The sequence below is a fragment of the Erinaceus europaeus genome, chromosome 2 (assembly GCF_950295315.1).
Source record: "Erinaceus europaeus chromosome 2, mEriEur2.1, whole genome shotgun sequence".
Taxonomy (NCBI): domain Eukaryota; kingdom Metazoa; phylum Chordata; class Mammalia; order Eulipotyphla; family Erinaceidae; genus Erinaceus; species Erinaceus europaeus.
Genome location: NC_080163.1, coordinates 164,808,221 through 164,952,399, shown reverse-complemented (window position 1 = coordinate 164,952,399; position 144,179 = coordinate 164,808,221). Strand labels below are relative to the sequence as shown.

The following is a 144,179-nucleotide window of genomic DNA, read 5'->3' as shown; positions in this document are numbered from 1 at the left end:
AAAAGTAAGACTCAAACTGTTTACAGCGATGCTGGATCTGTGTTGATGGATGGATTGGAGATGTTTAAGATTTCTCAGGCAAGTGTCTCAGGCAATCCAGGAAGTGATGCAGTCAGTGTCTGGATTAGGCATGGAGTCTATTATGAGAGTGGGAGGTGGTAGGATTGGGATCCCCATTAGAAAGAAACTATTTCATCCCACAGTGTCTCACCATCCATACCTGCCTCAGAGCCAGGTTATGTTGAAAGAAGACAGGGATGTTTTTGGCCAGTATTTTTTTTATTTCTTTTTTTTTTCCTCCAGGGTTATTGCTGGGCTCGGTGCCTGCGTCATGAATCCACCACTCCTGGAGGCCATTTTTCCCCCCTTTGTTGCCCTTGTTGTTGTAGCCTCCTTGTGGTTATTATTATTGCCCTTGTTTACGCTATTCATTGTTGGATAGGACAGAGAGAAATGGAGAGAGGAGGGGAAGACAGAGTGGGGGAGAGAAAGATAGAAACCTGCAGACCTGCTTCACTGCCTGTGAAGCGTCTCCCCTGCAGGTGGGGAGCCGGGGGCTTGAACTGGGATCCTTACGCTGGTCCTTGTGCTTTGCGCCACATGCGCTTAACCCACTGTGCCACCGCCCGACCCCCTATTTCTATTTATTTATTTAAAAAAGGAGATGTTAATGAAACCATAGGATAGGAGGGGTAAACCTCTAAACAATTCCCACCACCAGATCTCTATATCCAATCCCCTACCCTTAAGGAAGACAGGAATGTGTTTTACCAGGTTTTTTAAAATTTCTTAGGAGCATTTTCTCCATACCATTCTAATACTCTCCCATCAATAATTATATATTGAAAAAAGTGTATCGGCTTGCTATGTACTATGACCAGACTAGGATGACGAATTAAATAAATTTTTCATTATGACTTTTTTTTTTTTTTTACCACCAGGGTTATTGCTGGGGCTCTTGCCTGCACGATGACTCCATTGCTCTCCACAGTGACTTTTTCCTTTTCTAATTTGTCACACCAGAGATATAGAGATGGGGACAGAAGGATAAAGGCAGACATCAGCAGCACTGCTCCCCCACTTGGGAGGTGTTCTCCTCTCCCTCCCCCCCACCCAGGATTAGGGTCCAGGGACTTAAAACAAGGTCCTGCCCCCGGCTCCTCTGTGTGCACTACCAGGTGCACCACTGCCAGGCCTTGGTGACTCTTGCAACAAATACTGTCCATTCAAAAGGCAGAAGCCTGACAAAAGTACGTGACAAGACTCAGTGCCCTCTCTGCTTTCTGTCTTTGCTCATAGAGGCGTCCTTGGAGGTAGGACTGTATGTCAAGGGACAGGGCGTTCTTTCTACAGGCATTCTCCCTGCGAAAGATGAATAACACAATATATCTGGATTCCACCTACGAAATCTTAAATCCTGTTAAAAGTAGAGAAGTCAAATCTCATACATCAGCCCATGCACAAATATTTCCATGGTGAGGTACATCATTCTCCTGGACTTAAGACTGGTTGGGCTTTCTTCCTTCTCTCCTTCTATAATGCTCTCAACTAGAAAGTGGGGTTGGTGGCTGCCTGCCTCTCCACCTCCTCTCAGCACACAGAGTGGCCACTTGAGCTCATCATTACACACACTGCTATGTCACAGGTCTATTTGCTGGGGGAGGGTGGGTTATCCCAGGCCCTTGTACAATCTGTCATCAGACACCATCCATCACAGATTCTTGGTGGCAGTGGACCAGAACAGTGACATCATCGCCACCATCAATGATATGGAAACTTAGCTGCAAGCACTCCACCATATACCACACGCCCATGGCCCCAACATGGCCAAATCTACTCCTCCTCAGGACCTTGAGCTCACCCCTGAATCTGTGATGGCCTCTGGGGACAGGGACGACCCAAACTGCTACCGGACAGTAGCTACTACCCAGGAGACCCCCTTCTTCCCTGAGAACATAGTGGTGGAGGACATAAGCTGTTTCATTCTGGTTCTAGAGAAGTTGAAGGCCACCAGTACATCCTTAACCTTCTATCATGCCCTGTAGACTGTCTACCTTCAAACTTGGGGGGACATTCATATAAGATGTCCTAGAGTTTAGGATTGCTATCTAAGCCAATACGTGAAAGACTGTTTCCAGTAAGCTATCTGACTATTTCTCACACATAACTGTAAAAAACCAAGGCAGAGGGCAGCCAGTGCTCTTGGACATTTACTGTCTTTTTTTTTAATATTTACTTATTCCCTTTTGTTGCCCTTCTTTTATTGTTGTAGTTACTATCGTTGTTGTTGATGATGTCCTTGTTGTTGGATAGGACAGAAAGAAATGGAGAGAGAAGAAGACAGAGGGGGGAGAGAAAGATAGACACCTGCAGACCTGTTTCACCAATTGTGAAGTGACTCCCCTGTCACTTCACGATGGGAAGCCGGGGGCTTGAACCAGGATTCTTATGCCAGTCTTTGTACTTCCTGCCACGTGTGCTTAACCTGCTGCACTACAGACCAACTCCGGACTCCCAGATATTTACTGTCCTAACCTTTTATAGGTTCCTGGGCATGAAAACATGTGCTCTCATCAGGGTGAGCCACCACCCAGCACCCCTGTGGAGTTCCTCTGTGGTTGGCTGTCAGGAGCCGACCACCCCCTGGAGCTCAATCTTGAAACTTGAGGCCAGAAAATGCTGCCTCCTGCTGGATCCTTTCCCTCTTTCTCATTTGCAGAATCTCCTTTGCAGGCAACTATGTAAAGAAAAATGCATTCTCCAGTCTTGGCCCCAAATGTATGAGACAAAGTTATTACTCAATGGTTATATGAATGACATATTAAGATGTAAAAGAGCACTTACTGGTGTTTCTCTAGGCTGTAGAGTAAAAAGCTGTGCATTTAATCACTTCATTATGGGGCTGGCGGTAGTGCACCCAGATAAGCACACACAGTACATGGTCAAGGTCCTTCCAGGTCCTGCTCATCCCTGTAGCAAGGAGGCATCACAAGTAGAGAAGCATGTCTGTAGGTCTCTCTCTCTCTCTCTCTCTCTACATATATATATATATATATATTCCTCCCTCATTTATCTTCTGAATTTCTTTCTGTCCTATCCAAAAAAATAGGGAATTAGTAAAAAAAAAAAAAGATAAAAATGGCAACCAGCTGCAGTGGATTCCTGTGCCTGCAATAAGCCCCAGCGGTTATAACCCTGGACACAAGGAAGAGAACTGACCCCAAATGTCCTAAGGAAACTCAAACTATTATTGTGGTAGTTAATGCTGGACACATAAAATGTGTGGTGTAGGGAGTCAGGTGAGAGCACAGTGGGTTCAGCTCATGTGGCACAAAGCGCAAAGACTGGCTAAGGATCCCAGTTCAAGCCCCAGCTCCTCACTGCTGGAGACACTTCACAGGCGGTGAAACAGGTCTGCAGGTGTCTATCTTTCTTCTCCCCTCTTTGTCTTCCTCTCCTCTATACATTCTCTCTGTCCTATCTAACAACAACATCATTAACAACAATAATAATAACTACAACAACAATAATAAACAAGGGCAAAAAAAGAGAAAACAAATAAATATAAAAAAAAAACAAAAAAGTGTTGTGTAAATTTAGATCCACATGCATCTCTAAAGTATGGAATGGGATAATTCCAAAGTTCTGAAAAGCATAATCCATAGAAAAAAATCATTTTACAAAATATTGTGGACTGCCTTCATCTGACAGATAATATCAATCTACATGTATGTTGAATTTCTGATTCTTATTCAACATTATGCACTGTTGTAAGTTGATCATTCACAATTAAATTATGTGAATGGATCTATTAGAAGAATCTCCTTTCTAAGTAAGTACTTGAAGAAAAAAACTGAGTGAGTTTTGTTCATTTTGCTTCCCTGTGTAGGTGATGAGTGCCCTCAAGAGGCTGAATTCTAAAACAACAGCTAAAGCCAATCTGCCTGAATCTTTTAGAGGTGAAGTGCCAATGAGTCTCTGACAGACAAGGGAAGTGAATGACATCACGGCCACCTGACTATACTTTACCAGTGTGCCAGCAGCATGAGGGAAATCTTGTATATGTGACCCATTGCCTCCTTAATCTTTTAATTATTCCTTATGTCAAAGACAAACATCTGTCTCACTTTCCCTGGACTGAGTGAGGAAAAGCATTGTTCAACCATCACATCATTAGTAAGAATGTCATATTTTCCTTCAAACAGTTTATATTAAGGGAAGGTAAGAAAGAAAGAAAAGTCTGAGGAACCACTCAGCCTGGTCAAGCACTCAGATGATGCAGCAGGACAGTGAGAACAGGCTTCTCCCCACCTCTCTCTCCGCACAAGCAGACACAGACACAAGCACACTGTCTGGTGCTCAACACCCTGTTTTTTCTGAACAGTGATTCTCTCACTGATGTTAATCTGGATGTTTCTCGTCTGTGATCAGATGGAGTGCATCCTACAGAGCTGTTTAAGACAAGAAGTAATAGAAGGCTGGGATGCACCTAGCTCAGAGCACTAGTTACAACATGCTGGGTTCCAGACACAGGTCCACCCTAAAGAGGAAGAGCTTCACAAGCAGTTGAAGCAGGGCTGCAGATATCTCTCCTCTCTCCCTCCATCTCCTTCACTCTACTTTTTCTATTTCTGTCCAGTGAACTATGAATAAAATAATAAAAAAAGAAAGTGAAAGACTTTCATGTGTGAGGATCTGGGATCCTTTCCAGGTTCAATCCCATTGCCAAAGGCAAGAGCTGAGCAGTGCTCTTATCTTTCTCATTAAGATAAATAAATTAATTAATAAAAGAGAAAACATACCAAGAAGCTAAGGCATCTATTCTAGGCTACATCAAGTCCTCCAGTGGTTCCTTGAATGTGGGTCTTTTACACTAGAGTTGAAGGACATCAAAGAATGTCCACAACTCATTTGCCAATGGATTCATTCATTCAAAAATGGTTTTATGAGGATAACATTGCCTTTGTGTGTGTGTGTGTAAACACACACACACATGCTCCTGGAAATAGTGTGTATCTGACAGCATCCATGTGAATATCCTACAGTGATATTTACTCTGCTTAGAATTAAATAATTAGATGACCACTGCATGAAATAGGGGCTAGGCTTGTAGCATCTCTATTATTTCCAATAAAAGCCTGGAAGTCTATAGTCATCTCAAAAGGAAAAGATTAAAAGACTCAAAGCTGTAGGTGTAACTGGCTTTAGAGGGGCACTCTGTCAGCTTTCAGTTATGATGCTGACCTTTGACCACTGACATCACAGGCCAGGGTCCCTGGCAACAGTGGAATCTTCAGTCTTGGAGACTGAGCTGAACAGTGCACAAAGTGCTGTGCCCAGCTCTCTCTTTCGTGTCAAGGAGTGAAGAGTTGAGGATGTCTGCGTCTACCAGAAACTCTTCGAGGCTTTCAGCGTGTCTGCGGTGGCTGCCCTGCTTAAGGTAGAGTCTGTTCACATGCCCTGTGTGACCAGCAGAGGAGGAGGAGGGTGGTCCCAGGAGGTGCTCTGTGTGATTCCCACTGACAGAATCTCAGCTTCAGGCTGGTCTCATCAATAGTTACTTGTGCTCATGAGATTCCCTTCTGCTGATGCCAGAGAGCAGGCTTGACCCCTTAGCATCAGAGTCTTGTGGGCTTACTCAGGGCACAGCCAAGGAATAGCTTAGTACTTCCTTGAGTTGAGAAACATTTGAATGTTTGGTTTATTCTCGGCTGATCATGGGATTCCTGCCCCCCTCAACCCCAAAGTGATGACTGACTTAAAGAAGATTAGAGTCAGTTTTTCCAGAATCCTGTTATCTAAGTGTGTATGTTAACCTGAGACCACAATGGAATGACTTCTTCACACTCTTGGATCTATGCAATCTGACCCCTATAGGTCACACACAGATCTGTTTAAAATTATTTTTATGAGAGAGGAAGAGAGAGAAAATAAAAAGAAGAGAAAAGAAGAAAAGAGGAATGAAAGGGGTAGAAGAATGGGTAGGGAAAGAAGCAGCGTCACAAAGGCTAAAACTGCAGATGATACTGTAGTTGATTATGCTCCGACAATGCTGTAGACACTGTGCTGCCTTCAGGCCTTGGCCCTGTGTCCCTGAGTTGGTTCTTTGAAACATTTCTCATCTTCTCTCCTTTGACCTCTTAGTGTCCCCTTACATTTTTTTATCCTTATATTGGGGGTCAGTGTTAATTCACTACAGTGTAATTTATTAACACAGGGTGTCTGCACAATACTCTCACCCCCACTCAGGATCTTTCCCAGCACCAAGCCACCAGGGCCCCAGTACCCTCACTCCCCCTCACTCCCTTTAGTGTCTCCTTTCTACCAGGTCCTGAGACTCTGCTACTTCCTTGTCCCCTGACACTGAATTGACAAGCCCTGTGCCCTGTCCTTTAAGCTTCCCTCCATTACCACCAGCCCTGAGTGACCTCAACTATCACAGGAGCTCTGTCTAGCTTAAGACTCCTGAATTGGGCTACTGAGCCCTTCTGGGGGACAGAGACTCCTCTGTAATGCTCTGTGAGGGCTGACATCAGAATGAGCCCGTGTCCTGCCTGAGACAAACTGCCCTGCGGGTCTGCTGTGTTGCAGCTCTTCTATGGAGGAGGGCAGTCTGGAAGAGAACATCCTAGTGTTGCCTTATGGCCATATCCAGTTCATGGGCACTGGCAAATTCCAGAAGGGTCGGAGGTGGCAGAAAAGGCAGCTGATCCTATATTCCAACGTGCTGCTCATCTCCAACACAAAGTATGTACCTCCCTCCCAGGAGTTGGTATAATGCACCAAAGACAAAGACTGGGGTGGAGGAATGGGGGGTGTACACATCCTGGAAAAGGATGGCAGAGGACCTAGTGGGGGTTGTATTGTTCTGTGAAAAACACTCAGGATAAACTGAGAAATGTTATGCATGTACAAACTATTGTAGTTACTGTCAACTGTAAAACATTAATTCCCCAATAAAAAATTAAAGAAAGAAACACACCCACCATCTCCTCAGGAGAAACCCAGCTACTCCCAGATCGCTGGGATGCAAGCTAACAGTGCTGTGCTCTATTCCCTCTCCAGGTACAAGAGTCACTTCCGAATCAAGTACTTGGCACCCCTGATGGACATGTGGGTGGAACCCAGCATGAGGAAAGCCGCGAGAGCCCGTACATCACTGGTGTTGGGCTGGGCTGACCGCAGCTTCGTGGTCTCTTTTCAGTAAGACTGCAGCCAGGCCCTGCCTGTCTCCTCATGACTCTTAGGGGGAGCACAGCTCCATCTGGGGGTCTATTAGCCACAGATGCTCTGACCCCCACAAGGACAGCTGTGTGTTCTCCATTGGCTCCCACTGGCTCTGATACAGGCAAACACATGTAGCTGCTAAGTCCCTTGCAGGTGGGGGCCAGGGGCTTGAAGCCGGGTCCTTGTGCATGGTAGCATGTGCAGTTAACCACCAGCACCACCAAAGGGCCCTAAACACAATTTCTCCTCCATTTAGAAGATTTCCTTGCCAACCCAGGAAACTGTCAAAGAGCAGGGCCACTCCACCCAGTGACCAGGACAGGCCACCTGGATCACACAGTCCCACCAATACCAATCAATGATGCTGTTTATACTGCCCAGAACTCATAATATGTTTGTGTGAATGTGCATTTTAACTGTTTTTCTCCCCTTCTCTTGGATTTCAGATCAGTTGAGAAGATGGAGCAATGGTATAACGAGCTTTCTGAGTATGTCCTTATTTCATGTATTTCAAATCTTCAAGTTCTCAGAATGCAGAGTCCAAGCAGTCAATGCCCATCCCTACTGTCCCCCTTCTCTACATGCTGTGATGGGAGCTTACATCAGCCTGCACCATGTATTAAATGGCCCTGACATAAGGGCAGGTTTCTCCATGGGCTGGTTCTCAAAGCAAATGAACCTGCCAGAGCTACAGCCCAGGGAGGTTCTGGCCTGGACTCCAGGCAGGCCTGGAGGATGGGATCTTCAGCCCTGGTCTCAGAGACCTGACACCACAGACATGTTTTCTGGCATCTGTCTCATTCTCCAGAAATACATTTGCATACTGTTATTCTCATTAAGTCTTGCACGTATCTTAAAAAACTTGACATCTTGAAAAAGCATTGAAAAATGCTGAAATGATTAGCCAAAACACAAGTTCATTTGATAATAGTCTAACAGCTCGTTTCTCCTTCTCTCTTTTGGGTCACTGTGGAATCTATTAGCAAAATTTATACCGCCATTCTGGACTACCTGGATATCAACCAAAAGGAGGCAGAACGCACCTGTGTGAGTGTTTCTAAGACTAGAACTTACATTCCAAGTTCCTGCTTTACACAGAAAGTTGTCTAGATATGAGGGAAGAATTCAGCACATACCACCCGAAGGATGTATTTTCCTATTTACACACACTTCTCTATAGACACAATAAAGGGAGCAGACTGGATGCAACCCTCTCTTGCATATACAAAGTGGTTTGCATTGCTCCCTGTGGATTATTTCCTCCTGGAATGCGTGACTCTACTAATTAAAGAAAAAATAACAACCTCACATTTCTTTATGCTACTGGACCAAAAGCAAGCTAGGAAGTACCAGGCAGTGGTGTGCCCAGTAGAGTGCACATTACCGTGCAAGAGGACCTGGGTTCAAGTCCCTGAGACCTACTTGTGGCAGGGGAGCTTCATGAGTGGTGAGGCAGTACTTCAGGTTTCTCTCTCCTTCTCTGCCCCTTTCTCCCCCGTTTCCCCGCTATCAAAGAAAACGAAAAAGAAGAGAATGACAGCCAGGAGCTCTGCGTATCATTTGGTTTCTGGAACTGCAGTACAATAGCTAAGACATTTACTATGGAGAACTAAGACATTCTCTTAACCACATTTTCAGTAGTGACTGAATAATGGTTAATAAGCTTATCCAAGTATACGGGTAGAGTTCCATGCTCACCCCACTCCAAATCCCTGTGTCTCCCATAAGAGATAACTTCATAGTTCTCACAAACCTTGAGATACATTGGAGCTTCCATTTAGGGGCAGGGCCTGGAGCTGATTATGCTTAATGAATTGAGGAGGTGAGGGCTAAAGAACTGAGTCATGTGAATTTGAACAAAGTAATTCTGAGTATCTTCTCAAATTTGTAAATGTACTTTTCATTCAGTTAGAGTCTTTCCATCATGTGACCTCGGATATCTTTTCTTTCCCATCTTAAATCTTTCCCCATTTTCAGATATGGGACACCATATTCTTCCCTTGGAGTTTTTTGTTTCTTTGTTTTACTATGGATAGATACAGAAAGAAACTGAGAGGGGAGGGGAGATAGAGAAGGAAAGAGACAGAGTCACCTACAGCACTGCTTAACTACTCATGAAGCTGTCCCCCTACAGGTGGGGCCAGGGCTAGAACATGAGACCTTGTCCATGGTAATGTGTGCACTTAACTAGGTGTACTGCCTTGCCTGGCCCTGAGGAGGATTCTTTCTTTCTTTCTTTTTTTTCCAGAGCACTACTCCGCTTTGGCTTCTGGCTTCGGGTGGTCCTGGGGGTTGTACCTGGGATTTTGGAGCCTCGGGCATGACAGTCACTTTGCATAACCATTATGCTAGGAGATCCCACTATGCTATTCTCATAAGATCCCACTTATTAGACCCATGGATGATGTCTGCATGCCCCTTGGACACTGTGTGCTCTATTTACAATTCTTTACTGCATTAGAATGGGATCATTTTTAATTACCTATCACAAACCAATTCCTCCTAAATTTCTCATCTTCATTAACAGCTTAGTATGTCAATAATAAGGCTTTCTGGCAGGGTAGTGGCACCGAATCCTGGATTCTTGCACTTGGTAAGGTGTGTGCCTAACCAGCTGCAATACCACCTAGCCCTCTCTTATTTTTCTTCTTCTGCATCATTTGAACATCTGCATCATGTCAGGGTTGGCCTTCACTCTGTAGCATTGATGCCATTTTCCTGCTTCTTCATACATCAGGCAATGCTTCTCCTCTAGTGGGGGGGTATATATTTTTAAATGCATTTGATCAGATAGCTGACATTTTAAATAACAAAGTACTTACTCAACCAGGAGTTACCTATGTATGTATCCTGAGTCTAGAGAGAAAGCAGGAAAAAAGCAAATACCCTTGTCAACACACTTCTAAACATGCACTGAAAATCCAAGAATCACTAAAATCTACAGTGGCGATTCTAAACCAGGTCACCCCAAAGGGGTCAAGTAGCTTTGATACTGGACACAGGGTGCTCCCCCCCTCTCTGTGGGGGAACAGAGCTGCTGGGAAATGTGTTCTTCCACTGCTCACTCCAAAGGCTTATTGTGACCCTGACTTCTTTCTCTTCTAGGAGTCTGAGGAACCTGATCAGGGGTCTGTGAGTTCCAAGAAGGAAGAAACCACAGAGCCACCTGCAAGTGAGTGTCAGGGCAATCTAAGAAGAGACTGACTGGAGTGAGACATTAACTGCAAAGGCTCAGGGAAAATGGTTTCCAGCTTAGCTTCAATACCTTCTGACAGGGAAAAGTGCAGGCAATAGGCCTCCGTGCATTCAACAGACACTGACCAACTCACGGCTCTGTAACAGACTCTGATGATAGTCCTTCTCTACTTCTCTGTGGCAGACAGGGTTGCTCTGTAGAGCTCTTTCTCATGAGGAATTCATTGCATTCCAGGCACAGGAATGTATAAGAGCATCTTCCTCTTTACTTTGTCAACTCTTTTCTTGGGCACATGCTAGGGCAGGGTCTCCTGTCAGATTCATGGACACAGAGACACAGAGACACAGCCTTCTTTGCACAGAAGGTCCAGGAGAAGGCCCATGTGTCATCTTCTACAGTGAGGTGAGTCTCTTCATGGTCAGCCTGGACCTAGATTCAGATTTCTCTACATGTAGGTGGCAAACATCTGCATGAACATGAAGTGGGCCAAATGCCAGCCACTGAGGGGCTTCCACTAGAAGGAGATGATTCCCGCAGCCTTGCATGTGGAGACCTGCTGGGTGCCTGTATATGCTAGGTGCCAGGTCATATCTCCTTCTGAAACAAGCTCATGACATTGAAAATCAATCCAAAGGAGGGGGTGGGGGCAGGATTGGCAGGGACCCAATAGCCCCACAGAAAACCATGCACATCTCCAAGGAAGACATAGCTCCATTGCCATGCTCTGGCTACATCCCATGGTCATGATAGGCTCATCATGATCACTTCAGCCTGAACCTATGCTTGGATTTCTCTCCATACAGATGGTGAATATCACCAAAAAAATGGAATGGCTCCACTGCCGGTGACTCAGGACCAGTCTCAGGAACAGGAAATCTCTGGCTTGGCTTCCAGCCACCAGGAGTCCTTCCTTTTGGAGCAACTATTTGAGGACACCCCAGGTTAGTTCCTCCTCAAGCCCAGACCCCAGGACAGGGCCAGCAGAGGAGAGGGAAATTGAACACTTTGCTGCAAGTGCCACCTCTGTGACCATTTCTACCTCCTGAAAACAAGCTCACGACACTGAAAACCAGCCTCACTGGGGAAATGGGATCAGAATATACACCAGAACTAATAGTGACCCAGCATGATAAGTTCTACTTCCAAGTTTCTAGAAACCTCTTAAGTTCTCCAATAAAAAGCCATGGCCAGTTATACACCTTCAAATTCAATCAAAAGTAGGGAGTCCAGGTCTCCTTTCTCAAATCCTTAAAGATTTTCCTGCTGATATGCAGGAAACATCTCCTACACTTATAACTGGGTTTGTTTTCTCCAACTACCCCTCTACAAAGATTGCAGTTAGAAATGGAAGTTCGACCCATTGGCTCTCCATGTCCTTCATCCTCTCACTGCCTGTGCTCTGCTCCCTAGGGCCCCTCCTTTGTCCACTGCTAATCCCACTGCTATGTTCACAGGTCTCCAGACTGGGGGTGACTCTCCCTTTACCTTGGGCATCTCTGTAGACAGAGGCCACCACAAGAGCATCTTGCTGGCTGTGGACCAGAAGTATGACACTGTCACCACCCTCCATGATGTGGAAAGCATCAGGCAGAGCTCCGTGTTCAATCATCTGCACGGGGGCCCCTCATGGCCACCTTTGCTGGACCTCACTGCCTCTGAGATCAGAATTGAATACCTGATGTGTTGTGGGGACAGGGCCACCCACAAGCTGTCACTCTACAACTATGCCCTGAGCCACCCCATCATCCCTGTGAACCTGGCAGTGGAGAACATCATGGACTGTGCCACTCTGCTCCACCAGAAGGAGAAGGCCACCAGCACTCAGTTCTCCTGCATCATGGCCGTGCTGTACACCAGCAACCACACAGAGTGTAAAAAGGAAGACACGGAGGAGTGAGGCCCTCCATCCTGGTCCCCTGTTCCTGCTAGAGGTATGTGCCTCCTTCCTGACTGATGCCAGTGGTACAAAGGTGACCAGGCTCCTGGACACACCTCATCTACACCATGAGTCTGGATGAGCCTAGGCCATGTGAGATTAATTTGAGCAACCAGTCTGTGTGAGACACAAGGTGTTCTGGCTGATTAAAACAGGACAAGAGAATCACATCCCAACAATGGCAGGACTTTACTCATTCTCTTGGTGGCAGCACAGTCTGAGAGGAGGCTGCAGATTTTTGCTGTATAGAGAGGAAAGGTTTCTACTACATGCTGACTAGGTTTTAATATATTTAACTTTTGATGTTAATTCAATTTACCTAATGGCTAGAGACAGTAATTAAGATGGGAGGGAGAGACAGATGGGGAGAGAAGGAGACACACCTACAGCTTTGCTTTCCAGCTTCTGAAGCTTCCCCCCTGCAGGTGGGGATAGGGGCAAGAACCCAGGTCCTTGCTCACTGTGGCATGTATGCTCACCAGGTGGGCACCACTTAGCCCTTTCATGTATTTATCTCCAAGAAGACATTCTCCCTTTGACTTATTTCTTCAGGAATAAAGAGTTAGCTAGTATATGTGAATGTGATTTGACTAAACAGCTCTCTGTTTTTCATTTCAGGCATGACAAGAAGACAACCTCCTAATTCCAAGCCAGGAGAGTGACACCTACAAAAAGGAGCAGTGATGGACCAACTCATGCCTCTCTGAGCAGGATCCAGAGAGCCCCCTAGCAACACCCTGCTCAGCTTAAGGGCTAGGGCTCCTCTCAGCACCTTGCTGGGGGTTCCCCTGGCAAATCTGCAGTCAGTGAGGCCACCTGGGTGTCTGCTGGAATGCCAACAGACAGCTTCCCCTTTCTAGAACTGGCCCTTTCTTTTCCCTGTTACTGTATAATATCCAATTGAGAACAATTATTCTCTTAATCCTTTACAGGATTTTGAGTTAGTCCTTAGTCCTGCCATCTATGTGAAAACTTCCTAGTGGAAGACATGAAGCCCTCTGACTAATAAAGTTCTTTTAAACTTTTTATCTAGTGTGGTCACAGTAAAAAATATCAACATTCTACATCCAGCTCATTTCATTTGAGGCATCTTCCTTGATCCCTTCTTACATCCTGCTTTGAAGGTCTTTTCACAGAAATCTCCCTCTTATTCCTTTCACTGTATGTATGTAGTTATAGAGTCTTTTGCTGTATTTTCTTCTTGTTTGTACTGCCATAATAAATATCACTTCCTCACTCTGTGCCTTATACGACCACTCTCTATGCACAGGGCTCATAGGAAACCTTGGTGGAGTCCTCTGGGCAGCACTGCATTAGCTGAGGTCCCATCGTGTCTTCAGACAGCTAACACCTCAACTGGATCTATTTTCTGTGTGTTGCCTGTTCCCCAAGCTTCCACAGGGTGGCACCTAGATTCTTCAGTGCTGGAAGAAGGGCTCCCATACCATAGCCAGACAGCCACTGAGGTCTCTGCCTGCTTCCCATTTGTCCATGTTCCATGGGCCAGAGCAAGTACATGGCTGAGTCTGAAGTCAGCCCAGGAGGAGACAGTAGCAGAGACTAAAGTTGGCACACTTCAGACTTCTGGATGGCTGTTACTGTGATCAGCACATTTCACTGCAAAGTTCAAGTGACACTCCTAGTGCCATAGGCCCTCAGCTACTAGCCTTTTACTCCTTAGCCCAGCACTTCCCAGACAGTAGCCAAGTGTGGGAACAAATGGTCATGGAATAGCCACTCATTATGCTGACACTGGCCTCTTTGCACCACATGCAGGTCAGAAGTTCACAGGTCAAAACTGGCTTCCTGGGGAAATGAAGGTCACTGTTCAACCTGACTGCCCTTTCTCTTTTTTTGGAAAATTTAGTACTACACTAAGAACTTTAGTAAATATAACACCCGGGAGTCGGGCTATAGCTCAGCGGGTTAAGTGAAGGTGGCACAAAGCACAAGGACTGGCATTAGGACCCTGGTTCGAGCCCTGGCTCCCCACCTGCAGGGGAGTCGCTTCACAGGTGGTGAAGCAGGTCTGCAGGTGTCTATCTTTCTCTCCCCCTCTCTGTCTTCCCCTCCTCTCTCCATTTCTCTCTGTCCTATCCAACAACGATGACATCAATAACTACAACAATAAAACAACACGGGCAACAAAAGGGAATAAATAAATAAATAAATAAATATAAAATTAAATTAAAAATTAAAAAATAATAAAAAAAGAAAATATAACACCCAATGTCCTTTCAAAGAGAAGTGACATTTTTAAACAAGCAAGTCCACATTTTCCAAAATTAAAAGCACAAATTTTCTAAAATTTCAGAGTATGCTTTTGTCAAAATTAAAAAAATGTGTACACTACTACTACACCTGAAAATTATAAAAGTTTAAGATCAGGAGTTGGGCAGTAACACAGCTGCTAAAGCACAGGTGGCACAAAGCAGGAGGACGGGGTAAGGATCCCAGTTAGAGCTGCCAGCTCCCTACCTGCAGGGGAGTCGATTCAGAAGTGGTGAAGCAGGTCTGCAGGTGTCTATCTTTCCCTTCCCGTCTCTGTCTTCCCCTTGTCTCTCCATTTTTCTCTATCCTATCCGACAAGATCAACAACAATAATAACTAAAACAACTAAACAAGGGCAATAACGGGAATAAATAAATTTTTTAAAGTTTTCACTCTCTGAAAGGCAATAAAAAAAGATAGATACAACGAGTTGGGCAGTAGTGCAACGGCTAATGGGCATGTGGCGTGAAATGCAAGGACTGGCATAAGGATCCCGTTTCTAGACCCCAGCTAGCCACCTGTGGGGAGTCATTTCACAGGTGGTGAAGCAAGTCTTCAGGTGTCTATCTTTCTCTCCCCCTCTCTGTCTTCCCCTCATCTCTCCTTTTCTCTATATGCTATCTAACAATGATAACAACAATAATTACAACAACAATAAAAACAGTAAGGGCAACAAAAGGGAAATAAATATATAAATAAAATTTTTTAAATGCACCATAAAAATCTTTTTTAAAGAAAAGATGGAAACAATTATTTCAGTCAGTTCCAAATCACTGAGCACGGGAGTTTTCTTTTATATTTTTCAATAGTGACCCACTTTTTTAAAGCTACTTATAAATACAATCAACATTATAGTCTCTTTTGCACCTCCCTAATAACAAGTGTAATATTTTTATGTATTTATTGACTACCTGTACTTTTTCTGTACCCTATTCATAATATTTGAAAACCTCTAAAGGCCCATGTGTCTTTTTCTTCTTGATGTTTCACTATTGTTGCTAATGCTATGGCTTCTGCTCATTAGCTATAGCCTCTATCATCATTATCAGCTATCTACATTTAATTTAATTTATTTTATTAATATATAATAAATATATCATTTATGTTATTTTTATTATTAGCTACAGGACTCTAACATCATCAGCAGCTGTCTTTATTTTATTTATTCATTTTGAATGTATGTAGAGACAAAGATGAAGAACCGAGGTGTGGAACTGTTCTACTATTTCGAAAACTTTCCTCCATCCACACCTCGCGGGTGGGGACTGGAGCTGTACCCCAGTCACCAACATGGCAACTTAAGTGCTCTACTGGGTGACACACAAACTGCCCACTTTTCTCAATTTTTAAGAACTCAGATGGTCTCCAGGCATGTCACTCATCTAACTTCCTTATCTTCCACTGTCCCTGCTGGGGAGCCAGCATAATGCTTCTATATGTTAAAGGCTTCCATGCCTGAGGCTCCAAAGTCCCAGATCAATTTTCAGCTCCACCATAACCCGGAGCTGAGCAGTGCTCTGATCTTTCTCTTTTTGCATCTCTCTCATTAAAAATATAAAAAATTAAGAGTCGGGTGGTAGCACATCGTGTTAAGTGCACGTGACTCAAAGCACAATGAAAGGCATCAGGATCCCAGTTCGAGCCCCAGGCTCCCCACCTGCAGGCGGTTTGCTTTACAGGCTGTGAAGCAGGTCTGTAGGTGTCTATCTTTCTCTCCCCCCTCTGTCTTCCCTTCCTCTCTCCATTTCTCTCTGTTCTTTCCAACAAGGACTACAACAGTAATAACTACAGCAATAAAACAACAAGGGCAACAAAAGGGAATAAATAAATATTAATAAAAATCTTAAAAAATTATATATATATATATTAGGGTCCAGGCAGTGATACATCTGGTTGAGCGCACATGTTACAGCACACAGTGACCCAGGTTGAGGCCTCTGATCTCCAACTGAGGTGGAGAAAGCTTCAAGAGTGGTGAAGCAGGGCTGCAGGTGCCTCTGTCTCTTGCCTTCTCCACCTCCCCCTGCCTTCTAAATTTCTCTCTGCCGTTTCCAATAATAACTGTCTGTTAAAAAATATATATATGTACTTTAATTTCTAATATTTAATTGTATGCTAGTCCCAAGACATATGCACAGCTATGTTTATATAGCTATATATTGGTAAATCAAAATATGGAAGCAACCTAAACACAGACAACTAGGTAACCATATTAGAATGGGGCATGGCTGGTGATGCACACAGCTGAGACTGCTCTTATCATACACAGGGACCTGGGTTTGAGCCCCTGCTTCCCACCAGCAGGAAGGATGTTTAATGAGTGGTGAAGTAGGTCTAGAAGTCCCTCTCTCTCTTTTTTCATTTTTACTTAATTCCCCATGCCAGGGTAATTGCTTCAGCTCAGTGCCTATGCTACAAATCCACTGCTCCTGAAGGGTACTTTTTCCTTTTGTTGCCCTTGTTGTGTATCTTTGTTGTGGTTATTATTGATTTTTATTTCTGTCATTGTTGTTGGACAGGACAGAGAGAAATTGAGAGGAGGGGAATACAGAGGGGGGAGAGAAAGATATGATTAGTGAAGTAAATGAATAAATCAATCAACAGATTTTTCCTTTTCCTTTTTTTTGCCTCCAGGGTTATTTATTGCTGGGGCTCAATAAGAATCTACTTTTCCTGGTGGCCTATTTTTTCATTTTATTGGATAATACAGAAATTAAGAGGTGAGAGGGAGGGAGAATGATGTACACACTAGCAGACCTACTTAGACTCTTGTGAAGCGACCCCCCTGAAGGTAGGGAGTGGGGTTTGAAACTTGAACCTTGCATTGGTCCTTGTTCTGAGTACTATGTGTGCCTAACCAGGTACACCGCCAGCCCATTCAATATACGTACTTAAAAATATTTTATTATCTTTATATATTTATTGATGGGATAAAGACAGCCAAAGTTGAGAGGGAAGGGGATGATAGGGAGAGAGACACCTGCAGCACAGCTTCACCACTCATGAAGCTTTCCCCCTACAGCTGGGAGCCAGGGGCTTGAACCTGTGTCCTTTAGCATTGTGACATGTGCTCTCAACTAGGTGCACCACCACCTAGCCTCTCTCTCAAAATATTTTTTTCAAGACAGCATTTCTTTGTGAAAAAAAATAGATAGGAGACTTCACCTCTCTGGCTAACACCATCAAGCGTGGTTAGAGGTGCAGAGGTGCAGGTCTGAGGCTTGTTTTTTTTTCCCTGAGAAAATGTAGCTGAAATCATGGAAAATGGGATGAAAAAGATACTGGGAACAGGTGAGTTTGGGACAGGGGTATTGATGCCTTTACATTGTACAATGCCTGTTTTCTACTTTCATTATTTTAATAAATCATTTCACCTAAAACAAATTACACTGTGATGACAAACAGAAAGAACCAGCAACTATATTGTTCCCCAGATGTACAAATCATTATATTATTGACAACAACAACAATAAAACAACCGTAAACTAGGTGTTTATAAAGTAAGACTCATCCTGCTAAAAGGTATTTTATGCAATTTTCATTCTTGGTGCAAAATCTTCCTTCTTAAGATAGAGACAAAAAACAGAGGGGCAAACAGACAAATAGACAGGGAGAGAGACAGAGAGAGAGAAAGAGAAAGAGAGAGAGACAGTGCCAAAGCTTTTTTCATCGTGGAGGGTCTGGGCTTGAGGCTTTGTCATAAAAAAAAAAATGAAGTACACTCTAAGACAGCCTTTTGCCCTTCCTCTGATGCAAATTCTTATCAAATCATTTTTTTCTTTAGTAGGCATATTAGAAGCATAACATGTAAGCATGGGGGAATAGGAAGCTGGAGAATTACAAAAAAAAAAAAAAATTTAGCTCTGACCATCAACATCCAGTCAGTATGTGGGAAGTAAGTCAGGGTGGAGTGAGGTTAGAGCCACATTCTAGCTGAGTCAAGGCCACTTCAGCCCAGGCTGTGCTCAGAGTCCCTTTCATCCCCTCCCAATAGTCCCTGTGCATGGGAGTCCCCAGTACAGGTATGGATTGACAGGCCTGGCAGTGCATCTGCTCCCGGGGTTGCCAGGATACTGGACATACCCTGGGGTGGAGAAGGCCTCCTCCCAGGTCCTAAAGGCCCTGCTCAAATGAGAGAACAAAGCACCTACACAGAAGCTCATGCAGAACAGGCTCTTGGCACCCAGCATAGGAGCCACTGTCACCATACACAGGTGGGGACCTCCAGCCGGTGGGCAACACGAGATAATGCAAACAATATTCTTCATAAGAATGCAGCTGTCTCTAGGAAGAGCCAGCTTGTTGGGGACCCTGAAACTATAATGTCTCATCACTTATGTGACCCATTTCTCTCTTACTGGCAGCTATGTATTAAAACTAGTTATGATACAAATTCTTTGTCATCTTTGTAGTTCTGTTTCCAGCTTTCACAGTGTTTTGGACACATCAGGGTAAACTCAGACAGTGGTCACCAGGGCCCTTTAGGCTAAAAATAAGCCTGTCTTATTTGATACCCCTGAATTATGCCTACTTCCTTGGCATAAGGTCAGAATTTGAAAAGTAAACAGAGAATCAGATATAGTCACTAAAATGGAGATAACAAGTCTGATATAGAACAGTTAAAGACGAGGAGAGAGACCATTCTACTGTGTATGCCCTTAAGATATTTATACTTGACATAGCTACATGTATACACAGTCAATATATAAGGAAAAATGCTGCCAGTGCAGAACACATACAGGGCAGACTCTTTTTTTTTTTTTTTGTCTCCAGGGTTATTGCTGGGTTCAGTGCCTACACTATGAATCTACTGCTCCTGAAGGCTATTTTTTCCTTTTGGTGCCCTTGTTGTTAGTGCTGACATTGTTGTTGGCTAGGAAAGAGAGAAATGGAGAGAGGAGGGGAAGACAGAGACAGGGAGAGAAACATAGATACCTGCAGACCTGCTGCACCGCCTGTGAAGTGACCCCCTGCAGGTGGGGAGCTGGGGGCTAGAACCAGGATCTTCACTCAGTCCTTGAGCTTTGTGCCACATGTGCTTCAACAGGGCAGAATCTTGTTGTAAGAGGTACACCATGTGCCTGCCAATCTTCATTATAGAGCTCAGGCTCCAGGCATCTGGTCCTTAAACCCAACACTATTCTACAATACCAGCTACTATTGAGGGCATAGGAATAATTAGAACAATGTGAACAAGAAAACTGGGATACGGTGCAGTGGAATAAGTGCTAGACTCTTGAGAATGAAGTCCTAAATTCAATCCCCAGCACTGCATATACAGAACGATGCTCCAGTTCTCTCTCTTCCTCATATTAACAAATAAGTAAATTTGGGGGACTGGGCTGTGGTGCACCAGGTTACGAACATATATAACCATGTGCAAGGTTCTGGGTTCAAACCCCTGCTCTACACCTACAAGAGGGACACTTCCCAAGCAGTGAACCAGGTCTTTCTTCCTTTTTCTCTCCATCTTTCTCAATTTCTCATTCCTATTCAATCAAATAGAAATTAAAAAAAAGTAAATCTAACAAAACAAAACAATGTGTCTAAATGGTCCTGCTAAATTATTGCTAGCCAATTAAATTTTTATACTTATTTATTTTCCCTTTTATTGCCCTTGTTTTTGACTGTTGGTCTAGTTATTATTGTTGTCGCAATTGATGTCGGCTTTGTTATATAGGACAGAGAGAAACGGAGAAAGGAGGGGAAGACAGAGAGAGGGAGAGAAAGATCGACACCTGCAGTCCTGCTTCACCGCCTATGAAGCAACCCCCTGCAGGTGGGGATCCAGGGGCTTCAACCAGGAACCTTACACTGGTCCTTGTGCTTTGCGCCATGTGCGCTTAACCCGTTGTGCTACCACCAGGCCCTGAAATTTGATTCCTTAATAAATCAAAGATACAGTAAGCAATTCAGTAATATTACCTTAATATCTTGGACTTCATATACTACCCTGTGGTCAGTGACTCTATTCTGGGTGAAATTGTAGGTCTGAATTCTTTCTGACTGGGTTCTTGTTCCAACCTGTGCAGACATAGAAAGGAATTCACATTTTAACATAATTACTATCTTTACTACAATGGAAAAGGCACCTGCAAATTCTTTTCTAAGAATTTCTATTTCTGAAGGTCAGGCACATACATTGACAAAGAGCAAGAATGGAAGGAATTTAATTGTTTAAGACTCTTGTTATGACAGGTTTATTTATGGAGTAAGAGTGTTTCTTTTTATTTTTTTTTTCTTCCTGCACTACAAATCCACTGCTCCTACAGGCCATCACCCCCCCCCACCTTTTGTTGTTCTTTTTGTTTATCATTGTTGCTGGATAGGACAGAGAAATTGAGGGTGGGGGGGAGACAAGGAGTGGGAGAGAAAGACAGACACCTGAAGACCTGCTTCACCACTTGTGAAGTGACATCCCTGCAGGTCGGGAGCTCAAAATGGGATCCCAACCCCTATCCTTGAGCTTTGTGCCATGTGCGCTTAGCCAGCTCGCTGCACTACCACCCAGCCCCCAATAGTCCTTCTTCAGTAGTTCCAATTCCAATCAAAGCCAAATTATCAGTGGTCTGGGAGAAGGAGGCAGAGTGGATAAAGTACAGGATTCTCAGGCATGAGGTCCCAAGTTCAATCCCCAGTGCCACATATACCAGAGTAACGTGCTGATCCTCCCTGCTCCTCTCTCTCTCATTAATGAATAAATAAGATCTTTAGGACAAAACAAAACTATCTCTGAAGATGGGTAGGTTGCACCATGGAAGAAATTAGAGCTTCTAAATTTTAGGTCCTGAGTCCAATCCCAATCACTGCATATGCTAGAGTGCTGCTTCTGTGCCCCTCAACCCCCTTCTGTAATTCATGAAATTCAAATAATTTAAAAACTCTATTTTACCCTCATCAGTCCGTTCTCCAGAAAGTTTACTAATGTGTTAACTCAAATTTCTTCCTCAAGCTATTTCTATTCAGGATTTGTATCATAACTGTCTAAAGAGAAAATTGGTTTAAAGGTCATTTTTATGAAATTTTTTATGGAAATTAAGATACTTTCAAGTTTTAAAATAAACCATATTATTACAAAATTTTATTACAACTCCTTGTGGGTTCAGAAATAAATAGCTCTGCCAAAACCATACTGCAAAGTGCAAGGACCAGCGGAAGGAACCTGGTTCTGGCCCCAGCTCCCCCCCTGCATGAAAGTCACTTCACAAGCAGTGAAGCAGGTCTTCAGGTATCTGTCTTTCTCTCCCCCTCTCTGTCTTCTCCTGCTATCTCCGTTTCTCTCTGTCCTATCCAACAACAACAACATCAATAACTACAACAATGTTAAACAAGGGCAACTAAAAAGGAAAAATAAATTAATTCATTTAAAAACACCATACTGTAGTATTTTCTGAGAGAATCTAAGGTCGAGGGTCAGGAAAGGGTTTTTTCCCCCACTTCATTTTTCTCTATTTCCTAGATTTTGAATTACATATGTATGTAGTTTTATTCAAATGTATAAGTTCTACTAAAGTGTATGTATCATTTAAATAAGCAAAGTATACTCTTGTTCTCTTCAGATTGTATAAATCTTTTGCCTCTTAAGTAAGCAAAGTATCATAATATTTTAAATTATAAAAAAATAAAGGCTGCCACTGTCTGGGAGGTTGTGCAGTGGATAAAGCTTTGGGGTTCTTATGTGTGAGGTCTCAAGATTGATCTCTGGCATCAGATGTGTCAGAGTGATGCTGCGGTTCTCCTTCTTCCTCTCCCCTAATTCTCTCACTCATAAATAAATCTTTAAAAACTAAAGTAAAACCTGAATGTGGTTGAAAGAGAATTTTGGGGTTGGAAGCGCAAAATAGCCATGTTTTTGAGTTATTTGCAGTAAACCTTGTAGTATTTTTGGAAAAGTGGGATGCATAACAGTAACTGTCACAAGTCACTTTGATTTAGATATCTTAGTTTTCCCTACTTTTGGCCGTTCCACTTTCCCTACCCTTGTTTTAGCCTGCAGTAGTGTAACTGACAGCGCAAATAATATATTTATCCCTTGCCTGCGATGGTCTCAGATTGTAGAGGAGCATCAGTAGGTAGACTTGAAGCTAGGAATTCACATTTCCAAACCACTACTTCTTAGCAAACCCCTTCTGGCACAGACACAGACAGCCTAAACATTCAAGTTATTTCTGATCCTCCACACTCTAAGTGCACACCACAGGCAGGCAATGGGCGGGACTCCGTGCATAGAGGAGCAGTGCTTTGCATGTCTCTTAAAGGATACAGAATGGAGACTGGCAAGGAGGCTTCTCAGCTGTCCCATGCAGGTGCAAGGTTCTGGGTGGGATTGATCCCCAGGCACAATATTTGAGAAAAAATTTTAAAATGACTTTGTATTGCTTAAAAGATTAACAGTTAAGAGAACAATATTACCATGATTTTATTCAAAAAAGCCAATCTGCAGCCCTGGAGGCTGGTACAGTGATTGGAGTTTTGGACTCAAGCATGAGGTCCTGAATTCTACCTCCAGCATCACATGTTCCAGACTGATGCTATAGTGTTTTTCCTCTCTCTCTCTCTCTCTCCTCCCTTTCTCCCTCACTGATTAATAAATCTTTTAAAAGAGCTTCAGCATATGTAGAACCAGAGTTCAGACAGACCTGGGATCCCACACATACAAATCTAGATCTCTTGCCACTGAACCACCTCCCAGGTTGCATTAACTGGCTCTTAAAAAGATTATAATTATTTATATGTGTGTACATATATTTTATAATCTTTTTTTGAAAAAATATGGTATGCCTCACGAATCTGTGTGTAATCCTTGAGCAGGGGCCATGCTAATCTTCTCTGTTATCATGCCAGTTTTAGTATATGTACTACCGAAGCTAGGACTATATTATAATCTTATTTAAAAAGTGTTAAGAGATGGAGACAGTTGGAGTCAGGCAGTGGCACAGTGGGTTAAGCGCACATGGCGCAAAGCTCATGGAACAGAGGCAAGATCGCGGTTCTAGCCCCTGGCTCCCCACCTGTCCGGGAGTCCCTTCACAGGTGGTGAAGCAGGTCTGCAGGTGTCTGTCTTTTTCTCCCCCTTCTGTCTTCCCCTCTTCTCTCCATTTCTCTCTGTCCTATCCAACAACAACATTAATCACCACACAATGTTAAGCAACAAGGGCAACAAAATGGAAAAATAAATAAAAATAAAAAAGAGTGGAAAAGAATAGACAAGAAAAAAAAAAAGAAAGGGAGACAATGAGACCTTGGTGACAACAACAACAACAAAAATAAAATAACCTATTTATACTTTAGAATTGCAGAATGGCTAGGGCAATGGCTCTGTACGAATTAAGTCCTGAATTCAATCCCCAGATTTGCATGTGCCATAGTCATGCTCTGCTTCTCTTTTTTTGTATTAATAAGTAACATTTTTCCTTTTTTTAATTTCCTTTTTTAAAAAAAAAAAAAACCACGGTTCCTGCCCGGTTCCTACCCAGCTCCAAGATCGGCTCTTGCCTGGCTCTGTGGGGCTCCTAGTGCAGCTCCCACCTGCCAGCATCCTGGCTGCCCCATTGTGTGAGTAGGAAGACTGCAGTCTCCCAAGGACTGTCCCCACAGACACAAGAACCCCAGGCGACCCCTGCCCACCCCCCACCACACATGGAGCCCTGCCAAGCCCAGGCCACCTGCATGAGGGGGGTTGGGGGTGGGTGTTGGCAGTGCCCTCCAGGACCAGCAGGTTGCAAAGTGCCAGACCCTCAGCCCAGACCCAGTCCACAGCCCGGGCCCAGGGCTCAACAAGGGTTGGAGGCAGCTGGCCTGGGGCACCCCTCTGAAATGCATGTCTCTTCCGAGAGAGACAGAGACAGAGAAAACACTCCAGTTCTAGAAGTGTGAGGAGAGCCCCAACCTGGACCTGCACCCTGTGCCCAGCCTCCTTCACCCTAGTCTGGGAGCTTGGCTCCCCATGTTGCCCCAGACCAAACTCGAAGTTCAGGATTCCTAACAGTCATTCCCCGAGGACCTCATAGTGGGCCACAGAGAGAGCAAGGACAATGGGCGCACATTTCGGGTGGGCGGGCGTGCGGAAAGTTCTCTAGGACTGGTCGCTCCCGAAGCCAGGTCGGTGGGTTCAGGGGTCCCCTCCTGCCCAGGCGATTGGGGTGGGCAGGAGGCGCACTGCCCGGACTCCAGCTGAGCTGGCGGGTCCTCACCCTCAGGGCGCTTGGAGCCACCAGCACTGACACACTAGGTGAGGCCCAGGGACCAAGGACCCCTCTCCCAGCAGGAAGGAAAGGGAAGGCCCACCTCACAGACTCTCCTGCAGGGTCCCTGTACTCATGGAAGCTGAAAGCAGCTCAATCTGAGGGCACGCAGGCACCCTTCCAGGGTGTCCCTGCCAGAGGTGTGGGGTCTGGGGGCTCGTGGACACCTCCCCTGGGTTCCCCCCTGCCAGGGATGCGCATGGCCTTGATCCAGGGGAGCGCCCCGCTCAAGGCCACTGGGTCCTGCAGGTTTCTGGGTGCGTGCAGCCACCTCTAAGGGGTGCGCCTGGCCCGGGGTACTGGTTCCTTGGGCGCTGGCCCCTCTGCAGCTGTACCCCGACTTTGCCCCTCCCCCCACCCAGCACCTTCCCAGGCGGGCACAAAACCCAACCTTCAAGGGCACAGGAACCAGGGGCCACTTACTTGGAATTGGAGGAATCTCACTAGATGGGCTCCAGCACTATGGACCTGGCTGCTGGCTGCTGGCTGCTGTCTGGCATAGCACCTTGGGGAGTCCCCAGCAGTACTTCCACATGGGGGACCTCCGCACAGTTCTGGCTGGGCGCTCAAGGCACAGGGCCCAGGCCCCAGCGCTGGAGCCTATGGGTGCGACCCAATTACCAAATAATGTGATGGTAACATTAACTATTGATTGTCTTTTTGAACCCTAAGACAGCAGGAACCTCACATCTCCACTATAGAGCCTCTACTTCCCCCAGTCCTGGAACCCTTGGATAGGACCCACTTTCCCGTATGCCTCTCCCAATCCATATCAAATAATGTTGCATCTGCCGATCACATCCTAATCAACACAACGATTGCCACCTCAACATGCTTCACTTCAGACTGTGTCCAGAGACTTCATGTGTGGATTGACAACCCTTCAGCTTCATTACTCGGGTGAGACCTTTCCTTTCATAGTATACTCTAATTCCATCTCAGGTGGTTCACTTTCTAACAAAGTCCCAAAACCTAGATATACACCAGATTCTGTGAGAGAGAGCATATGTTCACACGTATCCATAAACTACTGCAAAAATATATACCTGAAAGCAGAAGTACACTAGAGTTTGCAGTGAGTATCCCCCTAACACTTCCTCTCCACTACTCCAAGCTTTGGGTCCATGATTGCTTAACAATTTGTTTGGCTTTGTATGTTAACTCTCTTTTCAGTCACCAGGTTCCAGATGTCATCATCATGTCAGCCAGGCTTCCCTGGACTGAAGACCCCACCAATGTGTCCTGAAGCTCCGCTTCCCCAGAGACCCACCCTACTAGGGAAAGAGAGAGGCAGACTGGGAATATAGACTGACCAGTCAATGCCCATGTTCAGTGGGGAAGCAATTACAGAAGCCAGACTTTCTACCTTCTGCAACCCACAATGACCCTGGGTCCATGATCCCAGAGGGATAGAGAATGGGAAAGCTATCAGGGGAGGGGCTGGGATATGGAGATTGGGTGGTGGGAATTGTGTGGAGTTGTACCTCTCCTACCCTATGGTTTTGTTAATTAATCCTTTCTTAAATAAAAAAGGAAAAAAAAAGTGAAAGACTTGTATACTGAAAATTATGAGTCACTACTCAAGGAAATTGCAAAAGACACAAAGAAGTGGAAAGATATTCCATGCTCATGGGTTGAAAGAATTAACACCATTAAAATGAATATACTACCCACAGCCATATACAATCTTAATGCTATTCCTATCAAGATCCCAAACACATTTTTAGGAGAATAGAACAAATGCTACAAATGTTTATATGGAGCCAGAAAAGACCTAGAATTGCCAAAACAATCTTGAGAAGAAAGAACAGAACCGGAGGCATCACACTCCCTGATCTCAAATTGTATTATAGGGCCCTTGTCATAAAAACTGCTAGGTACTGGAACATGAATAGACACACTGACCGGTGTCTCAATAGAATTGAGAGGCCAGAAGTAAGCCCCCACACCTATGGACAATTAATCTTTGACAAAGGTGCCCAGACTATTAAATGGGGAAAGCAAAGTCTCTTCAACAAATGGTGTTGGAAAAAATGGGTTGAAACATGCAGAAGAATGAAACTGAATCACTATATTTCACCAAATACAAAAGTGAATTCCAAGTGGATCAAGGACTTGGATGTTAGACCAGAAACTATCAGATACTTAGAGGAAAATATTGGCAGAACCCCTTTCTACATAAATTTTAAAGACACCTTCAATGAAATGAATCCAATTAAAAAGAAGACTAAGTCAAGTATAAACTTATGGGACTACATCAAATTAAAAAGCTTCTGCACAGCTAAAGAAACTACTACCCAAACCAAGAGACCCCTAACAGAATGGGAGAAGATCTTTACATGCCACACCTCAGACAAGAGGCTAATAACCAAAATATGTAAAGAACTTGCAAATCTCAACAAGAAAAAAATAACCCCTTCCAAAAATGGGGGGAGGACATGGACAGATTATTCACCACAGAAGAGATCCAAAAGGTCTAGAAACACATGGAAAAAAAATGTTCCAAGTCTCTGACTGTCAGAGAAATGCAAGTAAAGACAACAATGAGATACCACTTCACTCCTCTAAGAATGTCATACATCTGAAAAGGCAACAGCAGCAAATGCTGGAGAGACTGTGGGGTCAAAGGAACCCTCCTACACTGCTGGTGGGAATGTCAATTGGTCCAGCTATGGAGAACAGTCTGGAGAACTCTCAGAAGGCTAGAAATGGACCTACCCTATGATCCTATAATTCCTCTCATGGGGATATATCCTAAGGAACCCAATACACCCATCCAAAAAGCTCTGTGTACACATATGTTGGCAGCACAATTTGTAATAGCCAAAACCTGGAAGCAACCCAGGTGTCCAACAACAGATGAGTGGCTGAGAAATTTATGATATATATATATATATATATATATATATATATATATATATATATATATATATCAGTTATAAAAAATGGTGACTTTACCATTTTCAGCCAATCTTGCAATCTTGGATTGACCTTGAAAAAATTCATGTTAAGTGAAATAAGTCAGAAACAAAAGGATGAATATGGGATGATCTCACTGTCAGGCAGAAGTTGAAAAGCAAGATCAGAAAGGAAAACACAGGTAGCACCAGAACTGGGATTGGCATATTGCACCAAAATAAAAGACTCTGGGTTCGGTGGGTGGAGAGAATCCAAGAAGGATGACAGAGGACCTAGTGGGGGTTGTATTGTTATATGGAACACTGGGAAATGTTATGCATGTACAAACTATTGTATTTACTACTGAATGTAGAACATTAATTCCCCAATAAAGAAATTAAAAAAAAACACTTACGCATGCCCCATCCTCCCTCTGTACAAGGAGGGTGTCCTGGGGAGTCATTCCAGGCTGGTCCCTGTCGTTAGCAAGAAAGATGCAGCTAATCAAATCCAACAGGGACCCAAAAGAAAGGAGAAAAGATGAGCTGTTAGTCTGTTTTTCCCCCAAGTCAGTATTTGTTGCTACTATGTTTAATATCCTGTGCTACTTTTCAAAGTGGATGAACATTCTTATGAAGTCAAGTCTAAATCTCAGGAAAGTAAGGAGTTTTAGTTCAGGCAAGTGAGAGGAGCCCTGGAAAGTATGACATGGTCTGTGAGGCTGGAACTCCAGATCTGCAACTTCTCTCAACTTCTGACCGAGAACCCATGGCCCAGGGCTCTGGGGAAGGAGGGAAGGAAACTTGTTTTGAGAATCATGCAAAGGGGAAACCTGGGCCTATTGATTCACTCAACAACAGTGTGTGTGTGTGGGTGCAGGATTAAGGGTGATGGTTTATGGTCTAGTTGTTCTCACATGGGTAAAATTTCCCATCTCACCATGATAAGTGTCTGCAGTTTATGGAATTTCAATTCACCTTTGAAAATAGCTGTTGTCTCCAATCACAAGTTGTAAGGAAGGGAAAATAAAGAGTGCTGACCACAAGTCCCTCAGAAATCCATAATGGAGTATGATACATATGTGAAGGAGGGACCAACACCTGCCTGATTGGCAGGTGGCTCTAAACCAGAACTCACCACCATGGGGCAGGGCAGGAGAGAGGGCCACACTGCTGTACAGATATCTGCATTATTTCATTACACTTGTACTGGCAAAAATACCTCTCCAGACAGGAATGCCACTCTTGCTTTTGCTGAACATACCTGCAGTGCAAGATCAACTCCACACAATACTGATGTCCATATTTTCTTTCTTTGTCTGCTGGCCCTCTCGTGCATGATTACACTGTCCCAGATGACCCATGCTTTCTTTTGTTTTTCCCTTTAAATGTTCAGAAGAGAATGAGAGAGAAAAACAAAGACTTCATGCTTGAGCAATTGGCTTTACAAACAACCAGATAAAAATGTTTTAGATGTAAAAGTCATGACCACATGGAAAACCAAGATGGAGGTCTTACGAGAAAGTGACCACGAAGCTTTTCCTGGACCAGCCTACAATGAGTGACCTCCGGTCTCTGCTGGTGGCTCTCCTGGACCTCTCCAGGTAGGCAGACACCCACAGGCTACGCAGGGGCACCGAGTGCTTGATCGTGAAGTTGCTTTCAAACCTGGAGAGACAGCAAGAAGACTTCACTCACTCTGCCCTGTACTCTCAGCTGAGCCCATGAAGACCTGCTCCTGCAGCTCTGTCCTCATCTGGCAGCTCAGCAAGAGTGGGGAGAAGGGCCTGAGCACTGTGTGTGCTGACTGATCCTGGAGACATCTCACCAAAGGCAGGAAGCAGCCAGCCCTCAGAGCTGAGGCTCCAGTGTGGCCGCACTCTGTACTTCAGTGTTTACAAATGCCACTCAGTGAACAATGAGTATCCTTTCCTGTTGCTGAAATTCTGACACTTATATTTTTTTACATTTAATTGTATATACTATATAAATAAAACTCATAAATTAATAGAAGTGATGCACTTTTTACTTCAGACCTGCTAGTTTATTTTAGGCCTTCATACAAAAGAACACAATTGGAAAAAAAATTCAATTCCTTTTCATAAAGGAAAGAAAAAAGATTATTTCCAGTTTTTTTCAAGTATTGATTTAGGATGAGAGGAATAGATCACCAGGTAGCCTAATTTAAAAATCCATTTGGTGACTGATGAGAGAGACAGAGAGAGAGAATAATACATGACACAAGCATATGCAGTGCCACAGACCAGACCTGATATTTATGCTGGTCAGTTGTTTCTACCCAGTGCCAGAAACTTCTCCAGTCACAGTCACTCTCCTTCTCTCTCCCCCCCTGGTATGTACATTTTTTTTTTTTGCACTGCTGGGGCCTTGCACATGCATAACGTAACCACTACAGCCAACCAGCCCAGGAGGTGGCACCAGGAGGCAGCATTCAGTGCTGCTTTGGCCCACATGGCCTGCACTGTCCCCACCCCCAGGTCATACGTGGAGATGGAGCATCTATATACTTTGAGCTAGAGATGAGCAAGACGTGTGAGTATAGGTGCAGCTGTCGCGCCTGCCTCCTGTGACCCCTTTTGACCATGGCTGTGGTGGCCAGCAGCAGCCTGCCACAAGGCTCCTCCCAAGCATACTCTCCTTCAGAAGTGGCTGAGTCCTCAGAAGACCCCCTGGAACACATCAACCACAGCCAGTAAGGGCTCAAATAGACAGCAGGTTTGTATGCTTGACATCCTCAGTGACACGACAGGCTAGTCATTTATTTTAATCTGCCAAACAGAAACCCAGACTTCCAGTCAGGAGTCCCTGGGTTATAGAGAGCCCCTGTGAGAGATGAGGTCGCTCAGGGACTGATGGAGAAGGGAGCAGTTTGAAGTCAGGACACTGGGCCTCGCCATCTTAGACGGGAGGGCGAGAGGAAGCAGCTAGGCCACTCAGAGCTGCGAGGAAGAAAACAAGCAAATAGACAAAGGGAGAGAGAAATAAAAAATCTCCAACACAATAAGAAGGTTCTCTGGGAACTAGCAGAGGTTACATTAAATGGCATGTAGAGCTGTGGAGAGGTGAGGGCAATGTGGCTGCAGGTGAGTCTAAAAATTTAGGTAACAGGAATCTGGAAAACTGACTCCAATCTTGTCTAAAGCAATTATTACACTTTGGGGAAAAATTATCAGAATCAGCAAATAACACTAAAAGATCCAAATATCTCTAACTGCAAGGAAGTGGCTAGATAATACTGAACTATGGGTGAACTTCAATAGGACTGTCCAGTCTTAACAGCTATGACAACTCAATTCAATAGAACATGAAAGTTCTTGACAAACACGGCAGATTATTTTACTCATTTCATTATTTATACAGAAAACCCTCCCCTGGACCCTGAGAAGTGTCTGCCTAAGAAGGTCTAACCTGCTTTCTCATATTCCGCAGGACTGAGTGCCAAGAACAGGACTCTCTCTTCATGAAACCAGAGCTGAAGACCAGCAGAGTCTGTTCCCATGTTTCAGAGGGAATGAAGCAGAGCACTTCCCATCACTGCCCTGCTCCTCTGACAACCACACCCAGCACAGGGAGAGCCTACCTCAAGCAGGAGAGCCAGCCAAGACACCCTGAAAGCCTGGAGGACTTTTGGGTAGAAGCAGACATCCTTCACTCTTACTCCTTGACTTTGAAGTAAAGTAAGAGTACAATACCCCGAGTACTGCCAACTTCGTCCTCAAGTCTGAAGATTCTGCAGTAGCCTTGGCCACTGGAGCTGTGATGTCACAGTCTAAGGCTCTTGACATCACTGACACACTGCAGAACAGCCTCCTGGGACCAGCAGTGCCCCCAGCTATTGATCTTTAAAAACCAGTATTTCGCTTGTGAGATGACAGCAGCCTCACATGCAGGTGTAAGAAAGGACTTTTAGTTCTACTGACCCAGTGGTAGTACTTGCCTAGATTATAGTATCATGGTCAGGATGTTCACAAGGACAGAGTCAGACATATATATTTATCTGCTCATGATACCTTTAAACTCACCTAAGCTTTTTTTTCCACCTCTATCACTACTTTCAAATTTCAAAAATGTTTTACTGAATTCCTCCTTCATCTCTTTTTTAAGGGGGGATTAATGGCTTACAATAAATGCAGTTGTTAGTACCTGTATAACATTCCTAATTTTTCTGTATCCTTCTGTCTCTGTCTTCCTCTTTCCTCCTTTCTTCTTTTTCCCCTCATTTAGGAGTACAGTTTCTCACTGCTCCCATTACCAAACATCTGTGTCCCCACCTCACCCCCTGGTAACCACTATAGTTCTCCCACATTCTTAGATAAAGCTGCACATCTTTTTTTTTCACATTTGTGTGTTTAATTCTCTACATTCTGAATGTGAGTGAAACCATTCTGAAGCTGTACCTTACCTCCTTACTCATCCACTAAGTATAATCCATTTTATCCCAATGGACACAATATCATCTTTTTTATTTTCCAAGTGATACTTCATTGAGTATATGTCCCATAACTTTTTTATCCAGTGATCTGTCATAGGGCATTTGGGCTATTTCTAAATGGGGGCTATATAAGTTCCTAAACTGGAGAACTGTGAGCTGTGGTTTTCCTAGTTGTTAAGGAAGCTTGATGGACACCTGTCTTTTATTTACCACTAGACACACAACCACCTCAACATTCTGCCTCTGTCAAGCATCATTAACAGTTTTGGATGAGACCTTGGTTTGCAAGACTGTATGTTTCAGACATGTCCATGCAGCTTCCAGGGGAAGTTTCCAACACTGTCCAGGTTCTGGACCCCAAGGTGCTAATGACCGTCCACCACAAGTGGCTACTAGTGAATTCTTATCTGCACCTACAGATTGGCCTACCTATTTAAGTTATTTTCCTGAAGAAATGAAAGTGTCTTATAGTGAGAACAAAAAAAAAAAAAAAGGCCCAATTCTCATGCAACCAACTTTTGAATGGGGAAGACAGAAATTCAACAGAAGAGACCACCAATCACAGTGTGATTCTAGACTCCTGGAAATATCACCCAGATAAAAACAAAGAGGGAAGTGAGGGAGTAAAGGTGGAACATGAAACCTGACTGACACTGTGGAGAGGACAAACAAGGAAGGCTCCTTGGAAGAGCTCATTTGAAAGGAGACTTATTTGAATTTAATTTCTTTTTTTTTTTTTCAGAGCTCTGCTCAGATCTGGCTTATGGTGGTAGGAAGGTTTGAACCTGGGACCCTGGAGCCTCTGACATAAATGCCATTTGCAAAACCATTATGCTCTCTCCCTGGCTCTTGATTTATTTTAATCACTGCAGGGAATAATCCTGGCCCTGCCATCTGTACAGTGCTACTGAGTGGCCCTAATGCCCAACTGTATAATATTTAAAATAAATTTTCAGAGAGAGAGAGAGAGAGTGCAGTTGGAGAAAGAGAGACAGAGTCATCACAGCACCTGTCACCACCCATGAAGGGACTGAGGCCATGGATGGTGCTGATGCTCCAATGCAGGGACTCAAACATGGGAGGCATGCACTCTAACAGATGAGCTATCTCCAGTCACCAAAATGTAGTAAACACACTTTGAATTCATCTAAAATGCCACTGTGAATAACTGCAGGAGAAATATAAACTTGGGGGAGGGTTGCCAATTCTCACTGGCATTTTTAGCTAAAATTAGTATAAGACCTGTTCCCAGACATCAACATTGCTAAAATATTTTATTTATTTATTCCCTTTTGTTGCCCTTGTTTTGTTTGTTTCTTTGTTTCAGCTATTATTGTTGTTCTTACTGATGTGGTCATTGTTGGATAGGACAAGAGAAATGGAGAGAGGAGGGGAAGACAGAGAGTGGGAGAGAAACAGAAACCTGCAGACGGGCTTCACTGCTTGTGAAGGGACTCCACTGCAAGAGGGGAGTCGGGTTTGAACCGGGATCCCTACTCCGGTCCTTGTGCTTTGCACCACCAGCACATGACCACCAGTGCTACACATGGGTTCAAGCCAGCCGGCCTGGGGCACTTCTCTGAAATGCATGTCTCTTCCGAGGGAAACAGAGGCAGAGAAAACACTCCAGTTCTAGAAATGCCAGGAGACCACCAACCTGGACCCACACCCCGCGCTCCAGCCTTCACCCTAGTCTGGGAGCTTGGCTCGCCATGTTGCCCCAGGCCAAACTCAAAGTTCAGGATTCCAAACCACCTTCCCAGAGGACCTCATCGTGGGCCACACAGAGAGGAAGGACAGCTGGCGCACATTTCGGGTGGGCGGGCGCCCAGAAAGTTCTCTGGGCTTGGCCGCTCCTGAAGCCACAGCAGACTGGTGGGTTCTGGGGTCCCCTCCTGCCCTGGCGGTTGGGGTGGGCAGGAGGCACACTGTCCGGAATCCTCCTGCATGGGCGGGTCCTCACCCTCGGGGCGCTGGGAGCTGCTGGCAAGGACACACTGGGGAAGCCCAGGGACCCAAGGACCCCTCTCCAGGCAGGAAGGAAAGGGAAGGCCAGCTGCCCAGACTCTCTGGCGGGGTCCCTGCGCTCCTGCTCCCAGAAGCCAAAAGCAGCGGGATCTGGGGGCGCGCAGCCACCCTTCTAGGGTGTCCCTGCCTGGGGACAGGGTCCAGGGACTCTGGCCCCTCAGCGGCTGCACCCCGACTTCGCCCCTCCCCCCACCCAGTACCTTCCCAGGCAGGGGCAATACCCAAGCCATTGAGGGCACAGAGCCCCTGGGGCCACTTACTTGGAATTGGAGAAATCTCAGTAGATGGGCTCCAGCACGATGGACCTGGCCGAGGCTGTCCAGCACAGCACTGTCCTGAGTCCTCAGCAGTACTTACACGCGGGGGGCCTCCGCACAGTCGTGGCCAGGTGCTCAGGGCACGGGGTCGAGCCCCAGTGCTGGGACCTATGGGTGCGACGCAATGCAATGCAGCATGGGGACGAGGAGGCATTAGGGCGCAGGCCGCTGGGCTCCATGGCGCTGCGCTGGACGCAGCTGGGACAAAGGGAAGAAGAGAAGAAGGGAAGACCAGGAGAGAAAGACACTTGCAGACCTGCTTCACTGACTGTGAAGCCAGACCCCTGCAGGTGGGGAGCTGGGGGCTGGAACCAGGATCCTTATGCTGTGCCACTTGCGCTAAACCTGCTGCACTACCTCTGAACTCCCTTTTTAAAATTTTTTATTTATAAAAAGGAAACACTGAGTAAAGCACAGGGGTACAACTCCACACAATTCCCACCACCAGACTCTGTATCCCATCCCCTCCCCTGATACCTTTCTTATACTTTAACCCTGGGAGTATGACCCAAGGTTATTGTGGGATGCAGAAGACGGAAGGTCTGGCCTCTGCAATTGCTTCCTCGCTGAACATGGCCGTTGACTGGTTGATCCATACTCCCAGCTTGTCTCTCTCTTTCCCTAGTGGGAAAGGGCTCTTGGGAAGCAGAGCTCCAGGACACACTGGTGGGGTTGTCTGTCCTGGGAAGTCTGGTCAGCATCATGCTAGCACCTGGAACCTGGTGGTTGAAAAGAGTTAACACTCAAAGCCAAACAAATCATTGACCAATCATGGACCTAAGCTGGAATAGTGCAGATGATGAGCTAAGTGGATTCTTAAGAAATTCTTTAATAATTTTAAAATAGGCACAGGTGGTGGTGATCTCAGTTGAGCATGCACATAACCATGACTAAGGAACCAGGTTCAAGGCCCCAGTGCCTACCTGCTAGGGGGTGGGGGAAAGCTTGACAAGCAAGCAGAGCTGCACGTGTCTTTCTCTCTCTCTCCATTATCTCCCTTCCTTGTATGAACTGACTTGTTCTATCAAATCAAAATATAATTTTAAATATAAATTCCTTAAAATTAAAGGAAGTCAGGCAGCAGCACAGTGGGTTAAGTACACTGGCTCTCAAACTGCAGGGGGTTTGCTTCACAGGCAGTGAAGCAGGTCTGCAGGTGTCTATCTTTCTCTCCCCCTCTCTGTCTTCCCCTCCTCTCTCCATTTCTCGCTGTCCTATCCAACTACAAGGACATCAATAACAACAATAATAACTACAACAATAAAATAACAAGGGCAACAAAAGGGAAAATAAATATTTTAAAAATTAAAAATAATAATTTAAAAATATTTTTATTATCTTTATTTATTGGATAGTAACAGCAGAAATCAAAAGGGAAAGGGGAAGTAGAGAGGGAGAAGAGAGAGAGAGAGAGAGACCTGCAGCACTGCTTCACCATTCACAAAGCTTTTCCTCTGCAGGTGTGGTGGGGACTCAAATCCAAAATAAATTTTAAGAATCTAACTCAACTCATTTTGTGTTGATGGTGTTAGGGTTTAGAGACAGACTTAAGTTTGAATAGAATCTAGAGACAGGATGTAAAGTTCAAAATCTCAGAGCCAGAAAAAGAAATAGGGCTTTGCCCAGACCCACCCCTGCTACCTGCACGATGAGACTGCCTGAGAGGAGGACAAAGCAGTAGGAATATAATATCCCTTTGGAATATAATATCCCACTGGAATATATAACCCTTTGGAATAGAACTAAAATAGGCCTACTAGCTATCTTCAAAACAGAGACCTCAAATCTTCATCTGCAATATTCCAGCCTTTAGGTTCATGATTGGTCAACAATTTGGCTCTATATGTTAACTCTTCTTTCAGCCATCAGGTTTCAGATGCTACCAAGATGCCTACTGGACTTCCCTGGACAGACGACTCCACCAATGTGTCCTGGAGCCCACTTCCCCAGAGCTCTGCCCCACTAGAGAAAGAGAAAGACAGGCTGAGAGTATGGATCCACCAGTAAACATCTATATTCAGCATGTAAGCAGTTACGGAATCCAGACCTTCTACATTCTGCACACCATAATGTCCCTGAGTCCATACTCCCAGAGGGATAAAGAATAGGAAAGCTATTGGGAGGGGATGCCATGTGGAGTTCTGGTGGTGGGAACTGTACCCCTCTTATCCTATGGCCTTGTCAATGTTTCCTTTTTATAAATAAGACTTTAAAAGAGAATAGCATACATAGAGAGTTGTATACAAAAAAAAATAAGTGGGAGCTTCTTTAAAAGACAAAAAAACAGGGGGGCAGTTGGTGGTGCACCTGGTTAAGTGCATACATCATAGTGCACAAGGACCTGGGTTTAAGCCCCTGGCCCCAAACAAGCAGAGGGAAAACTTCACAAGTGGTGAAATGTAGCTACATGTGTCTCCATCTCTTTCCCTTTCTATATGCTCCTCCCTTCTCAATTTCTCCATTTCTGTCTAATCAATCAGTCAATCCAGACATAGATAATTTAAAAAAAAAAAGAGGCATCACATGCAGAGAAACTCCCCTCTCCCTCTGAGCTGAGGGGGGACATTTGCAGAGCTTCTTCTTGCCTAAACAAAGTGCTGGGTGAAGATTTTGCCTCTTATTTTGTATTTCCTCTCACCTATAAAAGAATGCAAATGGGAGGGTAGAGTAGGTGGGGTGCACTGGGTTTAGTGCACATAGTATGAAGTACAAGGACCCATGCAAGTCTTAGCCAAAAATAAATAAATAAATAAATGGCTGTCAGGACCAGTGGATTCATAGTGCTGGCCCTGAAACCTGGCAATAAGCTCAAAAGCAAAAAAAGAAAGAAAGGAAAAATAGACAAAGAAAAGCCAAGAGAAAAGGGGGGGAGATTCAGGCACTGGTATACTTGGTTAAACACATAACAATGCACAAGGACCTGGGTTCAAGCCCCTGATCCTCACTGCAGGAGGAAAGCTTCAAAAGTGACTAAGCAGGGCTGCAGGTGTCTCTATGTCTCTCCATCCCTCTCGCTCCCCCTTCCATCTCGAGTTCTGGCTGTCTTTATCCAATAAATAGATAGTTTAAAAAGAAAAGGATATTAAAGAAAGGAAAAAGTTAAGCTACTGAAAACAAGGCTTTCCAGAAGCAGTTTGTTTCCACTCATGTGCTCCCTAACAGGGGACCTCAAAAAAGACCTTTCTTATTTCAAATGCCAATTTGATGTAGACTTCTATCATGTAAATTAATTTTCTATTATTATCTTTATTTTTATCACAATCTACTATACCAGGGTTTCAAGGAAAGTTATTTTATGGTAAGCAGGCAGCCAGTCACCACCACACTCTGAATTGTTGTTGTTGTTATTATTGGATAGACACAGAGAAATTGAGAAGGGAGGGGGAGATAGAGAGGCAGAGAGACAGAGACACCTGCAGACTGCTTCACCACTCACAAAGCTTTCCCCCTGAAGGTGGGGACTGGGAGCTTGAACCGGGTCCCTATGCACTATAATGTGAGCACTCAACCAGGCACTCCACCACCTGGCCACCACGGTCTAAATTTAAGATAACGAATAATAAGGGTAACATGGCACAGAATAACTGGCTCATCAGATGAGAACAAAAGGCAAGATCCACAAATTATCTTCTTCCTTGTGTGCCCTTTCAAGCTCCCCAGAGTGCTTCATAATTTTTTGTTTGTTTGCTTTTTCTTTCCTACTTTTTATTTAATAGGACAGAGAGAAATGAAGAGAGGAGGGAGAGACAGAGAGGGAGAGAGACAGAGAGGTACCTGCAGACCTGCTTCACTGCTTGTGAAGCTTCCCCCCTGCAAGTGGGGAGCAGGGCCACAGAGCAGGGGCTCAAACCCAGGTCCTTGCACATAGTACTATGCACTTCACTGGGTGAACCAGCACCTGACCCCTATTATTAATTTTTGTTTGAAAATCAAAGTTGTATTTATTTCTGGGTATCAAACCATAAGATGACTAATAAACTGACATTTATTTATCTGAACTTTTTTTTCATATAAATGACTTGAGGTAAAACATTTTCTTTTTTAGTAGATGCACTTCTATATTTATTAGTGAGAGTAAGAAGCAGGTCATCACTCTGGCATACATGGCATCTAGGATCAAGTCTCCTGCCAGCAAGTTCTATGCAGTGCTGCAAGCCACCTCATACTGTTTCCATAGTTTCTAAACATCACCATAGGTTTATGTTAAAAGAAAAAAGCAGAGAGTCTAGCTATTACACAGTGGGTTAAACACAGGCAGCGCAAAGCACAAGGAGTGGCATAAGGATCCAAGTTGGAGCCCGTGGTTCCCCACCTGCAGGGGGGTTGCTTCACAGGCAGTGAAGCAGGTTCTGCAGGTGTCTCTCTCTCTCTCCCCGCTCTGTCTTTCCCTCCTCTCTCCATTTCTCTCTGTCCTATCCAACAACAATGACATCAATCATCAATAACAACAAATAAGTATTAAAAAAAAGGGCAACAAAGGGGAAAATAATTATAAAAAACCAAACTCATCTATTCTCCAGTCAGATCACCTTTGGAAACTAAAAACTAGGAAGGGTAGATGATAATTTCAGTGTGATAAATAAGTTGTCAATTTAAAATCCCAGGGGTTATATTTTTAATTTTTTTAAATATTTATTTATGTATTCCCTTTTGCTGCCCTTGTTGTTTTGTTGTTGTTATTATTATTGTTGTTGTTACTGATGTCATAGTTGTTGGATAGGACAGAGAGAAAGGGAGAGAGGAGGGGAATACAGAGAGGGGGAGAGAAAGATAGACACCTACAGATCTGCTTCACTGCCTGTGAAGTGACTCCTCTGCAGGTGGGGAGCTGGGGGCACAAACCAGGATCCTTAAGCTGGTCCTTGCATTTTGCTCCGCTTCCGCTTAACTCACTGCGCTACTGCCCGACTCCCCATTCTTAATATTTTTTTTCAGTTTAAATTTTTTTTTGCCTCCAGGCTGGGTGCTGGCACTACATATCCACTGCTCCTGGTGGCTATGTTTTCCATTTTACTTTTTTATTTTTTATTATTATTGATTTTCCCATTTGTTTTCCTTGATTAACTGTTATCATAGTTATTATTGTTTTTGTTGATGATGTCGTCATTGTTGGATAGGACAGAGAGAAATGGAGAGAGGAGAGAAGACAGAGAGGAGGAGAGAAAGAGAGACACCTGCAGACCTGCTTCACTGCCTGTGAAGCGACTCCCCTGTAGGTGGGGAGCCGGAGGCTGGGACAGGAATCCTTCTGCCAGTCCTTGCACTTTGGGCCACGTGTGCTTAACCCACTGCGCTACCGCCCGACACCCACTCTTTTTTCTTTATATACTATTATTTTTCATTTAATTTATTTGTTGATTACTAGAATACTGTTTAGTTCTGGCTGATATTGCTGCTGGGGACTGAACCTGGAACTGTGAAGCCTCCCCGCCAGTCTCCATTCTCAGCTGTCCCATGCAGGTGCAAGGTTCTGGGTGGGATTGATCCCCAGGCACAATATTTGAGAATAATTTTTAAAAAGTCTTTGTATTACTTAAAAGATGTACAGTTAAGAGAACAATATTACCATGATTTTTTTCAAAAAAGCCAATCTGCAGCCCTGGAGGCTGGCACAATGGTTGGAGTTTTGGACTCAAGCATGAGGTCCTGAATTCTACCACCAGCATCACATGTTACAGACTGATGCTACAGTGTTTTCTCTCTCTCTCTATCTCTCTCTCTCTCTCTCTCTTTCTCCTCCCTTTCTCCCTCACTAATTAATAAATCTTTTAAAAGAGCTCCAGCATATGTAGAAACAGGGTTCAGACAGACCTAGGATCCCACACATGCAAATCCAGACCTCTTACCACTGAACCACCTCTCAGCTTGCATTAACTGGATCTTTAAAAGATTTTAATTATTTATAATGTGTACATATATTTTATAAACTTTTTTTGAAAAAATATGTTACACTTCATGAATTTGTGTGTAATCCTTGAGCAGGGGCCATGCTAATCTTCTCTGTATCATGCCAATTTCAGTATATGTACTATCAAAGCTAGGACTATATTATAATCTTATTTAAAAAGTGTTAAGAGATGGAGACAGTTGGAGTCGGGTGGTGGCACAGCGGGTTAAGCGCACATGGCGCAAAGCTCAAGGACCGGAGGAAAGATGGCGGTTCCTGGTTAGAGCTCCTGGCTCCCCACCTGCAGGGGAGTCCCTTTACAGGTGGTGAAGCAGGTCTGCAGGTGTCTGTCTTTCTCTCCCCCTCTCTGTCTTCCCCTCCTCTCTCCATTTCTCTCTGTCCTATCCAACAACGACATTAATAACCACAACAATGTTAAGCAACAAGGGAAACCAAAAGGAAAAATAAATAAAAATTTAAAAAGAGTGGAAAAGAATAGAAAAGAAAAAAAAGAAAGGGAGACAATGAGATCTTGGTGAAAACAACAACAAAAAAATAAAATAACCTATTTATACTCTAGAATTGCAAAATGGCTAGGGCAGTGGATCTGTAGGCATTAAGTCCTGAATTCAATCCCCAGCATTGCTTGTGCCATAGTCATGCTCTGCTTCTCTTTTTGGTATTAATAAGTCACATTTTTTTCCTTTTTTAAAATTTCCTATTTTTTTTTAAACCACAGTTCCTGTCCGGTTCCTACCCAGCTCCAAGATTGGCTCCTGCCTGGCTCTGCCCAGCTCCTATTGCAGCTCCCACCTGCCAGTGCGCTGGCCGCCCTGTTGTGCGCAGGCAGACTGCAGTCCCCCCAGGACTGTCCTCGCAGACACAAGAGCCCCAGGCGCCCCCCGCCCACCCCCCATGGCACAAGGAGCCCAGCCAGGCCCAGGCCTCCTGAAAGGGGTAGGGGGTGGGGGGGCGCTGGGAGTGGCCTCCCTGGACCAGCAGTTTGCAAAGTGCCAGACCCTCATCCCAGACCCAACCCACAGCCTGGCAAATGGCTCAACAGGGGTTGGAGCCAGCCAGCATGGGGCACAGCTCAGAAATGCATGTCTCTTCGAGATAGACTGAGGCAGAGAAAACACTCCAGTTCTAGAAGTGTGAGAAGACCCCCCAACCTGGATCCACACCCCGCACCCAGGCCTTCACCTTAGTCTGGGAGCGGCGGGCGCGCGGAAAGTTCTCTGGGCCTGGCCACTCCCGAAGCCAAGGCAGGCCGGTGGGTTCCACCGGGGTCCCCTCCTGCCCGGGCGGTTGGGGTGGGCGGGAGGCGCACTGCCTGGCCTCGAGCTGCCCCGGCGGGTCCTCAGGGCGCTCGGAGGCCACAGTCATGGACATGCTGGGCGAGGCCCTGGGACCCCAGGACCCCTCTCCTGGCTGGAAGGAAAGGGAAGGCCGGCTGCCCAGACTCTATGGCGGGGTCCTTGTGCTTGCGCTCCTGGAAGCCGAAAACAGCGGGATGTTGGGCGCGCAGCCACCCTTCCAGGGTGTCCCTGCCCGGGGTGTGGGGTCTGGGGGCTCGCGCACACCTCCCCCGGGTGCGCCCCTGCCGGGGGTGCGCATGGCCCTTATCCAGGGACTGGCCCGCTCAAGGCCGCTGGGTCCTGGGGGTTGGGGGGGCGCACAGTCACCTCTTCGGGGTGTGCCTGGCCCTGGGTACGGTGTCCAGCGGCGCTGGCCCCTCTGCGGCTGTACCCCGACTTCGCCCGTCCCCCCACCCAGCACCTTCCTGGGCAGGCGCGACATCCGAGCCTTCCAGGACAGGTGGCACCGGGGACCACTTACTTGGAATTGGAGGAATCACAGTAGATGGGCCGAGCACGATGGACCTCGCCGCTGCTGTCCAGCACAGCACCGTCGTGACTCCCCAGCAGTACTTCCATGCAGGGAGCCTCCGCACAGTCGTGGCCTGGCGCCCAAGTCGCAGACCCGGGCCCCAACGCTGGGGCCTATGGGTACGACGCAACGCAGCGCAATGCGGCGTGGGGGTGACGTGACGCGACGCGACGCAAAGCGGCGTGGGGTGACGCAACGCAACGCAATGCGCGTAGGGGTGACGTGACGTCACGTGACACAACGCGCGTGGGGGTGAGGTGACGCGAAGCGGCGCTAAGCAATGCGGCGTGGTGGCGACGGGGCCTCAGGGCGCAGGCCGCAGGGCTCCATGGCGCTGAGCTGGACGCAGCTGGGACAAAGAGAAGAAGAGAAGAAGGGAAGACAGGGGGAGAGAAAGATAGACACCTGCAGACCTGCTTCACCTACTGTGAGGCCAGGCCCCTGCAGGTGGGGAGCTGGGGGCTCGAACCAGGATCCTTAGGCTGTGCGACCTGCGCTAAACCCGCTGCACTACCTCCGAACTCCCTTTTTTTTAATGTTTTATTTATAAAAAGGAAACATTGAGTAAACCATAGGATAAGAGGGGTACAACTTCCAACAACGACGACAACAATAATAACTACAACAATAAAACAACAAGGTCAACAAAAGGGAATAAATAAAATAAAATATTTTTTTAAAAAAGAGGGGTACAACTCCACATAATTCCCACCACCAGAACTCTGTATCCCATCCCCTCCCTTGATAGCTTTCTTGTTTTTTAACCCTAGGAGTATGGACCCAAGGTCATTGTGGGATGCAGAAGATGGAAGGTCTGGCTTCTGCAATTGCTTCCCCACTGAACATGGGCGGTGACTGGTTGATCCATACTCCCAGCCTGTCTCTCCCTTGTCCTAGTGGGCAAGGGCTCTGGGGAAGCAGAGCTCCAGGACACATTGGTGGTGTTGTCTGTCCAGGGAAGTCTGGTCAGCATCATGCTAGCATCTGGAACCTGGTGGTTGAAAAGAGTTAACATACAAAGCCGAACAAATTGTTGACCAATCATGGACCTAAGCTGGAATAGTACAGATAAAGTGTTGAGGGGATTCTTAAGAAATTCTTTAATAATTTTAAAATAGGCACAGGTGGTGGTGACCTCAGTTGAGCATGCACATAACCATGACTAAGGACCCAGGTTCAAGGCCCCAGCGCCTACCTGCTAGGGGGTGGGGGTGGGGTTAAGCTTGACAAGCAAGCAGAGCTGCACGTGTCTTTCTCTCTCTCCATTATCTCCCTTCCTTGTATGAATTGCCTTGTTCTATCAAATCAAAATTTAATTGTAAATACAAATTCCTTAAAAATAATCTAAGCGAAGTCAGGAGGTAGCACAGTGGGTTAAGTACACCGGCTCTCAAACTGCAGAGGGTTTGCTTCACAGGCAGTGAAGCAGGTCTGCAAATGGGAGGTTGGGGTAGGTGGGGGTGCACTGGGTTTAGTGCACATAGTATAAAAGCACAAAGACCCATGCAAGGATCTTGGTTGGAGGCCCTGGCTCCTCCCTGCAGAGGGACACTTCACAAGCAGAGAAACAGGTCTCTATCCCTCTCTATATACCCCCTCCCCTCTCAGTTTCTCTCTGTCTTAGCCAAAATAAATAAATAAATGAATCAATAAATATATGGCTGCCAGCACCAGTGGATTCATAGTGCTGGCCCTGAAACCTGGTGATAAGCCCAAAAGCAAAAAACAAAAAAAGAAAGAAAGGAAAAATAAACAACAAAGAAAGAAAAGCCAAGAGAAAAAAGGGGGGAGTCAGGCAGTGGTATACTTGGTTAAACACACAACAATGCACAGGGACCTGGATTCAAGCCCCTCATCCTCACTGCAGGAGGAAAGCTTCAAAAGTGACTAAGTGGGGCTGCACGTGTCTCTGTCTCTCCCTCCCTCTCTCTCCCCCTTCCATCTCATCTCAAGTTCTGGCCATCTCTATCCAATAAATAAAGATAGTTTAAAAAGAAAAGAAAATTAAAGAAAGGAAAAAGTTAAGCTACTAAAAACGGGCTTTCCAGAAGCAGTTTGTTTCTACTCATGTGCTCTGTAACAGGGGACCTCATAAAAGAACTTTCTTATTTCAAATGCCAATTTGATGTAGACTTCTGTCATGTAAATTAATTTTTCTATTATTATCTTTATTTATTTGATGGATAGAAACAGCCATAAATTCAGAGGGAAGGTAGGTGATAGGGAGAGAGACAGAGACACCTGCAACATGGCTTCACCACTCAAAAAGTTTTCCCCTTGCAGATGGGGGCCAGGGGCTTGAACTTGGATCCTTGTGCACTGTAACATGTGTGCTCAACCAGGTGTACCACAATCAGGACCCCAGGACTATTTAAAATAGTATCTTGCCAAAAAGCAGTTAGCAGTCACACTCCAGGGAGACTGTTCTAGCATCAGGAGACACTTGTAAACACCCCCCCACACACACACACACACACAGACAGGCTCCAGGGGGCAGAGGAAGCCAGTCTGACCTGGGAGTGAAGTGGGCAGGGCATACATGTGGCCCTGGGTCCTTCCACCTCAGTGGGCCCCCTCCCCTCGTCTTTCAACCTTTTCAGTTCAGATGACAGATTTACAAGCAAGATAAAGGGACCAAGCCAAGAAGGAAAGGAAGATAATAGAATATTAACAGGGGTTGGGTTGTAGCGCAGTGGGTTAAGCACAGGTGGTGCAAAGCACAAGGATCAGCCTAAGGATCCCGGTTCGAGCCCCCAGCTCCCCACCAGCAGGGGAGTTGCTTCACAATCGGTGAAGCAGGTCTGCAGGTGTCTGCTGTTTTCTCCCCCTCTCTAACTTTCCCTCCTCTCTCCATTTCTCTCTATCCTATCCAACAATGATGACATCAACAACAATAATAACTACAACAATAAAACAACAAGGGCAACAAAAGGGAATAAATAAATATTTTTAAAAAATAGAATATTAACATTGGGTTGTAACTATGTGTCACAATTCTGATTCTAGAATTAACAGGAATTCACCACAGAATGACACCCACAGGAGACAGAGGGCATGCTGTATATATAAACACCCTTTCACCAGAGTAGGATTAGGATTAGAGCTTTCAGTGAACAGACTTTACATATCTCTATATATCAAATAAATCATTTTTACTCAGTTCAAGAGCCAGAGCCCAGGGCTGGTGGAGGGTGTGTGCCCTGTTTCATAGGGTCCTCAGGTATAGCCCCTGCACCACAGGGGAGCACCAGGCAACCGGGTCAATTCAGTTCCTGTGCTGTCCCTCTCGGTCTCTATCTAGAGGAAAAGAGTTAGAAAGGTGGCACAGGAGCCATGAAGTCACCCATGTGTGAGGCTCTGGTGTTGCATTAAATGAACCATTACCACAGTTCTCACATTAACTTTGCCGAGTCGCCTGTACAATGGTATTATATCAAGTTTTTGAATCAGTAGAATTGAGGGCAATGTGTTGTAAAAGGCATCCAATGAAAAATCTGTGTCAAGTCAAAAGATAAGGAGTTGAATTAAGGCATTTATTCTTTGCAAAAGGGCATGCAGGCAACAGTTGCCTTCAGGCAGCAGCGATCCTCCTCTCACCCTTCTCCCATATTTTAAAAAAATTTTTATATATGTATTTATTTTCCGTTCTGTTACCCTTGTTTTTCATCGTTGTTGTAGTTATTATTGTTGTTATTATTGTTGTCATTGTTGTTGGATAGGACAGAGAGAAATGGAGAGAGAGAGAAGGAGTAGACAGATAGGGGGAGAGAAAGATAGACACCTGTAGACCCGCTTCACCACTTATGAAGCAAACCCCCTGCAGGTGGGAGCCAGGGTCTTAAACCGGAATCCTTAATCCTGCCCTTGAGCTTCAAGCCATGTGTGCTTAACCTGTGGCACTACCACCCAGCCCTCTAGTTCTGTATTGCTTAGGGATCCTTATGCCAGTCCTTGACTTCTCCCATCTTTCATATCTGATGCAGAACTATCTCCTCCACCTTTGGACTGGGCCTCAGAACTCACATTAATCTCCCTGTTGTCTAAACAAGAAAAGGAAGAGAATCTGAGGGTCTCTACTGGAAGGTTAGTAAGGACTGCAAGTAAATATTATCTGACCTAAACAATACAGAACTAGAGGGCTGGGTGGCAGTTCCGCAGGTTAAGTGCACATGCTCCAAGCTCAAGGGCTGGATTAAGGATCCTGGTTCAAGACCCTGGCTCCCACCTGCACAGGTCTGCAGGTGTCTATCTTTCTCTCTTCCTCTGTTGTTGAGGCGGTCTGGTGTCGGGCTGCACCGCGGAGAAGAGAGCGGACGTCCAGAGCAAAGGGGTACACAGATCTTTATTATAGGATGGGGGGGAGGTTTGGTTCAGACCACGTGGAGCCAGCCAGCAATGGCAGACCACGGGGGAAGAGCAGGGAGACCTCAGAGAGGGAGAGCCGAGAGCCCAGAGAGAGAGAGGGGAGGGGTGAGGGGGCTTTTTATTGGGCGACAACCAGGGGTGCCGTGTAGGGCCAGGATTGGTTGAAAGGGGGCAATATAGGATTTAGCGGGGCATAGAAAAACCTGGGGGCGGAGCCAGGATTGGTTGAAAGGGGGCACTCTAGGATTTAGCGGAGCATAGAAAAACCTGGGGGCGGAGATTGCATCAGAGTAAGTCCTCAGCAACATTCCTCTGTCTTCTTCTCCTCTCTCAATATCTCTGTCCTATCCAACAACCATGATAGCAGTAACAATAGTAATAACAACCACAATGATAAACAACAAGGGTGACAAAAGGAAAAATAGCCTCCTGGAGCAGTGATTCATAGTGCAGGCACTGAGCCTCTAAAGGCAAAAAAAAAAAAAAAAAAAAAAGGAATACAGAACTAGTGAGCATAAGTGGTTACAGATAACAATTTACATAAAAACACTTTCTGTACTGAACAATTGTTCTGTTAATGCTCCTTTGAAGAGACCACCCACCCAGTAATAAATAAAAATATTTGTTAAGTAAAAAGGAAAATGCAGCTATGTTAGAACTAGCAAGCATAAGTAGACCAGCACATGAATGAAATTGTACAATGCTACCGTGAAATAAAGAAAAAATAACATTGAAACACAAGCCACCCTCATGAGATAATCCTCAAGGCATCCATACAGGACCCCTGCCCTTTCAAGTCTTCCTAGTTCCTTTCTCCACTTTCTGTCTGGGCCACACTGGCTCCTGCTAACCTTGCTGACCTCTCCGGTGATGGCCACCATCCCTCCCCAGACCACTGAGCCACCGGGTACAGGGTTCAGTCAGTAAAATGTGAATTTTACTCATCTTAATTCCTTTGGCACATCATTTTTAGGATTTTGATGACTATTTTGATGTTCTGTGATATTTATGTAAAAAGCTTTATGAAGGGGGCTACGCTGTGACACACCTGGTTATGTGCACACATTCAAGCCCCCCGGTCCCCACCAGCAGGGGGGAATCTTCATGAGTGGTAGAGCAGGGCTGCTGTGGGTTGATGTGTGCTTGAGCATAGATGGTTGACCCTCTGGTTGCTCATCTATCAGTCTTCCCTTGGCATGCCAGCCTTGTGTTTGAGTGAGATGTGGCAAGAGTATGCAGGGGAATTCCAACCTTCCTATCACCTTTGCCACAACAAACACCCCTCCCTCATTTATGGTGGGCTTCACCTTCCTTATATTTCTATTTCCCTGTTCCTGCATCACCATCCAGACCCTCTTATTCCCTTGCTCTATTTTCTCTTATAAGGAGAGAATGACCTCATTGGCCAGCTGGCTACTTCCCCTGCACAGCTACCCCTTTATAAACTTGTAACTGTGCCAATAAAGGTGTTCTGTTCCCTGCAATGAGACCCTAAAGAGGTTTGTGTATCATCTGCTGCCACCATATGCTGAAAGACCCCTTTAGCAAGCTCACTCCTGCCTCATTCCCCCCTGAGGAATCCCAACATCTGGTGCCCATAATCTGGTGCCCAACATGGGGCACCCTGACAGGCTGTAGGTGTCTCTCTGTCTCTCTCCCTCTCTATCTCCCCACCTCAATTTCTGTCTGTTCAATAATTAACTAATTAATTTGAAAAAGTTATTAACTTGGGGAAAAAGAGAGAGAGAGCAGGATGCAGCCTTGCAGACATGATACTGAAAGGACTGAGTGGAGAGAAAGTGTCACAGGAGGCTGGAGTGCAGTCAGTGCTACCAAAACAGCAGGTACATGTTTCTTTTTCTTTATTTATTTTTATTTATTTAATTAATGTGGTTATTTTGCCTCCAGAGTTATCACTGGGGCTCAGTGCCCGCACTACGAATCCACTTCTCCTGATAGCCATTTTTACCATTTTTTTTTAATTTGACAGGATAGAGAAAAAAGGAGAGTGAGGAAAAGATAGATAGAGAGAGAGAGCAATAGAGAGATAGATAGATAGAGAGACCTGCTTCATCACTCACAATCTCTCCCCCTGCAGGTGGGGAACAGAGGCTCCAACCTCAGTCCTTGCAAACTGTAACATGTGTGCTCAACCAGGTGTACCCCACTTGGTCCCTGATCAATTCATATTACTATAAAAAAAGTGCTTGTGAATTTTGCTTGCAAATTGATATTTATTTGTCAGATCCAGCCAATAAGAGAACAAAATACATGACAGAGAGGATTCATTTTGAGTGACAGGTAGGCATTTGATTTTCCTCACTGGTGAGTGACTGCCCCTGTCCCTGTCATTCAGCTGTCAAATCCACGATGTCAGGCTGTGTCAGCTCTTTGTGGCAGCCTGGCTGGCAGCCCTGACAGTGGTCTATGCAGGAGCAGGACGTGAGGTGCCTGTATCGATAGGGGGCCAAGCTGCTGTCCGCACACTCCAGCCTTAGTTCTCAGTACTCGTAGTTCTCTGGCTGACAGCACAGGCAGGAGTTCTCTAACTGAAAGATCTCGTAGTTGTATCTAAAACAAAAGAAAGGGCAGGGATAAACACTTCTGAAGCATCTTCTGAAATGATACAGGGACATCCTCCTCAAATTCATCTGTTTATTAGATAGGGACACCCAGAAATTGAGAATGAGTGGAGAGACAGAGAGACACCTGCAGCCCTGCTTCACCACTCTTTCCCCCTGCATGTGGGAACTTGGGACTGGAACCCGGGTCCTGGTGCACTGTAATGTGTGCACTCAACCAGTTGCGCCCCTGCCTACCCCCTCCATGTAATGTTTGAAAGCTCAGTTCCCTTCACAGTAATGCACAGAACTCACCGGTAAGTCTGTTTGCATTTCCCCAAGCATCTAGCCATGGCCACCTTCTTCTTGTGGCCATTGTATTTCACTATCACATTCAGGAGTGAGGACCTGCAGCTGGGCTTACCTGCAACACAGAGGAGGCACAAGGCAGGGATGGGCTGCAGCCCTAACAGGCCATGGCTGTACCTGCTCAACCCTGAGAGCCATCACAGCCACTGCTGTGTTCTGGAGGAACAGTGTCCGCACTCAGTCACACGGCTTGACCAGCACCCTAAAAACTGCTCTCTTGCTCATGGTACAGGGAAGGGGAGAGAGGAAGGACCAAAGCAACAGGGGAGAAGAAGGAAGGAGGAAGAGGGGAGAGCAGATTGGAGGGAAAGTGTGTCCTTGACTTGCATGTTCTTTTCTTTTTTAAATCTTGTATTTATTTATTTATTTATTATTGGATACAGACAGAGCATGATTGGGAAGGGAGTGGGAGGTAGAGAGACAGACAGAAAGGCACCTGCAGCCCTGCTTCACCACTCATGAAGCTTTCCCTCTGCAGGTGGGGACCAGAACTTGAACCCATGTTCTAGTACACTGTAATGTATGCACTTAACCAGGTGCACCACCACCTGGACCCCCTGACTTCACTGTGTCATTGCGGGTTACCCTAGGATCTAGGAAGCCAAGTCTGAACATGACCTGCTGTTGTTAAGAAAACCAACTAAATTTCCTCCATAAAACTTAAAAAAAAACATTTCTTTACTGATTTACTAGGGACAGAGACAGAGGAATTGAGAGGCATGGGGAGATAGTAAGTGAAAGAGAGAGACATCTGCAGACCTGTTTCACCTCTAATGAAGCCCTTCCCTGCAGATGCAGACCAGGAGCTTGAACCAGGTCCTTGCATAGTGTGCATTCAATCAGATGTGCCACCATCCAACCCCGTCACAATAGTCTTTTTTTAAAAAAAATATATTTATTCATTTCCTTTTTGTTGCCCTTGTTGTTGTTGTTTTTAACTGTTGTTGCTGAAGTCTTTTATGAATCTATCCTCTCCATAAAAAATCCTGGATTTTGATATCAAGAATGATGCTATCAATGTGAGTGGGTAGCTATTACTTATTGTTTATAACTCAATTACTCATACTTTAGGCTGTCTATCATGTTAACATCACAGCAGACTTTCTAGTCTATGCTGTTTTTCTATGCAGTACTGGGGAAAAATTCAGGTCCTTGGCTATGTAGTACCCTGCTGTGTGATCAATGAGGTCCAGAATTCTCACTTTTTATTTATTTTATTGCTGGATAGAGACAGAGAGAAATTGACAGCAGCAGGGAGATCAAGAGGGAGAGAGATACCTGTAGACCTGCTTCACTACTCATGAAGCTTCCCCCCTGCAGCTGGGGAGCAGGGGCTTGAACCCAGATCCTTACACCTGGCCATGTGTGCAATCAATCAGGTGCACCAGTGCCTGGCCCCAATTTCTCACTATTTTCGTAGAGTAAGAAAAAGAAGGAAAGACAAAGAGAAAGATGGAAGGAGAAACCACTGCTCCACTCCACCACCCACTGAGCCCACCCTCCACCCCCAGAACTGGGACTGGCACCCAGTATAGTCTGGCAGGTGAGCTAACTCCTGGCCCCCGATATGCCATAAATAAATAAGTAAATAAATAAAAATAAAAAACTACTTGGTTTCATCAATCCTTAATATTTCCTCTGTATGTAAAGTCTAATTTTACTTACATATATAACAACATTTTTTGGAATCATACACTCTATATTCCTGTAAAAGTAAGAAGAAAAGAAAATTGAAAAAACTGAATCTTTCTATAAATAACTGAAAATCTCTAATTTATTGAAACAGTAATGGAAAGGGGTGGCTAGCAGATATGCTTGGCTGGTCTCATGATCCATACACACTGTGGGGGGAGTGAGGTGGCCTCGTGAAAGCTCATTTCATGCCAAGACTTATTGTTCAGTAGGAGGAGAAGAGGAATATAACATTCAAACCAACAATTTAAATGAAAGTTATCTTTTACTTATCATAACTAAAAATAAATACTTTAACCATGGCACTATTATTCAACATTGTATTGTATTCTTAAACGTATCAGCATCTCAATGTAAAAAATAAACAAATAGGGGCTAGGTGATGGCCCATCTGGTTGAGTGCACATTACAATGCACAAGGACCCAGGATCAAGTCCCCGGTCCCCACCTGCAGGGGCAAAGCTTTGATAGTGGTGAAGCAGTGTTGCAGGTGTCTCTCTGTCTCTGTCTTCCTCTCTATCACCTCTTCCCCTCTCAATTTCTGGCTGTCTCTATCCAATAAAAAATAAAAATATATAATGAAAATTTAAAAAATAAATAAGCAAACAAACAAAAGTTGAGGGTGGGGGTAGACAGGATAATGCTTATGTTAAGAGATTTTCATACCTGATTTTTCCAAGTATCAGGTTCACTCCTTTGCAGCACCATCAGCCAGAGCTGAGTGGTGCTCCAGTAAAGAAATAAATAAAATAAATGTTGAGAACATAATTGGATTTCTGCAATAAGATTACGTTACTAGTTTCAGAAAGGAAAACAATTTAAATGTAAACCATCTTTAATAATTTAGATGTGAACATTCATGAACACAAAACCCTTGCCAAATTGGGGGGCCTGAGAATTAAAGACACAAAAATCTGAAGCATGCACATATGTGTGTTCCTTGAAAAGTTGTGGTTCTTTTTAACTTCACAGGGAGGTCCACAGATGGCTACAGGATAGCTATTGACACCTGGCTACAATTCCTCATGTCCCCATGGCAGGTGTCTGAGGAACAGGCGCACCCCAACGTATGTCCTTTTTCTAACAGAAAATGATTAGCTGAGGCCAGGTGGTGGTGTGCCTGGTAAATAAGCACACACTTTTCCATGTGCAAGGTCCCAGGTTCTAGCCTCCGGTCCCCACCAGCACTGGTGGTGGGGAGATGCTTCACAAGTGGTAAAGCAGGGCTGCAGGTATCTCTCTCCCTCTCTATCTCCTCTCCTCCTTCCCTCTTGAATTCTGGCGGTCTCTATCCAATAAATAAAGATAATAAAAAATTTTTCAAAAGAAAGAAAATGATTGGCCTTAGTCCAAGAGTCATTGAATAACAAAGTTATTTTCTGTTCTTAAAAATAACAACCTGCTTTCTATAACTTAGTTCCTATGAATAGCAGGAGATTAAGTTTTCACGAGTTTGCAAATATACCTCTGGTATGAAATTTTGGTGGTGGTGTGTATGTGGGGGTACCCAACATAGTGGTTCCACAAATAGATTCTCATGCCTGGAGCTCCAGTGTCCCAGGTTCAATCCCCTGCACCACCAGAAGCCAGAGCTGAGCAGTGTTCAGGGGGAAACAACATGAAAATTATGCTTGGCGTTATAAGGAGATTGGAGGCCTCTCTATATATTCCCCTTCTTTCTCTCTTTTCCTCTCTTTCTTTCTTTCTTTCTTTCTCCTTTTCCTTCCTTCCTTCCTTATTTCCTTTCTTTTTCAGAGCACTGCTCAGCTCTGGATTTATGGTGGTGCAGTATACTGAACCTGGGACTTCAAAACCTCAGGCATGACAGTCTTCTTGACAGTCTTCATTATGGTATCTACACGCACCTAAAGATGCATATATCTTCTTATAATATATTAATACTGCAGGACTACTCAACTGCAGCTTATGGGGCATGAACTTGGGACCCAGGAGCCTCAGGCAGGAAGGTCACCTGCATAACCATTATACTGTCAGACAGACACACAGCTCACCTCTTAGCACCAGGTCTGCTTGGGGCAGTCCTGGACCACAGCCAAAAGGCCTGTGTGTTGACAGGAGTAGGAGACACAGGGCTTGCTGGGGTCACTGAAGGAGGCTCCCACCTGCAGGAAGAGGAGAGGAGAACATCACCTGCAAAGTTGTCTCCTGGAACTTCACAATAAAACACAACATTCACCTTCACAATGTTACTCTACTATACCAGGGTTTCAAGGAAAGTTATTTTATGGTAAGCAGGCAGCCATCATTAAACATCATTTAAGCTGAGCTGCAGTAAACTGGTGCTTCTTTCCAGAGCATGGAGGTTAGAAATTCTAACATCACTGTTTTCATCGACATGTTTACATAAAACATGCACATGATGGTTGTTATGTTGGATCCCTCCATCCTTTCTGCAGCTACTCTGATCACAATTTATAGTGCCAGGAAACACTTTGAGAAGCTGGAGAGCACAGCTTCTGATGTGCTGAATATTGCCAGATCTTTTTCTGAAAATGAATTGCTTTTCCTTTTCATACACTTTTTTTTTTCCCTCCTCCAGGGTTATTGCTGGGCTCGGTGCCTGCACCATGAATCCACCGCTCCTGGAGGCCATTTTTCCCCCTTTTGTTGCCCTTGTTGTAGCTTCGTTGTGGTTATTATTATTATTGCCCTTGTTGACGCAATTCGTTGTTGGATAGGACAGAGAGAAATGGAGAGAGGAGGGGAAGCCAGAGAAGGGGAGAGAAAGATAGACACCTGCAGACCTGCTTCACTGCCTGTGAAGCGACTCCCCTGCAGGTGGGGAGCCAGGGGCTCGAACCGGGATCCTTACGCCGGTCCCTGCACTTTGCACCACATGCGCTTAACCCACTGCGCCACTGCCCAACCCCCTTCATACATTTTTTTTTTTTAAGTTTTTTATTTAAAAGAGCACTCTGTCTGGCATACAAGTTTATATATCATTAGTGTAGTTGGAGAGATGACATAAAACCATGTTTTAAAATTATTAAATCAGGTATGGGTGGTGGTACACCCAGCAGAGCAGGCACAAGGACCCACAGGGTTCAAACTCCTGTCCCACCTACAGATGGGAAGCTTCATGAATGGTGGGGCAGTGTTAGTTTTCTTTTTCTCCCTCTATGTCTCTGTCTTTATAAGGGAAGAGTGGGTTAAAAAAGAGACTGTATACGGTCATTATACTGGAAAAAATTAAACATGACACGTAAGGCAGCTCAATTATCTAGCTCAATGTATGCTTACTTTGCCAGTGCTAATAACCCAGGTTCAACCAGACCTGGTGCTGTGCTGTTTTCTGTCTCCGTCTATCTGAAAAAACTGTTTCATGGAGTGAAGCCTTAATGACAAAGAAATGGAAAGAATAAGTATAAAAGCTAAATCATAGATTTCAGAAAAAGCATAGGTATGGAAGGGTATGGAAGGAACAGAAGACTTCAAGATGGAGGCTTTACATGCCTGAGGTTGAGGTTCAAGCCCATGTCCCACAAGAAGCCAGAGGTAGGCAACTCTGGTAAAAACAAAACAAAACAACCTTTTAGAGCTCATCAGATTATTGTTGACTGTTGGTCAATTATCTAAAAAAAAATGCATTCAAAAGCTACTGTGAAGGAGAGCAGGCTCTGGGGCAGGGAGGAAACTGAGACAAACAGAAAGCAAAATGAATAAAATGTGGCTTTGTCCGGAGGGGGATGAGTGTTTGCTGGAGTGGCAAACCTAGGATCTGCAGTGCTCTGGGCTTGGGGTCGCGAGGTGACACTCAGGCCCAAGAGGGAAGCTGGGTGTGGCAGCACCTTGTGAGAGGCTGGCTTAGTAAGTGGTGTCGTATGCTTTACATTGGTTTGTTCTAGCCCTCCCCCCCCCCAAGAGAATTGGATGAGTCCTGTTAATTTCGCGGGCCTGCTTGGCCCCGCCCAAAGGAACCCAGAGAGAGGGTTCCTGAGTCTGAGAGTGACAGAGTTGGAGAGTTCCTGAGTTCGAGAGTTTCAGAGTTACAGAGTAAGAGAGAGTTCCACAGTGGAAGAGTTTCAGGGGGTTCCCCAGTACGAGAGTTCCAGAGTTCCAGAGTTGGAAAGTTCCTGAGTTCCAGAGTAAGAGAGAGTGCTTGCGCCGCCGCAAAGAGACAGCAGAGTTCTGTTTGGTGATTAGTTTGTCTTAGTTTATGAATCGTTGTTCCTGAATAAAGAAATACAGCTTCCCTGCCCAGCCTTTGTCTCCGCATCTCTGTTACCCGCCTGTGAAGCTAGACCCGGCCGGCCAGAGCCGTCCGAAATTTTAACAACAAAGTGGTATTCTGGGGGTGATGGGGAAATCCCCCCCAGGTGGCAGGGGTGGCAGTGGCTATGCAGGGAGGTCTTGGATGCAGAAAGCTGGAAAGGGGGTTCCTTGGCTCCCTGCTTCCATCCATGCTGCTGATTGGCTGATAGACAGGTGCCCCTGCAGCAGAGCTCCAGTCACTTTTGTGTCTCCTCACAACTTGCTGTCAACCCTGTGCTTCACATACAAAGCCAGGATGCCCAAAAGCCCTTCAGAGGAGCCAATGTGTGGCACACATGTGGCAGTAGGCATGGTATGGAACACCAGGTCAAGCCCCTGACTCTCACTTGCAGGGAGAAAGGTTAACCAGCACTGAGGCAGTGTTACAGCTATCTCAAATTCCTGTCTGCCCTTCCATTCCTCTCAAATTCTCTCTTCCTCTAACCAATATATAAATATAATATATAAATAAATAAGACTATAAATATAAAGGAATACATTTCCTTCAATAATAAAATCTGAACAAGGAGATCAGAATCACAAAAACACCATAAATGGGAGAGTGAAATGGATGGAGACACTATTATAAAAAATGTTTCAGAATAGTAAGCTTTACTTACATGTGATATATATTTATTTGTGAGGCTGTATACCAGAACCTGGGGAGATCACCCATGGAGTCACCTGAGTCCCAGGTCTCAGCAGGATTGCATCATCCCCTGTTGATGAAGGAGTTGGGGTGTAGAATCATAGTCACCTAGGGGGTGGAGTTTCTAGTATGGAGACTGCAGGGGATAGCAGGGGATCCCATGTAGCAGGAGAACAAACAGATCCATGGCATCTCAGGTCCCAGGGTCACCTTTCTCCTACGAAGAGGAACTTTGCATCCCCTACCACACACCCCTCAACTGCCCTCTTCTCTACCTCCTTGCCACCCTGTAGCCCTCCTGCCCTGCTACCTGACCTCCAGGAGGCATACTTGCAATTTTGCCCACCTGTAGACCCTCAAGTACACTCTTTCATCCTGCCCCACCTCTCTCTCTCTGTCTGCCCCTCCCTCTATCCTTCTCTCCCTCCCTGACAATCTAGACTGATCAGAGGTCTGATCACTGGCCCTACATATACTAGAGCAGTCCATGTAAAATTTTCTCTCTCCCCACCACACACATGTGCTGAGGAAGTGAATACTTCCACCCCTTTAAAATGGGGAAGGGAGGTAGTTTTTCCAAAAAAAAGAACCACAAAGGGTATTCAAAGCAACATTTAGCAGGAGGTGCCCAATCCGTAGTCTCCACTACAGAAATGCTTTCTCTAAATTAGAAAGAACTAAGTAGACTGGTTACAAGGTAGAGTGTCTATGCAGAAAAACCTTCATACCTGCTGCAACAGAGGTTGAGGTTCAAGGCTTAGTCCCACCAGAAGCCAGAGGTTGGTAACTGGTGTAAAAAACAATCTTTTGTGGATCATCCGTCTTACTGTTGTCCAACACATTCTTCTCATATTCCAGTCAATATGTCAAAGATCAGCTGGTACATCCAAGAGCTATTGTTGGGTATCAAGCAATAAGATATATTTTGGAGCTGGGATATACTACACACTTGGTGTGAATGTCTCTCATCCATGCTTCCATAGACCCAGTTTCTATTCCTGGAATGATTTGATGGCAGAGATCACCTGTGTTTTGATGAAAGCACTCCAGGATGATTACTCATAATAATCATGAAATATATATATATACACACATTCTGATTTGCAAATATATTTCCTTTCTTGTTTGAAATAGAGTACTACACAATACTGGCTGACTGCGGTGCTATGGATTGACCCTGAGAACTCACAGCCACAAGCACAAAATTCCTTGGCACAATCATGATGCCCTCTCTGGCATTGATAAATGTCATTTACTTTGGATATGAATACCAATATTTTACTATATTGCTTATAATTATATATGTAGGGCAATGTGAAAGCATGGTAGAGCATAGGGGAACTCCCCATCCTAAAGATGGAGAACTGAAAAGACACCCCACCTGTCAGCCTCTCCCTTTCAGGGATGGAACATGGAGGCATGAAAAGCATTCCTGACCAGATTCCTCTTGTCAGTCTCCCAGGCATCACAAAGGTCTGCACCTCTAACACTTAACTCATTCTCTTGCTACAAACCAGATGGTTGCCTGCTTGAAAGTTCACTATCAGTTCACCATCTTTGATCACACACAAACCATACTCCATCACCCTGCCTTGTCAGTAACATAATAGTAAGACCCACACACTATTTCCTCATGCTTTGATCACTGTTCCTTACATCAATATTCTGCTCTTCTCTGTTTACTTCACCCTGCAGGTTTAACTATCATGTTTTTCTTAATACCTTTAGTTAATTAGCACTCTTGCCTCATAGTAACTAATCACTCTGACCTTTCCACTACCCCTATCAAATCTCATCATTCCTTAGGTTCCCCCGCCATAAGGGTACTGACCTTTTGGAAACCCATCATCATTGACATATGTGAAAAATGTTCTTTCTTCCACTCTGCTATATAAACCCTGCCTTTTTCTTGATAAAGTGGATTGTTCAGACCTGAATTTTCCCCTGGCCATTCCCTCTGTTTGTGCAGTCTCTTGAGCTTGGAGGGAAGCCAGTGACTTACCTCCACATTTGCGAGGCCACCCACATGAGCGCCAGCAATATACACTATTATATATTATCAGATATCTATTAAATATTATCTATGTACTATATTACCTATTATACACTGTATTTTGGGTAACTGTATGTATATTATTATGTAATTTATATTATTATGTAATATGTAGTACCTTATATGTTAGGATATTATCAAATTAACATCAACTTTTAAATTGTAGTTTACACATTATAAACATATACTTATTAAGCACTTTTTACAGTTTTACCTGATACACTTTCCACTGTAATATATAATACACAAAATATGTTAAAATACATTTTATAAGGAGTTGGGCAGTAGCACCGCAGGTTAAGCACACGTGGCACAAAGAACAAGGAATAGCCTAAGGATATCGGTTTGAGCCCCCAGCTCCCCATCTGCAGGGGAGTAGCTTCACAGATGGTGAAGTACGTCTGCAGGTGTTTATCTTTCTCTCCCCATCTGTCTTCCCCTCTTCTCTCCATTTCTCTTTGTCCTATCCAAAAATGACAACATCAGTAACAAAAATAAGTACAACAACAATGAAAAACAACAAGGGCAACAAAAGGTATATATTTTATATATTTATATTAAAATAAAACATCATCTAGTATACTGCATAAGATACTATATATTGGCATTTTGCTATATCCACTATTTAAAATCCACAGTTCTAGTGATTTAGTTTTGGTCTGATTCCCCTGGCTAGCTCCCAAATATTAGAAAATTATATAAATGCCACTAAATTTAAACCCAAAAATCTGACCTAGGGCCCGTATATATTCATATTTAGCAGAGGAGCCTGTATAACCTCTGCATCTCTGTCAGTGTGAGCTCTCAGTTGATGGATACAGCTAGGAACAGTCTCGACTGCACCCATTTTAGGACTAGTCTTCCTTGACTGCCATAGTAGGTTGATCCAGCCTCCCTTCAGAAAATGGGGCAGTTTCTACTATTGCTGTTCTACACTGAGGGCAAGATACTGTAGAGGCTAACAAGAGGGCTTATGACAATGTTCCTGATGAAAATGACTAGTGGTGGTGGAGAGGTGGGGCCTATTAGAGGTCTAGGCCCATCATTATCTATGTGGCTATTCAAGGATTCCCTAACTAGATCCCCAGATGATGGATATTCCTGGTAGGGACCAAAAATGCCATCAATAAAGTGTGCCAGTCTCTTCCCCTATCCAGCTTTTGTAGTCCTTACTTTATCTGACAAGATTAGATATAAAGTGGTTGAGGGAAGTGAAGTATGGGGTGGGAGAGAAGGTATTTAGGCCTAAGCAGTAAATATTTGATTAGGTACTTTATGGTGTCTTTAGGCATTTATACTAGCTTGCTGCACATATTGAGTCTAAATCTAATCACAGCAGACTATTGAGTACTTTAACTTTGATGTATATATTTTCCCTTAACTGATGTGCACATGTAGCCTATCACTTAGGCCCTAGTCTATATCTAGGTTCTGTAACTTTGTTAGAGAATGTGCCATTTGAAAAAGAACTGTAACATAATCTTAACTCACTTAAGTCAAAAACCATTTAAAATTCAAATAACATGGGAGTCAAATAACATGGCAATTGCACAGAAAGTTAAGCACAGGTATGACGATCCAGGACTGAAGTAAGGATCCCAGTTCCAGCCCCTGGATCCCCACCTGCAGGGGAGTTGCTTCATTGGTGGTGAAGCAGGCCTGCAGTTGTCTGTCATTCTCTACCCCTCTCTGTCTTCCTCTCCTCTCCAGATATATTCCATTTCTCTCCATATATATTCTGTTGGCTCTGTTCTTCTAGGATAGCCTGACTAGTGCCATGGAGAAACAGGGCAAATACAACTTGAGCTAGGGGACCAAGGTCATTGTCAGCAGTGATGTCATATTGATAATATGTACTTTCGAATGACCTGTTAAAAATAGCATTTTTTTTCTGTGCTCCACTTTCCAGGAACATACAACCTTGGTCCAATTAGGAGAAAAGCATCATATGCATCCCAAAAGAAAGAAAATACAAAATACTCAGCCAGCACTCTTCAAAGGTGTCAAGGTCCTGAGATGCAAGGGGAGGCAAGAGGTTGCTCAAAGTGAAGCAGGTTAAGGAGACAGGCCAGAGAAGAGTAATGAAGCATGCTAGAGCAGATCCTGCGAGGATCCTGTATGGCAATGAAGTTTGCTCCCCTGATCAGCAAGTTAAAGCAACAACAATCATCTAAAGTCAACAAAATGCAACTGGGATTTCTTCAGAATCTTACTAAGTAACAGGTAGGTGAAGACACATGTGGTCAAAGAGTAGCAAAAGGGTGAAGGAGAATTTCTCAGGACATAAGAAGCCATGCTTAGTGACAGCTGACACCATTTTAGGCATTACACAGCATAGCACACTGTTAGTGGCAGGAAGGTAGACCTTGAGGCTTACCTTAGGAACTCAGGGAAAACAGTAGATTGGGCTCCCCACAAGGATTCACCAGTATTTATGGAAAAATTAAGGTGACAACTGAAGCCCTGTGGTTGGCTCAGGCTTCCATAAGCAGCTAGGCAAATAAATCCTGGCCCACTTCCAAATGCATACCAAATGCATAGCAAGAGATTCACTCCCCAAACAACTAATTGAAGTGAAAACAACAAAATTTGCTGAAAGCTTACCAATTTACAACTCTTTTTTTAAAAGACAACTCATTTATCCATATATTGATTAGAGGATCAATCCAACAAAAAGATAATCATTCTCACTATATGTGCTCCCAATATGCGTGTACCCAAATATACTAAAAGTGTTCTAAGTTCAGAGTAAGGGTCTCTTCAAGAACTATGTTATTATCTTCAATATACAGATAAATAAATTAACATATGAATATATTATTGTTAGGTTTTTTGCAGTTATTAAAAAACTCTTTTATTTGATATGGATTGGGAAAGGCATACAGGAAAGTGGGCCCTATCCAATGGTTCCAGGACTGGGGGAAGTAGAGGCTCTATAGTGGAGATGTGAGGTTCCTACTGTCTTAGGGTTCAAAAAGACAATCGATAGTTAATGTTATCATCACATTATTTGGTAATTGGGTTAACTTTGAAAGGTCCTTTTGTTAAGGTTTGCTGTACAGTACTCAGTATCTTATATATAGCTATGCTATTGGTTGCTTCTGATCTACTTGGTCTAGGCTTTTGAGAGAGTCTGCATATCAATCACACTGCATATATTGAGAAAAGATTCAGTTTGTGTTTTGAAAAACTTCGAGACATACAATTAATATTCCCACTCTCGTATTAACTAGTGATGTATATGAGTACATTTTACTAGGAGTGTACATAAACACCATTCCCACCACCAAAAGACTGTGACCCATCCTATCTACCCATACAACCTAACCAACACAATGATAGCCACCTCAACATTCTTCACTTCAGACTGTGTCCAGAGACTACACGTGTGGAATGACAACCCTTCAGCTTCATTACTCCGGTGAGACCTTTCCTTTTATAGTATACTCTAATTCCATCTCAGGTGGTTCACTTTCTAACAAAGTCCCAAAACCTACATATACACCAGTTTCTGTGAGAGAGAGCATATGTTCACACGTATCCATAAACTACTGCAAAATATATACCTGAAAGCAGAAGTACACTAGAGTATGTACTGAGTATCCCCCTAACACTTCGTCTCCACTATTCCAAGTTTTGGGTCCATGATTGCTCAACAATTTGTTTGGCTTCGCATGTTAACTCTCTTTTCAGTCACCAGGTTCCAGATGTCATCAGGCTTCCCTGGACTGAAGACCCCACCAATGTGTCCTGGAGCTCCGCTTCCCCAGAGACCCACCCTACTAGGGAAAGAGAGAGGCAGACTGGGAGTATGGACCGACCAGTTAAGGCCCATGTTCAGCGGGGAAGCAATTACAGAAGCCAGACCTTCTACCTTCTGCAACCCACAATGACCCTGAGTCTATGCTCCCACAGGGATAGAGAATGGGAAAGCTATCAGGGGAGGGGGTGGGATATGGAGAAAGGGTGATGGTAATTGTGTGGAACTGTACCCCTCCTACCCTATGGTTTTGTTAATTAATACTTTCTTAAATAAAAAAAATCATATTAAAAAAAAACTCTTTTATTTACATGTCAACTGATGGGCCAAGACCTCAAATAAATCCCTCTCTCCATTGTTACCAGTCATCTCTCTCAGAAACAACAAAATAGACCCCTTTCTGGGGCCCTCATAGGACCTTGCCCTCAACTTGGATCAACAATGGTAGAGAATGTTCCATCCTCCGAAGGGAGGATGGGCAACATATTCTATGCTACACCTGAGGAAGATGGGTCGATATTGGGGGAGCTTGGAATGTTCCTACTCATGACCACAGAATGTAAGCTCAGATCTACAGGGATGTAGAGGTCACATAGGCTCCTAAGCTGAATATGGGCCCCAGACCAAATCAAATCAATGGGGTTCACAGTCAACAATATTTATATCCCTTCCCTATATTAGGGAACTACTCTCTTCACTGATCCAGCTTTCTGTCCCTTTTCCAGCCATGACATCACCTACCCAGACAGTAACTTGGATCCACATGCATATCAGATTTCAGGCTCAGAGGAAAAAAAATATACTTACAGGCCCTTTGAAATATAACTAAAATATGTCTATTAGCTATCTATAAAATAGAGGACCCCCATCCCCAACACTTCATTGCACTATTCCAGCCTTTAGGTACATGATTGTTCAACAATTTGTTTGGTTTTGTATGTTAACACTCTTTTCAGCCACCAGGTTCCAGATGCCAGTATGATGGCAACCAGACTTCCCTGGACAGAGGACCCCACCAATGTGTCCTGGAGCTCTGCTTCCCAGAGCTCTAATCCACTAGGGAAAGAGAGAGGCAGGCTGGGTGTATGCATTGACCAGTGAATGCCCATGTTCAGCTGAGAAGCAATTACAAAAGCCAGACTTTCCACCTTCTGCTTCCCACAATGACCTTGGGTTCATACTCCCAGAGGGATAAAGAATAGGAAAGGTATCAGGAAAGGAGATGGGATACAGAGATCTGGTGGTGGGCATTGTGTGGTGTTGTACCCTTCCTATAATTTTGCTAATGTTGCCTTTTAAAAAATAAAATAAATAAAATTAAAATGGTGAAGAAATAAAAAAACCTCAAAAATGGCTCTGGCAATGATTTTTTTTTGCCTCCAGGTTTACTGCTGTTGCTCAGTGCCTGCACTACAAATCCCAAATGTGGATGTGCCCTAGCGAGAAAGGAATAAGAGCCCCAGAGGTAATTTGAGCTACTCACCCATTCACCATGGAATTAAAACAATACATGGCATGGCCAGGCTGCCACACACTAAGTGCATACACTGAAGTGCCTCAGGATACCACGGATTGAGCCACCTATCCTTCCCTGCAGGGGGAAAGCTTCACAAGTACTGAAGCAGGGCTATGGGGGTCTCTATCCCCCTCTTCTCAATTTCTCTCCATCTCTAGAAAAGAAAATTAACAAAATAAGCACTAAGTTGCAGAGTGTACCCTGCAGTTCTTAGTGCCTGGCTTCTGGTAATTTAAGTATAGGAATAGGAGAATGTGATTCCAGAGTTTAGAACAAGCCTGTCCAAATATAACTGACTTCTAGAGAAACCATTCTGCAACACTTTGGAGGATTTAGTTAATGCGATGAGAGAAAGGCAGGAAGATAACTGAAAGGAAGGTTAGAATATCCCCAGTAGTCACAAGGAGGGTCCCATAAGTGTAAATCAATCTGAGAAGGTCCAGAAAGAGCTTTGAAGAATAGACTCTGTGGGGTTGTAGGCCTCAAAAATATTGTCATTCTATCTCTTCGAGTAAAACACAATTAAGAAACCCGTGATTTTACTATTTAGCTTTCATGGATGCAGGTCTACTGACCAGTTTAGAGAAACATATACATGAACAGTACACTGGGTATTTTAAAAGGAGGCACTGGTGATCTGTTTATATATCCTCTGTGCAGCTCCACTTGCAGGCCAGTAACTGAAGAAAGAAAATCATGCAGGCAAAGAGCTGCAAGGAGGTGGCAGGTGCCAGCATTGCTAGTGACAAAGAACCATTAGTTCTAGGAGGTTTGATTTCAGTTTGTTTAAGGACCCCTCATGGCTACCTCTACAGAATATTATTTTTTTTTTCTTTTCTTGCTTTTTTGTTGTTGTTGTTGTTGCTGTTTTGGACAGAGCACTGATCAGCCCTGGTATTGGGAACTAAACCTGGGGCCTCATGTATCTTGAGATTGAAAGTTTGGAGCTTTAATTCTACTTCCATCTCTCCAGCCCAACACACTCTCTATTCTTTTGAAATTACCTTCTGAATATTTCTTGAATGAATTATGTTATGGCTGGCTTTTATACCGCGGCATCTGTTTAGATGCTTAAAATATCTAGGTTCAACATTCATAGTGATCTGATAGCAGTGCTAAACCCATCCACATGTAGGTGTAAAGATACAACTTACTATCCACAGGCACTACTATATGTATCATTTCATTTAAAAAAATACACATACCATGCTGTCAACCAAACTTCCCTGGGCAAACAACTCCACCAATGTGTCCTGGAGCCCCACCTCCCCAGATGCCTGCTCCACTAGGGAAAGAGAGAGACAGGCTGGGAGTATGGATCCACCTGTCAATGCCCATGTCCAGTAGAGAAGCAACTGCAGAAGCCAGACCTTCCACCTTCTGCACCCCATAAAGATCCTGGGCCCATACACCCAGGAGGGATAAAAAATAAAGAAGCTTCCGAACTAGGGGGTAGGATGGAGATATCTGGTGTTGGAAATTGTGTGTGGAATTGTACCCCTCTTATCCAATGGACTTGACCTTCATAATTAAATTTTTTTAAAGTAGAAAAATACACATAACATTGAGATTCACAGCTAAAACATCCTTCTTATCTTACACACATTCCAATGGCCATAGGCTTCCTGAATTACAGTTCATTTAAAATACTCTATTTTCCTATTTTAAGCAATTACTTAAGGAGAAAGACATCCTCTGGCAAAGCACCACTTATCTCTCACACGTGCAGTGCTGGTCCAGAAGACAAGACCTCACACATCCAAGTTCAGTGTCACAAAGGCAAGCCAGGTGCTCTTCTTGCTGAGTTACTGCCAAGGCACAAGGACAACCCCACCCTAACCCCCTTTCAGCTGACCCCTTCACACTGTCCTCAGGATGTCAGTTGTCTTTTCTCACAACATCCAGTTTCATGCCAGCTGCCTCTGCATCTGCGGCCTGTGACTTCTGAAGGATAGTTTTTGCCCAACTGCCCAACTCCACCTCAGTCCTCAACCATGCAGCTCAGTGTTCCTGTCACCAAAAAGGAACCCGCTGCCAGCAGCTTCTCTCCTCAAGGACTAAGCTTTCTGCTTTTCACAACACCTCAGTCAGTGCCCATCTGCCACACAGCTGGGCAACTTCTTCCCCTGGCAGACTGAGGACCTGCCTTCCTGGGGTCACCTCTGGGAAAAAACCAGTCCCCACAGGGGTCCTGCAGTTTCACTGACCTTGACAGTTACAGGAAGGAATACTTAGGAGACAGCATTTCAAGTGCATGAATGAGCACCACCACATCTGTAAACTGGACACAGCCAGGTGGGCTCTCCAGGGCAGGGAGAAGCCTGTCTGCCTTCCTTGTCTGCTGCATCTTCTCTGGGCTTGCTTCTCCCCACTGCTGAGCTGGCCTGGCTGAGGCTCCACTTCTGTCCCGAGGCCCTGCTGGACACGGTCACTTCCCTGTTGCTAGACAACTCTGTCCCCAGACAGCCTCCCACTGGATCCTAAAAGGTCCAGGCATAATACCCATGGGAGGAGAGGCAGAGCCCAGCAATGCCCAGGAGGACTGATGGCCACATACTCTGAAGCTCCAGTTGCCATTCCTTGCACAAGGAACATCTCTGAGCCAGAATCAAACCAGGACAGAACTGTCTGTGGGATCAAAAGTTGTTGGCCTGTTGGTCTCTTTGTCCAGAAGCAAGAGTGAGCCACCACAGATGACCTACTATGAGATTCCGGCCTCTGGCTTTGGGAAACAGGATTATGGCTGGTATTTTAATTCAAAAACTAGGGTGCAGCCCTCTCAATATGTCCAGGAATTGGAAAAAAAAGGGTTCAATCTCTGTGAAGGGCTTTGCCTTTATAAATCTGGAGGCCTATAGAGGAACTGGTCTGACACCAGGACAGCAAGACATGAATCCGACTCAGCTAACTCTAGAGCCAGGTCTGCAACCTCTCTGGGGACAGTGTCATCATTATCAGAGCTGATTATGACTCAGGAAACTCACAGGCCTTCACTCCATTTCTCTCCCTCTCCCTATTACACACACACACACACACACACACACACACACACACACACACACACACACGCCATGCATAAAAATATTAACTTTTCAGAGTCAAGTGATAGCACAGAGGGTTAAGCGCATGTGGAGCAAAAGACAAGAACAGGAGTAAGGATCCTGGTCGAACCTCTGTCTCCCCACCTTCAGGGGAGTTGATTCACAAGTAGTGAAACAGATCTGCAGGTCTTTCTCCCCCTCTCTGTCCCCCCCCATTTCTCTCAGTCCTATCCAACAAGGACATCAATCACTCCAACAATAAAATAACCAGGGCAAAATAAGTTAATAAATACTTTTAAAAATGGACTATTTTGACCAGATAGTATTTATCCATTTTCCTCATTATTGCCTTTGTGGTAACCAAGAGTACATCTTCCTATAAGGAAAATGTTCCTTTTAAAGAAAAGAAAGAAATAATGAAAGGCAAGGGGTATAAACTAGTACTTTCAATTACTTTGACACTCAGATTCCTAATGCACACACACACACACACACACACACACAAATAAAGGGTGTCTAGAATTTAAATAATACTACCATGTAAAAAAAAAGATAATGTACACTAGATACCTTTACTTCCTAGAAAAACTGAAATAACCCTTTTTAGTGAATCTAATACATTGTCTGTGTAATGACTTGTAATATTACTTGTTTCTAAATGTATAGAGATTGTCCATGTAGTACACACAAAAGTGTGTTATATAGAGGGATATAAGTAGATCTGTAAGTCTTAGTACATCTGTTTTCATTCATTTATATGATTACTATCTTAGTATATATTGAGGAAAACTGAGAGCCTAAGGGAAGGAAGAAGAGAGTGGCAAGAAAAAGGAAAGAAAATCCTGGAAGACTGACCTAAAAGTAAGACTCAAACTGTTTACAGTGATGCTGGATCTGTGTTGATGGATGGATTGGTGATGTTTAAGATTTCTCAGGCCAAGTGTCTCAGGCAATCCAGGAAGTGATGCAGTAAGTGTCTTGATTAGGCATGGAATCAATTTTGAGAGTGGGAGGTGGTAGGATTGGGATTCCCACTAGAAAGCAACTATTTCATCCCATAGTGTCGAACCATCCATACCTGCCTCAGAGCCAGGTTACGTTGAAAGAAGACAGGAATGTTTTTGACCAGTATTTTATTTATTTATTTATTTATTTATTTATTTATTTATTCCTCCAGGGTTATTGCTGGGCTCGATGCCTGCACCTTGAATCCACCACTCCTGGAGGCCATTTCCCCCCCTTTTGTTGCCCTTGCTGTTGTAGCCTCATTGTGGTTATTATTATTGCCCTTGTTGACACTATTCATTGTTGGATAGGACAGAGAGAAATGGAGAGAGGACGGGAAGACAGAGTGGGGGAGAGAAAGATAGACACCTGCAGACCTGCTTCACTGCCTGTGAAGTGACTCCCCTGCAGGTGGGGAGCCGGGGGCTCGAACCGCGATCCTTACGCCAGTCCTTGTGCTTTGCCCCACATGCGCTTAACCCACTGTGCCACCGCCCGACCTCCTATTTCTATTTATTTATTTAAAAAAGGAGATGTTAATGAAACCATAGGATAGGAGGGGTACAACTCTAAACAATTCCCACCACCAGATCTCTATATCCAATCCCCTCCCCTTAAGGAAGACAGGAATGTGTTTTGCCAGTTTTTTTTTTTTTATTTCTTTAGGAGCATTTTCTCCATACCATTCTAATACTCTCCCATCAATAATTATATATTGAAAAAAGTGTATCGGCTTGCTATGTAGTATGACCAGACTAGGATGACAAATTAAATAACTTTTTTATTATGACTTTTTTTTTTTTTTTTTACCACCAGGGTTATCGCTGGGGCTCTTGCCTGCATGGTGACTCCATTGCTCTCCACAGTCACTTTTTCCTTTTCTAATTTGACACACCAGATATAGAGATGGGGACAGAAGGATAAAGGCAGACATCAGCAGCACTGCTCCCTCACTTGGGAGGTGTTCTACACTCCCTCCCCCCCACCCAGGAGTAGGGTCCAGGGATTTAAAACAAGGTCCTGCCCCTGGCTCCTGTGTGTGCACTACCAGGTGCAACACCGCCAGGCCTTGGTGACTCCTGCAACAGATACTGTCCATTCGAAAGGCAGAAGCCTGACAACAGTATGTGACAAGACTCAGTGCCCTCTCTGCTTTCTGTCTTTGCTCATAGAGGTGTCCTTGGAGGTAGGACTGTATGTCAAGGGACAGGGCGTTCTTTCTACAGGCATACTCCCTGTGAAAGATGAATAACACAATATATCTGGATTCCACCTACGAAATCTTAAATCCTGTTAAAAGTAGAGAAGTCAAATCTCATACACAAGCCCATGCACAAACATTTCCATGGTGAGGTACATTATTCTCCTGGACTTAAGACTGGTTGGGCTTTCTTCCTTCTCTCCTTCTATAATGCTCTCAACTAGAAAGTGGGGTTGGTGGCTGCCTGCCTCTCCACCTCCTCTCAGCACACAGAGTGGCCACTTGAGCTCATCATTATACACACTGCTATGTCACAGGTCTATTTGCTGGGGGAGGGTGGGCTATCCCCAGCCCTTGTACAATCTGTCATCAGACACCATCCATCACAGATTCTTGGTGGCAGTGGACCAGAACAGTGACATCATCACCACCATCAATGATATGGAAACTTAGCTGCAAGCACTCCACCATATACCACACGCCCCTGGCCCCAACTTGGCCAAATCTACTCCTCAGTGCCTTGAGCTCACCCTTGTATCTGTGATGGCCTCTGGGGACAGAGCTGCCCCAAACTGCTCCTGTACAATAGCTACTATCCAGGAGACCCCTTTCTTCCCTGAGAACATAGTGGTGGAGGACATAAGCTGTTTCATTCTGGTTCTAGAGAAGTTGAAGGCCACCAGCACATCCTTAACCTTCTATGATGCCCTGTAGACTGTCTACCTTCAAACCTGAGGGGCATTCATATAAGATGTCCTAGAGTTTAGGATTGCTATCTAAGCCAGTACCTGAAAGACTGTTTCCCATAAGCTATCTATTTCTCACACATAACTGCAAAAAACCAGATCCACAGGGCAGCTAGCGTTACTGGACATTTACTGTTTTTAATATTTACTTACTCTCCTTTGTTGCCCTTCTTTTATTGTTGTAGTTACTATTGTTGTTGTTGTTGATGTCCTTGTTGTTGGATAGGACAGAAACAAATGGAGAGAGGAGAAGAAGACAAAGGGGGGAAAGAAAGATAGACACCTGCAGACCTGTTTCACCAATTGTGAAGTGACTCCCGTCACTTCACAGTGTGGAGCCGGGGGCTTGAACCAGGATCCTTATGCCAGTCCTTGTACTTCCTGCCACGTGTGCTTAACCTGCTGCGCTACCAGCCAACTCAGGACTCCCGGATATTTACTGTCCTAACCTTTTACAGGTTCCTTGGGCATGAAAACATGTGCTCTCATCAGGGTGAGCCACCACCCAGCTCCCCTGTGGAGTTTCTCTGTGGTTTGCTGTCAGGAGCTGACCACCCCCTGGGGCTCAATCTTGAAACTTTAGGCCAGAAAAGGCTGCCTCCTGCTGGATCCTTTGCCTCTTTCTCATCTGCAGAATCTCCTTTGCAGACAACTATGTAAAGAAAAAATGCATGTTCCAATCTTGGCCCCAAATGTATGAGACAAAGTTACTACTCAATGGCTATATGAATGACATATTAAGATGTAAAAGAGCACTTACTAGTGTTTCTCTAGGCTGTAGGGTAAAAAGCTGTGCATTTAATCGCTTCATTATGGGGCTGGCAGTAGTGCACCCAGATAAGCACACACAGTACATGGTCAAGGGCCCAGCTTCCAGTTCCTGCTCATCCCTGCAGCAAGGAGGTTTCACAAGTGGAGAAGCAGGTCTGTAGGTCTCTCTCTCTCTCTCTCTCCATATATATATAAAATATTCCTCCCTCCGTTCTCTTCTGAATTTCTTTCTGTCCTCTCCAATAAAATAGGGAATGTTGGTTGTGGCCAGGTGTCGGGCTGCGCATCGGAGAAGAGAGAAAGGAGGTCCAGAGCAAATGGGGTACACAAATCTTTATTATAGGATCAGGGGGGCTGGCTCAGGCCATGTGGAGTCAGCCAATAATGGCTATCCCCACTACCTCACCACCGGGCACGAAGGAAGGGGTGCTAAGAGAGAGAGAACCCAGAGAGAGCCAAGAGAGAGTGGGGGGGAGTGAGAGAGCTTTTATTGGGCAACAACCAGGGGTGACATGAGGGGGCAGGATTGGTTGATGGGGGGCACAGCTAAGATTTCGCGGGGCGTGGTAAAACCTGGGGCAGAGACTGCATCAGAATAATTCCTCAGCATCATCTCATCCTTTCCCTTTATATCTAAATGGACATGTAAAGAAATATGGAATGGAGCAGGCTTAAATATTTTTAAGGAATGCCGTGCTCAGGTGGGAAGATGTAGGACTTTCTGTGGAGGAGGGAAGGCTTAAATGGCTGCCAATCTTGTGAGATTTATGTGTCCTCCTGTGCTCAACCCCTCTTTAGAGAGAGAGACTTACCTGGAGGGACTCATCTCATAGGTTTAAATGCAGCCTGCTCAACCATCTCTTCACAATATCTCTACATCTTTTCTATCTTTCTATCTAGTCATAGCATAAGGTGGTTCAAAGTCTGTAAGACTATCTATGACAGGAATAGTGGTGTAGGGATGAGCAGAAACCTTTTGGGCATAAACCTAAAGGATATAACAAAACAAGAAGGGACCAGTAGGGGAGTAGTAAAAGCCAGTGTGATGCCAAGGGAAAGGCTGATGTGTTAAGGAACGTTCCCTGCTTGGGGGGGGGAAGGGGCAAGGGTACATAATGAGGGGGAGGTGGGAGGGCATGACCCACCAAACAGAGGGGCTATATGGCATTGTATAATCCTCAAGGCAACAGTCTGTAAAGTCTATGAACTATTCAGGATCAGTCTATGAAAAACCAGCAGCGTGAAGGGAAATAAGCTGCTTTAAAATTGTGTAAAGTGTCTATAGGGTATGCCAGCAAGTCCGATATAAGTCTCAGTCCAAAGCAGATGGCTAGGAAGAAACGGCAGGATGAAACGCTGCATGAGGAAGGTCAGCCACTGGAATTCTGCTTTTCTATAGATAAGTAGCCTGAACCTCCAACACACGACAGGCAAATCAGAAGCAGGAACGACAAGCAGGCATTAAGAAGGTTCTGTCCTTGGAATCTGTGTATCAGTTTCTTTAGATCGCGTTAAGTGACATCTAGGGTTTCGGGGGGTGTACCACTGTAGTCGTGCCGTCTAGTGGGTGACGTCAGGGTGTGCAGGGGTTCAGATGGTTTTTCCCGGGATTCCTGTGAAAGAAACACAAACAATCTGCTTCTCGTGGTTAATGTGAACTTGTAACAAGTTAGAGGTTTACTATAGTTGATATCTTGATGATTATAATTGGTAAATTTCTTTATGATATTATTTAAAGGTCATCTAATGTGACCTTCTGCAGCAGTCTCTACAGAATGATCTAGAGACCAATTTTAGTTAAAATATGTATTTTGAATTTTAACTAATTTTACTTTGGACTATAAACAGACTCAGATTACTAGAGAGTTAACGCATTTTGTGACAATGATTTTAACATTTACAATGCCAGATTGATGCCAGATCTGTTGTGGATTAATTTCCACAAGATAGTTTACAGGGCACTTTTGGGGGCCCTCCAAAGGTGTCCTGTATAGAGAATTTATATTTTAGTTTTGGGAATGAATTGTCACGTTAAACATTTAGACTTTTACCTGAAATAGTTACCTTTAGCAAATTAATTTTACCTTGCCTGGTAATGATGTAGCTGTAAGGTTACACTTTTGACCATTAAGTTAGTGTTACCAAACATGAGACATACCCATAAATATTTAGTTATAACACACTGGAGAAAAAAACTTTTGTTATAAAAACATATCATTTTAAAAACAAATTTATATCCATCATTAGCCACACAGTTTAAGACTAAACACTTGCATATATACCAAAACTATATATAAAAATCAAGAGGGAGAAAAACAAAAATTTTGGAATGTTTCTGGACGTCTCCAGAAACTCTGGCTGCATCCAGCATTTTTATATAAAGTCAATTACCTTTCAGAGTACTCTGAGTAGATGGGTCATGCAAAAAAAAATTTTTTTGTTATTCAACACACTCACTCACAAAACACAACTGGTCAGTTATAACATAAGACATTCAGGGAAAGTGTAGGAGAGAGGTCTCTGTGGGCCAGATTTTGTAGGTTCTGCCATGTCGTATTATGGGTCCTCGGATGTATCCTGCATCTGGTCCTCTTGTAGTATTTCTTGTTCTTCAGGGATAACAGCGCCATCCTGCGGTTATTGTCGGACATGGCAGGCAGGAACCCAGACAGGTTTAGAGAAATTTTGAGGGAAAACACATGCAAAACCCCTTCCCATGGTCAATAGGGGGTCAGGCCCTTTCCAAATTTTATCAAGTGGGTCTTTCCATTTGATCTTAATGGATGTGAGGGTAGATGGTGTTTGCCAGTGAAGAATAATAGGAGGTAGGTCCGAATTATTGTAAATATTAAAGAGATTTAATGTAGTTAAGACTTTTGCTAACTGGATATTGGGGGGATATGTTCCTCCTTTATCTTTATTTGAGCCTTCAGCATTTGATGGGCCCTTTCGACAATGCCTTGTCTCTGTGGATTGTAGGGAATGCCCGTGGTGGTATGAGTAATATTCCAGAGGGAACAAAAATCTTTAAATTGTTTGCTGGTAAACATATGTACGTTGTCTGTTTTAAAAAAAAATGGTAACCCCATAACAGCAAAACAAGAGAGCATATGGCTTACAAACTTTTTAGCGCTTTATCCCGTCTGAGCTGTTGCCCACATAAATTTAGAAAAGGTATCAATTGTGACAAACACATATTTTTGTTTGCCAAAGTTTGGTATGTGGGTGACATCGATTTGCCAAATAGCATTAGCTTTTAAACCTTGGGGGTTAACCCGAAGGGTCTGGATAGCAGGTGTCTTTATGAGACTTGCACAAGAAGAGCATGTAGCAAGGATATGTTTTAACTGTGGTAAAGGAACATCAGGAAATTGAGCTCGAAGGCCTTTAAGATTAACATGGGTTAGAGAATGAAAATTAGCAGGATCATAGACAGAGACTCGGAAAGTTCCTGTGGAGGCAAGGCGGTCAACTGCAGCATTCCCTTCAGACAGGGAACCAGGAAGAGGGCTGTGGGAACGAAGGTTTTGAATATACAGTGGTTGGGTTCGAGAGCAGAGCATAGAGGTGATTTGAATCAAGAGAGGGGAAAGTGGGTTGTCATCAATTTTCACATAAGAACGAGCTAGCCATGGAAGTAAGTTAACAGTATACACACTGTCAGAAAAAAGGCTGAAGCATTCCGGTACAGCTGTTAATGCAAGGAAAACAGCATAAAGTTCTTTGTACTGAGGGGAATTCTCAGGAAGCTCAGTAAAGAGAGGTTTAGGAGATAGTTTGTCTGGGTAATATATAAGGGCTGCAGCTCCCCTTTTTCCGCCATCAGTAAAGACTGTAGGAGCAGAGGGAATGGGATCCCGAGAGAAAAGTTTAGGTGCTAGTAGAGGCGAAAGAGGTAAAGAAGCTATCAATTTATTAGAAGGAAAATGGTTATCTATTTGTCTTGGAAACCCCATGAAGCTTATGGCAAAGCGGGAATGATGGCGTATAAGCCACTCTGTATCTGTGAGAGAAAATGGCAGGGTAATTAAATCTGGTTCTTTCCCTAAGACCTGCACAGACCTATTTCTCCCTTGGCGATCCATGAATGCTAATGCATCTATCTCAGTGAGGAGTCTTGGAGCTCCGCCTACTGGCGTGTGAAGCCACTCAAAACCCCATGGTCTTGCCACAATGTCCCTACCTACTACTGTGGGGGTGGAGTTGAAGACTAGAAGGTTTACTGGAGAGGAGGGGGAGAATCGAACAAGGTGCATGTCCTGGAGGACCTGGTTAACCCTTTCCAGTGCCAAGGAGGCCTCGGGAATTAACTTATGTTTTGAGGAGGGCTGTGTGTTTCCTTTCAACAGGTCAAACAGTGGTTGGAGGCAGCTTGTAGGCAGATAAGAGATACTGCCTAAGCCAATTTAAATTTCCTAGAAAACTTTGTAAAGAAGCAAGAGTAAGGTTAGAAGGAAAGGTGGCAATAGGTTTTAAGGGACAAATCTGCCTTAGAGAAATCTCTGAACCTAGGAAAGATATTGGAGGAATTAGCTGTAGCTTCTCAGGAGCTACATTAAGGCCGCTTTTCTTTAATGCAGGAATGAGAAAATCACATAAGGCATAGAGATCTGTATCTGAGTTTCCCCATATTAAAATATTATCTGTATATTGAAAAACATTAAGGCCCTTATGAATATATGGGAAAAGGGCAGATTTAATAGCCTCCTGACAAATTCTAGGACTATTGGCCATACCCTGGGGCAGCCCCACCCATTCAAATCTATCAGCAGGGCTGGTGTTATTAATAGAAGGAACAGAGAAGGCAAAACATTTACAATCTTGTGGATGCAAGGGAATAGAGAAAAAAAATCTTGTATATCAATAGCCAAGATTGTAATTCCCCTGGGAATTGCAGAAGCAAGAGGCAAACCCCTTTGGGGGGAGCCCCAGACCTGTATGGTTTTATTTACTGCACGGAGATCTTGGAGGAGGCACCATTTTCCCAAGCACTTTTTAATCACAAAGACAGGAGTATTCCATGGGCTTCGAGAATGACGAATGTGTCCCAAGGATAACTGCTCTCAGAGGAGCTCCTTTAAAATTTCTAGTTTATCCCTAGGTAAAGGCCACTGTTCCACCCAGACAGGCTCATTAGAAAGCCAGCATAAGCAGGGAGTTTGCATACGAATAGTGGCAGTTAGTATTGGGGGTGCTGATTAGATCTGGTCTTGCAGGAGCGAGTGTTATGCTCTGCAGAGGTATCTGTGGATATCCTAACATCAGGACTTTCCAGAAGATCTCTGCCCAGTAGGTTGGTGCTAATATCAGCTACCAAAGGGTGGAAGTGTCCGGTAGAACCTTCCGTGTCTTCCCACTCGAGCGAATCTCATGTGCGAAATGATGGTGTCACCCCTCCTACTCCATGTATACTGGGCCAGGGGGAGGAGTTCCAAATTTTGGGGAACCTCTGCTTGCCTTAAAATCATCTTTTCTGCCCCTGTGTTAATCAAAAATTTAAAAGGAATATTGTCAATATTGTCATAGTAGGGTGACCTCGTTCTAAAACAGGAGTGGTCCACAAAATCTCAGGCCCCGAATTTGTACCATTCAGGGGCGTGCCATCTTTATGAAATTTGGACCAACAATCTCTCTTCCAATGAAACCCTCTACGACATCTGGGACAAACCGTCAGTGGCTTCTGGCTCCCTGAGTGAAGGCGGGGTTGTCCTGATTGGAGGCGGGGTTGCCCTGACTGGAGGCGGGATTTCCCTGACTGGAGGCGTGTTAGCTCTAACTGGAGGCGGGGTTGCCTTTACTGGAGGCGGGGTTGCTCTAACTGGAGGCGTGGTCGCAGCTTATCAGGACATTGGTTACGCCAATACCCTTGGCGACCGCACTGAAAGCAGGCCCCATTTTGATTATGTGGGGTAACTGCATAAACCTGTATTGTAGTGGGTGCCCCATAAGAGCCTGATGTAAGTTCCTGTGTTGCTAAAATCCAATTATCTGGGTGTAGGTGTTTAAGACTAAGACATGCCTGATGCTGGGGAGAGAGCTACGGAAGTGGAAGGTGCCGTGGAAACTGCTGTAGTGGCCACAGGGGAACTGAACGTGTATCTACAGGGACGGAGCTCTCGGGGCGGACTGCAATTGGTTTAAGGTCTTTAAATGTTGAAAAAATATCCTTTACCTCTCGTATCTCAGCCACAAGGTCTCTTAATGATGAGGTGTCGGCAGGGGGAGGGGTCAAAGGAGAGGAAGCCACTGGGTCCCTTGATGATGAGGTATTTGTAGGGGGAGGGTTTAGAGAAGCAGAAACTGGAACCAGGCCGACAGAAGGCGGGTTTAGAGAGGCGGAAGCTAGAACTGGGCCAACAGAAGGCGGGTTTAGAGAGGCGGAAGCCAGAACCGGTCTGACAGAAGGCGGCTTAAGAGAGGTGGAAGCTGGAATCGGGCTGACAGAAGGCGGGTTCAGAGAGGAGGAAGCTGGAACTGGGCTGACAGAAGGCCGGTTTAGAGAGGCGGAATCTGGAACTAAGGGGTCAGCTGGGGGCGGGGTTAGAGAAGGGGAAACCGGAACAACGGGGTCAGCTGGGGGGGGGTCAAAGGAGGAGCCACCGAACACGTATGCGTGTCTGTGGGAATGGAAGTTTTGGGGCTAACTGCTGATCGCTTACGGTGGTTAAGTTTTGCACACGTATGCTTTAACTCTCGTATCTCAGCCTCAAGTTTGCTTACCCTCGTGGCAGAACACCTTGTACATATCTTGTAAGTAGCAAATATAGACATGAAAACCCACGGTGTAGTGAAAATTAAAGTGTGTCTGATATTGAGAACCTATCCCAGGAGAGAAGGATATAAGGTCTGGGACACCTCCTCCTAAAACAAAAAAAATCCCATGGTGGGGGGGAACGCAGGGCCACAGAGGCGGGCAGATGCCACTTACCTGTATCTGGAAGGCTTTTGGGGAACTCAGGCCGGGCCAACCAGCGGGGCGTGAGTGAGGGACACAATGGGTGCCAGGTGTCGGCTGTGGCCAGGTGTTGGGCTGCGCCTCAGAGAAGAGAGAGGAGGTCCGGAGCAAATGGGGTACACAAATCTTTATTATAGGATCGGGGGGGGGGTGGCCCAGGCCACTTGGAGTCAGCCTACAATGGCCGTCCCCACTACCTCACCACCGGGCAAGAAGGAAGGGGTGATAAGAGAGAGAAAGAGCTGAGAGAGAGAGCTGAGAGAGAACCCACAGAGAACCAAGAGAGAATGAGGGGGGGAGTGAGAGAGCTTTTATTGGGCAACAACCAGGGGTGACGTGTGGGGGCAGGATTGGTTGAAGGGGGGCACTGCTAGGATTTCGCAGGGCGTGGTAAAACCTCGGGCAGAGACTGTATCAGAATAATTCCTCAGCATCAAGGGAAGAAGTAAAAAAAAAAGAGGAAAAAATGGCAACCAGGAGCTGTGGATTTCGAGTGCTTGCAATGAGTCCCAGCGGTTATAACCCTGGACACAAGGAAGAGAAATGGCCCCAAATGTCCTAAGGAAACTCAAACTATTATTGTGGTAGTTAATGCTGGACACATAAAAAGTGTTGTGTAGGGAGTCAGGTGAGAGCACAGTGGGTTAAGCTAATGTGGCACAAAGCTCAAGGACTGGCTAAGGATCCCAGTTCAAGACCCAGCTCCTCACTGCTGGAGACACTTCACAGGCAGTGAAACAGGTCTGCAGGTGTCTATCTTTCTTCTCTCCTCTTTGTCTTCCTCTCCTCTATACATTTCTCTCTGTCCTATCTAACAATAACAATATCAACAACAACAACAATAATAACTACAACAACAATAAAAACAAGAGAAAATAAGTAAATATAAAAAAACAAAAAAGTGTTGTGCAAATTTAGATCCACATGCATCTCTAAAGTATGGAATGGAATCATTCCAAAGTTCTGAAAAGCATAATCCATAGAAAAAATCATTTTACAAAATATTGCAGACTGCCTCCAGCTGACAGTTAATATCAATATACATGTATGTTGAATTTCTGATTCTTATTCAACATTATGCACTGTTATAATATGTGAATGGATCTATTGGAAGAATCTCCTTTCTAAGTACTTGAAGAAGAAAACTGAGTTTTGTTCATTTTGCTGCCCTGTGTAGAGGATGAGTGCCCTCAGGTGGCTGAATCCCAAAACTGCAGATAAAGCAAATCTGTGTGAACCTTTTTAGAGAAGTTCCAAAGAGTCTCTGACAAACAAGGGAAGTGAATGACACCATAGCCACCTGTCTGTGCTTTACCCGTGTGCCAGCAGCATGAGGGAAATCTAGTATATGTGATCCATTGCCTCCTTAATCTTCTCATCGTTCCTTATGGCAAAGACTAGCATCTGTCTCGTTTTTCCTGGATTGAGTAGGAAAAGCATTGTTCAAGCATCACATCATCAGTAAGAACATCATATTTTCCTTCAAATAGTTTACAAGATATTAAGGGAAGGTAAGAAAGAAAGAAAAGTCTGAGGAACCACTCAGCCTGGTCAAGCACTCAGATGATGCAGCAGGACAGTGAGAACAGGCTTGTCCCCACCTCTCTCCCACACAATCAGACAAAGACACAAACACTGTCTGGTGCTGAACACCCTGATTTTTCTGACCAGTGATTCTCTCACTGATCTTAATCTGGATGTTTCTTGTCTGTGAGCAGATGGAGTGCATCATACAGAGCTGTATCAGACAAGAAGTGGTGGAAGGCTGGGGTGCACCTGGCTCAGAGCACTAGTTAAAAGCTGCTACGTTCAAGACAGGGGTCCCCTCTAGAGAGGAAGAGCTTCACAAGCAGTTGATGCAGTGCTGCAGGTGTCACTCCTCTCTCCCTCCATCTCCTTCACTCTACTTTTTCTGTTGCTGTCCAGTGAACAATGAATATAATAATAAAAAAAGAAAGTGAAGGGAGTCGGGCTGTAGCGCAGTGGGTTAAGCGCAGGTGGCGCAAAGCACAAGGACCGGCATAAGGATCCCGGTTCGAACCCCGGCTCCCCACCTGCAGGGGAGTTGCTTCACAGGCAGTAAAGCAGGTCTGCAGGTGTCTATTGTTCTCTCCTCCTCTCTTTCTTCCCCTCCTCTCTACATTTCTCTCTGTCCTATCCAACAACAACAATAATAACTACAACAATAAAACAACAAGGGCAAGAAAAGGGAATAAATAAATAAAATAAGTATTTTTAAAAAATCAAAGTCACTTTATTTAAAAAAAAAGTGAAAGACTTTCATGTGTGAGGATCTGGGGTCCTTTCCAGGTTCAATCCCACTGCCAAAGGCCAGACCTGAGCAGTGGTCTTATCTTTTGCATTAAGATCAATAACTTAATTAATAAAAGAGAAAACATACCAAGTAGCTAAGGCGTCTATTGTAGGCTACATCAAGTCCTCCAATGGTTCCTTGAATGTGTGTCTTTTACACTAGAGTTGAAGGACATCAAGGAATGTCCACAACTCATTTGCCAATGGATTCATCCTTTCAAAATGGTTTTATGAGGATAACATTGCCTTTGTGTGTGTGTTTACACACACACACACACACACACACACACACACACACACACACACACACACACACACACTTATGCTCCTGGAAATAGTGTGTCTGTGACAGCATCCATGTGAATATCCTACTGTGATATTTACTCTGTTTAGAATTATATAATTAGATGACCACTGCATGAAATAGGGGCTAGGCTTGTGGAATCTCTATTATTTCCAATAAAAGCCTGGAAGTCTATATAGTCTTCTCAAAAGGAAAAGATTAAAAGACTCAAAGCTGTAGGTGCAATGGGCTTTAGAGGGGCACTCTGTCAGCAGTCATGATGCTGACCTTTGAGCACTAACATCACAGGCCAGGGTCCCTGGCTACAGTGGAATCTTCAGTCTTGGAGACAAGCTGAACAGTGCGCACAGTGCTGTGCCCAGCTCTCTCTTTTGTGTCAAGGAGTGAAGAGTTGAGGATGTTTGCGTCTACCAGAAAGTCTTCTAGGCTTTCAGTTTGTCTGCGCTGGCTGCCCTGCTTAAGGTAGAATCTGTTCACATGCCCTGTGTGACCAGCAGAGGAGGAGGAGGGTGGTCCCAGGAGGTGCTCTGTGTGATTCCCACTGAGAGAATCTCAGCTTCAGCCTGGTCTCATCAATAGTTACTTGTGCTCATGAGATTCCCTTCTGCTGATGCCAGAGAGCAGGACTGACCCGTTAGCATCAGAGTCTTGTGGGCTTACTCAGGGCACAGCCAAGGAATAGCTTAGTACGTCCTTGAGTTGAGAAACATTTGAATGTTTGGTTTATTCTTGGCTAATCATGGGATTCCTGCCCCCCTCAAACCCAAGTGATGACTGACTTAAAGAAGATTAGAGTCAGTTTTCCAGAATCCTGTTATCTAAGTGTGTATGTTAACCTGAGACCACAATGGAATAACTTCTTCACACTCTTGGATCTATGCAATCTGACCCCTATAGGTCACACATAGATCTGTTTAAAATTATTTTTATGAGAGAGGAAGAGAGAGAGAATAAAAAAGAAGATAAAAGAAGAAAAGAGGAAAGAATGGGGGAGAAGAATGGGTAGGGAAAGAAGCAGTCACAAAGGCTAAAACTGCAGATGATACTGGGGTTGATTATGCTCCACCAACGCTATAGACACTGTGCTGCCTTCAGGCCTTGGCCCTGTGTCCCTGAGTTCGTTCTTTGAAACATTTCTCATCCTCTCTCCTTTGATCTCTTAGTGTCCCCTTATATTTTTTATCCTTATATTTTGGGGTCTGTGTTAATTCACTACAGTGTGATTTGTTGACACAAGGTGTCTGCACAATACTCTCAACCCCACTCAGGTCCTCTCCCAGCACCAAATACCAGGTCCCCAATACCCTCACTCCCCCTCACTCTGTTTTAGTGTCTCCTTTCTCCCAGGTCCTGAGACTCTGCTACTTCCTTGTCCCCTGACACTGAAGAGACAGACCCTGTTCCCTGTCCTTTAAGCAGCCCTCCATTACCACCAGCCCTGAGTGACCACAACTCTCACAGGAGCTCTGTCTAGCTCAAGACTCCTGAATTGGGCTGCTGAGCCCTTCTGGGGCACTGAGACTCCTCTATAATGCTCTGTGAGTCCTGACATCAAAATGAGCCCTGTGTCCTGCCTGCCAAAGACAAACTGCCCTGTGGGTCTGCTGTGTTGCAGCTCTTCTTTGGAGGAGGGCAGTCTGGAAGAGAACATCCTAGTGTTGCCCTATGGCCATATCCAGTTCATGGGCACTGGAAAATTTCAGAAGGGTCAGAGGTGGCAGAAAAGGCAACTGATCTTATATTCCAATGTGCTGCTCATCTCCAACACAAAGTAGGTACCTGCCCCCTCGGGAGTTCTTGTAATGCACCAAAGTAAGACTCTGGGGTGGAGGAGTGGAGGGGGGGAGTACAGATCCTGGAAAAGGATGACAGAGGACCTAGTGGGGGTTCTATTGTTATGTGGAAAACTCTCAGGGTAAACTGAGAAATGTTATGCATTTACAAACTATTGTAATTACTGTCGACTGTAAAACATTATTTCCCCAATAAAAAATTAAAGAAAGAAACACACCCACCATCTCCTCAGGAGAAACCCAGCTACTCCCAGAACGCTGGGATACAAGCTAACAGAGCTGTGCTCTATTCCCTCTCCAGGTACAAGAGTCACTTCCAAATCAAGTACTTGGCACCCCTGATGGACATTGACATGTGGGTGGAACCCAACATGAAGAAAGCTGCGAGAGCCCACACATCGCTGGTCTTGGGATGGGCTGACCACAGCTTCATAGTCACTTTTCAGTAAGACTGCAGTCAGGCCATGCCTGTCTCCTCATGACTCTCAGGGGGAGCACAGCTCCATCTGGGGGTCTATTAGCCACAGGTGCTCTGACCCCAACAAGGAAAGCTCGGAGCTCTCCATTGGCTCCCAATGGCTCCGATATAGGCAAACACATGTAGCTGATAAGCCCCTTGCAGGTGGGGGCCAGGGGCTTGAACTCGGGTCCTTGTGCATGGTAGCATGTGCAGTTAACCACCAGCACCACCAAAGGGCCCTAAACCCAATTTCTCCTCCATTTAGAAGATTTCCTTGCCAACCCAGCAAACTGTCAAAGAGCAGGGCCCCTCAGCACCCAGTGACCAGGACAGGCCTCCTGGATCATACAGTCCCACCAATACCAATCAATGATGCTGTTTATACTGCCCAGAACTCATAATATGTTTGTATGAATGTGCATTTTAACTGTTTTTCTCCCCTTCTCTTGGATTTCAGATCAGTTGAGAAGATGGAGCAATGGTATAACGAGCTTTCTGAGTATGTCCTTATTTCATGTATTTCAAATCTTCAAGTTCTCAGAATGCAGAGTCCTAGCACAATGCCCCTCCTCTTGTCCCCCTTCTCTTCACACTGGGATGGGAGCTAACATCAGCCTGCACCATGTATTTAATGGCCCTGACTTAAGGGCAGGTTTCTCCATGGGCTGGTTCTCAAAGCAAATGAACCTGCCAGAGCTACAGCCCAGGGAGGTTCTGGCCTGGACTCCAGGCAGGCCTGGAGGATGCGATGTTCATCCCTGGTCTCAGAGACCTGACACCACAGACATGTTTTCAAGGATCTGTCTCATCCTCCAGAAATACATTTGCATACTGTTATTCTCGTTACATCTTGCACATATCTTCAAAAAGTTGATATCTTGAAAAAGCATTGAAAAATGTTGAAATGATTAGCCAAAATGCAAGTTCATTTGATAATAGTCTAACAGCTCATTTCTCCTTCTCTCTTTTGGGTCACCGTGGAACCCATTAGCAAAATTTATACCGCCATTCTCGACTACCTGGACACCAACCAAAAGGAGGCAGAATGCACCTGTGTGAGTGTTTCTAAGACTAGAACTTGCATCCTAAGTTCTTGCTTTACACAGAAAGTGGTCTAGAGATAAGGGGAGAATTCAGCACATACTACCCAGAAGGATGCATATTCCTATTTACACACGTCTCTATAGACACAAAAAAGGGAACCGAGACTGTATGCAACCCTCTCTTGCATATACAGAGTGGTTTGCATTGCTCCCTCTGGATTATTTCCTCCTAGAATGGGTGACTCTACTAATTAAAGAGAAAATAACAACCTCACTTTTCTTTATGCTACTGGACCAAAAGCAAGCTAGGAGGGACCAGGCAGTGGTGTACCTGGTAGAGTGCACATGTTACCATGCAAGAGGACCTGGGTTCATGTCCCTGAGTCCTACTTGTGGCAGGAGAGCTTCATGAGTGTTGAGGCAGTACTGCAGGTGTCTCTCTCTTTCTCTGCCCCTTTCTCCCCCGTTTCCCCTCTATCAAAGAAAACAAAAAAAGAACAAAAGCAGCCAGGAGCTGTGGAGTCATGATGCAGCCACCAAGCCTGAGTGGCAAAAAAAAAAAAAAAAAAAAAGGTCTATGCCTATCATTTGTATTCTGGAATTGCAGTACAACAGCTAAGACATTTACTATGTGGTTAAGACATTCACTTAACCACATTTTCAGTAGTGACTGAATAATGGTTAATAAGCTTATCCAAGTATACGGGTAGAGTTCCATGCTCACCCCACTCCAAAGCCCTGTGTCTCCCATAAGAGATAACTTCATACTTCTCACAAACCTTGAGATACATTGGTGCTTCCATTTTGGGGGAGAGACTGGAGCTGATTATGCTTAATGAATTGAGGAGGTGAGAGCTATGAGGTGGTTTCACACATTGATGGAATATAAAGAACTGAGTCATGTGAACTTGAACGAAGTAATTCTGAGTATCTTCTCCAATTTGTAAATGTTCTTCTTTCATTAAGTTAGAATCTTTCAGTCATGTGACCTCGGATATCTTTTCTTTCCCATCTTAAATCTTTCCCCATTTTCAGATATGGGACACCATATTCTTCCCTTGGAGTTTTTTTGTTTCTTTGTTTTACTATGGATAGATACAGAAAGAAACTGAGAGGGGAGGGGAGATAGAGAAGGAAAGAGACAGAGTCACCTACAGCACTGCTTAACTACTCATGAAGCTGTCCCCCTACAGGTGGGGCCCAGGGTTAGAACGTGAGTCCTTGTCCATGGTAATGTGTGTACTTAACTAGTTATACTGCCTAGCCTGGCCCTGAGGAGGGTTCCTTCTTTCTTTCTTTCTTTTCTTTCTTTCTTTCCTTCTTTCTTTCTTTCTTTCTTTCTTTCTTTCTTTCTTTCTTTCTTTCTTTCTTTTCCCAGTGCACTGCTCAGCTTTGCCTTATAGTTTATGTGGCTTTGGGGGGGGGGGGTGACCTGGGATTTGGATCCTCAGGCATGACAGTCTCTTTCCATAACCATTATGCTTGGAGATCCCACTAGGCTATTCTCATAAGATCCCACTTACAGATATACTAGACCTATGGATACTGTCTGCATGTCCCTTGTACACTGTGTGCTCTTTTTACAATTCTTTACTGCATTAGAATGGGATCATTTTTAATGACTTATCCCAAACCAATTCCTCCTTAATTTCTCATTTTCATTATCAGCTTAGTATGTCAATAATAAGGCTTTCTGGCAGGATAGTGGCAATCCTGGGTTCTTGCACGTGGTACGGTGTGTGCCTAACCAGCTGCAACAACCCTAGCCCTCTCTTTTTTGTTATTTCTTCTTTTGCATAACTTGAACATCTGCATCATGTTAGGGTTGGCCTTCACTCTGCAGCATTGATGCCAGTTTCCTGCTTCTACATACCCAGGCAATTCTTCTCCTCTAGTGGGGTGGGGGGTACATTTTAAAAAGAGTATTTGATTAGATAGTTGACATTTTAAATTACAAACTCAGCTGACAACTACCTGTGTGCATTATCCTGAGACTAGAGAGCAAGCAGGAAAAAATTCAAATAACCTCGTCAACACACTTCTAATCATGCACTGAAAATCCAGGTACTAACTAAAATCTGCAGTGGCGACTCTAAACCACAGTCACCCCTAGGGTCAAGTAGCTTTGATACTGGACACAGGGCTCTCTCTCTCTCTCTCTCTGTCCCTCTCTCTTTCTCTCTGGGGGAAACAGAGCTGCTGGGAAATGTGTTCTTCCACTGCTCACTCCAAAGGCTTATTGTGACCCTGACTTCTTTCTCTCCCAGGAGTCTGAGGAAACTGATCAGGGGTCTGTGAGTTCCAGGATGGAAGAAACCACAGAGCCACCTGCAGGTGAGTGTCAGGGCAATCTAAGAGGCTGACTGGAGTGAGACATTAACTGCAAAGGCTCAGGGAAAATGGTTTCCAGCTTAGCTTCAATACCTTCTGACAGGGAAAAGTGCAGGCAATAGGCCTCCGTGCATTCTACAGACACTGACCAACTCACTGCTCTGTAACAGGCTCTAATGTACTTGCTTCTCTATTTCTCTATGGCAGACAGGGCTGCTATATAAAGCTCTTCCTCATGAGTAATTCATTGCATTCCAGGCACAGGAATGTATGAGAGCATCTTCCTCTTTACTTTGTCAACTCTTTTCTTGGGCACATGCTAGGGCAGGGTCTCCTGTCAGATTCATGGACACAGAGACACAGAGACACAGCCTTCTTTGCACAGAAGGTCCAGGAGAAGGCCCATGTGCCATCTTCTACAGTGAGGTGAGTCTCTTCATAGTCAGCCAGGACCTAGATTGGAGTTTCTCTACATGTATGTGCCAAACATCTGCATAAACATGAAGGGGGTCAAATGCCAGCCACTGAGGGGCTTCCACTAGAAGCAGATGACTCCCACAGCCTCACATGTGGAGACCAGCTGGGTTACTGTACATGCCTCCTGCCACGACTTATCTCCTTCTGAAACAATCTCATGACACTAAAAATCAATCTCAAGGGGTGGGGGGCAGGATTGGCAGGGACCCAGTAGCCCCACAGAAAACCATGCACATCTCCAAGGAAGACACAGCTCCCTTGCCATGCTCTAGCGACATCCTGTGGTCACGATGGGCTCATCACGAACACTTCAGCATGAACATATGTTTGGATTTCTCTCCCTACAGACGGTGAATATCACCATGAATATGGAATGGCTCCACTACAGGTGACTGAGGAGCAGTCACAGGATCAGGAAAACTCTGGCTTGGCTTCCAGGTGCCAGGAGTCCTTCCTTTTGGAGCAGCTATTTGAGGACACTCCAGTTTAGTTCCTCCTCAAGCACAGACCCCAGGTCAGGGCCAGCAGAGGAGAGGGAAATTCAACACTTTGCTGCAAGTGCCACCTCTCTGGACATTTCTCCCCTCTTGAAAACAAGCTCCTGACACTGAAAACCAGCCTCACTGTGGAAATGGGATCAGAATATACATCAGAACTAATAGTGACCCAGCATGATAACTTCTACTTCCAAGTTTCTAGAAACCTGTTAGGTTCTCCAATAAAAAGCCAAGGCCAGTTATACACCTTCATATTCAATCAAAAGTAGGGAGTCCAGGTCTCCTTTCTCAAATCCTCAAGATTTTCCTGCTGATATTCAGGAATCATCTCCTACACTTATAACTGGGTTTGCTAACTCCATCCGTCCCTCTACAAAGGTTTCAGTTAGAAAGTGAACACTCGACCCCTTGGTTTTCCATGTCCTTCATCCTCTCACTGCCTCTGCTCTGCTCCCTAGGGCCCCTCCTTTGTCCATTGCTATTCCCACTACTATTTTCACAGGTGTCTGCACTGGGGGTGACTCTACCTAGACCCTGAGCAGCTCTGTTGACATAGGCCACCACAAGAGCATCTTGGTGGCTGTGGACCAGGGAGTTGACACTGACACCACCCTTCATGATGTGGAAAGCATCAGGCAGAGCTCCGTGTTCAACTGTCTGCACGGGGCCCCCTCATGGCCGCCTTTGCTGGACCTCACTGCCTCTGAGCTCAGGATTGAATACCTGATGGGCTGTGGGGACAGGGCCACCCACAAGCTGTCACTCTACAACTATGCCCTGAGCCACCCCATCATCCCCGTGAACCTGGCAGTGGAGGACATCATGGACTGTGTCTATCTGCTCCACCAGAAGGAGAAGGCCACCAGCACTCAGTTCTCCTGCATCATGTCAGTGCTGTGCACCAGCAACCACACAGAGCTTAACAAGGAAGACACAGAGGAGTCAGACCCTACATCTTGGTCTCCTGTTCCTGCTAGAGGTAGATGCCTCCTTGTTTACTGATGCTAGCCATACAAAGGTGATCGGGCACCAGGATACACCTCATCTACACCATGAGTCTGGGTGAGCCTAGGCCATGTGAGATTAATCTGAGCAACTAGTCTGTGTGAGACAAAGGTTTCTGGCTGATTAAAACAGGACAAGAGAATCACATCCCAACAATGGTGGGACTTTATTCATTCTCCTGGTGACAGCACAGTCTGGGTGGAGGCTGCAGAATTTGGCTGTCTTGAGAGGTAATGTTGACTTGGTTTTAATATATTTAACTCTTTTGATAATAATTCAATTTACCTAATTGCTAGAGATAGAAAATTAGTTGGTAGGGAGAGACAGTGGGGGAGAAATTGAGAGATTTCAAGAGGATTTCAAGAGGAAGCTAGTATATGACAATGTGATTTAACTAAGACAGCTCTCTGTTTTACATTTCAGGCATGACAAGAAGACAGCCTGCTAATTCCTATCCGGGAGAGTGACACCTCCAGAAAGGCTCAATGATGGACCATCTCAGGCCTCTCTCAATGGGATCCAGAGAGCTCCCTACCTACAACCTGCTCAGCTGATAAGGGCTCAGGGCTCCTCTCAGCACCTTGCTGGGGGCTCCCCTGGCAAATCTGCCATCAGTGAGGCCACCTGGGTGTCTGCTAGAATGCCTACAGCCAGTCTTCCCCTTTCTAGAACTGACCCATTATTTTCCCTGTTAGTTTATGATATCCAACTGAGAATAATTATTTTCTTAATCCTTTGCAGGATTTTGAGTTAGTCTTCAGTCCTGCCATCTGTGTGTAAACTTCCTGTTGGAAGACATGAAGCCCTCTGACTAAGGCAGTTCTTTTAAACTTTTTGTCAAATGGGGTCACAATGAAAAATGTCAACATTTCATTTGAGGCATCTTCCTTGATCCCTTTTTACATCCTGGTTTGAGAGTCTTTTCACAGAAATCTCTCTCTTATTCCTTTCACTGTATGTATGTAGTTATAGAGTCTTTTACTGTATTTTCTTGTTGATTGTATTGCTATAATAAATATCACTCCCTGACTCTGTGCCTTATATGACCCCTCTCTTTGCTCGGGGCTCAGATGAAACCTAGGTGGGCTCCTCTGGGCAGCACTTTATTAGCTGAGGTCCCATGTGTCTGCAGGCAGCTAACTGCTCAACTGGATCTATTTTCTGTTTGTTGCCTGTTCCCCAAGCCTCCACATGGTGGCACCTAGCTTCTTCAGTACCAGAAGAAGGGCTCCCATACCATAGCCAGACAGCCACTGAGGTCTCTGCCTGCTTCCCATTTGTCCATGTTCCATGAGCCAGAGCAAGGACATGGCTGAATCTGCAGTCAGCCAGGAGGTGACAGTAGCAGAGACTAAAGATGGCGAACTTCGGACTTCTGGATGGCTGTTACTGTGATCAGCACATTTCACTGCAAAGTTCAAGGTGACACTCAGCTACTAGCCTTTTAAAGACTCCTTAGCCCAGCACTTCCCAGACAGTCACCAAGTGTGGGGACAAATGGTCATGGAATAGCCACTCATTATGCTGACACTGGGATCTGTGTACCACATGCAGGTCAGAAGGTCACAGGTCAAAACTGGCATCCTGGGGAAATGAAGGTCACTGTTCAACCTGACTGCCCTTTCTCTTTTTTGGAAAACTTAGTACTACACTGCCTACTAAGAACTTTAGAAACTATAACACCCAATGTCCTTTCAAAGAGAAGTGACATTTTTAAACAAGCAAGTCCACATTTTCTAAAATAAAAAGCACAAATTTTCTAAAATATCAGAGTATGCTTTTGTCAAATTAAAAAAAATGAAAATCTTTGTACACTATGACCACACCTGAAAATTATAAAAGTTTAAGGTCAAGAGACGGGCTGCAGTACGGCATAGGTGGCACTAAGCAGAAGGACCAGGGTGAGGAACCCAGTTAGAGCCACCAGCTCCCCAGCTGCAGGGGAGTCGATTCACAAGTAGTGAAGCAGGTCTGCAGGTGTCTATCTTTCCCTTCCTGTCTCTGTCTTCCCCTCCTATCTCTATTTATTCCTATCCAACAACGTCAACCACAATAATAACTACAATAACTAAACAAGGGCAATAAGGGGAATAAATAAATTTTAAAAAGTTTAAACTCTCCAAAAGGCAATACAAAAAATAGTAACAGGGAGTTGGGCAGTAGCGCAATGGGTTAAGGGCACATGTTGTGAAATGCAAGGACTGGCATAAGGATCCTGGTTCTATACCCCAGCTCCCCACCTGCAGTGGAGTCACTTCACAGGCAGTGAAGCAAGTCTGCAGGTGTCTTTCTGTCGCCCTCTCTGTCTTCCCCTCTTCTCTCCTTTTCTCTCTATCCTAACAATGACGACAACAAAAATTACAACAACAATAAAAACAATAAGGGCAACAAAAGGGAAATAAATATATAAATACAATTTTTAAAATGCACCATAAACATATTTTTTAAAACAAAGATGGAAACAATTATTTCAGTCAGTTCCAAATGACTGAGCACAGGAGTTTTCTTTTATATTTTTCAATAGTGACCCACATTTTTGATGCTACTTATAAATACAATCAACATTATTAGTTTCTTTTGCACCTTCCTGAAAGTAAGTGAACAAGTGTAATATTTTTGTGTATTTATTGACTACCTGTACTTTTTCTGTACCCTATTCATAATATTTGAAAAACTCTAAAGGCCCATGTGTCATTTTCTTCTTGTTGTTTCATTGTTGTTGCTAATGCTATGGCTCCTGCTCATTAGCTATAGGACTCTATCATCATTATCAGCTGTCTTCATTTAATTTAATTTTTATTTATTTTATTCATATACAATAAATATATTATTTATGTTATTTTTATTATTAGCTACAGGACTCTAACATCATCAGCTGTCTTTATTTTATTAATTTTGAATGTATGTAGAGACAAAGATGAAGAATCGAGGTGCAGAACTGTTCTACTATTTCTAAAACTTTCCCCCATCCCCAACTTGCAGGTGGGGACTGGAGTTGGAACCCGGGTCACCAACACAGCAACTTAAGTGCTCTACTGGGTGACACACAAAGTGCCCACTTTTCTCAATTTTTAAGAACTTCCCATAGTCTTGAATACTCAGATTGTCTCCAGGGATGACACTCATCTAACTTCCTTATCTTCCACTGTCCCTGCTGGGAAGCCAGCATAATGGTTCTGTATGTCAAAGGCTTCCATGCCTGAGGCTCTGAAGTCCCAGGATTAATTTTCAGCTCCACCATAACCCGGAGCTGAGCAGTGCTCTGATCTTTCTCTTTTTGTATCTCTCTCATTAAAAATATAAAAAATTGGGAGTCAGGTGGTAGTGCATCGGGCTAAGTGCACGTGACGCAAAGCACAAGGACTGGCATCTGGATCCCGGTTCGAGCCCCCGGCTCCCCACCTGCAGTGGGTTCGCTTCACAGACGGTGAATCAGGTCTGCAGGTGTCTATCTTTCTCTCCCACTCTGTCTTTCCCTCCTCTCTCCATATCTCTCTGTTCTGTCCAACAATGACTACATCAGTAATAACTACAGCAATAAAACAACAAGGGCAAAAAAGGCAATAAAGAAATATTAATAAAAATATTTTAAAAACATATAAAAATATAGTTTTTTTAGGCTCCAGGCAGTGACACACCTGGTTGAGCGCACATGTTATAGCTCCCAATGACCCAGGTTCAAGCCTCTGATCTCCGCCTAAGGTGGAGAAAGCTTCAAGAGTGGTGAAGCAGGGCTGCAGGTACCTCTCTGTCTCTCACCTTCTCCACCTCCCCCTCCCTTCTAAATTTCTCTCTGCCCTGTCCAATAATAATCTGTTAAAAACATATATATGTACTTTAATTTCTAATATTAAATTGTATGCTAGTCCCAAGACATATGCACAGCTATGTTTATATGGCTATATAGTTGGTAAGTCAAAATATGGTTGCAACCTAAACACAGACATCTAGATAACCATGTTAGAATGGGGCATGGCTGGTGATGCACACAGCTGAGACTGCTCTTACCATACACAGGGACCTGGGTAAAAGCCCCTGCTCTCCAGCAGCAGGGAGGATGTTTAATGAGTGGTGAAGTAGGTTTAAAAGTCCCTCTCTCTCTTTTTTCTTTTTATTTAATCCCCCCCAGGGTAATGGCTGGCGATCAGTGCCTATACTACAAATCAACTGCTCCTGGAGGCTATTTTTCCTTTTTGTTGTCTTTGTTATTTATCTTTGTTGTAGTTATTATTCATTGTTATTTCTGTCGTTGTTGGACAGGACAGAGAAATTGAGAGGAGGGGAAGACAGAGAGGGGGAGAGAAAGATAAGACACCTGCAGGCCTGCTTCATCCCCTTGTAAAGTGATCGCTCTGCAGGTGGGGACTATGTGGCTCCAACATGAATTCCTACACTGGTCCATAAACTTCCTGCCATGTGCTCTTAACCCACTACACCTGTCCCCCTCCCTTTTTTCTTCCCACTTGCCTCTTAATTTCCTCTGTGTTCTAACACATAAAACCGAAAAAAATGACCATTACTCATACTACCACACCAGTGATAAACTTTTTGGTAATAATAATAATTTCAGGTATATACTGAATAGGAAAACATTTTGTAATTTAAAAAAAGAGATAATACCATGTCCTTTTGGACAAGGAATATAGAAAACTGAAACAAAAGAACTTGGAAAAAAGTGAAAGAAACAGCATCAGCCAAGCTGACTTCTGATTTTGTGGAAACTATGGTGGTTCCTCTTGTGAACAGCAGTACAGAAATTTGGCAGTGGGTTTGGTGTGGAATTACGGCTGTGCATTTTATAATCTTATAAAACATTACTAAATCCCTAATACAAATCTTCAAAAATATTTAGTTATAACTGTCATTTTCCCCCTTTATGCCTTTGATCTTTTAAAAACAGTTTTAGCAGTTTTAGCCTCCAGGAGCAGTGAATTAATAGTGCAGGCACAGAGCCCCAGCAATAATCCTGGAGGCAGAGAAAACTTGTCTTTAGCTTCCCTAAGGTTCACAAAGAATGAATCAAGTAAAAATATAAATTATCTTAGTCCACGGATTTGACTATGGTTTGAGAGTAAACATTGCTGATTTCAGTAACTCTCTGACTGAGTGCATAAGAACAATATATCTTTAAAACACTATTGTCAACACTGTATTTCTTCTTGCACAATGACTGTTTCCTTGTAAATGGGAGACATAGTCTAGCAAATTCAGCACTTGGTAAATCAACTTTAGATGCAGATCAGAGTTTCACATATTTTCTTCCAAGGAAATGTATTTTATCCACATAGAAGTTAAAGTGTTCCTTAATGTAGGGGGGAGGAGTAAACACCTTGAAAGTTTGAGCAACTTTCAAGAGTAGAGACCAACTCTCAAATGATCTAAAATTCATGTTAACTAGGCAAAAAACAGAGGTAGCAATTACTAGACAGAGGGTCCCAGACAGGCGGGGAGTAGGGATGAGGACATCTCCTGGGATGGAGAGAGGGCAGAGAGATTAGGGGATCATCCTAGCAAGATGGGTTCTGTATATGCTGGGACGCTGTCTCTCTGTCTCTCTATCCCTGCCTCTGCCTCTATCTCCATCTCCATATATATATAAATCAGCATTTCATGAAAAATATTTAAAAAGAGAAATATAACTCTGAACATAATCTAAAGAAATGCTTCCTGAAAAGATTGATCAAAGTATTATTATTCTGGGTCTATATGAGAAATAGTCTCATTATTAGTAAGGTACATCAAAGTCATTAAAGGCAAATACCGGGGGGGCTGGGCGGTACACAGCGGGTAAAGCACACATGGCTCAAAGCACTAGTACGGGCATAAAGATCCCAGTTTGAGCCCCCAGCACCTCACCTGTGTATGTGGGGGGTTGCTTCACTAGCAGTGAAGCAGTTCTGCAGGTGTCTATTTTTCTCTTGCCCTCTCTTCTTCCTGTCCTCTCTCAGTTTCTCTCTGTCCTATCCAACAACAACAACAACAGCTATAACAACAATAACAACAACAACAGGGGCAATGGAATGGTAAAAATAGCCTTTAGGAGCAGTGTATTTATAGTGCTCCCACCAAGCCCCAATGCTAACATTAGAGGCAAAAAAAAAAAAAAAGACTAAAACTCATAGGGTATACATGACCTTCAGAGACAAGTACATACTCAGTGCATATAGAAAGGGAAAAGAAGATAGTTGGGCAGTAGCACAGCAGGTTAATCGCACATGGCACAAAGTGCAAGGATGGGGGTAATGATCCCAGTTGGAGCCCCTGGCTTCCCACCTATAGGGGAGTGGCTTCACAATCAGTGAAGCAGGTCTGTAGGTGTCTATCTTTCTCTCCCCTCTCTGTCTTCCCCTCCTCTCCTCATTTCTCTCTGTCCTATCTAACAATGAGGACATCAGTAACAACAACAACTACACCAGGGGATTCGGGTGGTAGTGCAGCAGATTAAGCACAGTGCACAAGCAGAAGGGTCCCCGTGAAGATCTCGGTTTGAGCCCCCGGCTCCCCACCTGTTGGGGAGTCGCTTCACAAGTGGTGAAGCAGGTCTGCAGGTGTCTATCTTTCTCTCCCCCTCTCTTTCTTCCCCTCCTCTCTCCATTTCTCTCTGTCCCATCCAACAAAACAATTAATAACTACAATAATAAAAAACAAAGGACAACAAAAGGGAATAAATAGATATTTAAAAAAATAATGATAATTACAACAAAACAACAAGGGCAACAAAAGGGAATAAATAATTTTTTAAAGGGGGAAAAGGGAACTGGTCAGTAGCTTAGCAGGTTAAGCCAAGTGGGGCAAAATGCAAGGATCTGCTGAATGTTCCCAGTTTGAGCCCGCAGCTCCCAGACTATAGGGAGTTGATTCACAGGCAGTAAGGCAGATCTACAGTTGTCTTCCTCTCCCCATCTGTCTTCCATTCCTCTCTCTATTTCTCTCTGTCCTGTCTAACAAAGACAACAACAATACTAATAACTGCAACAATAAAAAAGGGCAACAAAAGATAAAATATAAAACAATTACTAAAAAAAAAAAAGAAATGGAAAAGAAACACTGAAATGCCCAGCAGCATATGGCTAGCAGGCATCTCTAGGGGATAGTGACACATATCATGGGGCCAGTCACTCCAGTGAAGATGTTGTAACTAGGGTGACGAAGGGGCCATGCTGCTGTCCTGTGGTCCACTGTGGGCGCCCTGGCCCCTACAGACCAGCATAGATGGGGGGCACTGAGCTGCGCCCAGAGCCAGCCAGCATGGACAGGCCCCGCAATATCACCAGGGCCATGAGCATCTGCATGAACTGGGATTGCTGCCAGGTGGCTTCTTGGTGATACATGATGGAGAAGATCTGTTCATCTATCAGGGCTCTCAGGGGTGACACCATGGAATCCCATCCAGGGGCCTCTCCCACCAGCAGCCACGAACATCTGCATGAACTGGGATTGCTGCCAGGTAGCTTCTTGGTGATACATGATGGAGAAGATCTGTTCATCTATCAGGGCTCTCAGGGGTGACCCCATGGAAGCCCATCCAGGGGCCTCTCCCACCAGCAAGGACACCTGTGAACAAGACATTGAGCTTTGGGAGGAGCAGAGGAGGAGGTTCCTGGCTGCTCAGTAGAGGCTTGGAGAGGATGGAGGACAGCTAATACGGGGCAGGTCCACTTCCTACTGAGGCTCAGTAGGACAGACAGTATAGGACAGCAAACTCCTATTTAATACAGCAGGGAATTCTCCTATATCAACATGGGAATATTTGTTTATAGATGAGTTGATACATGCACTCTGGTTTTCCTACCTGAGACCCATTTGAAGACTTCTAAAATGGAACCCAAATATAGTCCCTTATAAAAACTTCGGCAAGAATGCTCTTTTCCTTGATGGAATAGAGCCTATGTGCAATCTTACAGTAGTGATTCCAGGACACAGACATTCACAAAAGGAGTCTCATCCAGAGAAGGACTGTCAGGCTCAGTTCTCCTGTTAATCAAGATAGATATGCCCTGGTGGAGACTCTGATTTTCTGTGACTCATCATATCATATAGATGGTCTATTTTATTATTTTGGGGGGGTCAAATGGATATGATTAAACAAGTTAATGCAACTTCATCTTTCTACATCTATTAAAGCAAGATTCAAGTACAGTTTCCTCAGGTTTCAGTGAAGTAAAAATATTATTGACAACAACAACAAAAAAAAAACCCCCAGTAAACTAGGTGTTTATAAAGTAAGAGTCATCCTGCTAAAAGGGATTTTATGCAATTTTCATTCTTGGTGTACAAAATCTTTCTTCTTAAGATAGAGACATAAAAACAGAGAGGCAAACAGACAGACAAATACACAGGGAGAGAGAGGGAGAGAGAGTTGGTGCCAAAGCTTTTTTTTTATCATGGAGGGGAAGACAGAAAGAGGGAGAGAAAGATAGATACCTGCAGACCTGCTTCACAGGCTGTGAAGCAACCCCCTGCAGGTGGGGAGCCAGGGGCTCCAACCAGGATCCTTACACTGGTCCTTGCACTTTGCGCCATGTGCACTTAACCCATTGTGCTACCAGCAGGCCCTGAAATTTGATTCCTTAATAAATCAAAGATACAGTAAGCACATTCAGTAATATTACCTTAATATCTTGGACTTCATATCCTACCCTGTGGTCAGTGACTCTATTCTGGGTAAAATTGTAGGTCCGAATTCTTTCTGACTGGGCTCTTGTTCCAACCTGTGCAGTGACAGAAAGGAATTCTCATCTTAACATAATTACTATCTTTACAACAATGGATCTTTACTACAAAGGATTTCTATTTCTGAAGGTCAGGCACATACAATTAACAAGGAGCAAGAATGGAAGGAACTTAATTGTTTAAGACTCTTGTTATCTCAGTTTTACTTATGGAGTAAGAGTGTTTCTTTTTCTTTGCCTCCTGCACTACCAATCCACTGCTCCTGGAGGCCATTCCCCCCTTTTTTGTTTATCATTGTTGCTGGATAGGACAGAGAAATCGAGGGTGGGGGGGAGACAAAGAGTGGGAGAGAAAGACACCTGCAGACCTGCATCACCACTTGTGAAGTGACATCCCTGCAGGTGGGGAGCTTAAACCGGGATCCCAATCCCCATCCTTGTGCTTCCTACCATGTGTGCTTAACCCGCTGCGAGAGTGCTTCTTCAGTAGTTCCAATTCTAATCAAAGCCAAATTATCAGTGGTCTGGGAGGAGGAGGTAGAGTGGATAAAGCACAGGATTCTCCGGCATGAGGGACCAAGTTTAATTCCCAGTGCCACATATACCAGAGTAACGTGCTGATCCTCCCTGCTCCTCTCTCTCTCATTAATGAATAAATAAGATCTTTAGGACAAAACAAAAGAAAACTATCTCTGAAGATGGGTAGGTTGCACGATACAAGAAATCAGAGCTTCTAAATTTTAGGTCCTGAGTCCAATCCCAAGCACTGCATATGCTAGAGTGCTGCTTCTGTGCCCCTCTACCCCTTCTGTAGTTCATGAAATAAAAATAATAAAAAATTATTTTACCCACACCAGTCCCTTCTCCAGCAAGTTTACAAATGACTTAAGTCAAACTTCTTTCTCAAGCTGTTTCTATTCAGGATTTGTATCATAACTGTCTAAAGAGAAAATTGGTTTAAAGGTAATTTTTATGGAATTTTTAATGGAAATTAAGGTACTTTCAAGTTTGAAAATTAAAAATATTATTACAAAAATTTATTACAACTCCATGTGGGTTCAGAAATAAATAGCTCTGCCAAAACCATACTGCAAAGTGCAAAGACCAGTGGAAGGATCCTGGTTCTGGTCCCCAGCTCCCCACCTACATGAAAGTCACTTCACAAGTAGTAAAGCAGGTCTGCGGGTATCTGTCTTTCCCCATCTCTGTCTTCCCCTCCTCTCTCCATTTCTCTCTGTCTTATCCAATAACAACAGCATCAATAACCACAAATATGTTAAACATGGGCAACAAAAAAGGAAAAATTAACTAATTAATTAAAAAAACAACAACTACTGTAATATTTTCTACTGATAGAGTCTAAGGTCAATGGGCAGGAAAGGGTTTTTCCCCCACTACCTTTTTCTATATTTCCTAGATTTTGAATTACGAATGTATGTAGTGTTATTCAAATATGTAAGTTCTACTAAAGTGTATGTTATCAGTTAAATAAGCAGAGTATGTATATTCTTGTTCTCTTCAGACTGTATAAATCTTTTGCCTTTTAAGTAAGCAAAGTATCATAATATTTTAAATTATAAAAAAATAAAGGCTGCCACTGTCTGGGAGGTTGTGCAGTGGATAAAGCTTTGGGGTTCCTATGTGTGAGGTCTCAAGTTTGATCTCTGTCATCGGATGTGTCAGAGTGATGCTGTGGTTCTCCTTCTTCCTACCCCCTATTTCTCTCACAAATAAATCTTTTTTAAAAAGTAAAGCCTGAGTGGGGTTGAAAGAGAATGTGGAAGCCCAAAATAGCCATGTTTTTGAGTTATTTGCAGTAAACCTTGTAGCATTTTAGGAAAAGTGGGTTCCATAACAGTAAGCATTATAATAACTGTCACTAGTCACTTTGATTTAAGTATCTTAGTTTTACCCTACTTTTGTCATTTCCACTTTGCCTACCCTTGTTTTAGCCTGCAGTAGTGTAAGTGACAGTGCAAATGATATATTAATCCCTTGTCTGCTATGGTCTCAGATTGCAGAGGAGCATCAGTAGGTAGACTTGGAAGCTAGGAATTCGCATTTCCAAACCACTACTTCTTAGCAAACCCCTTCTGGCACAGACACTGAGAGTGTAAACATTCAAGTTATTTCTTATTCACAATGGAGTGTATTTTCTATATGCCCTGAGATATTTTTACTTGGTCAAGAATAATGAAAAAACATTTTAAAATAAAGCTTTTAAAAAGTTTTTTTTTTCTTTTTACTTGGTAAGACAAAGAAATAGAGATGGAAAGGGGAGATAGAGTGAAAAAGAAAGTGAGACACATTAAGTAGTGTTTCACTGCTTGTGAAGCTTCCCCCTGCAAGTGGGAATCAGAAGCTTGAACCTTGGTCCTCTCACACTATAATATGTGCACTCACAAAGTGACCTTTAAAAAAAGATGAGTATATTGATGTATTTTAGTACACCAGAGTTTCATACTTACATAATTCTACTATTGACAACAGATGTTTTCTACTTCTAAAATTAAAATAAAAAAAAATGGGGTCCGGGCGGTGGTGTAAGCAGTGGAGTGCACATGTTACAATGTGCAAGGACTAAGGTTCAAGCCCAAGATCCAAACAGCTGAAGAGAAGCTTCACAAGTGGTGAGGCAGCGCTGCAGGTGTCTCTCTTTGTCTCCCCCTCTACATCTTCTGTTCCCTCTCAATTTCTATCCAGAAAATAATAAATGAATAAAATATACAGGGGGCCTGCAGTGGTGCATCTGGTTAAGCACACAAATTAGAGTACATAAGGGACCAGGGGCTTGAACAGCTGCAGGGGGTAGAGGAAGCTTCACCAGTGGTAAAGCACCCGGTCAACACCAGGTCTGCAAGCATGGTGAAGTGATGTGCACTCTACTGGGTGAGCAAGCTCTGGACCCTTTCATTTATTTATTTTTATGGATGGAACACCACTCAGAACTTCTGTATGCTGGGGATCAAACTTAGGGCCTCATGCATGTGCAGTATGCAATTTACCACTAAGCTACCTCTCAGTTCAATGCTTGTGATTTTGAGATATGACCTAAGCACAACTCTACCATCCATGAAACTTCACTTGCTGTGTCTGTGTTACTGTTCACTGGTGCCAGGAATCAAGCCCAGGGGCTCCCACATGTAAGGCATGTGCAGAGTGACTCTTCGAACACTTGTTAAGTGATTCTACTAAATAAATCTTGTCTGCAGTGTCCTGAGAGGTGGCACAGTGAGAGGCATTGGACTCTCAAGCACGAAGTTCTGAGTTTAATCTCTGGCATAGCATAGGCCAGAGTGATGCTCTGGTTCTTCCCTCACTCCTTCAAATTAATAAATAAATCTTGGGGCTGGGTGGTGGTGCACCTGTTTGAGCTCACTTATGACAATGCGCAAGGAACCAAGTTCAAGCCCCTGGTCCCCACCTGCAGGGGGAAAGTTTTGCAAGGGGTGAAGCAGTGCTGCAGGTGTCTCTCTGTCTTGCTCCCTCTCTATCACACCCTTCCCTCTTGATTTCTGGCCGTCTCTACCCAATAAATAAAGACAAAATAAAAATAAAATAAATATATTTTTTTCCTTTCCCTTTTGTTGCCCTTGTTGTTTTATCTTTGTTATGGTTATTATTGTTGTTGTTACTGATGTCGTTCTTGGATAAGACAGAGAGAAATTGAGAGAGGACTGGAAGACAGAGGGGGAGAGAAAGACAGACACCTGTATACATGCTTCACCACTTGTGAAGTGACTCCCTGCAGGTGGGGAGCCGGGGGCTCGAAACTGGATCCATATGCCAGTCCTTGTACTTTGCGCCACCTGTGCTTAACCCACAGCGATACCACCTCACCCCCACCTTTCTTTCTTTTTCTTTTTTTAATGTATATATATATTACCTGCAGTCTTCTGGCATTTTGCTGTTGACACCTGTCTTTCTCGATAATCTTCTGGTAAAGCCTAGCTCGAAGCACACACAGAGCGATTTCTTTATTTTTTAACTGGGAGCGTTACTGCTGGCATTCAACTAAAAGCCCTGTAAAATTACCAAGATCAGAGACAGATGGGAGTTCCCACAAGGCAAATTTAAACAGAACCAAGATGTTTAAGACAGGGAAACGTGAATCAGGAAATTATTACAAAAAGTTAAGACATTTTAGATTTAACAGGCTTTAGAAATGATACCTAGATTGTTATATGGAAAACTGGGAATTGTTATGCATGTACAAACTATTGTATTTAATGTGGAATGTAAAACATTAATTCCTCCATAAAGAAATTAAAAAGAAAAAGAAAGAAATGATACCTAGCTTAAGATGGTAATATGTCGAGTCACCTGCAAAGAGAAAGCTTCACAAGCGCTTAAGCAGTGCTGCCAGGTGTCTTTCTCTCTACCTCCCCCTTCCATCTCAGTTTCTCTGCTTTATTTCAATAAATAAGTAAAATAAATCTTGACAAATACTTGTAAAGGGTTGCTCTGATACTGATATCTTGAGGTGTTTCCTATGTGAAGCCTGAATGATGATGCTTCTTGCTCCAAGTTCTGCCTCCCCATCCCATCCCAGCACATTCTCTTACTTTCAAAGATCAACACATAGCAGGATATTGTAGCCCAAATGTTGACACACACATTGTCTAGCTCAAGGAGAACCAAGTCAGCTTGACCCACTACAATCATAAATACAGAGATGTTGAAAATAATTTTATATAGAGAGACCAATGCAAAAAAAATCTACTCAGTGTCTTAAAAAATATTGTAGTGACTGTTTTCTCCTTTGCCTTGGTTCTAAATTTGTTGATTCTGGATTTTAAGTGGACCTGGCCTACTGTTGAGTCCAATTACCAGACTAAATCTAGGTGCAGGTTGTCTGTTTCTTAAGAAGAGACATGTTTCTTAAAAACATAACGTAACATAAGGTAACATAACATAACATACATAACATAACATTTTTATTCATGAGAGAGAATGAGAGCATCCTTCTGGTACATGCAATGCCAGGGATCAAACTCAGAACCAGAAGATGGCTCAGGGGGTAAAGCACATGCTTTATATAGCATGTGGCTGGGGGTCTGATCCTCAACACTGCAAGTGTACACCACGGGCAGGCAACGGGAGGGACTGAAATCCATGTCTCTTCAGAGAGTGAGAGAGAGAGAGAAACAGAGAGAGAGAGAAACAGAGAGAGAGAGAGAAACAGAGAGAAAGAGGAAACATTCCAGTTCTAGAAGTGCGAGGAGACCCCCAACCTGGACCCGCACCCTGCATCCCGGCCTTCACCCTAGTCTGGGAGCCCGGCTTGCCATGTTGCCCCAGGCCAAACTCGGGGTTCATGATTCCAAACAGCTGCCCCCCAGGACTTCATCGTGGGCCACACCGAAAGGAAGGACAGCGGGTGCACATTTCGGGTGGGCGGGGGCGCGCGGAAAGTTCTCCTGGCCTGGCTGCTCCGAAAGCCCCCGCAGGCCGGTGGGTTCCGGGGTCCCCTCCTGCCCGGGGTGCAAAGGTGTGGGGGTTTGGGGTGGGCAGGGGGCTCACGTCCAGACCTCCAACTGCGCGGGCGAGTCCTCACCCTGGGGGCTTTTTGGAGCCGCCTGCAGGGACACACTGGGCGGGCGAAGCCCAGAGACCAGAGGACCCTTCTCTCCTGGCAGGGAGGAAAGGAAAGTGAAAGCTGGCCTCCCTGACTCTCCAGCGGGGTCCCCGCCCTTGCACTGGAGGAAGCCAAAAGCAGCCTGATCTGGGGGCGCGCAGCCACCCTTCCAGGGTGTCCCTGCCAGGGGTGCAGGGTCTGGGGACTCGCGCCCACCTCTCCGGGGTGCGTGCGCCCCTGCTGGGTGCTCACCACTGCAATGCCAGGGAGCGTCCCGCCTAGAGCGCCAGGCCAAGGCAGCTGGGTCCTGGGGAGGGGGGGCGCAGCTACCTCTCCGGGGTACGCCTGACCCAGGGGCGCGGGTCCAAAGGCTGGCGCCCCCTCTGCGGCTGCACCCCGACTTCGCCCCTCCCTCCACCCAGTACCTTCCTAGGCATGGGACTCCTGAGCTGCCAAGGCCGCAGGGCCCCAGGGGCCACTTACTTGGAATTGGAGGAGTCCCAGTAGATGGGCCCCAGCAAGATGGACCTGGCCAAGACTGTCCCACACAGAACAGTCGGGAGTCCCCAGCAGTACTTCCACCCCGGGGGCCCTACAAGGGTCTGGGCCCCAGCTAGGGCTTCTGCATGTGGCACCACCAGCAGCGCAAGGCAGCGTGGGGGGCCGCAGGGCCTCAGGGGGCGGGCCGCGGGGCTCCATGGCGCTGCACCTGACAGAGCTGGGAAGAAGGACTCCCGGGCAGCTCCAGGCTACAGGGCGGGGCTCTAGGGGGCTCCGGGTGGGTGCAGGCACTATAGATCCAAGGGAGCAGGCCGCCCAGGCACGTTGCGGAGTGGTGCCTTGGCGCAGGGTCCGATGGATGTCCGCGGTCAGGGGTCCAGGTTCTGGGAGTCAGGCTGTAGCGCAGTGGGTTAAGTGCAGGTGGTGCAAAGTCCAAGGACAGGCATAAGGATCCCTGTTCGAGTCCCAGGCTCCATACCTGCAGGAGAGTTGTTTCACAGGCAGTGAAGCAGGTCTGCAGGTGTCTATCTTTCTCTCCCCCTGTCTTCCCCTCCTCTCTCCATTTCTCTCTGTCCTATCCAACAATGATGACAACAATAACAACAACAACGACAATAAAACAACAATGGCAACAAAAATGAATAAATTAAATTAAATGAAATTTAAAAAGAATCCAGGTTCTAGCCCCCACTCTCCACCTGCAGGGGGTAATGCTTAACAAGTGGCAAAGCAGGTCTACAGTTGTCCATCTTTCGCCCTTTCTATATCCCCTTTCCTCTCAATTTTTGTCTGTCCTATTAAATAAAATGGAAGGAAAAAATCTGTGTTTGGAGAAAAGGAGCTTTCACATGTGTGTATCCTCTCTTCATCATAAATGACAATAGACACAAGCTGTACCCTGTCTTCTTGGTAGAGTCACTCTGTTTAGACTATGTTGAAGATTTCCAAGATCTGATTCAATCTGTTCCAGGGCAGTGGCAAGAAAAATGAGTAGCTTTCTAATAAGGAAAGTAATGAACTTTTCTCTTAGTTTAAAAGGGGGGGGGGGTGTTGTTTTCGCCGGGCTGGCTTCACAGGCGGGTAACAGATGACCCAGAACTCATGGCTGGGTTGTACACAGTATCTCTTTATTCATGCAGGACGCAGCGCAGTCTATACCAAGCTAAGCTAAACTAAAAACTACAATCTTGTCCTTATAAATATACTAGCCCAGTAGGGTGGGAACAGGATGTGATGCAGAGAGGGTGGAGAGAAAAGTGCCTGGTGAAAATCAGGGTATGACAAGGAGAGGGGGCGGAGCAGGTGAGAATTCTACCACTAAAACACCAATGCCCTGGAGGGAAGGTGGTGCTTGTTAACAGAGGTTATGTAAATAGAATGAAGTGGTTATGTAAATAGAATAGTGTTAAGCAGGGGGGGGGGATTAAACTAATGAAACAGAAGGGGTTTTTAGAAGCATACCAACAGGGGGGCACAAGCAATTTTATTACATCTAGAAGTCATTCAAATCAAATTCAAAGTATCGGTTTATCATATACGTAATTTATAAAAATCAATGTATATATAGAATACATGCCTTTGCTGGCAATTTTGTAAATATTCCATCTCTGCAAGAAATAATATTGTCAGCAGCCTGGTGGTGATGTGCCACGCAAAGTGCATATGAAACTATGTGCAAGGGCCTGGGTTCAAGCCCCTGGTACCACCTGTGGGGGTGGGGAGAGGAGAACTTCATTAGTGAATCAGTGAGTCTCTCTCACTCACTCACTTTATAACCTCTTCCCCTCTCAATTTCTCTCTGCCTCTATCCAAAATAGAGAGATGAATAAAATATTTTTAAAAGACATGATATTCTCTGCCTTTAATTATTAGGCTAAATTAGTGATAACAGGGCCAGTGAAATAGTTCACTTAGACAGTGTGCTGCTTTGCCATATGTATGGTAAAGGTTCAAGTCCAGCCCCCACCACACTGAAGGAAGCTTCACTTTTAGTGCTTTGGTCTCTTCCTCTCACTCTCCCTGGATCTGTCTCTGTCTAAAATAAGTCATAATAAACAAATAAATAAGTAAAGAAGGGATCATAATAACTGATACTGCCCCCTGGTCCCACTCAACTTGTCACAATGCCCTTCTACTGTATTCCCATAGTAAGACTGAGGGCAGCAAGATGGCACATCATGACAGAGAACATGGTGCCACCTACTATGTTTTCCATGGCCTTTTAGATAGGTCCTTCATCAAGCTGCAGGCAAAAACTTCCTATTAACCAACTCTACTAATTTCCCATTTTTTAACACAGTCATCATAAACTAGTCCCCCTTCTTCTACCCCATGATGACTTAAGCTTCCTCAACAGTATGCATTCTCTGGCATAGGACTCTAATGGATTTACTTTTGTATTATTTTTGCTTGGGGTGAAAGGTTTGCTTTACATTTATATCACAATCTTTTCGGTCTGATTCTGTGCCAAACTATAGCACTAGACTCAGCTTATCGGCCTATTTTAAGTGAAGACTTAACCAAACAAAATGGTGCTTGGTATGGCTCAGCAGGTGGTACAGTAGATCAAGTGTTGGACTCCCAATCATGAGGTCCTAAGCTTGGTGTCCAGCACCTCATATTCCCGAGTGGAACTCTGTGGTTCTCTCTCCCTCTCCTCCTCACTAATAAATATGTACATACATTTTAGTGGTGTTTGGAAAGTATTTTAAACACCAAAGTATAGTCTATCAAGTATGGTATTATTTTATAGTAACACAATTGAGGTTAGTTCACCTCTCAACACATACCTCATTGTATAACATGCTGGTTTTTTGAATGATTGTTTGCTTTTCTTCTACAGCAAGTTCTTGTAACTGCTTTTCATCTTCTTTATTCAGACCTACAAACCATCAAGAGAAATAATGGTAAAAGCTTTAATATACAAAATGACTTTTAAATAGCTGCCTAGTTATATAGAAGTACTTTTAAAGTGTTTACCTGATATGAACATATCAAGATTTTTAAACTTGAAGAGTGCTTAGGAAAAAAAATGAGACTGTAGACATGCTAGATTATTCATAGTGTGCTAAGAAATGTTTGCTATTGAGGGTGGAGTCAAGATGAAGGCTTGAGGACAACACCTGGCATACTCACCAGTAAAGAAGCTGCTTTAAACCTGGGAATTCCAAGTGACAGCAGGACTTGCAGGCCAGGAAGAAAGTACAGAATAAGGGACAAAGAGGAATCACAGGCAGAACATATAACCCATTTATAAACTGGCAATGTGATACTAGAAAGGAGAGAGGAGACCTGGAGATGGCCCTGTGAGTTTTTATCTTTTCCTCTACACCACCTTCCACCCCACCCCACAACCAACATCTACTTCAGAGGCTTATTCTGGTAAGGGAACCAGCTACAAAGAGGCTCTCCTGTGGAATTAAGCTCCTTAAGTCAGATTCCAATCTCAGTGGAGAGTCATTTGAAGGAAAATGGAATTTACTGATTGGACTACAAAAAGCCACTTTTTTTTTGAAGGGTGCTGGAGCTTTCTGCATGTTTGATTTCCATGACCAATCCCTGACTCTGCTGGTGCTGTTGTGTGGGAATAGTTTGGTTTTGCTTAGTTTTCTTGTCTATTTTCTTTTTTCCTCAATCTCTGGAATTTATGTTTGATAGTTAATTTCTATAATTGTCTTTGCTTTGTTTAGAAGGGGGGCAAGTTTTGGTACAGATTAATCTGCAGATATTTTTTTTCATTAATGTTTTGTTTGTTTTCCATTCTCTCTGGATTGACCAAAATTAGCTGGTGTTATTGCTGAATTAACTGATGATTGGTTGTGCTCTCAATATTGGAAGGAACATTTTTTTGGTTGTTGACCTTGTTGTTTGTGTTTTTATTGTTGAATCAGGTGTGATTCCTGCAGACAGAATATGGTTGGGTGAGTGCAAACATATGTGTCTGGTGACAGAGAGGAGCCTAGGGAGAGACTTAGTGGCTGGTAACAGTCCGACGGTCTGTCAGTTTAGACACCACCTCCAGTCTGTACCACCAACAAGGGGACAGCTGAGGGGAGGAGAGGACTCCCAGGAGACTCACCAAGTGCAACTCTGAGTCTCAATTGCTACTGCCCTCAAAATCTGGAGCAGTGTCAGGGAGGGACACCAGGGGACAGAGATCTAACCAGGAAATTCAGGAGAAGACCTATACTTTGGTGGCATAGCTGTGGGGCTGTGAAAGTCTCTTTGCATAAGCACCGGACTATCTCTGCCACAACCTGCCTTATCCCTTGGTTAGCAGTAAGTGATTAGGTTAAGAAGCCTACTTATAGTTAGAAGCCCTCAGGCTCCCATAGCCTACAGAGAAGAAAAAAAAAAAAAAGAGGCTTTTAAATCACTGAGCTCCAAATCAGGGATTAAAATACTATTGAAACAACTGTTAACTTCCACCACTGTGAACCCTTTAATTACCTTACTTAGACACAAGTCAATCCAGGAAATAGTGATCAGTCATTTGAAAAGTACTAAGAGAGGGAACTCATAACATAATATATAAAATGGTTAAACCAACAAGAAGAAATATTGGAGAAACGAACCAGGACAATAGTCTAGCCAAAAGCCCCCCAAAGGGTAAAGCACAAAATAACGAGTTCAACATCCAAACATTAGCTAAGGAAATAATAACAGGAGTGAGAAAAGAGTTTGAAAGAATTGTAATCAGAAGTACAGGAACAACAAATGAGACTCTTGAAGAAAACATTATCTATCTCAAGGTTATTAGAGAGCTGAAAGCTGAAATAGCTGAGCTAGGAACACAACTAGCTGAACAAGCTAAAACAGTATAAGAACAGGGAAACAAAATAGATGAACTCCAGAAAACAGTAGTGGGCAGAGAGAATAGAATCAGTGAGGCTGAAGACAGAACTAGCACGATCTAGAACGAATTTGAGACAACTAAAAAAGAAGTAAGATACATCAAAAAGAGATTAAGAGATGCTGAAAACAACAACAGAGACCTATAGAATGACTTCAAAAGAAACAATATATGCATTGTTGGCTTACCAGAGGAAGAAAGCATTCTTAAGGCCATAATAGCTGAAAACATCTCTAGTCTACTAGACAACATAAAGACAAAGATTTAAGAATCCCAGAGGGTCCCAAACAGAATTAACCCAGACTTAAAGACACCAAGACACATCATATTTAGAATGGAAAGGAATAAGGATAAAGAAAGGATCCTGAAGGCTGCAAGAGAAAAACAAAGAGTCACCTACAGAGGAAAACCCATAAGATTAGCTGCAGCAGACTTCTCCACACAAACAATACAGGCCAGAAGAGAATGGCAGGATATCTATCGAGTGCTCAATGAGAAAGACTTTGAACCAAGAATACTATATCCTGCTAGACTGTCATTCAGACTAGATGGAGGCATCAAAAACTTCTCAGACAAGCAACAGTTGAAGAAATCAACTATCACCAATCCTACCCTGAAAGAAGTTCTGAAAGGTCTTCTATAAACAGTCAGACCATCATAAATAGGACATATATCAGAACACTCTAAAACTCTACAAGAATGGTGTTAAAATATCTTCAATCTTTGATATCAATAAATGCCAATGGCCTGGATTCACCTATTAAAAGACACAGAGTAAGAAGATGGATCAGAAAATACAACCCAACAATATGCTGTCTACAAGAAACCCACCTAACTCAACAAGACAAACACAGACTTAAAGTGAAAGGATGAAAAACTATCATACAAGCCAATGGCCCACAAAAAAAGGGCAGGAACAGCTGTGCTCATATCTGACATGATAGACTTTAAAATAGATAAGATTAAAAAAGATAGGAATGGACACTACTTAATGCTCAGAGGATCAGTCAATCAAGAGGATTTAACAATTATTAATGCCTATGCACCCAATGAGAAGCCATCTAAATATATGAAACGTCTACTGAAAGAGCTACAGCGATATATTAACAGCAAAACAGTCATAGTAGGGTACTTCAACACTCCACTCTCTCAACTTGACAGATCATCCAGGCAGAAAATCAATAAAGACATAAGGGAGCTAAATGAAGAGATAGATAAACTAGAACTATTGGATATTTTCAGTCATTCATCCCAAGAAACTGGAATACACATTTTACTCAAATCCACATGGGCCATTCTCAAGTATAGACCATATATTAGGCCACAAAGACAGCATCAGCAAATTCAAGAGCATTGAAATCATCCCAAGCAACTTCTCAGACCACAGTGGAATTAAACTAACATTTAACAATCAACAAAAGATTAGTAATAGTCCCAAAATGTGGAAGCTCAACAGTACACTTCTTAACAACCTCTGGGTCAAAGAGGAAATCAAGGAAGAAATCAAAATGTTTAGAGACTTCAATGAAAAAGAAGGCACAAGCTATCAAAATATTTGGGACACAGCTAAGGCAGTCCTGAGAGAGAAGTTCATAGCTATACAAGCACACATTAGGAAACAAGAAAAAGCACAAATAAACAGCCTGATTTCACATTTTAAAGACCTAGAAGAAGAAGAACAAAGGTACCCTAACACAACCAGAAATCACAAAAGTTAGGGCAGAAATAAATAACATTGAGAATAAGAAAACCACACAAAAGATCAATGAAAGTAAATGTTGGTTCTTCAAAAGAGTGAACAAAATCGACAAACCTTTAGCCAGACTCACAAAACAAAAAAGGGACAAGACCCAAATAAATCAGATAGTAAATGAAAGAGGAGATATCACAACAGACACCGCAGAAATTCAACATAACATGCGAGGCTTCTATGAACAACTGTATGCCACCAAGCTAGAGAACCTAGAAGAAATGGATGATTTCCTAGATACCTACCAACTTCCAAAACTAAGTAAAGAGGAAGTGGATAACATGAACAGGCCCATCACAGCTAATGAAATTGAAACAGTTATCAAAAATCTCCCCCAAAATAAAAGTCCTGGACCAGATGGTTTTACAAATGAATTCTACAAAACTTTCAAAGAAGAACAAATACCTCTACTTTTAAAAGTCTTCCAGAAGATTGAAGACACTGGAATACTCCCTGCCAGCTTCTATGAAGCTGACATCACTCTGAAACCAAAAGCACACAGGGACACAACCAAAAAAGAAAACTACAGACCAATATCTCTGATGAACATAGATGAGAAAATGCTGAACAAAATTCTAGCCAACCGGATACAGCAGTGTATTAAAAAGATTGTTCATCATGACCAAGTGGGGTTTATCCCAGGCATGCAAAGTTGGTTTAATATACGTAAATCAATCCATGTGATCCAGCACATCAACAAAAGCAAGACCAAAAACCACATGGTCATATCAATAGATGCAGAGAAAACCTTTGACAAAATACAACATCCCTTTATGATCAAAACACTACAAAAAATGGGAATAGATGGAAAATTCCTGAAGATAGTGGAGTCTATATAGAGCAAACCTACAGCCAACATCATACTCAGTGGTGAAAAACTGGAAGCATTTCCCCTCAGATCAGGTACTAGACAGAGCTGCCCACTATCACCATTACTATTCAACATAGTGTTGGAAGTTCTTGCCATAGCAATCAGACAGGAGCAAGGAATTAAAGGGATACAGTTGGGAAGAGAAGAAGTCAAACTCTCCCTATTTGCAGATGACATGATAGTATACACAGAAAAACTTAAGGAATCCATCAGGAAGATTTTGGAAATCATCAGGCAATACAGTAAGGTGTCAGGCTACAAAATTAACATTCAAAAGTCAGTGGCATTCCTCTATGCAAATACTAAGCTAGAAGAAACTGAAATCCAGAAATCAATTCCTTTTGCTATAGCAGCAAAAACAATAAACCATCTAGGAGTAAACCTAACCAAAGGAGTGAAAGACTTGTATAGTGAAAATTATGAGTCACTACTCAAGGAAATTGTAAAAGACACAAAGAAGTGGAAAGTTATTCCATGTTCATGGGGTGGAAGAATTAACATCATCAAAATGAATATATTACCCAGAGCCATCTACAAATTTAATGCTATCCCCATCAAGATCACAAGCACATTTTTTAGGAGAATAGAACAAATGCTACAAATGTTTATCTGGAAACAGAAAAGACCTAGAATTGCCAAAACAATCTTGAGAAAAAAAGAACAGAACCAGAGGCATCACATCCCAGATCTCAAACTGTATTATAGGCCACTGTCATCAAAACTGCTTGGTACTGGAACATGAATAGACACACTGACCAGTGGAATAGAATTGAGAGCCCAGAAGTGAGCCCCCACACCTATGGACATCTAATTTTTGACAAAGGGGCGCAGACTATTAAATGGGGAAACCAGACTCTCTTCAACAAATGTTGTTGGAAACAATGGGTTGAAACAGGCAGAAGAATGAAACTGAACCACTATATTTCACCTAATACAAAATTAAATTCCAAGTGGATCAAGGACTTGGATGTTAGACCACAAACTATCAGATTCTTAGAAGAAAATATTGGCAGGACTCTTTTCCGCATACATTTTAAAGACATCTGCAATGAAATGAATCCAATTACAAAGAAGACTAAGGCAAGTATAAACCTATGGGACTACATCAAATTAAAAAGCTTCTTCACAGCAAAAGAAACCACTACCCAAACCAAGAGACCCCTCACAGAATGGGAGAAGATCTTTACATGCCATACATCAGATAAGAGTTTAATAACCAACACATATAAAGAGCTTGCCAAACTCAACAACAAGACAACAAATAACCCCATCCAAAAATGGGGGGAGGACATGGACAGAATATTCACCACAGAAGAGATCCAAAAGGCTGAGAAACACATGAAAAAATGCTCCAAGTCTCTGATTGTCAGAGAAATGCAAATAAAGACAACAATGAGATATCACTTCACTCCTGTGAGAATGTCATACATCAGAAAAGGTAACAGCAGCAAATGCTGGAGAGGGTGTGGGGTCAAAGGAACCCTCCTACACTGCTGGTGGGACAGTCAATTGGTCCAACTTCTCTGGAGGACAGTCTGGAGAACTCTCAGAAGGCTAGAAATGGACCTACCCTATGATCCTGCAATTCCTCTCCTGGGGATATATCCTAAGGAACCCAACACACCCATTCAAAAAGATCTGTGTACACATATGTTCTTGGCAGCACAATTTGTAATAGCCAAAACCTGGAAGCAACCCAGGTGTCCAACAACAGATGAGTGGCTGAGCAAGTTGTGTATATATACACAATGGAATACTACTCAACTATAAAAAATGGTGACTTCACCGTTTTCAGCCGATCTTGGATGGACCTTGAAAAAATCATGTCGAGTGAAATAAGTCAGAAACAGAAGGATGAATATGGGATGATCTCACTCTCAGGCAGAAGTTGAAAAACAAGATCAGAAAAGAAAACCTAAGTAGAACCTGAAATGGAACTGGCGTATCACACCAAAGTAAAAGACTCTGGGGTGGGTGGGTGGGGAAAATACAGATCCAAGAAGGATTTAGAGGACCTAGTGGGGGTTGTATTGTTATATGGGAAAATGGGGAATGTTATGCATGTACAAACTATTGTACTTATTGTTGAATGCAAAACATTAATTCCCCAATAAAAAAAGAAAAATAATATTGTAAAAAAGAAAAAAATGTTTGCCATTATATATTCATTATAAGCAAAAAGTATTATTACACTAAAGAACAGTTAGAATCATTAATAATTTCAATTAATAAGTATGTCCTCTTGTATGAAAAAATAATCTTAACCCCCAAAAGGTTATGATTTAAATGTCTGTAAGTAATTACAGAAATTGGTAATTAATCACACATTGAGAAAGGAGGTGGTTAAATAAATATCAACCCAAATTAGTTAAGTTTTGAAATTAATTGGGATTTTCTTTACTTATGTATATATGGCAAGCATCAGTAGGAGATAGCATAGTGGTTAAGTAAGACTTTCATGCCTGAAGTTCGTTGGTCCCAGGTTCAATCCCTGGCATCACCACAAGCAATAGCACCACTGTCCTAGAATAAAAAAGCAAACTCTTGTTCTAGCACTATGTCATTTACAATCAAATAAAAGTGCTTTGTGGTCTATTTACCGAAGTATAAAATCCAACGTCATGTAATTTCTTTATATTGATACAACCACAAAATGCTAAAGTCTATGATAAAGCCTATTTTCACTACCACATGAGGTATAAAAATGACAAAATATGGGCACTCTTGTTAAAGGAGAAGGGGAGGAGGCTAAGGACCAGAATAGAGCACATAGAGATTGTGGAGAAAGCATATTGGACATACAAAAATACATCCATACCTGAGGCTCCAAGATCCTAGGCTCAAACCCCAACACCACAAACCAGAGCTAACCAGTGTGCATGCTCTCTCATTAAATAATTATTTAAAAAGAGAAAACTGAGGAGGGTAACCATATTCAAGGAGAATGAGGTCAGAGTGCTTTGGGGGAGCTGACTGAACAATGCCTAGATTACATAAACCCTCTAACTGGTAGCACTGTAGGTGGTGACATGTAGGACCAAGCTCAACAAACGTCTATACAATAAGCCAAAGCATGACAAAAACTTGGACTCTAGTGATAGATTTCTAGTAGTTGGAATACTTCAAACACTTAAGAGTTGAGTTCCGTCTTTTCCAAGTATAGAGCTTATTACTTATCAGGTCGGTAAAAGACTGAATCCAGCAAATCTGTTCAGTTTAGAAAACCAACACATTTCATTTACCTGCACACATCGAGGCTAGCTCCTCTATGGCTCACTCAGCCTCTTGGATTTCCTGGAAGAGGGCTACCAGTGGTGCCAACTGGGCATGCCTCTACTTCAAAGACCTCCAGTCCCCTTCATGCACAGAAGGATGCTGCAAGCACTGATCCAGAGTCTGGTACTCCTTGTTCATGTCCCCTATGTACTTCTGTAGTGCCTTCTGCCTCAAAAGCATCCTAGTATCCTGATGACAATGTCTCTTGGGGCCAATTCTTACCTAACAGATGACAATATTATTCTCATTGTGTCTGAAAACACACGCCCTCACATCATGTGTCTGTACAAGCAGATGAGAACAAAGGTTGATGTGGATCTGGTGGTGACCAACAAGAGACAAGTTTCTGAACAAGCAAACAGGTGATGACTCATCTCAGTACCCAAAATACAATAAATGCACTCAGAAATTTAAAAAAAAGCAAGAAAAAAGTCAGCACTGCATATATAATAAAGCTGAAGAAAAGTAAAGAACTTAGTTCACTGCCCCAAGACAGCTCTAAATACAGTTCCCAGTTTCCAGAACACCCCTACTGTTGGGTAATTGTGCAGATACCCTCAGGGTATCACCCATTCCTGCGAGAGCTAAAATCCTAACTTCCCAGAATGCCTTTTTTCTAGCCAATCCCACCAGGACTTGCCACTTTTATGGGAATTTCTCCCATAAAAGCCCTCACAATTCCGCCTTTCTCTCTCTTTCCTTTTCCCTCGCTTCAGCGACCTGACTCAGAGAAGGGTTGCTGCACATAGCAGTAGGCGGCCATCTTGCTAGCTCCATGTGGCCTGAAGTGCTGTGCTCTCACCCAACTCTGAGGTGTCTGCCTGAATAAAGATGTGTGTTCCCTCTCTGCTCAGGTCTCTTCTCTCTCCCCTGTGACATAAACCAACATACCACCCCAATAATTCTTTCAAACTTTTGAACTATTTTCTTTTTGTCAGGTTATTGTTGAAAATCACACCTGTATGATGCTGCTCCCTGAAGACTATTCTTTCTTTCTTTTTTTTTTTAAGATTTACTTATTTATTAATGAGATAAAGAAGTAGAGCATTAATTTGGCACTTGGCATGTCAAGAATTGAACTCTGGACCTCAAACTTGAGGGTCCAATGCTTTACATACTGTACTCCTATTCTATTTTTAGACATCTCCCAGGAGAGGTAAGACACCATAACACTGCACTATTTGTGAAGATTCTCTCTGCCTGACTCTCTCTACCACACCATGCAAGTGTTCCTATGGGGATACCAGGGCTTCAACACAGGTCCTCATGCAAGGTGAAGTGTGCACTCTACCCAGTTACTTAGCACCTGCCCCCTAAATATAACATATCTAAATAAATAAAGACAGCATAGTTTCCTCTACCCACCCAATATATTTGATTAACTAACATGAAAAAATACCAGCAAAATTAATAATCAATAGTACAGGTTAAATTAGTGATTTTTCCATGGTGAGGTCAAATATGGCATGGGAATCTTAACCATGGTATTTTTCTTTTCTTTTTTTAAAAAATATTTTATTTATTAATGGTAATGATAAGAGGAAGAGAGAGAGAAAGAACCAGACATCACACCAGTACTTGTGCTGTCACTGGGGGTTGAACTCAGGACCTCATGCTTGAGAGTTCAGTGCTTTATCCATTGAGCCACCTCCCAAATCACCCATGGTATTTTTCTAACTAAACTCCCAAGTAAGCTTGTAATAATAATAAAAATAATAATAATAATAATAATAATATCTATTGCTTTCTTAAACTATAAGACTGAAAATACCTTCCCCATTCTCATTAAAATCTGTATTTCTCCCAGTCCTGGAACCTTTGGGACTTTGCTTGTTATTTTTTGATGCTTCTCCTCTAGATCTCCTAGTCTGCTATACTACGTCTGAAGACTTCAACTAAATCAATGCCACCAATGCCAATGCCACCATGCCACATTATGTTACCACTGCCTTTTCACTTAGGATTGTATCCAGAGAGACCAAGCTATAGATGTCAACCTTCTAGCTCCAATAATCTGCCACCAAGTTGCAAATGCTACTATGGTTCCATCCTGATTTACCTGGGCAAACAACCCAGCCAGGTGTCCATGTCTGGTGGAGAAGCAATTACAGAAGCCAGAATTCCCACCTTCTGCTCCCCATAAATAATTTTGATTCATACTCTCAGAGGGGGAGAAATGTTAGGAGAAGATAACCAGAGGGCTCTGGACTCCAATTCCACCAGGACCCAGAGAGAGAGAAGAGGAAAAAAAGAAGGACATTAGAAAGTAGTGATAGGTGTAGGTGTGAGTTAGAAAGGAAAGGCAGGGCCACAGAAAAAACAGGTAAATGTATGTAAATGCAGGTAGTTATAGAAATAATAGTTGAGAGTCGGGTGGTAGTGCAGTGGGTTAAGCGCATGTGTCATGAAGTGGAAGGACTGGTGTAAGGATCCCAGTTCCAGCCTCCAGCTCGCCACCTGCAGGGGAGTCGATTCACAAGTGGGGAAGCAAGTCTGCAGGTGTCTTTCTCTCTCCGTCTTCCCCTCTCTCCATTTCTCTCTTTCCTAACCAACAACAACAACTACTACTACAACTACAAGTACAAAAATAAAACAAAGGCAAGAAAAGGGAATAAATATTAAAAATTATTTTAAAAAATTAAAGTTAGATAAAATGGCTGTGTATAGTACTATTTGTTCTCCCTCAACCCCAACAACATGATCAAGAGTTAACAAAAGTACATGATAGTTTTATCCAATTAGAAAGGGGGTGGGGGTGGGATATGTGTTCTAAGAAAAGCACTCTGCCTATTACATCCTGAGGTTTAAAGCTGGAGGAAAGGGCACAATGGATCAGAATCAGCCTTTATGAAAGTCTGTTGCTTCTACTGTGTGAGGTGCAATAGTATATTATTTCACTTTATCACTATCAGCCTGTGCCAGCATGCTTGCAAGTAATAAAATACACAGAATGACCTCCAAAAATATTCAAACCTGCATAATTTTACTAGTAAATTTCATGTCTTCTTTCTCACCAGAACAGTGCTCAGTTCTAGCTGATGGTGATGACAGGGACTGAACCTGGGAACTAGGAGCCTCAGACTAAGAAAATCTTATACATAACTATTCTACTATCTCCCAGGCCCTTAAAAAAGTTTAATATTTTTAATAATATTTGTAAAAGGCTATAGAAGAATGCAGCAGTAGTTACCAACAATGACAGCAATAATAATAAGGATGACAATAAACAACAAAAGCAACCAAAGGGAAAAAAAAAAACCTCCTGGAGCAGTGGATTTGTAGTCCAGGAACCGAGCCCCAGCGATAACCCAGGCGGAAAAAAAACAAAAAAGAAAAAGAAAAAAAATGGACCTACTCTATTATCCTGCAGTTCCTCTCCTGGGGATATATCCTGAGGAACGCAACACACCCATCCAAAAAGATTTGTATATACCTATGTTTATAGCAGCACAATTTGTAATAACCAAAACCTGGAAGCAACCCAGGTGTCCAACAACAGATGAGTGGCTGAGCAAGTTGTCATATATATACCACAATGGAATACTACTCAACTATTAAAAATGAAAATGGAATGATCTCACTCCCAGGCAGAAGATGAAAAACAAGATCAGAAGAGAAAGCATAAGTAGAACCTGAACTGGAATTGGTGTATTGCAGCAAAGGGGTGTGTGTGTGTGGGGGGGGGGGTTAGGTCCTGGAATAGGATGACAGAGGACCTAGTGGGGGGTTGTATTGTTATGTGGAAAACTGAGAAATGTTATGCATATAGTAACCATTGTATTTACTGTCGACTATGCAATGTTAATCCCACAATAAAGAAATAAAAAAGAAGCCTTAAAAATAAAATAATAGAAAAAGAAAAAAGAAAATTAAGACACAAGTTATCAAAATATTTTGGACACAATAAAGGTAGCACTGAGAGGGAAGTTCACAGCCATACAAGCACATATTGGGAAACACGAAAAAGCTCAAGTAAACAACCTTACTATACACTTGGAAGACTGAGAAGAAGAGAAGCAAAGAAACCCTAAAGCAAGAGAAGAACACTGAAATCACTAAGTTAGGGCAGAAATAAGTAGCATCGAAACTAAGAGAACCATACAAAAGACCAATGAAACTAAATGTTGATTCTTCAAAAGAGTGAACAAAATTGACAAACCATAGACACACTCATTAAAATATAAATAAATAGAATTGTAAAGGAAAGAAGAAATGTCACAACAGACACGACAGAAATCCAAAGTATGAAGCAAGGCTTCTATGAACAATTACATGCCACCAAGTTAGAGAACCGGGAATAAATAAGTTCTTAGATACATACAAACTTCCAAAATTAAACAAAGAGTTAATAGAAAATATGAACAGGCTATTCACAGCCAAAGTAATTGAAACAGTTATCAAGAACCTTACGAATAGTAAAAGTCCTGGACAGGGTGACTTTAAATATGAATTCTACAAAACTTTCAGGAAACAGTTAATACCTCTTCTTTGAAAGCTCTTTCAAAAGATTTAAGACACCTTCTATGAAGCCAATATCACCCTGATACCAAAAGCAGATAGGGATACAATAAAAACGAAAACTACAGACCACTATCTCTGATCAATATAGATGCTAAAAGTACTAAACAAAATTCTAGCCAACCACATAGAGAAGTATATTAAGAAGATTGTTCATGGGAGTCGGGCTGTAGTGCAGCGGGCTAAGCGCAGGTGGCGCAAAGCACAAGGACCGGTTTAAGGATCCCGGTTCGAACCCCAGCTCCCCACCTGCAGAGGAGTCGCTTCACAGGCGGTGAAGCAGGTCTGCAGGTGTCTATCTTTCTCTCCTCCTCTCTGTCTTCCCCTCCTCTCTCCATTTCTCTCTGTCCTATCCAACAACGACAACAACAATCATAACTACAACAATAAAACAACAAGGGCAACAAAAGGGAATAAATAAATAAATAAATATAAAAAAATTTAAAAAAAAGATTGTTCATCCTGACCAAGTGAGATTTATCCCAGGAATGCAAGGCTGGTTCAATATAGGGAAATTAATTAATGTGATTTACTATATCAATAACATCATGCATGTTTGACCAGAAACTATCAGATACTTAGAGGAAAATATCAGCAGAACTCTTTTCCATATAAATTTTAAAGACACCTTCAACAAAATGAATCCAATTACAAAGAAGACTAAGACAAGTATAAACCAATGGGACATCAAATTAAAAAGCTTCTGCACAGCAAAAGAAACCACCACTCAAACAAAGAAAACTCCCACAGAGTAGGAGATCTTTACATGCTGTACATCAGAAAAGAGGCTAATAGCCTATATATATATGTAGAGAGAGAGAGCTCACCAAACGCAACAATAAGAAAACAAATACCACCCCAAAATGAGGAAACAATATGAATAAAATATTCACTAAAGAGATGCAAAAGGCCAACATACAGGTGAAAAATTGCTCCAGCTCACTGTCAGAGAAATGCAAATAAAGAAGAGATAACACTTCATTCCTTTGAGAATGTCATCCATCAGAAAAGAGAGCAGCATTGTACCAAAGTAAGACTCTGGGGTTGGTGGCTGGGGAGAATACAGGTCCATGAAGGATGACAGAGGACCTAGTAGGGGTTGTATTGTTATATGGGAAACTGGGGAATGTTATGCATGTACAAACTACTGTATTTACTGTTGAATGTAAAACATTAATTCCCCATTAAAGAAATTAAAAAAAAAAAAGAAAAGAGAGCAGCAACAAATGTTGAAGAGATTGTGGGGACAAATAAACCCTACTGCACTGGTGGTGGGAATGAAAATAGGTCCAACCCCTGTGGAGAGCAGTCTGGAGAACTCTCAGAAGGCTAGAAGTGAACCTACCCTATGACCCTACAATTCCTCTCCTGGGGCCATATCCTAAGGAAGCAAACATACCCATCCCCCAAAATTTGTTTATATCTATGTTCATAGCAGCACAGCTTTTAATAGCCCAAATATAGAAGCAATCCAGGTACTCAACATCAGATGAGTGTCTGAGAAAGTTGTGATATATGGATATGTACACAATGGAGTACTACTCAGCTAATAAAAATGATGAATTCACCATTTGCACCTCATCTTGGATGAAGCTTGAAGGAATCATGTTAAGTGAGATAAGCCAGAAAAAGAAGGGTGAATATAGGATGATCCCACTCACAGAAGTTGAAAAATAAAACAGAGAGGAAAAAAGGGCTAAGTAGCGACGTACCTAGTTGAGTGCACATGTTGTAGTGTGCAAGAACCCAGATTCGAGCCCCTCAGTTCCAAATTGCAGAAAGACAGCTTTCCAAGTGGTGAAGCACCGTTGCATGTGTCTCTCAGTCTCTCTCCTTCTCTATATCCCCTTTCCCTCTCAATTTCTGGATGACTATCCAATAAATAAATACAGATAATAAATTTTTTTTTAAAAAAAGAAAAACAGAAAGCAGATCTAGAACTGGAATTGGTGTTTTGTACCAGTGTAAAAAGAGTCAGGTCCTGGAACATGATGTCAGAGGAGGACCTAGAGGGGGTTGAATTATTATGTGGAAAACAGAAATGTTACACATGTACAAACTACTGTATTTTACTATCAGCTATAAACCTCAATAAAGAAAAAAAGAGAATATTGAGTTGCCCTTGTGGTTTGGGAGGTGGCAAAGTGGAAAAAGTGCTAGACTCAAGCATGAGCTCTTTAAGTTCAGTCCCTCACAGAGTGATGCACTGGAATCCATCCTTCCTTCTTGCCATTTCTCCCTTCATTCTTCTCTCTCTCTCTCTCTTTCTCTCCCTCTCCCCTCTCATTAATAAATTTCTAAGTACGTATTTATAAATAAAACAAGTGAACTTATGTTTATGCTAAAACAAAACAGGCAAAAAGAATTAAGGACTTCTCCTGAGAAACTAATTTGAGAATCACAGATGTTCTCCACTGAAATGGTGAATCCCCGGTGCCTCCTGGTGAGACTACCTCATCTGGCTGGGGAAGGACAATGACTGACATTGTCCCTGTGTGAATCCTCTGCATCTTTGAGGACAGGCCCACCTCTGGGATACGCTGTACTCCATGGATCCCACCTTCATACTTCAAATGCTGGTAGACGCTGTTGCCAGAAATCCGGGCAGCTGCATGGTGCAGCCCACCTGCAGAAAGTGCCCAGACATAGTTAGGAATTCTGTTCTGACCATGATCAGGATCCAAAGGCCTGTATGTGATGAGAACAGAAAGTAGAAACAAAAATATTTATTCCCACCATCACCACCATCAGTGATATGAAAACTTGACTGGAAGCACTCCACCATATACCACACACCCATGGCCCCAATTTGTCCAAATCTACTCCTCAGTGCCTTGAGCTCACCCCTAAGTCTGTGATGGCCTCTGGGGACAGGGCCGCCCCAAACTGCTCCTGTACAATAGCTATTATCCAGGAGACCCCTGCTTTCCCTCTGAACATAGTGGTGGAGTTCATAAGCTGTTTCATTCTGGTTCTAGAGAAGTTGAAGGCCACCAGTACATCCTTAACCTTCTATCAGGCCCTGTAGACTGTCTACCTTCAAACCTGCAGTGGAGTCGCTTCACAGGTAGTAAAGCAGGTCTGCAGGTGTCTCTCTGTCTCTATTCCTCTCTATCTCCCCCTTCTCTCTCAATTTCTCTTTGTCGCTATCCAATAACAACAAAAAAAAGAAAGAAAGAAAAGAAATGATACATAGATTGCTATATGGAAAACTGGGAATTGTTATGCAAGTACAAACTATTGTATTTACTGTGGAATGTAAAACATTAATTCCCCAATAAAGAAATTAAAAAGAAAAAGAGAGAAAGAAAGGAAGAAATGATACCTAGCTTAAGATGTAATAACTGTTGACTCACCTGTAAAGAAGGAAGCTTCACAGGCGGTTAAGCAGTGCTGTTGGTGTCTTTCTCTCTACCTCCCCCTACGATCTCAGTTTCTCTGTCTTTATTCAATAAACAAGTAAAGTAAAATAAATCTTGAAAAAATACTTGTAAATGGTTGCTCTGATACTGATATCTTGAGGTGTTTCCTATATGAAGGCTGAATGTAGCAATACCTATGGATGAGGATGATTCTTTCTCCAAGTTCTGCCTCCCAATCCCACCCCAGCACATTCATTTACTTTCAAAGATCAACATACAGCAGGGTACTGTGACCCAAATGTAGATACACATATTGTCTGGCTCAAGGAGAACTAAGTCAGCTTGACCCACTTCAATCATCAATACAGAGATGTTGAAAATAACTTTATAGAGAGAGACCAATGCAAAGAAGCTACCCAGTGTCTTAAAAAATTATAGTGACTGTTATTTCCTTTGCCTTGGTTCTAAATTTGTTGAATTTGGATTTTAAATGGGCCTGGCCTACTGTTGAGTCCAGTTACCCACCTAAATCTAGGTGCAGGTTGTCTGTTTCTTAAAAAAAAAACATAACATATGTTAATTAAAAACATAACGTAACATAAGTAACATACATAACATAAATTTTTAATTCATGAGAGAGAATGAGAGTATCATTCTGGTACATGCAATGCCAGCAATCAAACTCAGGACCAGAAGGCAGCGTAGGGGGTAAAGTACATGCTTTGCATAGCATGTGGCTGGGGGTCTGATCCTCCACACTGCAAGTGAAAACACAGGCAGGCAATGGGCGGGACTCCTTGCATAGAGGAGCAGTGCTGCCTCCTGCTGGATCCTTTCCCTCTTTCTCATCTGCAGAATCTCCTTTGCAGACAGAACTATGCAAAGAAAAATGCATGTTCCAATCTTGGCCCCAAATTTATGAGCCAAAGTTATTACTCAATGGCTATATGAATGACATATTAAGATGTAAGAGAGCACTTATTGGTGTTCTCTAGGCTGTAGAGTAAAAAGCTGTCCATTGAATTGCTTCATTATGGGACTGGCCATAGTGCACCCAGATAAGCACACACAGTACATGGTCAAGGGCCCAGCTTCCAGTTCCTGCTCATCCCTGCAGCAAGGAGGCCTCACAAGTGGAGCAAGTCTTAGGGGTCTCAATCTCTCTTTCTCTCTCTCTCTTTTTCTCTCTCCATATATATTCCTCCCTCCCTTCTCTTCTGAATTTCTTTTTGTCCTAGCCAACAAAATAGGGAAGAAGAAAAGAAAAAAGGTTAAAAATGGCAACCAGGAGCAGTGGATTCCTAGTGCCTACACTGAGCCCCAGCGGTTATAACCTGGACACAAAGAAGAGAATGGATCCCATATGTACTAAGGAAACTCAAACTATTTATTGCGGTATTTAACTCTGGACACACAAAAAGTGTTGTGTAGCAAGTCAGGCGAGAGCACAGCAGGTTAAGTGATTGTGGAGCAAAGCAATAGGACTGGCTAAGGATCCTGGTTCAAGCCCCAACTCCCCACTGCAGGGGAGTCGCTTCACAGGCAGTGAAGCAGGTCTGCAGGTGTCTTTCTTTCCCCGTCTGTTTCCCGAACTCTCTACATATCTCTCTGGCATATCTAACAACAATGACATCAATAACAAGAATAATAATAACTACAACAACAATAAAGATCAACAAGGGCAACACAGGAGAAAATAGATAAATATTAAAAATAATAAGAAAAAGTGTTGTGTAAATTTGGACCCAGATGCATCTCTAAAGTATGGAATTGAATAATTCCAAAGATCTAAAAAACATAAACCAGAGAAAGAATCATTTTAGAAAATATTGCTGAATGCCTCCAGCTGACAATGTACATGTACTTTGAATTTCTGATTCTTATTCAACAATATGCACTGTTATAAGTTGATAATTCACAATTAAAATATGTGAATGTACTACAAAAGGTTAAGAACATTTTAGATTTAACAGGCTTTAGAAATGATACCTAAGGGAGCCAGAAGGTAGTATAGTGGGCTAAGCCCACATGGCACAAAGAGCAAGGACCGTTTAGGATCCTGGTTCAAGCCCCCTGCTCCCCACCTGCAGTGGAGTCGCTTCACAGGTAGTAAAGCAGGTCTGCAGGTGTCTCTCTGTCTCTATTCCTCTCTATCTCCCCCTTCTCTCTCAATTTCTCTTTGTCGCTATCCAATAACAACAAAAAAAAAAAGAAAGAAATGATACATAGATTGTTATATGGAAAACTGGGAATTGTTATGCAAGTACAAACTATTGTATTTACTGTGGAATGTAAAACATTAATTCCCCAATAAAGAAATTAAAAAGAAAAAGAGAGAAAGAAAGGAAGAAATGATACCTAGCTTAAGATGGTAATAACTGTTGACTCACCTGTAAAGAAGGAAGCTTCACAGGCGGTTAAGCAGTGCTGTTGGTGTCTTTCTCTCTACCTCCCCCTACGATCTCAGTTTCTCTGTCTTTATTCAATAAACAAGTAAAGTAAAATAAATCTTGAAAAAATACTTGTAAATGGTTGCTCTGATACTGATATCTTGAGGTGTTTCCTATATGAAGGCTGAATGTAGCAACATCTATTGATGAGGATGATTCTTTCTCCAAGTTCTGCCTCCCAATCCCACCCCAGCACATTCATTTACTTTCAAAGATCAACATACAGCAGGGTATTGTGACCCAAATGTAGATACACATATTGTCTGGCTCAAGGAGAACTAAGTCAGCTTGACCCACTTCAATCATCAATACAGAGATGTTGAAAATAACTTTATAGAGAGAGACCAATGCAAAGAAGCTACCCAGTGTCTTAAAAAATTATAGTGACTGTTATTTCCTTTGCCTTGGTTCTAAATTTGTTGAATTTGGATTTTAAATGGGCCTGGCCTACTGTTGAGTCCAGTTACCCGCCTAAATCTAGGTGCAGGTTGTCTGTTTCTTAAAAAAAAAAAAAACATAACATACGTTAATTAAAAACATAACGTAACATAAGTAACATACATAACATAACTTTTCTATTCATGAGAGAGAATGAAAGTATTATTCTGGTACATGCAATGCCAACAATCAAACTCAGGACCAGAAGGCAGCGCAGGGGGTAAAGCACATGCTTTTCATAGCATGTGGCTGGGGGTCTGATCCTCCACACTGCAAGTGAAAAGACAGGCAGGCAATGGGCGGGACTCCATGCATAGAGGAGCAGTGCTTTGCATGTCTCCCTCTCTTAAAGGATACAGAATGGAGACTGGCAGGGAGGCTTCTCAGCTGTCCCATGCAGGTGCAAGGTTCTGGGTGGGATTGATCCCCAGGCACACTATTTGAGAAAAAATTTTAAAAAGACTTTGTATTATTTAAAAGATTTACAGTTAAGAGAAAAATATTACCATGATTTTATTCAAAAAAGCCAATCTGCAGCCCTGGAGGCTGGCACAGTGGTTGGAGTTTTGGACTCAAGCATGAGGTCCTGAATTCTACCTCCAGCATCACATGTTCCAGACTGATGCTATAGTGTTTTTCCTCTCTTTCCCTCTCTCTCTCTCTCTCTCTCTCTCTCTCCTCCCTTTCTCCCTCACTGATTAATAAATCTTTTAAAAGAGCTTCAGCATATGTAGAACCAGAGTTCAGACAGACCTGGGATGCCACACATACAAATCCATATCTCTTGCCACTGAACCGCCTCCCAGGTTGCATTAACTGGCTCTTTAAAAGATTATAATTATCTATATGTGTGTACATATATTTTATAATCCTTTTTTTTGAAAAAATATGGTATGCCTCATGAATCTGTGTGTAATCCTTGAGCAGGGGCCATGCTAATCTTCTATGTATCATGCCAATTTTAGTATATGTACTACGGAAGCTAGGACTATATTATAATCTTATTTAAAAAGTGTTAAGAGATGGAGACAGTTGGAGTCAGGCAGTGGCACAGCGGGTTAAGCGCACATGGCGCAAAGCTCATGGACCAGAGGAAAGATCGCGGTTCTAGCCCCTGGCTCCCCACCTGCCCGGAAGTCCCTTCACAGGTGGTGAAGCAGGTCTGCAGGTGTCTGTCTTTCTCTCCCCCTCTATGTCTTCCCCTCTTCTCTCCATTTCTCTCTGTCCTATCCAACAACAACGACATTAATCACCACACAATGTTAAGCAACAAGGGCAACAAAATGGAAAAATAAATAAAAATTAAAAAAAAGTGGAAAATAGACAAGAAAAAAAAAAAGAAAGGGAGTAATGAGACCTTGGTGACAACAACAACAACAAAAATAAAATAACCTATTTATACTTTAGAATTGCAGAATGGCTAGGGCAATGGATCTGTAGGCATTAAGTCCTGAATTCAATCCCCAGATTTGCATGTGCCATAGTCATGCTCTGCTTCTCTTTTTTGTATTAATAAATAACATTTTTCCTTTTTTAATTTCCTTTTTTTAAAAAAAAAAAAAAAACGCGGTTCCTGCCCGGTTCCTACCCAGCTCCATGATCGGCTGCTGCCTGGCTCTGTGGGGCTCCTAGTGCAGCTCCCACCTGCCAGCAGGATATCCTGGCTGCCCCATTGTGTGAGTAGGCAGACTGCAGTCTCCCCAGGACTGTCCCCACAGACACAAGAACCCCAGGCGACCCCTGCCCACCCCCCACCACACACAGAGCCCTGCCAGGCCCAGGCCACCGGGACGAGGGGGGTTGGGGGTGGGCGTTCGCAGTGCCCTCCAGGACCAGCAGGTTGCAAAGCCCAGACCCAATCCACAGTCTGGGCCCAGGGCTCAACAAGGGTTGGAGCCAGCTGGCGTGGGGCATCCCTCTGAAATGCATGTCTCTTCTGAGAGAGACAGAGGCAGAGAAAACACTCCAGTTCTAGTAGTGCGAGGAGACCCCCAACCTGGACCCGCACCCCGTGCCCCAGCCTCCTTCACCCTAATTTGGGAGCTTGGCTTGCCATGTTTCCCCAGACCAAACTCGAAGTTCAGGATTCCAAACAGCCGTCCCCGAGGACCTCGTCGTGGGCCACACTGAGAGGAAGGACAGCGGGCGCACATTTCGGGTGGGTGGGCACGCGGAAAGTTTTCTGGGCCTGGCTGCTCCTGAAGCCAGGTCGGTGGGTTCCGGGGTCCCCTCCTGCCCAGGCGGTTGGAGTGGGCGGGAGGCGCACTGCCTGGACTCCAGCTGCGCTGTCGGGTCCTCACCCTTGGGGCGCTTGGAGCCACCAGCACTGACAAGCTGGGTGAGGCCCAGGGACCAAGGACCCCTCTCCTGGCAGGAAGGAAAGGGAAGGCCGGCTGCCGAGACTCTCCAGCGGGGTCCCTGCGCTCGCGCTCTCGGAAGCCAAAAGCAGCATGATCTGGGGGCGTGCAGCCACCCTTCCAGGGTGTCCCTGCCAGGGGTGCGGGGTCTGGGGGCTCGCGGACACCTCCCCAGGGTGCGCCCCTGCCGGGGGTGCGCATGGCTCCATCTCGGGGAGCGCACTGCTCAAGGCCGCTGGGTGCTGGAGGTTTGGGGGGGTGCACAGCCACCTCTAAGGGGTGCGCCTGTCCCGGGGTACTGGGTCCCGGGGCGCTGGCCCCTCTGTGGCTGTACCCCGACTTCGCCCCTCACCCCACCCAGCACCTTCCCAGGCAGGCACAACAACCCAGCCTTCAAGGGCACAGGAACCAGGGGCCACTTAATTGGAATTGGAGGAATCTCACTAGATGGGCTCCAGCACTATGGACCTGGCCAGTGGCTGCTGTTTGGCACAGTACCTTGGGGAGTCCCCAGCAGTACTTCCACACGGGGGCCTCCACACAGTTCTTGCTGGGAGCTCAGGGCGCAGGGCCCAGGCCCCAGCACTGGGGCCTATGGGTGTGACACACACGGCATGGCTCAATGCTGCCTGGGGGTGATGCAATGCTATGCTACTCAATGTGACAGGGGGCGACAGGGCCTCAGGGCGCGGGCCTCAGGGCTCCATGGCTCTGCTGTGGATGCAGCTGGGACAAAGGGAAGAAGAGAAGAATGGAAGACGGGGGAGAGATAGACACCTGCAGACCTGCTTCACTGCCTGTCTATCTTTCTCTCCCCCTCTCTGTCTTCCCCTCCTCTCTCCATTTCTCTCTGTCCTATCCAACTACAAGGACATCAATAACAACAATAATAACTACAACAATAAAACAACAAGGGCAACAAAAGGGAAAATAAATATTTGAAAAATTAAAAAATAAAAATATTTTATTATCTTTGTTTATTGGATAGTAACAGAAGAAATCAAAAGGGAAATGGGAAGTAAAGAGGGAGAAGAGAGAGAGAAAGAGAGAGAGAGAGAGAGAGAGAAACCTGCAGCACTGCTTCACCATTCACAAATCTTTTCCTCTGCAGGTGTGGTGGGGACTCAAATCCAAAATAAATTTTAAGAATCTAACTCAACTCATTTTGTGTTGATGGTGTTAGGGTTTAGAGACAGACTTAAGTTTGAATAAAATCTAGAGACAGGATGTAAAGTTCAAAATCTCAGAGCCAGAAAAAGAAATAGGGCTTTGCCCAGACCCAACCCTGCTACCTGCAGGATGAGATTGCCTGAGAGGAGGACAAAGCAGTAGGAATATAATATCCCTTTGGAATATATATCCCTTTGGAATATAATATCCCACTGGAATATATATCCCTTTGGAATACAACTAAAATAAGCCTACTAGCTATCTTCAAAATGGAGACCCCAAATCTTCATCTGCAATATTCCAGCCTTTAGGTTCATGATGGGTCAACAATTTGTTTGGCTTTATATGTTAACTCTTTTTTCAGCCACCAGGTTTCAGATTCTACCAAGATGCCTACCAGACTTCCCTGGTAGGATGACTCCACCAATGTGTCCTGGAGCCCCACTTCCCCAGAGCTCTGCCCAACTAGGGAAAGAGAAAGACAGGCTGAGAATATGGATCCACCTGTAAACACCTATGTTCAGCATGGAAGCAGTTACAGAAGCTAGACCTTCTACATTCTGCACACCATAATGTCCCTAAGTCCATACTCCCAGAGGGATAAAGAATAAGAAAGCTTTTTTCTTTTAAATTATTATTCCCAAAGCGCACTTCCTCCCCCTCCCCCCCCATAATCATTCCCTGGGGACCACCTCCTAGCAGGCCCCTCTGCTGAGCTTCTTTCTTTACCAAGATTCCTGTTCCACCAGGGAGAACCATTCATTCTAAGTCTATTCCCTTCTGAAACCTCTGGCCTTTTTTCTTTCTAAGTAGCCACCCCCCCACATAGCTAATTAAATAATAAAAATAAATAAATAAATAACTCTTTCCTTTAACTGCTCTTTTATTACTGTTTTTTTTCTTGTCTTTATCTTCTCTCTCTCTCTTTCTTTGTGGCTTCCAAAGCCACAGGCCCCATCCCCCACATCACCAAACAGTGTGCTTTCACTGAATTCACTGATACACATTTGGGAATTATTTTTGGGATGAAATCTGACTCAGAGTGAACTCTCACTACAAGTATCTCTGATCAACTTCCCTTCCTCCTTTAGCTACCCCAGAATATACAGTGGATAATAGATTTGTATAACTGTCTATCCCAGCTATCCTTGTCTAGTCCTGAGGTTTTTTTTTAATTTTTTTCTTCTTCTTTCTTAACAATCAGCTACCTCTGCTCATGAGGTTTGAGGTAATCTGGGACAGGGTTTTTTTTTTTACCCTGCTCTATTTTATTATTAATATTATGTAAAGGCATATATCTTCCCCCCCTTTAGGTTGATCAGAATTAACTCTTAGGGTATCTTTCATTGCTAGGGTAGTGGGCATCTTATCTATTGTGGGAGGAACTTGTCTCATTACTCCTACCTCCTCTACAGACTCTCCCCTTCCTCCTCCTGCTAGCTAATTAAAAAATTAAATTAAAAATAAAGTAATAAAAAAAACTTTCCTTTCACTGCTCTTTAATTACAGCTCTTTTTTATCTTTTCTCTTTTCTCTCTCTTGTTTCTTTTTTTATCTTGTCATACACTTCTTCCTTCCTTCTTCTTTGCCTTTATGAATTTGTGAATTATTTTGGGGAAGAAATCTGACTCAGAGTGGACTCTCTATGTGTCTTATCTCTGCTCTAGTTCCCTTTCCTCTCTTGTTACCCCTAGAATATACAGTGGATAGTAGATTTGCATAACTGTCTATTCCTGCTATCCCTTCTTTTTTACTCTTTCTTCTTCACTGGGATTTGGTTACTATTTTTTCACAGACTGGAGATATTGTTTGGCTAAGTGGTAGTGATTAAACTGCTTCAATACTTGCTAAAGTTGCTATTGTAATTCCTGAGGTTGGTGAGTGCAATTGTCGTATACGTATTTAGTACAGTGTTAATTGTACTGAAGACACAACTGAGGAATAACAGAGCATAAAAAAGAAACACATTAAAAAATGGGTAGATCAAAAACAAATAAAACTGCTACTCCAATGAATGAAGACAAAAGCCCAGAAGAAACTACAAATCAGCCAGAAGTAACCATAGATAAGAAAAGGATGCAAGTAATAATAAACTTATTAATCACAGAAATGAAAACAACTTTGGAGGAAAGGAATGGCAGTATTAGGGAAACAAGTTGAGACCCCCAAGGAAAATACTGATTATCTTGAGGCAATTATAGAACTGAAACCACAAATAGCTCTAATGAAGAAAGAAGCTGAGGCAAGGGAAAGCAGACTAACAGAAGCAGAAAACAGAATTAGTCAGACAGAGGATAAGTTAGAGAAAATTAACAAAGAGGTGAAAGAGCTCAAAAAGAGACTGAGAGACACTGAAAACAACAACAGAGACAATATGGGATGATCTCAAAAGAAGTAACATTCGTTTAATTGGCCTGCCAGAGGAAGAAAGAGAGGAAGGGGAAGCAAACATTCTAGAGGAAATAATAGAAGAAAACTTCCAAGACCTTAATAACAGAAAGGACATCAACATTCAAGAGGCCCAGAGAGTACCAAACAGAATCAACCCAGACCTGAAGACACCAAGACACATCATAGTCACAATGAGAAGGAGTAAGGATAAAGAAAGGATCCTAAATGCTGCAAGAGAGAAACAAAAAGTCACATACAGGGGAAACCCCATAAAATTATCTGCAGACTTCTCCACTCAAACTTTAAAAGCCAGAAGAGAATGGCAAGATATCTGTTGAGCCCTGAATGAAAGCATAAGCAACCATATGCTGCTTGCAAGAATCGCATCTGTCACAACAAGATAAACACAGACTTAAAGTGAAAGGATGGAAAACTATCATACAGGCTAACGGACCACAAAAAAGGGCAGGAACAGCCATTCTCATCTCAGACACTATAGATTATAAATTAAAAAAAGTAACAAAAGATGGGCAAGGACATTACATAATGATTCGAGGATAAATCAGCCAAGAATACATAACAATTATTAACATCTATGCACCCAGTGAGGGGCCATCTAAATACGTCAAGCGCTTACTGAAAGAATTTCAAAAATACATCAATAATAATACAGTAATAGTGGGAGACATCAATACCCCACTCTCACACTTAGACAGATCAACAAAGCAGAGAACCAACAACGATACAAGAGAATTAAATGAAGAGATTGACAGACTAGACCTCTTGGACATTTTCGGAGTCCTTCACCCCAAAAACCTGGCATACACCTTCTTTTCAAATCCACATAACACATACTCAAGGATAGACCACATATTAGGCCACAAAGACAGTATCAATAAATTCAAGAGCATCAAAATCATGCCACGTATCTTCTCAGACCACAGTGGAGTAAAACTAACATTTAACAACAAACAGAAGATTATTAAAAGTCACAGAAGTTGGAAACTAAACAACATTCTCCTTAAAACTTTCAGGAAACAGTTAGTACCCATACTTCTTAAGCTTTTCCATAAGATTGAAGAAACAGGTATACTCCCTTCCACCTTCTATGAAGCCAACATCACCCTGATACCAAAAGCTGATAGGGACAGAACAACAAAGGAAAACTACAGACCAATATCTCTGATGAACATAGATGCCAAAATATTAATCAAGATCTTTGCTAAGATTTGCTAATGAGTTGAACTTGCATAGGAAAGGACGGGAAATTGAAAACCATAGTAAATATTAAAAAGAAATGTTTCTGAGTGGAGCCAGACATGTTCATTCCTACTAGAACCTGGTTTAAAAATGACAAGCTGAGAGCGGACCCCAGAGAGCCCTGAGCAGCCCCACTGCCACAGCCTCCTAGTTATCATCACACCCTGGGAGGAGCTGCAGCTGCAGCAGCAGGCCCCAGTCACCATCATGGCAACCATGAGCAGAGTGGCCTAGACCCAGCAGCCGCCGGCTGCCCCCGCCCTCAGCACCACCAACACCAAGCCTGGTTCCACCGGTAATAAAATGGTTCAATGTAAGGAGTGGATATGGTTTCAACAACAGGAATGAGCTGAAGACCTTAAGTGCTTGCTTTTTGCCCCTTGACCAGATAACCAGAACTATCTGCATTATCTATGCAGCAAGGGTTTTTTTATTATTTTTACCTAAAGATGTCTCTTTTTGGGAATGTCTAACATGTTTTTTTTTTAAAGGCCTGGTTTTTCTCAGTACACCTTTAAAGGTTTTTAAATTGATTCATATCTGGTCAAGTTAAGATTTTTAAGAACCTCATTTTTAATTTGTAATAAAAGTTTACAACTTGATTTTTTTTCAAAAAAAAAAAGGCAACAAGCTGCAAGCATCTGTTAATAAAGGCCTTATATATATATAAAAAAAAAATGACGAGCCATCTTCTGTTTCCCAAGGAGAAGACTGCAAAAGATACCTTGGTTTTACATTTTTACTAACTTTGCCATATAAACATTTAATTATATATAGATGAATTTAAAAATCTACTTTAATCTTAAATATGCTAAGTATAGAAACTAAAAATCATGTATTAATAATCACACTGTGAATCCCAAAGTATGTGTTTTCACATTTATTGAAAATATTTTATTAAAGATGTCCAGAGGGGAGTCAGCACCATAGCAGTCTAGCAAAAACCAAACAATGCATACATAACATTCCTGACTTCCATTGATGCTATAAAACAATAGTAATTAAAATGTTATAGTACTGTAACAAAACCAATTTATACACCAACAAAACAAAATTTAAATTCCATAAATAAACCCCTATGTGTGTACTAATAAAGGACTAAAACCTTTTCAGTGGGGGAAAAGAAGGCCTCTTCAATAGCTGATACTGGGTAGTCAATTGCAGAAAAATGAATCTGCACCAGCCTTTAACACCATATGCCAAATTAACTCAAAATGGACCAAAGATCTTGTTGTTAGAACTGAGACTAAAAAATATAGAGAAGAAAACATTGGTGAAACACATCCACAATTTAACATCAGGCTCTATATAGAGACTCATCACACTATGGGTAAGCAAAACTAAAACAAGGTTAAATTACTGGGACTATATCAAATTTAACAGCTTCTACACATTAAAAGAAAACTTCACACACACACACACACACGCACACACACACGCACACACAAACACAAAGGTAACCCAGAAATTGGGAGAAGATACCTGGATGTCACAAAATTGACAAGAGACTGATAACAAATGACAATAAATCAATCATATGACAACAATAACAACAATTAAACCCATTATTAAATCACTAAAAAAATAGGAAAAAAACAAGCAATGTTCATCCCATACCAAGTGTATAGAGAACATGTTTTCTTTAGTATTTGTGTTAAGCTAGCTAAACTAAACTCTTTTCTAAATATACTACAGAATGAATGTGGAGCTTCAGAAAGTTACTAAGAAGGTAGCTAGCAGATAGTGTGCTTCTGTGTTTTTATAGATTTTTTTCTCTTGCTTTCTTTAAATTAGTGATTTAATAATGATTAAGAAGATTGTGGGATAAGAGGAGTATAATCCCATACAATTCCAGTCACCAGAGTTCCCTATACCCTCCCCTCCACTGGAAGGTTCCCTAATCCTTATCCCTCTGGGAGAATGGACAAAAGATTTCTTCTTTTTGCCTCCAGGCTTATAGCTGGGGCTTGGTGCCTGCACTACAGTCCACTGATCCTGGAGGTCATTATTTCCCATTCTTTTGTCCTAGTTGTTACTGCTGTGGTTATTGTTGCCATTGCTATTGTTGTTGGATAGGACAGAGAGAAACAGAGAGGACAGGAAGACAGAGACTGAAAAGGAGAGCAACACCTACAGTCCTGCTTCACCACTTGTGAAGTAGCCCCCCCCCCCCGCAGGTGGGGAGCCAGGGGTTCCAACCAGGATCCTTAGGTCAGTCTTTGCTCCTTGTACTCTGTGCACATAATCCACTGCACTACTGCCAGGCCCTGAATTTGCTTTATATTTATATCAATCTTATATATGTATATATAAGATTATACATATATATTATACATATATGTATAACACTTGTTAATTATTGTATATATAAGATTATACATATATATTATACATATATGTATACACTTGTTAATTATTTACAAGATGCCTTCAAATTCTTCTATTAAATTTTTATTTATTCATTTATCCTTTTGTTGCCCTTGTTGTTTCAAATTCTTAATAACAGCTGACCCTATTATTAATATTCTCAAATGTGTACAAAGAGAGGAAAGGCTACATAACTAAGAAAGACTACTAACCACAGTCCAGAAACATTTTTTTCATTATGGGACTATATCAATTCACATCTAGACCATCCCCAAACAGCAGTGTTGTTTCCTCTGATGTCTGCACATTGGCTTCCATATAGTATCTACAAGGATATGTACACTGAATTGTTACTGTTTACCTTTTTGCTACAGATTTAAAGATTCTTTAAACTTCTTTTTTTAAACATTTATTCCCTTTTGTTGCCCTTGTTTAATTGTTGTAGTTACTATTGTTGTTGTTATTGTTGTCCTTGTTGGATAGGACAGAGAAATAGAGAGAGGAGGGAAAGACAGAGAGGGGAGAGAAAGATAGACACCTACAGACCTATTTCACAGCCCGTGAAGCAACTCCACTGTAGGTGGGGAGTTGGGGGCTCAAACCGGGATCCTTAAGCCAGTCCTTGTGCTTTGTGCCATGTGTGCTAAACCTACTGGGCTACCGCCCAACTCCCAGATTCTTTAAATGTGCTTTTTAAAAATATATATATTTTTTATTTTCCCTTTTTTGCCCTCGTTCATTTTTGTTGTTGCAGTTATTACTGTAATTATTGATGTCGTCATTGTTAAAAATGACAGAGAGAAATGGACAGAGGATGGGAAGACAGCGGGGGTGGGGATAAAGATAGACACCTGCAGACCTGCTTCACCATCTGTGAAGGACTCCCCTGCAGGTGGAGAACCTGGGGCTCGAACAGGGATCCTTAGGCCGGTCCTTGTGCTTAGTGCCACCTGCGTTTAACCTGCTGCACTACCGCCCAGTTCCTTCAGATTCTTTTAACTTTTTTCTCTCAACATCATTGTTTATTTTTTTTATGTTCTGTGTTTTGTTTTCCTCACCAGGGTTATTTCTGGGTATTGGTGCCTGCACAAGGAATCTATCATATTTTACATATTAATTTGCTTTTGTTACAAAAGGCTTGGTTACAAAATCCTGCGCCTGGTAGCGCCTTGCTTAGCAACCACCCCTAAAAAAGCCCTGCGTGCTAGCTGGCACTTGGAGAGCAGGGCATCAGCCACCCCCTGCCTGCGCACGCCTTCCCCCCACCCCAGTCTCCGCAGCCAAGGCCACCCTGCACCAGCGACCCCACACCTCTCCTTTCCAGCTGGTCCCAGAGAGCGTCACCACACGGAATTGACCAAGGAGGTTGGGGGGGGGGGTGCAATGTGCCGCCTGCCCCACCACCACCACCACCAAGGCGGCTGCCGCTCCGGTGTGGGAACCCAAGTCCCAGTCAGCATGTAGCCCTCTCGCTGGTCAGCCCCTCCATGGGTCTCCCGGCTACTGGGCTCACAGGGCCAAGGAGGGACCATCGCACCTCCGCGGCGCCCCACTGGGCGCCCTCCGTGTGTTAGGGTCAGGTAATCCACAGAAATCACCAAGAGACCAGAGCGATGTAAAATCAACAGAGTCTTTATTAGCTGGCGCCAGGGACGAACACACTGAGCCACCATGTAGTGGTGGTCAGAAATGCTCGACCCCCTCTATAGTTTCTATTGAGATTATATAGGGTTTAGGGCAGGGGGGCTACGTGACAAGCATCCTGTTAGTTTAGTTAAAAAAAAAAAAAGTGTTCCCAAGCCATAGCAGGAGGAAGCAGGGGTGTAGGGGTTGCAACTTTTGGTTATCTTCCCTTCTGCCTGGTCAGCAGGATGTTGCAGGTTGGGGAGTTGCCTTTGTTAATTGTCTCCCCTCAGCAGGAAATGTTTCCTTAACTGATTCTTGTCAAAACAAGTAGTTTACTGGCCTTTCCAGGGGGCCCATTTTCTCCAGTTTTACTTTTTTTTAACCCTTTTATCTCTGGAACAATGTTTTACCTTCTAACACGTGCACCCCAGAGCCCGGGACCCAGGGACCCACCACGGTGCAGGACGTGCGCGCTGGCTCAGGGCACTCAGTGCCGCCGGGGCGCGGGGCCACGCTGCCAACTCGGGGTCCCACGCACAGGTGCCGGGGGACCTCGCTCTGGCTCGAGAGCAGCGACCTACGCGCACCCGCCCCCACGCAGTCTCGCGCAGGGTCCCCCGCCCACACCCGCAGCTCCGCGGGGACCCTACCCCGCCACCCGCCACCCCCTCCCCCCGACGGCGCCCACGCCCCGCCCTGACCGGCCCCGCAGTCGCACCTTCCTCAGCGCGGACATCCTCGAGTGTCCCAGGCTCAGCAGGTGCCAGGCCACATGGCAAGCGGGCCCCTAGGCGGGCGTCGTAGTCCCGTTGCCTCTGAGACTCGAGGCTCCGTTGGTCAGTCAGTCAGGGTTCCTGTTGGTCCAGCGCTGCCGCCTCCGCTGTGGCTGCGCTCTGACCTCCCTCGAGCCCGGTTTCAGCATAAGCCAACGACTGGCGCCTGCGCACTCTGCGCCCAGGGAGGCACCTGCGCACTGGGGGGCGGCCCGTGCGCTCTCCACCCGGAGTGGCCAGCCCCCTGCACGCCTAGGGGGACGCTCAGCCCCTGGTGCCTGGCACCACGCGCCCCAGCCCAGGCCCCTGGCCCGCCCTCCTTCACCCCACCCCCCTGAGTCCCTCCAAACAGACAACTGCTGCGCGGGGACCCGCGGGTCAAGCGGGGACATGGGGACGGCGGAGGGCACGGGGCGCATGTCCCGCGGAGGCTGCGGCCTCCACCGCGGTGCGCTAGAGCCCAGCTCCAGGCGCTGCAAAGTTCCCTGCAGGACCGCGCAGCCCCGCGCCGGAAGGCCCGCTTGGGACCCAGAGCTCCAGAGCCGGGACCTCCTGTGCCCACAGAAGTCTTCACAGCGGCTGCTCTGCTCCATGCACCCGCACCAGGAGCGGGCGTGCAACGCACGTCTCAGGCCCCGGAAGGTCTCGGCGCAGGTCTCTCTCCTTGCGGGCGCTCGCTTTCCCAGCAGACTAAATGTGTCGTGGGGGTCTCCAAGGCGGAAGAGACCAGTCAGGTGCTGCCGCCGCCCCCCCCCCCAGCAGTAACTGGGTGCTGAGGGAGCGCAGGCAGGAGGTCTGGCCAATGGGCAATAAGTGCTCTCACCATTGCTAGGAGGAGGTTGGCCAAGAAATAAGAGAAGGAATCTAGAAAGAAGGAAATCCTGGCATTGGCCCAACTTTGGTAGACCATGACTAAAAGTCCCCCTCTGCCTTCCAAGGTGAGGTTGCAAGTAGAATGGTAGCTTGCAGTGACCTAAGGGGGTGGGAGTGTAGGGGGTGGGGTTGTCAACCTACACCCTTCCAACCAGCTGCCTCTTTACAGAGCTGACCTCTGAGTGCTCTGGAAGCCTCAGGAGTAGTATTCCTGCAAGAATAGACTTCAGCTCTCTGAGTTTAAACCAGAGGAAGACTGGAAGGAAGGCTGCTAGAAAAAGTAAAAACTCCACGATGAAAGCTTATCAGAAAATGGATAGGTGGGGCCAGGCCGTGGCGCACCTGGTTAAGCCCACACATTACAGTGCACAAGGACCCAGGTTCAAGCCCTTGGTCCCCATCTGCAGGGGGGAAACTTCACAAGGGGGGAAGCAGGGCTGCAGGTGTCTCTGTCTTTTTCCCTCTCTGTCTCCCTCTGTCCTCTCAAGTTCTCTCCGTCTATCCAATAAGAAATAAGTAAGACATTTTTTTAAAAAGAAAGAAAGTAGATAGGGATTCAAATAGGAAAAGAGAGTTGAGTGGTCCAGATTATTTTGAATTGGGACAGACTAATCTTTCCTGGAAAATTTCCTGGTCTTTGAACAGAAACATGGTCTTCCTAAGATTTGTTTCTTAAGTTTCTTAAAATTGAGCAGTCATTTTAAGAGGTGCCCAGGCACATGGATAAAAGAGGAATCAAAGAATCTTGTCCACAATTGAATATTACGTCCCAATATGCTCCAGTCAGAAATCACTGGATTTTATGCCAAACCTCAAAAATAAAGATTCAATTTGTTTATTTTCAGAGTGTAGGCCCTGCACATGTATGATTTCCCTACTCCCACATCAACTTTAGTCCTATGGACAAGAAAGAGAGGGAGATTGCGGCACTGGAGCTCCCCCAGTACAGTACCACTCTTGTATGGTAAGGGGCTGAAATGCATAGCAACACACACATCCAACCTGGCAAACTCACTGGACCTAGATCAATATATATTTTTATTTAAAATTTTACATTCCATTCCCTTTCATCAAAATATCATTTATCATGAACAGCAACAACAAAATAATAATAGTAATTATTTTTATAATTATAATAATAGGGACAAGTACTGTTCTTTGCTCTCAGTATGTGAGCAAAGCAGAGAAATAGCCCTAGCTCCATCGAGCTTTCAATCTAGAGAGGGAGTGTTTTTTTTTTTTAAATAAAACAGTGATTTGTAATAACAAATTATAAAGTATCTCACTGGAAAATGTTAAAAGGGCAAATACCATAGCATGTGGTATCAGGGAGGAATGCTTTGAAGAAGACATATTTCAGTTAAATCTTTTCTTGTGGTTTCCTCAAAGCATGTCCAGAGATGTGAATTTGAGTGCAGCTCATTGGGTGTGGGATTGGGAGATTCATCCTAAGAAATCAGTGAAGTAGAAAGAAAGAGGTGACAGCCAAGGACTTGACATAGTGGATAATATGTTGGGATCTCAAACATGAAAAAGAGGTCTGAGAACCCAGTGAAGTGATCTCTTTACTTAACTATCTATAGTAACTGCAATCACATAAGTAAAGGAGGGGACAGCCAGAACATGTCTGAAGAGCTGCTGCTTCTCTCCATCCCCCAAGGCTTTTGAAAGGGCATTTTAAGGATTCTGCTTGTATCCCATATAAAATAAAATCTGACAGGATTTTGAGGAAGGAAATGTTTCCTTAAGCAGCCATGTCATTTGCAAACAAAGACAGTTTTATTTCTTCCTTCCCAATGTTTTTATTTCCTTTTCTTATTGCATTGAGCAGGATTTCCAGTGAGTTATTGAAAGGCATGGGGAGAAGAGACAGTTTTATCTTGTTCCAGGTGGCATGGAGGAAACAACGAGTTTCTAAACATGAAATATAGTGTCAGCTGTAAGGTGTTTGTAGATGACCTTTGTCAAATTGAAGAAGTCTTCTCCTCCTAGTTTAATGAGAAGTGTTTATTTGTTTCCTTTATGTGGATGTTGGACTGTGTCAAATGCTTTTTCTGTATTCACTGGTATGAACATGTGGGTTTTCTTCTTTAGCTTGTAAACATGACAGATCATAGTCATTAATTTTTTTAACAGCAATGAGGTGTCTAAAGGAATAGTAGACTGTTAACAAGGAAAAGTGACTGAGGTTAAAAGGGGAGGTAAGGAAAAAAATGAAACTGGGAAGTCCACATTTAGAGTGGTGGGAAAAGTTCTGGTGAAACAATAAAAACATAAACTAGAAACAGGGAGTGATCCATCAAGAAGGGCATCTTGTCGGCCCTCCTATGACCTTGTCTTCACCATAAAGCAGTGACTGTAGGGATAGCCCCAGTCTCCGAAGGGAGGCTGGGGTATCCTGCCCTGCCACTCAAAAAACAGTGTCCTGAAATGAGTGCAGCCTGCAATGTTCCCAGCTGTGACCATGAGCTGTGAGCTCAGACCAATAGGGACTTAGAGGTTACACAGGTTCTGGTGCTAAATATAAATCTAAGTATATTATAAATATAAAGTATAAGTAGAAATATGTATGGGCCCTCGGTCAGATGGATGGAGATAGTTCATTTTATCCATCATTTGCCCTAATCAAACTTTTTAGCCCTTTTCTCTACTCTGACACCATTTTTTTTCTGGGATTTCTTCTTTTTTTATTTAATTTTTTAAAATTTAAGTAAGGGATACATAAACAAAACCATAGGATAGGAGGGCTACAACTCCACACAATTCCCACCACCCAATCTCCATATCTCATTCCCTCCCCTGATAGCTTTCCCATTCTCTATCCCTCTAGGAGTATGGACTCAGGGTCACTATGGGGTGCAGAAGGTGGAAGGTCTGGCTTCTGTAACTGCTTCCCTGCTGAACATGGGCATTGACTAGTGGATCCATACTCCCAGTCTGCCTCTCTCTTTCCCTAGTAGGGTGGGTCTCTGGGGAAGCAGGCTCCAGGACACATTGGTGGGGTTGTCCGTCAGTCCAGGGAAGTCTGTTCGACATCATGCTGTTATCCAGAACCTGACACCATTCTTTCAGACAATATTCTATTCTAACTTCAGGCTAGCTATCAAATTCAGGCAAAACTACCGTAGTTGTGTGCCCCCAGAAACATGCCTAAAATGGTTTTCCTAGCTTTATTCTACCCTAAAATACCTAATCTCATCTGCTCTAATCCTACTTTTTGGTTCCTGTTCAATAACTAGCTTGTCTCACTGTCAGTGACTGTGTTCAGCAGAGAAGCAATTACAGAAGCCAGAACCCCTACCTTCTGCACCCCAAAAACAACCCTGATCTGTACTCCCAGTGGGGCAGAAGTGGAAAGATGAAGATAAGAGGATTCTGAACTCCATCTCCATCAGCACCCAGAGAGAAATAAGGAAAAGGAGAGGGGCATATGGAGGTAGTTATTCTGTCATAAATGGCTTGGAGAGGAAGAGAGAATTGAATCAGGAGAAAATGGGGGAAATCATGTATAAATGGAGACAGATGGTTGTAGAGATGATGGTTAGTGCATGTCTACAGGAACTATAGTGGATTGCAGTGAAGAGACTGAAGATTCAGAACTCTGGTGGTAGGCATGGTGTGGATTTAAACCTCTGTTGACATACAATTTTATAAAATTAATTTTAAAAAGAAACTGGAAGTGAGAAGTGTTGCAAGTAAAACACATGGTATTATTTTTTTTTCTGACTGGGTTATAAAGGGAGAGAGGAAGCAGAGGAGTGCACGAAGTACCCAAGCCTGACTCTACAATTGGGTGAGTGGTGCTTCTGGAGGACTGTGGCAAGAATACGGATCACTGTGACACAGAGGGCCTAGGGGATTTAGTGGAGAAGACAGATGGAACATCCTAGTCCTCTGAAGATGACAAAAATGAAAACTGGCTGTGATACCAGTTCCTTCCAGAGCTTTAGATATAAAAGTAGGTTTCTATGTGATTGCATGATCTGATTTATATTTAGAATCTTAGACACACCCCACTACCACCAACCACCACCAGACTCTTAGGAGAAGAGATCAGATTTGGTTGGCAGTAGCTCACTTGTATATTGTGCTGTTTGTCATGTGTGAGACCCAGGTTTGAGCTCAGCCCCACTGAATTAAAGGAAACTTCAGTATGTGGCCACCAACTTGCTCTTTCTATCTGAAAAAGTCATCCCAGAGGGGGGTTCCCGGAAGATGGCCGACTGAGAAGCTGCTAGTGGCTTGAGCTCTGATCACATCTTCTGGAAACAGTAGGATTTTCTGCTTTTAGTAGGCCAGTCAATAAGGGGTCCTACCAGTGACACCAAGGAGGTGAGTATAACTTAATTTGGTTAAGATTAGAGTAGAAAAAAAGGGAACAATTTTTTTCCTTTTAATTATTAAGCACACCGCCTCCCGCACCACCCCTAACCAGTCCCTGGGGACCAGCTCCTAGCAGAATCCCCTGCTGAACTTCTGTCTTTACCGAATTCCTGTCCCACCAGGGAGTATCATTCATTCTAAGTCTATACCCTTCTGCAACCTCTGGCCTTTTTTCTTTCTATGTAGCCAACCCCCCCATCTCACCCCGCATAGCTAATTAAATAATTAAAAATAAATAAATTTAAAAAACTCTCTCCTTTCACCGCTTTTTTATGACTGTTCTTTTTCTTATCTTTTTCTTTTTTCTCTCTTTCTTTTTTTATTCTTTTCCCATTCTTGTCATCCTTTCTTCCTTAATCCTACAGTTCCCAAAGCCACAGGCCCCAGCCCCCACACCACCAAACAGTGTGCTTTTTTGAATTCACTGATACATATTTGGGAATTATTCTGGGGAAGAATTCTGACTCAGAGTGGACTCTCTATGTGTGTATCTCTGCTCTAGTTCCCTTTCCCCTCTTGTTACCCCTAGAATATATAGTGGATAGTAGACTTGCATAACTGTCTATTCTTGCTATCCCTTCTTTTTTTTTTCTCTCTTCTTCACTGGGATTTGGTTACTATTTTTTCACGGACTGGAGAAATTGTTTGGCTAACTGGTAGTGATTAAACTGCTAAAATACTTGCTTCAGTTGCTACGGTAATTCCTGAGGTTGGTGACTGTAATTGTCATAAAGGTATTTAGTACAGTGTTGCTTGTAATCAAGACACAACAACTGAGGAACAACAGAGCATAAAAAAGGAAACACATAGGGAGTCGGGCGGTGGCACAGTGGGTTAAGCGCAAGTGGCGCAAACCGCAGGCACCTGCGTAAGGATCCCAGTTCGAGCCCCCAGCTCCCCACCTGCAGGGGAGTCGCATCACGGTTGGTGAAGCAGGTCTGCAGGTGTCTATCTTTCTATCGCCTCTCTCTCTGTCTTCCCCTCCTCTCTCCATTTCTCTCTGTCCTATCCAACATCAAAGCAACGTCAACAATGGGAATAATAACCTCAACGAGGCTGCAACAACTAGGGCAACAAAAAGGGGGGAAAATGGCCTCCAGGAGCAGTGGATTCATGGTGCAGGCACCAAGCCCAGCAACAACCCTGGAGGAAAGAAAAAAAAGAACCACATAAATAAAAAATGCGTAGATCAAAAACAAATAAAACTGCTACTCCAATGAATGAAAACAAGAGCCCAGAAGAAACTACAAATCAGCCAGAAGTAACAATAGATAAGAAAAGTATGCAAGCAATAATAAACTTATTAATCAAGGAAATGAAAACAACATTGGAGGAAATTAATGGCAGTATTAGAGAAACAACAGTTGAGACCCCCAAGGAAAATAGTGATTATCCTGAGGCAATTAGAGAACTGAAAGCTGAAATAGCTGTAATGAAGAAAGAAGCTGAGGCAAGGGAAAGCAGACTAACAAAAGCAGAAAACAGAATTAGTCAGACAGAGGATGAGTTAGAGAAAACTAAGAAAGAAATGAAAGAGCTTAAAAAGAGATCGAGAGACACTGAAAACAACAACAGAGACATATGGGATCATCTCAAAAGAAGTAACATTCACGTAATTGGCCTGCCAGAGGAAGAAAGAGAGGAAGGGGAAGCAAACATTCTAGAGGAAATAATACAAGAAAACTTCACAGACCTGAATAACAGAAAGGACATCGAGATTCAAGAGGCCCAGAGAGTACCAAACAGAATCAACCCAGACCTAAAGACACTAAGACACATCATAGTCACAATGAGAAGGAGTAAGGATAAAGAAAGGATCCTAAAGGCTGCAAGAGAGAAACAAAAAGTCACATACAAGGGAAAACCCATAAGATTATCTGCAGACTTCTCCAATTAAACTCTAAAAGCCAGAAGAGAATGGCAAGATATCTATCGAGCCCTGAATGAAAAAGGGTTTCAACCAAGGATAATATATCCTGCTAGACTTTCATTCAAACTAGATGGAGGGATCAAAACCTTCTTAGACAAATAACAGTTAAAGGAGGCAACCATCACAAAACCGGTCCTGAAAGAGGTACTAAAAGACCTCTTATAAACAAGAACATCAGTACAATACTGGCAATATATCAGAGCAAACAACAAAAAATTTTTTTTGAACAATGGCACTACAATACATTAAATCCATAATATCAATAAATGTCAATGGCGTAAACTCACCCATCAAAAGGCAGAGAGTTGGGGGATGGATCAGAAAACATAATCCAACCATATGCTGCTTGAAAGAATCCCATCAGTCACAACAAGATAAACACAGACTTAAAGTGAAAGGATGGAAAACTATCATACAGGCTAACGGACCACAAAAAAGGGCAGGAACAGCCATTCTCATCTCAGACACGATAGGTTTTAAATTAAATAAAGTAATAAAAGATAGGCAAGGACATTACATAATGATTAGAGGATCAATAAGCCAAGAAGACTTAACAATCATTAACATCTATGCACCCAATGAGGGACCATCTAAATACGTCAAGCACTTACTGAAAGAATTTCAAAAATACATCAATAGTAATACAATAATAGTGGGAGACTTCAATACCCCACTATCACACATAGACAGATCAACAAAGCAGAGAACCAACAAAGATACAAGAGAATTGAATGAAGAGATTGACAGACTAGACCTCTTGGACATTTTCAGAGTCCTTCACCCCAACAAACTGGCATACACCTTCTTTCCAAATCCACATAACACATACTCAAGGATAGACCACATGTTAGGCCACAAAGACAGCATCAATAAATTCAAGAACATTGAAATCATCCCTAGTATATTCTCAGACCACAGTGGAGTAAAACTAACATTTAATAACAAACAGAAAATTATTATAAGACACAGAATTTGGAAACTAAACAACATGCTCCTTAAGAACCACTGGGACATAGACTCACTCAAACAGGAAATTCAAATGTCCCTGGAAACAAATGAAAATGAAGATACAACCTATCAAAATATTTGGGACACAGCTAAAGCAGTAGTGAGAGGGAAACTTATAGGCATACAATCACATATTAAACACCAAGAAGAAGCTCAAATGAACGACCTTACTGCACACCTCAAGGACTTAGAGGAAGAGGAACAAAGGAACCCTAAAGCATCCAGAAGGACAGAAATCACTAAAGTTA

At 43.7% G+C, this 144,179-nt stretch overlaps 1 protein-coding gene, 1 long non-coding RNA gene, 3 other non-coding genes and 1 pseudogene across 5 annotated transcripts; all 6 read right to left on the bottom strand.

Annotated features, from left to right (window-relative positions):
- Nucleotides 1-23,396: 23,396 nt before the first annotated feature.
- Nucleotides 23,397-23,504, bottom strand: LOC132537244 (U6 spliceosomal RNA). Its single transcript, XR_009548705.1, has one exon. It is a non-coding gene; the product is annotated as a U6 spliceosomal RNA (small nuclear RNA).
- A 5,781-nt stretch (nucleotides 23,505-29,285) lies between these two features.
- Nucleotides 29,286-42,442, bottom strand: LOC132532836 (rho GTPase-activating protein 20-like). The gene is made up of 2 exons (XM_060172192.1): nucleotides 42,296-42,442; nucleotides 29,286-29,439 (listed from the first exon to the last, which is right to left on the bottom strand). Exons 1-2 carry the CDS (start codon nucleotides 42,391-42,393, stop codon nucleotides 29,286-29,288), a joined length of 252 nt encoding a protein of 83 aa, XP_060028175.1. The 5' UTR covers nucleotides 42,394-42,442.
- On the bottom strand, nucleotides 40,507-40,613 carry LOC132537189 (U6 spliceosomal RNA). Its single transcript, XR_009548652.1, has one exon. It is a non-coding gene; the product is annotated as a U6 spliceosomal RNA (small nuclear RNA).
- Nucleotides 42,443-49,059: 6,617 nt separating the features above from the next.
- Nucleotides 49,060-83,181, bottom strand: LOC132532835 (apomucin-like; annotated as a pseudogene).
- An 11,855-nt stretch (nucleotides 83,182-95,036) lies between these two features.
- Nucleotides 95,037-101,275, bottom strand: LOC132536776 (uncharacterized). Its single transcript, XR_009548306.1, has 3 exons — nucleotides 100,084-101,275; nucleotides 96,165-96,236; nucleotides 95,037-95,079 (listed from the first exon to the last, which is right to left on the bottom strand). It is a non-coding gene; the product is annotated as an uncharacterized LOC132536776 (long non-coding RNA).
- Nucleotides 101,276-124,675: 23,400 nt separating this feature from the next.
- Nucleotides 124,676-124,782, bottom strand: LOC132537201 (U6 spliceosomal RNA). Its single transcript, XR_009548663.1, has one exon. It is a non-coding gene; the product is annotated as a U6 spliceosomal RNA (small nuclear RNA).
- Between the last annotated feature and the right edge of the window lie 19,397 nt (nucleotides 124,783-144,179).

What these genes read in the sequence shown, in the direction of transcription:
- LOC132532836 (XM_060172192.1), bottom strand. Translation starts at nt 42,393, where the DNA reads ATGGAAGTACTGCTGGGGAGTCACGACGGTGCTGTGCTGGACAGCAGC. An exon ending in TGTGATTCCTCCAATTCCAA is followed by an intron (nt 29,440 to 42,295) that starts GTAAGTGGTCCC and finishes CTGTCTCTCCAG; the next exon opens with GTTTGAAAGCAACTTCACGA.